This window comes from Oryctolagus cuniculus, chromosome 20 (genome assembly GCF_051225735.1).
Source record: "Oryctolagus cuniculus isolate XC-2025 breed Fujian yellow rabbit chromosome 20, ASM5122573v1, whole genome shotgun sequence".
Classification (NCBI taxonomy): domain Eukaryota; kingdom Metazoa; phylum Chordata; class Mammalia; order Lagomorpha; family Leporidae; genus Oryctolagus; species Oryctolagus cuniculus.
The window spans coordinates 44,722,177-44,863,196 of NC_142886.1; the positions used below are offsets into that span (position 1 = coordinate 44,722,177).

Sequence of the window (141,020 nt, forward strand, 5' to 3'; positions counted from 1 at the left end):
AAGCACTTGGGCCGTCGTCCACTGCTTTCCCAGGTGCATCGACAGGGAGTTGAGTTTAAAGCAGAGCACCCAGCCCTGGAAGCGGTGCCCACGCGGGATGCTGGCATTGCAGGCGGAGGCTTAACCTGCGATGATGCCACAATGCTGGACCCAAGATTGATGGATCAATCGATTGATTGATTCATTCATTTATTTTAAAGGCAGCATGACAGAGGAGGAACAGACAGAACGAGAGAGATTTTTCATCTGCTGGTTCACTTCGTAAATGGCTGCAAGTGCCTCGGGCCTCGGGACGCCAATGAGCGATGCTGGTGTTACAAGTTGCACCTTAAATCACTGTGTTTACAATGCCTGCCCCAACTGGCCATCTTAAGAGCAGACGGGGCGGGGTCTGGCATTGTGATGTAGCAGGTAAAGCTGCTGTGTGCAATGCCAGAATCCCATATGGGTGCTGGTTCAAGTCCCGGCTTCTCCACTTCCGATCCAGCGCCCTGCTAATGACCTGGGATAAACAGCGAAGGATGGCCCTAGTGCTTGGGCCCCTGCCACCCACGTGGGAGACTGAATCAAGCTCCTGGCTCCTAGCTTCAGCCTGGCTCCTCCCTGGTCACTGAGGCTGTCTGGGGCATGAACCAACAGATAGGAGAGCTCTCTCTTTCTCTTGCTGTGACCGCTGACTTTTAAATAAAATAAATATTAAAAAAAAAAAAAAAGGAGTGGGGCCAGTGCTGTGGCATAGCACATGTGTTAAGCCGCCGTCTGCAGTGCCGACATGCCTTATGGGTACTGGTTCGAGTCCCAGCTGTTCCACTTCCAATCCAGCTCCTGCTAATGCGCCTGGGAAAGCAGTGGAAGATGGCCCAAGTGCGTGGGCCCCTGCACTCATGTGGGAGACCCAGAAGAAGCTCCTAGCTCCTGGCTTCAGTCTGGCCCAGCCCTGGCCATGGTGGCCATTTGGGGAGTAAACCAGTGGATGGAAGATCTCTTCTCTCTCTCTCTCTGCCTTTCAAATAAATAAATAAATCTTAAATAAAGGAGCAGACTGGAAACAGCAGTTTTCAGGATCCACTGTCAGGATGCACTGGAAGGTGACTCCATGGAAAACATCCACTCTGATGCTCACAGAGGAGAAGGGAGAGCAGGAGGGTGGAGAACCCAGCTGCAGAGGACGGGCGGTGGGGCAGAGTCCTAAGGTCTAACAGCGTCGCGAGAGACGCCAGGCAGGAGGAGCGAGCCAGGAAACAGGAATAGCGGAAGACACAGGGTCTGAGCCTTTCCCCAGATAACTCCCAGGTTATGTGGATTTCTCTGGCTCTTTGTTATAGGGTCAATGCACAGAAACCAGCTGTATTTTTCCATACCCGCCATGAACAAATACAGGGATAATGCAGAACTTAAAATAGCATCAGTGGATACCTAGACGTAAAGCTAAAGGACTCATAAAGAAAAGTCAGAGCCAACCTGGAACACGGAGGAATACGCTAAACCGCGTTTTGGGATTGTAAGGGTCATCGTGGTGAAGACTGTCATTTCTCATAGGACCTACAGATGCAGCAAGGTCCCAATCAGAGTCTCCAGCAGGGATTAAGATGCAAAGGAGGGGCCGGTACTGTGGTGTATCAGGTAAAGCGCTGGCTGCAGTGCTGGCATTCCATATGCGTGCCGGTTCTAGTCCTGGCTGCTCCACTTCTGATCCAGCTCTCTGCTGTGGCCTGGGAAAGCAGTGGAAGATGGCCCAGGTGCTTGGACCCCTGCATCCATGTGGGAGACCCAGAAGAAGCTCCAGACTCCTGGTTTTGGATCAGTGCAGCTCCATCACTGCAACTGGGGAGTAACCAGCAGATGGAAGACCTCTCTCTCTCTCTCTCTCTCTGCAACTCTGACTTTCAAATAAATAAATAAATCTTAAAAAAAAAAAAAAGATGCAAAAGAAACACCACAGGTGATCCCACCGGCGTGATGCACTGTATCGGGCTGCAATGCCCCAGGCCTCCTCAGGCCACTGATTGCCACACCAGTTAGGGTTCCCTGAGAAAGCCCAGGGAACTCAGCAGGAACTGCGGCAGGCAGGAACAGGCTCCAGCCCGGCGGGAGCTGCCCTGGGTGGGCTTCAGAGGTGGACCAGGAACCTGTCCAGAGCGGCACTTTAGTCTCGGGGCAGAGCCGGCCACTCAGCACCGATTCCCAGCTGGACAGTCATTCCCTGGAAGGATCACACTCGCTGTGTGCCGGGGTGGGGGTGCCTCCGGCTCTCGGCTCCTGCTCCTCCACCTCCGGCACAGCGGAGCCAGGTGGGTGCTCTCGGACCCCGTGGCCCGGGCGAGGGCTGGCAAGGTGGCCCCACGCCCTCCCATGCCTGGCATCTGATCCGGACCCCACAGGTCCCCAGCAGAGGGAGCTTGGTTTGCTCCGGGTGTGCCTGACCCGACTCCTCTGCTGTCAGAGGGTGCTGACTCCGGCCACAGTGTGCAGGGCACCACGGCCCCCGGGGTAGGGATGCCGGGCGGGGCTGGGGTGTTGGGGAGATGGCCCTTCAGGGAAAACCAGGAGGGGCTCCCCAGAGACGGGACTGCGAAGGGGCAAGCGAAAGGCAGGCAACGTATTGGTGCTGGGGTCACCCTCGTCACAGGGAGCGCAAGTGCCTGGGGTGAAACCCGGACTGTTTTGTGGCCTCAGAACCGGTGGCGCCAGAAGAGTTGGCCCCAATCCTCAATACCTTCCAGCTCCCGGCGCTGACCCCGCCCCTCAGGCTCCGCCCACAGATCCTCCCCTCCTACTGACTCCACCCCCACCAACTCCACCCCTCCCTCTGGCCCCGCCCAACGCCTGCTCCACTTATCCTGGGAGGCCGCACTTGTGTGCGTCTGGTTCCCTCCAGGGCGGCCCTTGCCCCCCACTCTGAAACTTCGCCTCGGGGTACCTCGCGGCCTCCTGTGGGTCCGCAGGCCTGGCATCGACCAGGACGAGCTGGGGTGGACCTGAGTGGCCGAGGTTGTGCAGCGCAGTCCCTCCCAGCGGGCCCAGAGCAGCGACCCCCGCTCTGGGCAGCACGGTGAGTGCGGTGGGCCCAGGGCGGGCTGTGGGAGGGCTGCGGGAGGGCCGCGCCCTGCCCGCCACGCGGTGCGCCCGGCTGGAGGACGCGGGAGGGTGCGGCCTCACCGTGCTGGGAGGCTGCGGGGGCAGGTCCGGGAGCCCCGCCGTGTCCATGCCGGCCTTTGCCCGGGCAGCCTGGACTCCAGCTTCCCCACAGGGGAGGATGCGGTCCAGGTGGCGTGGCGGTGCCTGACATAGCCCAGGGCCTGGCTGCACCTGGGCACGTGCCGGGCCGCTCCAGAGAGAGGACAGCGGCTGGGCTTGTCCCGTGGGGCGAGGAGGGCGTCCTCCAGGTCCCAAAGCAAAAGTAGTGCCCTGGAGCGTGGGGAGAGTGGGCCAGAAACTGATGTGGGGCTCAGCTGCCCGGCTCGGAATGAGGTCCTGGAATCCCACCTCTGCAGGGTGGTTCGGGGCTCCGGTGCAGGCCCGGGCACTTCGCATTTCCGAAACCCGGCAGGTGACAGCAGTTATCGCCCAGGCTGGACAGCTGGGGGCCCTGGGTCGCAGCCAGGCTTGGCCGATAAAATCCATACTTTGTGTGGCATGGCTGGTGCTCGCCCACGTTTCAAAAATGGGAGTTTTTGTCTGATGATGGGCTTGGAGGGGCGGGCGTTGGGCCTGGGGGTTAAGATGCCACGTGGGATGCCCACACCCCGGACCAGAGTGCCTCCGTTTGAGTCCTGGCTGCACTCTCAGTTTCAGTTTCTTGCTGATGCTGATGCTGATGCAGACCTGGGGGGGTGGGGAACAGGTGATGGCTTAAGTGGTTGGGTCTCTGCCACACACAAGGGAGACCTGGGTAGAGCGCCCCGCTCCTGCCTTCCACCTGGCCCAGCCTTAGTGTTTGTGTTTTTGTGGGCATTTGGGGAGTGAACCAACAGATGGGCGATATTCTCCCTCTCTCTCTCTGCCTATAAAATAAATAATTTGTTAAAAGTTGGAGAAGATGAGAGCAGTTCTGGGGTTAGAGATGCGACAGCTACACAGATGGCTACACATGTGAATCCACTTAATATCGCTGAATCAGACTTAAAAAGGTGTAAAAAGTATTTAGTGGGAATAGAATTTAAAGAATGGATTCTTTAGATAACTTAGCCATGGGTGGCAGCTGGGGACCGAGATGGGGATTCCCCCACCACCCCGTTTAAAGCAGTTATTCCTTTAAAGTAGATCAGTATTTTCACACGCACTCTCAGCGTGGGAATGCAGCTCGCGAGCTTGATCAAGAGTGTGGTGGCTCCAGGTGCGAGCGGCCGGGGACAATGACGACTGCCAAGGCCTGCCCTCTTCTGCTCCATCCCATGCTCCTTCTTGTCCCACTCTTCCTCTTGGTCAAGTCCTCGTTCAAGGCTCTCCCTGGAGTCCACCTCCAGGGAAGGAGCACGCATGTGGGTGCCAGTGCCCGGGTGCACAGTGGAGGAGACACGGGTGGGTACTGGCGCCTGGGTGTCAGTGGAGGAGACGCGTGTGGGTGCCGGCGCCCAGGTGCATGGTGGAGGAGACGCGTGTGGGTGCTGGTGCCTGGGTGTCAGTGGAGGAGACACGTGTGGGTGCTGGTGCCTGGGTGTCAGTGGAGGAGACGCGTGTGGGTGCCGGCACCCGGGTGCACAGTGGAGGAGACACATGTGGGTGCTGGTGCCTGGGTGTCAGTGGAGGAGACGCGTGTGGGTGCCGGCGCCCAGGTGCACAGTGGAGATGCGTGTGGGTGCCGGCGCCCAGGTGCACGGTGGAGGAGACGCGTGTGGGTGCTGGTGCACAGTGGAGGAGACGCGTGTGGGTGCTGTCGCCCGGGTACATGGGCAGGGTGGAGGCAGTGGACGGAGGGGCTGCCTCCACCCCCTCCCCAGGCCCAGCTTCCCACCTGCCTCAGCCCTGTCTGCTGCAGCAGCCTGAAGGGCAGTGGGGCAGCTGCTGGCCGTGTTTCCCGGGAGTTCTGATGGCTGCATCGTCCCTGCAGTGGACACCTTGGAGCAGCTGGTTCTGACGTGGTGGCCTGATGGCAGGGGGTGGCTGCTGAGCTGCTGTGACAGCAGGAGACCTCTGCTCTTCACCGGAAGGCAGTGCTTTCCCCTCGTGGCTGGTCCCTGAGTGTTTCCTGGGAAGCCCCCATCACCTTGCTCTCCACTCCGTGGGTGTGATTGTGTACATGGGACCCCACAGTAAGCGCGGCTTCTCACTGAGTAACTGTCATCATTTAAGCCTCACAAGAATGCTGTGGGGTTCATGTCTTAATGTCCCACTTTATAGATGCGGAAACTGAGGGTCCACAGATTAGAATGATTTCCCCAGGACTGTAGAACCTGGACGTAGCAACGGTCAAGCTCAAGCCCAGTGGTCGTCGATCCCCAGGCTGACCTGGAGTGCTGTGTGGTAGTGGCCTCTGAGGACCCACAAGGGGCTCCTCCAGACTGGAGCAGCGTGGGTCGCCAGGCAGGCCTGACCCATCGGAGGCACCGCCCGCGGCTAGGGCTTGCTGGGTGCTTGGCTTGGGCAGGAGCCAGGGTAGGAAAATCCCACCTATACACATGATATCCTCACAGCACTTTACGTTATGCGTTATCCATGAAATGCACAGTCTGATATAAAGGTTGAGCCCATGAGAAAGGCGTTTCAGAACCGCGCTCTCGAAGGCTGCTCCAGGCGAGGAATCCGCGCCTCAGTCATGTGCCCTGGGTGACAGATGGAAGTGGAGAAGCCGAGGCTGCACGGTCTCCTGACTGCCCCCCACCGCCCCGCTCTCCTCCCCTGCCCGGCCGGCGGAGTCAAGGACACCTCCTGGAGTCCTGGCCTGGCTGCTCGGGTTCTGAGCTGGCGACCTGCAAGGGGGCCCGGGATCTGGGGTAAAGAGTGAGGAGCTGGCTTGGAGGCTGAGTTTCAGATGTGGGATGTCCAGTGGAGACGCCCTGTGAGCAGGTGTCGCGTCTCTTGGGAGAGAGCTCTGAGCTGGATTCATCGACTGGGGAGTTTGGGAAGAGAACTCCGCGGGGCGGAGGGTGCAGCTGCGCCATGGAGAACCATGCCGCGGGCATTTTCGGCTCTACGAGCCAGATTGTGTCTGTAGCCACAATGCCACCCACCGTTGGAGCGCCAGTGCAGCCAAGGACAGCCTGCACGAATGGGCCTGGCTGTGTCCCAACAAAACTTTCTTCTAGCAGCTGACAGGCCAGATTTACCTCTCTGGGCATTTTTTACCAACCCCTGATCTAGAGAAAGGATGTAGAACAACAATAACAAAATGCCACAGTTTCAACATGCTAAAAAAAGAACCAGAGAGGGAAACTAAGAAGCCATCAGAAAGAGCCAAGACAGGGGCAGGTGTGTAGTCTAGAAGTTCAAGTTCAGAAACCTGTGTCCCACGTTGGAGAACGAGACCCGGCTCCTGGAGTCAGTCGGATCCTTGAGCGGTGATGGCTCAAGGACCTGGGGCCCTGCTATCCAGGTGGAGGCCTGGCCTGGACTGAGTTCCCACTTCCTAGCTTTGGCCTGAGCCGGCTCTGGCCATTGTAGGCGATTGGGGAGTGAATCAGTGGAAAAGAGCTCTGTGTTTCTCAGTTTCTCTGTCTCTCAAATAAAAAAATGTAATAAACATAGCTAGATTTCCATTTAGAAAGTAGTATACCAATGTAAGCAAACTTAAGAATTCTACAGAAGGGTGGTAAGCAGGTCTTGAATGAAAGGAAAGACATCTTTTTTAAATTTTTTGATTTTTATTTTTTTTTTACAGATAAAGTTAGTGAAAGAGAGACAGAGAGAAAGGTCTTCCTTTCATTGGTTCACTCCCCAAATGGCCGCTAAGGCCTGCGCTGCACCGATCTGAAGCCAGGAACCAGGTGCCTCCTCCTGGTCTCCCATGCGGGTGCAGGGCCCAAGCACTTGGGCCATCCTCCAGTGCCCTCCCGGGCCACAGCAGAGAGCTGGACTGGAAGAGGAGCAGCCGGGACTAGAACCCAGCACCCATATGGGATGCTGGCCCTGCAGGCAGAGGATTAACCAAGTGAACCACGGCGCCAGCCCCAAGACATCTGTTTTTGAATGGTCATGTGAACTGAGCAGTTGGCCTCTGTGCCTCAGTTTTCCCATCTGTGAAATGGGATGATGATCTTAGGGCAATAACTGGGGTAAAATTAACATAACAGTCTAGTTAATGCAGTCGGCCCTTTATTTCTGAAGCCACCGTCAACCCACTAGGAATTTCAAATATTCAAAAAATGGTGTTATCTGTGCTGAACACATACATGCTTCTTTTTCTTGGCTTTGTTCCCTACGTCACCCAGTCTAACAGTATTGACACAGCGCCGGCATAGCAGTGGGATTACAAGTAGGCCAGAGTCAGAGAGCCCAGGACGAGGTGTGCAGTGTGCACAGACACGACAGCGCCTCCTGCAGGAGATGTGAGTGTGTGTGAACGTGTGTGTGCGGGCTGGCGCTGCTGGAGCCCGCCCCCACAGACAGCACAGGACGACGGGGGCGGGGGGGGGGGGTAAAGCAGGACTGTGGAACAGCGTCGGGTAGATCAACAGGAGGCCTTGCTGTGGTGGAGCCGTCTCTTCGGACTACTTTATAAATGGAAGCACGGTGAAAGTTGTTTTGTCCCTGGACAACATAGAAGGAAACCTGCGGGGGAAGCCGGGGCCATTCTGAAGCGTTAGCTGGGCAGCCGGGGAGCGGCCATCCTGGTACGGGGACCCGGGCCAGCTGGGCGCTCCTCTAGGGTTGGGGGACCGAGGCCGCGAGCCGGAAGTGCAGGTGGGCACTGGCTGTTGGGCGCAGCGTGGAAGACTGTGTCGTCCTAAGTTGTGGGCTCGTCCTGCGAGGCCTGCGCTGCCGGGATGGCGGGCGACGGCGGTGTTCCACAAGAAGCACCGGAGGCAAGTTTTGGTGAACATGTCTGTTTATGGACAATCTATCTCAAGCTTTTAAAGGGCAGGCGGAGGGGGCGTGGCTGATCCAGGCAACGCTAATTCTATAGGACAGAGCGGATATTGGGCCACTATGCTTCTCCAATCAGCTTGAAGGTCACGGAGCCCACATAGCCTCCCAGGTGGTCCTGATGGGCCTGGGCCACACCTGGGAGCTGTTTACCTGATTGACAATTACAAGGCCCGGCAGCTGGAAGCAGGGGTGGGGGTGGGGAGTGGGAAGTGGGGGGGGAGGAATGTGCCTGGGGCTCCTGCTGCCTGCCAGCGGTCAGGTCCTAGGGTCCTTCCCGGAGGTGTGGTGTGCCGGGCCCTCTTAACCTCTGGCATGGGCAGGGCGGGCAGTCTCCTGGCCAGGCACGGGATCACCCGCACTAAGTGAGGCCTTTTGGGCGGAGTCACTGACCACTGACAGGCGCAGGAAGGGTCCCTGGCTTCTCCCTTTCCTTCCTGAAAGCGGGAGGTAAATCTCACGTGGAAAACGCCCTCCTACGGGAGGAGGTGGGATACCCTGTGGCCACCAGGGCCCGCGCTGAGGCCCAGAGCCCTCTGCGCCCACAAACCTCAGCCTGCACTGACCTTGACCCTTCTGGTCATTTCTAAGTGCCGGCTCCCCAGCCCCAGCCCCAGCCCCAGTCCCTACCCCAGCCCCAGTCCCAGCCCCAGTCCCTGCCCCAGTCCCTGCCCCTGCCCCTGCCCCTGCCCCTGCCCCTCGCACTTCTCTCTTTGTCCTGCTGTGTCTGTTTCTTTGGGTTTCATTTCCTTATGCGGGCTCTTGTGCCCGTAGACCTTGTATTAAATACCCCTGTATGTGTGTCTCCCATGAATGGATGTTGTGCCAGTGTGACTGTCAGGCCAGCCGGAAACCCTGAGAGCGGAGGAGAAGGTTTCCCTCCCACCTCCTCCCACGGCATCATTTCAGAGCCCTGCCAGCAGGTGCTCCCGTGACAGTGGGTAGCTCTTCGGAATAGAACGGCGAGTGTTCAGCGTGACTTCATTTCTCCGTGGACATGCTTCTAGCGCAGTCAGTGCTTTAAACAAAGGAAATACAAACTGTCAGGAGAAAACAGGGAGAAAATTTATAATTTTTTTTATTTTTTATTTTTATTTATTTATTTATTTTTTGACAGGCAGAGTGGACAGTGAGAGAGAGAGAGACAGAGAGAAAGGTCTTCCTTTGCCGTTGGTTCACCCTCCAATGGCCGCCGCGGCCAGCGCGATGCGACCGGTGCACCGCGCTGATCCGATGGCAGGAGCCAGGAGCCAGGTGCTTCTCCTGGTCTCCCATGGGGTGCAGGGCCCAAGCACCTGGGCCATCCTCCACTGCACTCCCGGGCCACAGCAGAGGGCTGGCCTGGAAGAGGGGCAACCGGGACAGAATCCGGCGCCCCGACCGGGACTAGAACCCGGTGTGCCGGCGCCGCAAGGCGGAGGATTAGCCTAGTGAGCCGCGGCGCCGGCCGAAAATTTATAATTGTGGGTAGAGAAGCCTTTACTGAGAAAAACACCAAACCCAGAATACACACAGGGAAAAGTAATGAATGCAAGTACATTAAAGAATGAAGAAAAAAAAAAACCCCGCACAGCAGGAAAACAAACCCCAACAACACCAAACATTTAAGCTGACTACAAAATAACTGAACCACAGTGAAAGTCAAACAAGGATGTGGGGGGTCCGGCGAAAGCTCCTCCCCCAAGCTCCTCCCCCGAGCACTGGAGCACAAAGATGCATTTGCACTCCGCGGCCGCCCCTCACCAGCCTGGACGCCACGTTCCAGACTCTGCGGACACACGAGACTTCTCGCCCCCTCTCCTGTGTCATTTGCCTGCTAAAATAGCAGATTTGGTTCTACCCCTTTTGCCTTCTTGTCTCCTAAGCCTAACGGGAAGAGACTGCCAGGCAAGGCACTGATAAAGCAGGCGCGCGGTTTTCATTTGCGATCCCCGACTGCGGGTCTCCCGAGATCAGAGGTCGGTTTCCCGAGATCAGAGGTCGGCTCAGCGCGCCTATTACATTTGTTTCTCCTGGGTCCGAGGTGGGGTTTTCAGTCCATGTTTTCTCAAGCTTAACCACGTCCTTGTCTCAACTTTGCTGAAACACAGAGACTTCAGATGAGAAGTCTGCCTTCCCACTGAAGGGTTAAAAAGTTAAAAGCCGCTCCCCCACCCCCTCCCCTCCTCTGTGAACTCTCCCGACCTCACTAGACTTGCTCTGTATAGCCATACTCTTTAAAGTTAGTCAGTGAATTACCCCAATGTAGATGTAACCTTAGTTTCACCTAAGTAAGATAGAAAGAGTCACTGTTTGTCTCTTTGCTCCTGGAACTCTTGACCCCACCATATGGCCCTTATCGCCATTCGGCTGCATTCCTGGGTATCATCGATGCAGCTGTGTGGCCCTCCCTTTTGGCAATAGGAGGCTTTTTGATCCTCCCTGTATAGGCCATATGGTTCTCTGATGTCTAATCAAGCCCTTACTCGATATCCTGTACTCCCTGTATTCATAAATCACCTGATTGTAAAATCACTTAACTTGTATCAATTGTTTACTCTACCGACTGTTTATCTATGCAATGATTGATTTTCTTTGTTTAAGACCCTTGACTTCTCGCGGCCGCCGCCTGTACTGAGACGGGGCCCCCCCGGCATGCTGGAAAAATAAACCCTTTGCAGTTGCATGAGAGAAAGTCTCTTGGAGCATTCTTGGGGTGGCGAGCGCAATTCAGCTCTTACATTTGGAGGTCCTACCGAGATCGCTCCGCTGCCCGCAGACGTCTCCAACGGACATCTCTCGGGGTAAGTGAAGGCGCCTAAAGGATAGGGACTCTGTGCACGTGCGTTTCTGTTTCTGTATCTAGTTGATCTGGTTGGGTTCAGGCCTGAAGTGGTTTGGGTTTTGGGCTGGCACCGTAGACGTTGGGGCTGGCAGACGTGCCCGGAAGCCACACGCTACCGCCCTGAGGGACGCCTCGGGAGGACCCGGAGACTGAGGACGCTCAGCGAAACGAAACTCCCATCAGGAATCCCCCAGTCGGGAATTCGGTGCCAGCATCAGTGTTCCTCCTTCCTCTTTAGCATATTTTTGGTTTTTCTATTGAATAAACTGTTTCCAGACTCACGTTTTGTTTGTACTGCTGAGATTTTGGTATTCGATCAAGCTTGTTAGTCTTCTGCATTTGTTAAGGTACTTTGTTGGTTGTCTTGCTGTTTGTTGATTGTATTCTCTTGTCATTTAGCATTGGTATGGTATCGCCAGCATCCTCACAGGGCTCTGAGGCGGTTCCGGAGTCTGTATGTGTTGCCTGCATTGTAGCGACCGGTGGTTTCTGATTTTCTACACTGTTTGTCTGTTCGTGTACATTGTGTTGTCCGCTAACATGGGCCAGACTGTGTCTGCACCTTTGTCTCTAACTTTGAATCATTGGTCGGAGGTAAGCGGCCGGGCGCATGATCTCTGTCAGTCAAAAAGGCAAAGTGGCAGACCTTCTGTGCCTCTGAATGGCCAGCTCTCGGGGTGGACTGGCCCCCCGGCGGCTCTTTCCACCTACCGCTCATCTGGAGAGTAAGGGAGGCCGTGTTTCAGCCTGGTCACCAGGGACACCCGGATCAACAGCCGTACATCTTAGTCTGGCAAGATTTGTGTGAAAATCCGCCCGAATGGGTAAAGTCTTTTCAGCCACCGCCTGACTCTCAGGCTGTAACCTTGCCGATAAAAACGCTGAACCCCGCGGTAGCGCCGAAACCGCCGCCGGTGTTGCCCAAGTCTCAACAAGATCTTGTAACCCTTGACTCGTTAGCTCCTTACTCCCGAACACCCCTGCACCCCTCTCCCCCTTCTCCGCCTCCTACCTCTCCTGCGTCTCCCAGCCCCCCACCATCCAGCGGACCTGAGAGTCCTTTCAGTACCGCTTCGGCTCCCTCCGAGCCTCCTGCATCTCCCCCATCGCCGGGGGGGGGGGGGGCAGCACAGGGGACTCGGAGTAAGAAAGCGCAAAGTCCGCAGGACGCGGTGATACTCCCGCTATGACCGATTGGAACGATGGTGGAGGGTGGGAACGGAGAGGGTCTGCAGGTACTCCAGTATTGGCCATTTTCCTCCTCTGATCTTTATAACTGGAAAAATAACAACCCTCCTTTTTCAGAGACCCTACTCGCCTGACGAGGTTGGTCGAGTCACTAATGTTTTCCCATCAGCCCACCTGGGATGATTGCCAGCAGCTGTTAAAAACCCTCTTCACTTCAGAGGAGCGGGAGAGAATACTTCTGGAAGCTAGGAAAAACGTCCTTGGACCGGATGGGAGACCAACGCAGCTCCAGCACCTCATTGATGACTCTTTCCCCTTGCGCCGACCTGACTGGGACCCCAACACGCGAACAGGTAGGGAGCATCTGTCCACCTATCGCCAGTCTCTAATGACAGGACTCCAAGCTGTGGCCCGGAAGCCCACTAATTTGGCTAAGGTAAGGGAAGTGCTACAGGGACCAGAAGAGACGCCCTCCATGTTTCTGGAAAGATTAGTGGAAGCCTATCGTAGGTACACCCCATTTGACCCCCAGTCGGAGGGGCAAAGAGGTTCGGTGTCTATGGCTTTCATAGAACAGTCTGCCCCCGATATCCGCCATAAGCTACAGCGCTTGGAGGGGCTCCAAGACTTGACATTGCGGGACTTGGTAAAGGAAGCAGAAAAAGTGAACTATAAAAGGGAGACAAAAGAAGAAAAAGAGCAGCGAAGAGAAAGGGAACGAGAGGAGAAGGAGAAGCAGCGGGCAGCTGAGAGAGAGGAGCAGGAGAGAAAAAAGGAACTGGAAAGGGAGGAACGGGAGAGTGCCAGGGAAAAGAGAAGAAACCGAGACTTAGCAAGAATTTTGGCTGCTGTGGTAGATAACCGAGAAGGTAGAAGAGTCGGGCCAGGCTGGCGGTGCCGGCCTCCCTTAGACCCAGATCAATGTGCTCACTGCAGGGACAAGGGACACTGGGCGAGAGACTGCCCCAAGAAGAAAGCGATGCCGCCCAAATCTAGCACAGCCACTGCTTTGGCCATAAGAGAAGACTATGATTAGGGGCGTCGGGGCTCGGATCCCCTCCCCGAGCTCAGGGTAAATTTTAATGTGGAGGGGACCCCCATTAATTTCGAAGTAGACACGGGAGCAGTCTATTCAGTGCTGCGGGAGCCCTTGGGTCCCCTGTCCAGCAAAAGATCACTGGTGCAGGGGGCTAATGGCAGTCAATGTCGGCCATGGACTACGAAACGGACTATGGACTTGGGTAGGGGAAAAGTTCAGCACTGCTTCCTAGTCATCCCTAATTGTCCGGCTCCACTAATGGGGAGAGATTTGCTTACCAAATTAAGGGCTCGAATAACCTTTGAACCGGCTGGACCCCGAGTGGAGTTTCTAAATCCCGTAGTAGACACCCCAGTGGCTACTGTACTGTCCATGTCGGTGGAAGATGAGTACCGACTCCATGAAAAGCCAAAAGAAGCTAGAGTTAGAAATTCAAACCTGGCTTACTGCTTATCCTAACTCTTGGGCAGAAACGGCAGGATTGGGGCTGGCTGTATGTCAGCCCCCGGTGGTCGTCACTTTAAAAACCAGTGCAGTCCCGGTTCGGGTCCAACAATACCCTATGAGTAAAGAGGCCAGGGAAGGAATTTGGCCCCACATAAAAAGACTACTTGCCTTGGGAGTCCTAAAGACTTGTCACTCAGCCTGGAACACACCCCTGCTGCCGGTTAAAAAGCCCGGAATACAGGACTATCGCCCGGTGCAGGACCTAAGGGAGGTCAATAACTGTGTACAAGACATCCATCCTGCTGTGCCCAACCCCTACAGTCTGCTAAGCACTCTTAGCCCTGATCGCGTTTGGTATTCTGTACTGGATCTGAAAGATGCCTTCTTGTGCTTGCGATTATATGTTGACAGCCGGCTACTGTTTGCCTTTGAGTGGCAGGATCCTGAGGAGGGGATATCGGGACAGTTAACTTGGACTTGGTTACCACAAGGTTTCAAAAATTCGCCAACTATATTTGATGAGGCTCTTCACCAAGACCTGAGCCACTTCCGGAGGGACCACCCGGAGGTGACCTTATTGCAGTGTGTAGATGACCTGCTGCTGGCCGCTGTGACTCGGGAACACTGTGAGTATGGAACAAGATCGCTGCTGCAGGAGCTGGCTCGGCTAGGTTACAGGGCCTCGGCCAAAAAGGCACAGCTATGCAGGAGGGAGGTCACCTTCTTGGGATATACTCTTAAGAATGGAAAACGCTGGCTAACTGGAGCCCGTAAAAAGACTGTGACTCAAATTCCTGTCCCCACTACTCGAAAACAGCTTCGAGAGTTTTTGGGGACGGCAGGATTTTGTAGACTATGGATTCCAGGATTTGCGTCTCTAGCTTCTCCCCTCTATCCATTACTCAAGGGAGATAGAGAATTTGAGTGGGGGCCGGAACAGCAGCAAGCATTCGATGGCATTAAACAGGCGCTGTTAGCGGCGCCAGCCCTAGCCTTGCCAAACATCGAAAAGCCTTTCACCCTTTACATTGAGGAGTGAAAAGGGGTGGCCAGGGGAGTCCTGACCCAGACCCTAGGACCCTGGAAGAGACCGGTGGCCTATCTGTCCAAACGACTGGACTCCGTTGCGAGCGGGTGGCCCCGATGCTTGAAGGCTATTGCAGCCGCCGCCCTACTGACCAAAGACGCGGACAAATTAACTTTGGGACAGAAACTTACTATCACAGCTCCGCACTCCCTAGAGAGTGTCATATGTCAGCCACCCGACAGGTGGCTCTCGAATGCCCGCATCACCCATTACGAGAGCATTCTCCTGGACAAGGAACGAGTTACCTTTGGCCCACCGACTGTGCTGAACCCCGCCACCCTGCTATCGGATGAAACCGCTGACCCCGTCATCCGCACCTGCCAGGATATCTTGGCAGAAGAGGCCAGCGTCCGCCAAGACTTGACAGATCAGCCTCTGCCCAACCCGGAGGTAACATGGTTCACGGACGGGAGCAGCTTCATATTAAGCGGTAAGCGGCAGCCGGGGCGGCGGTAGTCAGCGCAACGGACATTATTTGGGTGGCCAGCCTGCGAGAAGGAACTTCGGCCCAGAAGGCTGAACTGATCACCTTAACTAAGGCATTGGAGCTGGCGGAGGGAAAAAGGGCAAATACATATACTGACAGTCGCTATGCTTTTGCCACAGCCCGTGTCCATGGGGCGATTTACCAACAGCGAGGACTACTAACTTCAGCCGGAAAAGAAAGAAAACACACGGCTGAAATCCTCCGTTTGCTGGCTGCTGCCTTACTACCCGCCAAGCTGGCAATAATCCACTGCCCTAGCCATCAGAAAGGGGCCGACCCGATGGTCATGGGGAACAGGAGGGCGGATGAAGAAGCCAAGGCAGTCGCCCTACGAGACCCTGAGATAAGCGTCCTTGTGGCAGAGAGGAAAAGTGAACTCCCATCGGAAGCGGGGAAGGACTCATTGGAGAAACAAGCCCTTTCTTACTTACAGCAGGTCCGTCCGTTCACTCACCTTGGGGCGCGAAAGCTATGAAGCTTGTTAAGAAATCAGCCCTTCTCTCTCTCTCCTTCTGACAATCGGCAACTGGCAGAGCGGGTTACCAAGAACTGTAAGGCCTGCCAAGCGGTAAACGCCTACCCAACTCAAACACCAAACGGGAAGAGACTAAGGGGGGATAGACCGGGACGATATTGGGAGGTAGATTTTACTGAAGTCAAACTGGCTAGATGTGGCTATCGGTACTTGTTAGTTTTCGTAGACACCTTCTCAGGGTGGGTGGAGGCCTACCCTACCCGCAAGGAAACAGCACTGGTTGTGGCCAAAAAGATTATTGAAGGAATTTTTCCCCGGTTTGGGCTTCCTAAGGTGATTGGGTCTGATAATGGGCCAGCGTTCATGGCACAGGTAAGTCAGGGATTGGCTAAAATACTGGGAATCGCTTGGAAGTTACATTGTGCTTACCGACCTCAAAGCTCAGGACAGGTAGAATGAATGGAACAATTAAGGAGACTTTGGCTAAATTGGCGATGGAGACTGGCTTAAAGGATTGGACTATGCTCCTACCTTATGCTTTATTCCGGGCTAGAAACACTCCTTCTCCTTCTATGTTTAACCTCACCCCTTTTGAAGTACTGTGTGGTTCCCCACCCCCGGTTGAAAGTTTTGCCACTGCTATAGATACCCAATCTTTGCCTTACACCCCCTTAATTGTTGGGTTAAAGGCCCTGGAGGACATCCAGAAATTTGTCTGGCGGCAGCTGTCCGCACGTTATCAGCCGGGGGAAGTGACTGCGCCACATCGCTTCCAAGTTGGAGACTCTGTCTACGTAAGAAGACACAACCAGAGCAACTTGGAACCACGCTGGACAGGACCCTGCGTGGTGCTCCTCACGACCCCGACGGCAGTGAAAGTAGATGGCATCGCCAGCTGGGTCCACGCATCGCACCTCCAACCAGCGCCTGCGGCAGGAACAGAATGGCAACTGGAAGAGACTGATAATCCGTTTAAACTTCAGGTTTGCCGTGTGGGTAATGGGAATGTGGATTCTTCCCCCAGCAGGCAGCAATCCCCATGAACCTCAGCTGCTCACCTGGGAGGTGATCTCCCCCATGGGTCAGGTCGTTTGGTCAGTCAGTGGCACCCATACACCAGGGACGTGGTGGCCCCCCCTCCATCTGGATGTGTGTCAGTTGGCTGTGGGGTTGGACACCTGGGATCTACCAGACCAGAGGGAACCGACCAATATCCCCCTGGACGGACAATCCGGAGGTTGGGGCTATGTCCCTCAATTGGGCGGTGGTAACGGGTGGGTTGGGTGCAGGTATCGAACCAAAAGGTGTCAACTACGCCAGTTAGAATTCTATGTATGCCCCAAGGACGGCAGGAACCAGCGACAAATTTTTCAATGTGGGGGGCCAGAATCCCTATACTGTGGGGCTTGGGGGTGTGAAACCACGGGGACCGCTAGCTGGAAGCCCTCTTCTAGTTGGGATTGGATTACAGTACAGCGCAACTTTACCCCTGAGGGAAAGGATAAATGCACATCCTTACGAGGGACCCCGTGTGAAAATACCCCCACATGTAACCCTCTAAATGTCATCTTCACCAGTAAAGGAAAGGAACTGTCGACCCTCACTAGCTGGATGAAAGGAAGGACTTGGGGGCTTAGGTATTATTTCTCAGGAACCGACTTTGGCCTATGGTTTACTATTAAGCTGACTAGAACTGCTGTCCCAATAGCTGTAGGTCCAAACCCGGCGGTGGGGCCAAACCCCGTAGTTAATTCCAGATCCGTTGCCACCCCGAGTCTTGTAAGCACCCCATTGCCTCCACAAGTTACCTCGCCCAACTCGAACGCCCGACTGAACGCTCCCCCTCTCTTTAACCTCATAAAGGGAGCCTATACAGCCCTCAATCATACTCAGGGAGGTGTCAGGCCCTGCTGGCTCTGCTTGTCAGCAGCGCCCCCCTATTATGAAGGAACAGCTCTTAATGGGCTGCCCAGGCCTGTGAATTCCACTTCCTGTGACTGGGCAGGAGGCCATAAGCTCACTCTCCCTGAAGTTACGGGGCACGGCTTATGTATCGGAAAGCCTCCCTCGACGGTTACAAAGGCCCTCTGCAATCAAACAGTAACCCTAAATACCTCTCTTTCAGAATACTGGGCTCCCCAAGACGGTGCCTGGTGGGCCTGTAACACGGGGATAACTCCCTGTGTCTCTACCTCCGTATTCAATCAAGCTAAGGATTACTGTATAATGGTCCAGCTACTGCCAAGAATACTCTACCATGACACGGGCTCCTTTGAGGATGCTATGAAGAACAAACATCTTAGGGTAAAAAGGGAACCAGTGTCTTTGACCCTAGCAGTTCTCCTAGGCGTTGGCACGGATGCAGGAGTAGGAACTGGGACTGAAGCTCTGGTAACGGGGAATCAGCACCTATCTCAACTAAAAGTGGCTATAGCCCAGGACATTAAAAATATAGAAAATTCAGTAACTGCCCTGGAACAATCCATAACTTCTCTTTCCGAGGTGGTCTTACAAAACAGGCGGGGAATAGACCTCATCTTTATGAAGGACGGGGGCCTATGCGCAGCCTTTAAGGAGGAATGCTGCTTCTATGTAGACAAGACAGGGGTAGCGAGGGATAACATGGCTCAACTACGTAAACACTTAGAGGAAAGACAGCGGGACAGGCTTCAGCAACAGGGATGGTTTGAGTCATGGTTCACTAAGTCTCCCTGGCTGACTGCGTTATTATCAGCACTGGCAGGTCCCCTAGTTGTGCTGCTCCTAATTATTACTATAGGACCCTGTATATTGAATAGGATTGTCACGTTTCTCCAAAAGCAGATCGAAAATGTTAAACTCATGGTTATTCGTCAACAATATGTGACGCCCGGGGAAGGGGAAGCGGATGATCTCTAAGATTAGAGATCCTCACAACAAGGAGTGGGGAATGAAGGGTTAAAAAGTTAAAAGCGGCTCTCCCACCCCCTCCCCTCCTCTGTGAACTCTCCCGACCTCACTAGACTTGCTCTGTATAGCCATTCTCTTTAAAGTTAGTTAGTCAGTGAATTACCCCAGTGTAGACGTAACCTTAGTTTCACCTAAGTAAGATAGAAAGAGTCACTGTTTGTCTCTTTGCTCCTGGAACTCTGACCCCACCATATGGCCCTTATCCCCCCCCCCCCCCCCCCCCCCCGCATGCTGGAAAAATCAACCCTTTGCAATTGCATGAGAGAAAGTCTCTCGGGCGTTCTTGGGGTGGCAAGCGCGATTCAACTCTTACACCACCACCCAAACCTTAGGCTCACCTCCATGTGGACTTGGAGCATCCTTACCCTACAAAGGGCACTGAAATTGACCAGCCTGGAAGAGATTACTTAGAGAAAGAAGGGTCTGTAGAACACCCCCAAAGCTGGTTGGAGGAATTGTTACTGGTGAATGGCAGGTTCTTGTCTTCACGCAAGAAAGAATTCAGGCGTGAGACAGAGTAGTGGAAAGTAAAAAGTAGCAAAGTTTATTAGGGTAGGGACATCTGTATGGACGGATGGGCACCTCTCCAGACAGGACCTGAGAGAGAGTGTGCAGTTGCTCAGACTGGGGGGGGGGGGGGGCGAGGTTACATGGTTGAGTGGAGAGATGACACCTGACACCTGGCCAGGCCAGGTGGGCGGCTCAACAGAGAGGCAGAGGGCTGAGCGCGCAGTCCAGTTGAGGCCGGGGTTTTTAAGGAGATGGGTCTTGCTTCCCCACCTCTGCTCCTCTTGGAACAAAGGGCTTTTTGGATGTAAATAGAAAAACTTCTGAGTTTTCTCCCTGAAGTTATCAGACAGGAGGAAGGCTAGCTGGCGCCATCCTGGGTTTAGAGGAAGGGTGGGCAGGACTCCCTGGAGGGGGGGATACGGAGCAGGGTGTTTGAAATGCAGATACTGGGCTGCAGCTGGGAGACTGTGGAAGATTTGTCAGGCAGAAGGGGCGGGGACCTCCACCTGGCAGGTTATGGGGTAGGAGGGGGCAGGGCAGGATGTGAATACCGGGCTGCCCCTGAAACGTTATCGGGATGACTTTGAGATGCAGATGCATATGCTGGACATAGATGTCTTCTCTTTAGGCCTGTCACACACACATAAGCTCATATCTGACTTCCTACCTGACAGAATTACTGGAGAACCCCTAAAACTGGGTCTACTGGCATGGCACATAGCAAGCCAATCACTGAAACGGGGGTGGGGGGACAGGGAAGAGAGCAAGACTTTATTGTGATGTGCAGAGCAAGGCAGCTGCCATTCAACTCCCAAGTCCCTGAGGGGTTAAAGGCAGGGAATCTGGTAGTTTACAGGGGTTAAGCAGTGCACTGGCTGCCGTGTAGGTGCAGCCTTCCTTTGATTGGCCAGTGAAATGGCCTGTGAAATGGTCTGTGGATCTAAGGGGAGACTGGGTTTTAGTCTGTCAGGGCCTGTGGGTTCCGCACAGCTCTCAGCATGGAGGATGGCAATGAGGCGTTAGCTACCGGGACAGTTTGAGGCTTGTGATTGGGGTCTCAGCTTTGGCCTCAGGGTCTCAGGGCTCTGCTCTGCTGTCACTGCCTTTCTAGGTTACTCTCTGCAGAGGAGCTGCCTGCTAAGGAAGAGATCCTGGGGCCTGATGAGGTCTCTGTAAAGACGGAGGTGGGGCTGGCACTGTGGAGTAGCGGGTTAACGCCCTGGCCTGAAGCGCCGGCATCCCATATGGGTGCTAGTTTGAGACCTGGCTGCTCCACTTCTGATCCAGCTCTCTGCTCTGGTCTGGGAAAGCAGTGGAAGATAACCAAAGTCCTTGGGCCCCTTCACCCACGTGAGAGAACTGGAAAAAGCTCCTGGCTCCTGGCTTCCGATCGGTGCAGCTCCAGCTGTTGCGGCCAATCGGGGAGTGAACCAGCGGATGGAAGACCTCTCTCTCTCTCTCTCTCTCTCTCTCTCTGCCTCTCCTCTGTGAAACTCTGACTTTCAAATAAATAAATAAATCTTTTTTTTAAAAAAGGCCTTAGGGGTAGGGCTTGGCTGCTGTCTCCCTGCTTTCCTGTAAGTTTCCAGTCTTGAGGTGATCGATGCTAGCCACTTCTGCTGCAACGGGGGTGGAGCAGGAATTTTTAGGATTGGAGGAGAGGGAGCTGGGGGTGTTTCTTCTTCAGGGAACTTTTCCCCGAGGGGACTGTCTGCATCACCTGCGTCGTGAAGGGGTTGCCCATGTCGTTTCTGCGTAAATCACCTTGCAGGTGCGCCAGCAGTTCACAGCCACAATAAGTCACTATTCCTGAGCCTAAAAACAAACCAGAGGGGCTAGCAGTTTTGTCACTGGGGACTTGGAGTGCCAGACGAGGAGCAGAGCCATTGATTACCGCCCGCATATGGCATTGATGTGGGTGTGCGTAGCCTGGAGAGCTAGGGAAATGTTCCCAGCGCTCTCTGGGACAAACAGCATCCTGAAGTGAAGTGAAGGCTCGGGTTCCCCCTTGGGCAGCCCTGAGGATGGCTAAGGCTTTTGATTCTGGAGGGCTGCTTTCCGTGGTAGAAAACGTCAATATATCACAAGAACGACCCCTTTTGCTTCTATCCAGCCCCGTAGGCACAAGACACAGAAAAGCATACTGAGAGCAGGGAGGATCTTCATGGTTTTTAAACTTCCCCTGCAGCATCAGGCACGGGAAGGCTGTGAGTCCAGGCCTCGGGGCTGAGGTACCCAGTAGCAATGCTGCTGCCTCCCAGGTTCCTAGGGAGAGGTGGGATCTCTAAGGAGACACTGCAGGCAGTCACGTACAGAGGGGCTATGGAAGCAAGGGAGGTACCTGGCTTGGAGGAACATTTAGATTATCAGATAACACGGCTTGGCATTTCCCCAAGTAGCCAGAGGGGAGCCCGTGAGCTTCCCTGTGTGCCAGACGCGGCAGCACACCATGAGGTGGGACGCCCAGTGAACCGCTTGGCCTCCTGCTGTCCGTCACAGCGGGCTGCCCTTGTGCTGAGTCCCTCAACCTTGGGTGACGAATCCGGATTCTTTGAAAAGTGTGCCAAGGGGCCGGCACCGTGGCTCACTAGGCTAATCCTCTGCCTGCGGCACCGGCACACCGGGTTCTAGTCCCGGTCGCGGCACCGGATTCTGTCCTGGTTGCCCCTCTTCCAGGCCAGCTCTCTGCTGTGGCCAGGGAGTGCAGTGGAGGATGGCCCAAGTCCTTGGGCCCTGCAGCCCATGGGAGACCAGGAGAAGCACCTGGATCCTGACTTCGGATCAGCGTGGTGCGCTGGCCGCAGCGGCCATTGGAGGGTGAACCAACGGCAAAGGAAGACCTTTCTCTCTGTCTCTTTCTCTCAGTGTCCACTCTGCCTGTCCAAAAAAAAAAAAAAAAAAAAAGTGTGCCAAGTGACATTTCACTGTGTCCCGATGTTGGAGCCAATAGTACTTCTCCTGGTCTCCCATGCGGGTGCAGGGCCCAAGCGCTTGGGCCATCCTCCACTGCACTCCCTGGCCACAGCAGAGAGCTGGCCTGGAAGAGGGGCAACCGGGACAGAATGCGGCGCCCCGACCGGGACTAGAACCCGGGGTGCCAGCGCTGCAGGCAGAGGATTAGCCTAGTGAGCCATGACACCAGCCGGAGCCAGTAGTCTTAATCCTAATCCTTCCCTCCTATGTATAGAGAGGCTGAAGCCTTCTCAGGCCTGACAATCCCAGCGTGAGTGTTGTCTAGGGATTGTAGCCTAAGGTGTGGGAAGACGGAGCTCCACCTCTAGTCAGCCGCTCTCCCTGGACTGCGGACTCTGTAGGGGCTGTGGCTCTGGCAGAGTGTCAGCGATGGTTATTTTCACATAGTCACGGAGTCAGATAAAGGACGGCTTCCTGATCCCCCAGCAGACGAGGAGCCGGACTACGGGCTTGAGCACTGCCATCCTCTTGACTGAGGGCGGACCAGGGTTTGTAAGGATTTCAGAAAGGCGGCTGTGCTTGGGAGGACCAGTGACACGTCAGGAATTAGGGGCAGGGGCTCAGGAGCCGATGGCCATGTGCTGAAACTGGCGTGGGTCTGATAGCAAGGGTCCCTAAATCCTGAACGCCAGTGCAGTTGTTCGAGAAACTTGCCAAAGGGGAACTTACGGCTTGATCTTAACGTGCGCGGGATGTAACAGGATGTCCTGCCTAAGTGAGTAGCTACAGAACTAACTGTATTTATCTGGGAAGGAGCAAGTACTGTGTTAAGAGATTCCAGTGTTTCATTAACCGTACTGAGGCCCACCTCCCCTAGGGCCTTTGATTAGTTAGATTCATTACATATATTCTATATATATATATATATTATAAACTCCATTATACCCATTCCAGAACCCTTTCTTCATAGCCTCTCAGCCTTATGTATTTTGTGTAGGGTTGACACCAGTGACTCCATTTAACTTTTATTCCCCCCCTTGTCATCTTTGAAAACGCTGCTGGTTGATCATCCTGCAGCAGGTTCTCTGTGTCCCTTATCGCCAGGTGGGTCTATCCTGTTTGCTGGTCTGATCTGGTCCCATGTTGGAGGGTTAGTGTCAGTGTCTGCAACATTTGCAGCCACATTTGAGTATCAAGTGGGTTTTAGAATGAGGGTTCATTGTTAAATTTAACTTTACCGTTTCTGAGAGTGAGAGCCAGCATCTCGTGTTGGGCCGCCGTCGTTTTGCTGACAGTCATACTTCTGTGGAATTCTGATAGGCAGTAGCCATAAAGATCAAAAAGGAAAACAAACAAAACCAAGAGCATAACTAATCAGGTCTAGTACTTAAACACAGTGGGAAGCAGGTGTATCGTAGTTGACTGCTTGCATAAGTAAAGCGAAGTTGATTTGCCAAATGGTAATCTCAAGTTTGGAAAACTCTCCAAGTTAGGAAGCTCGACCAAGGCAGACTTGTTTTTTAAACCCTAGCACCTAATCTTCTGGAAGTTTAAGATCCATGTAGAAGTGACACTTTTTATCACTCACTGCAAGGCTGGCAGCCCTTGAAGTCAGGCATTATGTGTATGCCTTTAGCTATGCCAATGTTTCAAATTGTTACATTATGAAGATGACACATTTTTAATGCCCTTATGAAAATAATCATATTGTCACTACTCATAGGTAGTTTTTGAATTTTGGAGGAATTTAGTAGGAAGAAAAGTTAAATCTTGGTATCTTTTTCTACAAGAACATAGTTTACCAAAATGTTACAGGCCCTAGAAGTCCCAAGGAAAGAATTTCTTTAGGCCTTGAAGGCAGATAATTGTGTATAGAGCCAATAATGCGTAAAGCAAAAGACAGAAACCCTCAAATTCATCAGTGTTTTGAGACTCACGTACTCACTTCTGGTCGTGTTTGATCTCCATTGGCAGTTTAATGAATCCATCAGTTTCTTTGTCAGAGGTATGGAAATTTTAGTTCCTCTTTTGATCTTTTATCAGAAACTGTATTTAAAAATATTTGGTAGAGTCTTTTGACTGGAAGTGTTTTCAGAGAAGAACCATGCCTGTGTATGATAAGAGACTTACTATCACCATGATTACACTTTGGATGACGGCTCAGCAATTGTCAAGGAGATTTAGTTATTTTCGTTGTATAAGAACTTTCGGAAGCACAGTGGGCTTCACACACTATTCCATCTTCTTAGCCCTCTGATCCTGTGATGGGAGGGGTAGTCTCAAGAGTTTGTAAAAGGTTTTTAGGTTCTCTTTTTCATTAATATAACAATGATGATTGATAAAGTACACCAGGAACAGCAGACATCCATAAATGTCAAGTATTCTCTAGAGTGTTTATGTCACATCAACAATAGATCTGTACAAACACAACTTAAAATTTAGCTTCATTTCACAACCTGACAGTGCCTTCCATACGGTCCACATCAGCCTCACTGGTGGAGATACAGCCTTTGAGGATCTCCAGAGGCCCAACTGGAAATCCAGAGGCCAAAAGAGTTAACGTAGAACTCTGAGTCTGAAGAAAACCTACCAAAGTCATCAGAGGTTTAAAATATTTGGCCCAGGCCGGCACCGCGGCTCACTAGGCTAATCCTCCGCCTTGTGGCGCCGGCACACCGGGTTCTAGTCCCAGTCGGGGCGCCGGATTCTGTCCCGGTTGCCCCTCTTCCAGGCCAGCTCTCTGCTGTAGCCAGGGAGTGCAGTGGAGGATGGCCCAAGTGCTTGGGCCCTGCACCCCATGGGAGACCAGGAGAAGCACCTGGCTCCTGCCATTGGATCAGCGTGGTGCGCCGGCCGTGGCGGCCATTGGAGGGTGAACTAATGGCAAAAGGAAGACCTTTCTCTCTCTGTCTCTCTCTCACGGTCCACTCTGCCTGTCAAAAAACAAAAACAAAACAAAACAAAACAAAAAATTTGGCCCAAATAGGATCCAGTATCATTGTGACATAATAGTCACCCAATGAGGGTGTTTGAATCAGAGCTATAGACCAGATTTAGTGAGAGTTGCAAAGTGATTACTCAAATATTTCAAATAGATCTGCAAATATAATCTAGCAGTTTTAAGACTCCGCTTTTCCCAAGCAATCGAAACCTAACGAAGACAGCAGAGACAGAGGAACATCTTCACAACACACAGAATCTTTCTTCCCTGATCAGTTACCAAAGGCAAAGACTTGTGAATGGAAGAATGCCTGACTTTAAAAGGACATAAGTCATCCGATTACAGGGAATCATTTAAATGTATTGATACGGGGGAACTGGGGTGGGAGGTAGGCAGGAATGAATAAAGCTGGAAGCTGTGTAGCCCTACAGTGTAACTCCACCCCCTTACCTGTCAATCCAGTCTGCCCACTTTCCCATGATGCACCTCTGTCTCATCAGGAACAGGAAGGGGGAGACACCATGAGGGCCTTGTGGAAGTTAAGCTCCGTGGAACTCTCAGAAAGCCTCATGCACACAAACTCCATCCTGTTTGTAGACAGTTAGGGTGCCACCTTCTATCTCACAGACTTAATGTGGGAGGGGCCCTTCTTTGGCCCTGGGTTTCTGGACATGCGTATCGGCCCTGCTCTGGCCTCCTCTCTCCTCGTAGGCAACTCTGTCCCATATGTGCTGGGAGTCTCTCCCTCTCTCTTTTGAATGAATCCGGCTCTCAGTTGTATATGGTATTTATGCCTCTGCTTTGAATTCTTATCTCCGTGGAGACGAGAACATGGGATAAATTAAGATACTCATGTCTAAAACAGTATCAAGAAAAAAGTTATCCTGTTACCTTAGGCTTTTAACATAAACATTTTCCATTTCGGGTCAGAAGGGGGTCCGAGCCAGGGAGGAGAGAACTTACAGGAGCTGACTAGAAAGTTGAGGAAAGAATCACCAGTTACCAGAAACTGCTAAGAGGAGAAACTGCTGTTGAGAAGATGGTCGACAAAATTTTTCAATGATTTCGAAGATTAAATGTCTTGCAATTTTTTTACCAATGCATCAATATTTTAAGAAAGTACAAAAACCGTTCAGATTAGCACAAGAGATCTGCCCTCACATCATCATGCCTGGATTGCTACTAAAGCCAAAGTTGTCTGCAAACTCCAAGCCAAACCCAACTCCAAAGCTCTTTTCTTCCGTCAGAAAAGCACCTCAAGTCAGCTCCGGTGATGCTGGCCAGGGGCTGGTGCCCCACAGGTGAGAGAGACACCCATCCAGGACGAGACTCCCTTCATGGTCTCCTTTGTTATAAAACATCCCCAAAACTGGCTGGAGTAACTGCTATAGAAGCCTCAAGTTGGGTCCGCTCACCCAACACACGCAAGCCACTTCCTGAGAGCAGGGTGGTCGACAGTGGGAGTTTATTTGCAGTGAACGGAACAGGGCAGCCCTCGCTCCACTCCTGACCTCGGCGAGGGATCAGAGGCAGTGGACGTCCCAGTTCCAAGCAGAGGTTGTGTGGTGCGTGGTCGGCTCCTGTCTGGGCCTCCGGTTGGCCCACGCCGCGCGGGACCTTTCTTTGGTTCGTCAGTGGTGGGGGCCAGTGTGCTTCCTGTAAAATGACAAGGCGGGGCTCTGGTCTGAGTCTCTGAGTTCCGTAGGGCTCTGAATAGAGCCTGGCATTGAGTTGGTAACCACAGGGGCAGCTTGAGTCTTTGTGATTCAGGGTCTCCCCTAATTAACAAACTGCTTTCACAGAGAAAGGGCAAGCTAAGGAGAGAGAACTGGGGCCTGATAAAGTCTACATTAGAGGCCTTAGGGGTAGGCGCTCAGCTTCAAGAGGTAGGGAGTCCTGGGCTGCTCCACGTTTGGAGATCAGACAACAAAGGCTGTTGAGAGGGAGTGGCCGGTCAGCTGAGACGGAAGCCAGGAGTGTGGGGCCACAAGTGTCTCTTGTCAAAGGACAGGAGGATGACCGGTCAGAAGCACTGAGACACTGAATGAGGAGTGGAAGGAGAATGAACACTGGCTGTGTCCACCTGGAGGCCATTGGTGACCTTGACAATGGGAGCTTCAGAGGGTGGTGGAGGTGGACGCTCTTAGGTGTGGTCTGGACAGGAAAGCAGGAGGAAGGACGTAGAGAACTGATCCAGGAGGCAGGCGGGAGAAACCAGGGGTGCTGGTGGTGAGAACAGGCGTAGGGCCCTGGAGCACTTGGGGCCTGGGAGCTCCTAAGCTTGTCTGTGTGTGGCTGGGGATGCCGAAGACATCGGGGCCTTAGAAGACGCAGAGCCCAGGAAGAGGCGAAGGAATGGTGTCCACGGGAGAAGAGTGCCTGTGGTCCCGTGCAGCAGGAGGGATAAAGGGGCTGCAGCCGTGGGCAAGGCTGGAGATGGGGTGGGGGGAGGTCAGCTCCTGGGAGCTGCTGGCTCCTCACTCACAGCTACCACGGAAGCGGAGGGGAGAGCGGTGACGTGGAGTGGGTGAGACAGGAAGTCTGACGGGGTCGTGCCCAACCCCATCCATGTGCTGAAGCCCTCATCCTCAACATGTGATGTGTGGGTTTGGAACCGTCTTTGAAGAAGTGTTTAGTTAGAATGAGCTCCCTGGGCTGGCCTTAGTCCAGCGTGCCTGGTGTTTGCTGGGATTTGTTAGGCCGCTGGGGTACAAGTAGTCACCCTGGATCTGATACTGTTGGGCACAGAGAACCCTAAAACCTGGTGAGACTTTTACTGCCCAGGGTTCCGCTGGCCCGCCACCAACTTTTACAAGTGCGGCTCCTGGGACACAGCAAACTGACAGCACCACACATGGAAATACACGGATCCAATGGACAGGGGCCAGAGGGCTGTCCGCAGGTTCAAGCCCACCTCACCGCAGTCGACGTGGGTCTCTGCACAAATATGAGACCTCCCCTCTCGACAAGCAGCCTGCAGGGCTGAGACTCCCTTCAGACCCCTTCCTGCCGTCCGGGTGGGCAGAAACAGCGCTTCCCGACCACACCGCCCTTCCCACAGGCAGGCTTTTCTGCCGGGAGTGGCTGCTTCTGCACCTTCTTCGACCCTCCTCCTAAACCTATCGTGGAGCGTTATACAGAAGATTCTATAAACTATTTGTGGTCTACATACGTGTAGTATATGCAGTCATGTACACAGAAGTAGCCCCACGGCCACGCGGACTCCTCCGGCGCCTCCCAGAGTTGCCTTTTCTGTTTTTGCAGGGAAGCACTTAGGATCTACCTCGCAGCAAATGTGACGCACACGAAGCGGCGTTAACCGTGGCCATGCAGCCCAGCAGCTCACCAGACCTGACATCTGGACCCTCGACCCTTGAACTTACCCCTTGACCGGTATCTCTCCATTTCCCCTCCCTCTAGCCCCTGACCACTATTTTGCTCTCTGTTTTAGGAGTCTGACGGTTTTATATTCCCACTTCTCAGTGAGATCTTGCACTATTCAGCTTTCTGTGCCTGGTTTATTTCACTCACTGTAATGTTCTCCAGGTTCATCCATGTTGTCACAAATGACAGGATTTTTCTTTTTGACGAGTATTTATTTGAAAGGCAGCGTGACAAATCTATTCACTGCAATGGCTGGGGGTGGGCCAGGCCAACGTGAGGAACCTGGAACTCCATCCTGGTCTCCCACATGGGTGGCAGGGGCCCAGGTACTTGGGCCATCTTCCACTGCTTTCCCAGGAGCATTAGCAGGGAGCTGGATCAGAAGCAGAGCAGCCAGGACTCCAGCCGGCACTCTGATATGGGACATGGGCATCGCAGGCAGTGGCTTAACCCACTGTACCACAACAGTGGTCCCAGGATTTCCTTTTTTTTTAAATTTTTTCATTCATTTATTTAGTTTGATTTATTTTATTTGAAAGAGTGACAGAGAGAGGGAGAGACATCTTCCACCCAGTGTTTCTTTCCCCAGATGTCTACCAAAAGGTGGGGCCAAGACAGGTCAAAGACAGGAGCCAGGAACTCCATCCGGGTATCCCAGGGACCCAAGCACCTGAGCTGTCATCTGCAGCCTTCCTGGGTGCAATAGCAGGAAGCCGGATCAGAAACAGAGCACCAGCCCTCTGATATGGGATGAGGACATGCTAAATGGTGGCTGCACCTGCTCTCCCATGGTGTCCACCCAGGATTTCTCTCTCTGTAAAGGTGGAATAATAGTCCAGTATATCATGTATATCACATTTTCTTTGTTCATTTATTAGATGTAACACATATCTAAGTTGTTTCTATATCTTGGCTATTATAAATAATGCTGTAAAGATCTTGAGAATGGAGCTCTCTTTTAGAGATATTGGCTACATTTACTTTGGATGTACATCTGAAAGTGGGATTGTTAGATCATAAAGTAGTTGTATTTTGAATTTTCAAAAGAACCTCCACGCTGTTTTTTTTTTAAATATTTATTTATTTAAAAGGCAGAGGCAGAGAGAGAGAGAGAGAAAAGTCTTCCATCCGCTGGTTCACTCCCCAGATGGCCGCAGCGTTAGGAGCTGTGCTGATCTGAAGCCAGGAGCTTCTTCCAGGTTTCCCAGGTGGGTGCAGGGGTCCAAAGACTCAGGCCATCTTCTCCTGCTTTCCCAGGCCATAGCAGAGAGCCACATTGGAAGAGGAGCAGTCAGGACTTGAACCAGCGCCTATATGGGATGCCGGCACTGTAGGAGGTGGCTTTATCTGCTACACCACAGGCCCCCAGATTGTTTTTTAATGGCTCTACCAGCTTACATTCCTGCCAACAGTGTACAAAGGATCCCTTTTCCTCACACCATTGTTCATTGTTAGTGCTTTTTTTTTTTTTTTTTTTTGACAGGCAGAGTGGATACTGAGAGAGAGAGAGAGAGAGAGACAGAGAGAAAGGTCTTCCTTTTGCCGTTGGTTCACCCTCCAATGGCCGCTGTGGCCGGCGCCACAGCAGAGAGCTGGCCTGGAAGAGGGGCAACCGGGACAGAATCCGGTGCCCCGACCGGGACTAGAACCCGGTGTGCCAGTGCTGCAAGGCAGAGGATTAGCCTACTGAGCCACGGCGCCGGCCTCTCCTGTCTTTTTGATAACAGCATTTTAACACGTGTGGGTGGGGTCTCGTTGTGGACTTGAATGCATTTTCTTGAGGATTAGTGACAGTGAGCACCGTTTCATTTCAGGGTCACCTTTGAGAAATGCCTGTTCAGATTCTTGGCCAATTTTTAGATCCGGTTTCTTGTCCTCACAATTGTGTTGTAGGAGTTCTTTCTATAGTTTAGAGATTAGCCCCTTAGAAGACACATGGTTTGCAAATAGTTGTACTCATTCCACTGGTTGCCTTTTCAGTCTATTGTTTGCTTCCTTTGCTGGTGCCAGCAAGTATGCCCACTCTTGCCATTTTTATTCAACATAGTATTCGAAGTTCTGGCCAATAAAAGGCTTTCAAGTCAAAAAGAAATGAAATTGTGGTTGCAAGTGACAAGGTTATATATGTAGGAAACCCCAAAGACTCAACCGACAAACTGTTAGAACTAATAAATGAATTTATTAGTTTCAGGGTACAAAATGAACATTTAAACATCTGTCTATACAATGAGCTAGTTAAAGACATTAAGAAAGCCACCCTATTCACAATGACAACACAAAGAACAAAATTCATACTTCAACCAGAGAGGTGAACTCAGTGCGTTCTTAATCTCCCCTAGGAGGAGGGAGGAGCGAGACCGCTTGCACTGCTCGGGAGGGACAGAGTACACATTGCCTCCCCCCGGGTATCGTGTTAGCTCTCCTCCTCTCCATGACCGTGAGATCTGCAGAGTGTGGATCCTTAGTGTTTCATGGGCATCGTGGTGGTTGACCACATGGAGGATTTCAAGCTACTGGAACCCGGTGAGCAGAAGTGTTAGGTACCCTAACTGTGTCACAGAATGGGAACTTAGCTGCTGCTGCCTCAGGGAAGTTTTTAGGGTTTCTGTGACTTGGGGCCTAAGACATCTCGTCTATACTAAAGGTTGCCGACCGTTTGGAGCAGGGGGAAGACTCTGCCATTGAAACCCAATGATCCAGCAAGTCTGAAGGCAGTGTTGCCAGTTACCTAGTGCACGGGTCGGGGCGGCATCTCAAATGCAGAGTATGCTGCCTTCAAAAGCCAAGGAAGCTGGGCCGGCGCCGTGGCTCACTAGGCTAATCCTCCGCCTTGCGGCGCCGGCACACCGGGTTCTAGTCCCGGTCGGGGTGCCGGATTCTGTCCCGGTTGCCCCTCTTCCAGGCCAGCTCTCTGCTGTGGCCAGGGAGTGCAGTGGAGGATGGCCCAAGTGCTTGGGCCCTGCACCCCATGGGAAACCAGGAGAAGTACCTGGCTCCTGCCATCGGATCAGCGTGGTGCGCCGGCCGCAGCGCGCCAGCCGCGGCGGCCACTGGAGAGTGAACCAACAGCACAGGAAGACCTTTCTCTCTGTCTCTCTCACTGTCCACTCTGCCTGTCAAAAAAAAAAAAAAAAAAAAAAAGCCAAGGAAGCTGACTAAGGGCCACGTGTCAGAGTCTCTGAGTAGTGGGAGATGAGAGGATACTGCTTCCTTAGCAGGAGACTCTGTGAGTGTGTGTGTGTGTGTGTGTGTGTGTATATATATATATATGATATGGGATGAGATGGCATATGATATATGATGTGTATATATGTACACACATATATAAATATACACATATAAATTCACACATATATACATATAATACACATACATATTCACACAAATATACTTTTTTTTTTTGACAGGCAGAGTGGATAGTGAGAGAGAGAGACAGAGAGAAAGGTCTTCCTTTTGCCATTGGTTCACCCTCCAATAGCCGCCACGGCTGGCGCGCTGCGGCCTGCGCACCGCACTGATCCGATGGCAAGAGCCAGGTACTTCTCCTGGTCTCCTATGGGGTGCAGGGCCCAAGCACTTGGGTCATCCTCCACTGCTTTCCCAGGTCACAGCAGAGAGCTGGCCTGGAAGAGGGGCAACCAGGACAGAATCCGGTGCCCCAACCGGGACTAGAACCCGGTGTGCCGGTGCCGCTAGGTGGAGGATTAGCCTAGTGAGCCGCGGTGCCGGCCACAAATATACTTTTAAAATGCATAAAATGGAAGCATAGTTGGCAGATGCAGAGAAAAGTGTCTGTAATGACACATCCCCAAATAACAGCTAATGCTTCTGGGCTGGACCATGGACTCCAGGCTTGAGTATGGTCAGAAGGGACTTTAGCTTTATTGGTAATGTTTTATTTTATTACAAGGAAAATGTACTCATGTCTTGCCTGTGTCATGAAAGCTGATATGAAAAGACTGAAAAATAAACACCCCTCACCCGCGCCCCAGTTGCAAAGGGGTCTCCATCCACGTATCCGATGTCTTCACTGCCAGTAGCATTGAACCTTGGTGTTTACCGCTTAGACCAGGCCCTGGCGAACTCTAGCCCATGGGCCAAAAATGGCCAACCACCTGCTTCTGTAAGGAAAGTTTTGCTGGAATACAGCCACACTCATCTCCTATGCGTTGTCTGTGTTTCTCTCTCTCAGTAATGGCAGGATGGAGAGGCTAAAACACACAGTTAGGACCCACAAAGCTGAAACACGTTTACTGTGTGGCCCTCTGACCTCTGACCCCTGACCTCCACTCCTTAACTGCTTTCTCCTGCTTCCATTCTTGGAATTCACTCCTCACACGGCAGCTCAAGGTCAGCTTGATGGCAGTACTTCTGGCTCCCAAGGCCGGTGGTGCAAAATCCCCCTCCTGGCCAACAAGGCCCAGCCTCTCACCCTGAGGTATAACCCAGGAAGTGGGCTCCTCTGTCTACCAGCATTCTCGCAGTTTCCGGACTGAGAGCTCGGTCCCTGTGCGCTCAGAATGGCTGGTGCCATCTCGCCTCTGTCTCAGGCTGACTCTCACGCCCTCAGTGAGGCCTTGCTTGACTGGCTCCCAGCACGTCAGCCCTGCCTGAGTGCCTGACCAGCTCACGGTGCGGGAAGGTGCCCCCTTGCGTGCCAGCATGTCCTCTGCACCTAACTCAGGGCCGAAGATTGAGTTGAACAAATGGCAAGAGGGCAGAGATAGGGCAGACGCTGCAGGCGGGTGTTCGGTGCAATGGTCCAGCCACGTCCCAAGTCCAAGTGCCGGGTTCAGGTCCCAGCTGCTGACCCAGCTTCCTGCTAGTGTGCCACAGATGGGACTCAGGTGCTTGGCTCCCTGCCACCCACGTGGAAGGTGGAGTTCCAGGGCCTTGTCTTTGGCCTGACCCAGCCCTGGCTGTTGCAGGTACTTGGGAAATGAACCAGCAAAATCAAACAAAAAGAAAACAGGATGGATTCTGCCAATATCTGGACCACAGCACTTCCTGACCTCGGGCCGGTAACTTCTCATCTCTGCCTGTTTCTTTATCAGGAAATTGGGGCCAACAAGAACACTTCTGTCAAAAAACAAAGGTGCAACAAAGTGAGCTCAAAGACATTAAGTGGCTTTTGTTTGTGATTCTAGAATCAGGCTCCATCTTTTTTTTTTTTTTTTAAATTTTTGACAGGCAGAGTGGACAGAGTGGACAGTGAGAGAGAGAGAGAGAGAGAGAGAGAGAGAGAGAGAAAGGTCTTCCTGTACCATTGGTTCACCTTTCAATGGCCACTGTGGCCGGTGCACCGCGCTGATCCGAAGCCAGGAGCCAGGTGCTTCTCCTGGTCTCCCATGGGGTGCAGGGCCCAAGCACTTGGGCCATCCTCCACTGCACTCCCTGGCCACAGCAGAGAGCTGGCCTGGAAGAGGGGCAACCGGGACAGAATCCGCAAGGCGGAGGATTAGCCTAGTGAGCCACGACACCGGCCTAGAATCAGGCTCCATCTTGTTTTATAAAACAGAGCGTGTGTCCAGTGAGCTGGGCAGGAGAGGTTGTTTTATAAACAGCAACAGACTGGGGAGAGCAGGACTAGCAAACGCAGACTGCTCTGTTCAGAGTGAGGTTCTGGTAAAGGTGAAGGCACAGGACCGTCTCATCCTGCCGGTAACACGGGCTCGTGGGGGCTTTGGCTGTACCTCTCCTTTTCTGTCCTGATTTCTTATTTATTTATTTATTTATTTGACAGGCAGAGTTAGAGAGAGAGACAGAGAGAAAGGTCTTCCTTTCCGTTGGTTCACCCCACCCAAATGGCCGCTACGGCCAGCGTGCTGCGCCGATGCGAAGCCAGGAGCCAGGTGCTTCTCCTGGTCTCCCATGGGGTGCAGGGCCCAAGCACTTGGGCCATCCTCCACTGTCCTCCCGGGCCACAGCAGAGAGCTGGACTGCAAGAGGAGCAACCGGGACAGAACCAGCGCCCCACTGGGACTAGAACCTGGGGTGCCAGTACCACAGGCAGAGGATTAGCCAAGTGAGCCGAGGTGCTGGCCTGATTTCTTCAAATAAACAACTGAGTTTTGTCTTGGTGATGTGGATGAAGGACTCCGCTCTGGGCTGGCCTGTTGGACATGGTACAGAAACTCAGTCCTCCCGCTGGTGTCCTACACATTCTATTTAACTCTGTGAACCTTACACCATAATCTCTCCTAGTCACCAACAGTACCCAGGACACTGCAATAGTCTCTTGACCGAGGACCCTGCGGAGATGCAGGGTGAGGCTGGCCTGACTCATTTCTGCTACACATCAGTAGGCGGTTGGGGCTGAGACCTGGCACCACCACACACCTTCGGCCTCCCATGGCCAACCAATGGGCTAATTACTTTGAAGCTGCTGGAATGCAAGTTGGTTGGTTTTTAAAATGCTAAGCACTAGGATTAATGAAATTCAGGGGATGGTATTTACAAATCTCTGTCTTCAGGGAGAGGGGTTATCTAGAAAGGTTAGAAGAAAAATGCTTAACACTAGGGGTCTTCAGAAGCTGATGTAAAAGGCGTATTATGCAAAAATATGCATGGGCTTTAAAATCTTTTGCACCAGAATAAACTTATCTTTTAGTTTTCTGTGAATGTTTGGGTGCTCCCTCTTGCAAGTTTTATTGTTTCCTCATATATTCGAAGGCCTTTGTGCTGAGCAGCCCCACGGAGAGCTGGGCCTTGGCTTCAGGCTTGCTCATGCTTCCAAGGTGGTAGCACCTGGACGAGTTCACCCCTCAGGCAACCTGAAGCAGCCTGAAGCAGCCGGCGGGAAGGGGCTTGTCACCCCGCTAAACCATCTCCAAGGAAAGCAGGATGTTGAAAAAAGGCACTTGTAACTTGGAGCAAAAGCTGACCTAATTTATGTGATCCTGTGTCAGGTTTCTCAAGGTGAACTGCCCAAATAAGCCAGCTGTTTGATTTTAAAAATCTGGCAGTTTGTATTGTTCTTGCAACATTCTTGATCCCTTTAGCGGAAGGCCAGTAGTCATTTTTGCCCCTTGCCTAAATTATATTATTAAAAATAAAACAGCAGGCACTGACTGTGGTTTGATATTCAGTGCATTTTCCCAATCCTTTTCTTACAAAGTAAAATGATCTTAGGAAAGTTTTACATTTTGCCCCTTATGATGCTGTTAATGATACTTTCCACTAAATGTAGACATCATAAAGGAAAATATCTGTTGACTACCATGCGCTTGGATGTTCCATCTCTTAGGTGACTTACTATTCAAAGCAGCATTTTGAGGCAGGTTTTAACGTACTGATTTTGTTATAGGCGAGGAGACCGAGGCTGTACCCATGGGTCCGCAGAAGCGGCTGAGCTGGATTCCATTGCAGCAGATGTGTCGCCCCAGTCTGTGCAGCACAGCAAGCGACTGAGAGCGCAGGCGCCGGAGTCCGGGTCTGCCCGCGCCGGAGCCCGGGTCTGCCCGCTCTGGAGTCCGGGTCTGCCCGCTCTGGAGTCCGGGTCTGCCTGCACCGGAGCCCGGGTCTGCCTGCTCTGGAGCCCGGGTCTGCCTGTGCCGGAGTCTGGGTCTGCCTGCTCTGGAGCCCGGGTCTGCCTGTGCCGGAGTCTGGGTCTGCCCGCTCTGGAGTCCGGGTCTGCCTGCGCGAGCCCAGGTCTGCCCGCTCTGGAGCCAGGCTGCCTGTGCTGGACCAGGTCTGCCATGTAGCAGCTCTGTAGGCTGCAGCACGTACATGGCACCGCGAGGACTCCTCTCCCTGGAAAGATGCATCCCTATAATCGCGCCTTCCTGAGGGTCAGGGTCTTAGGGTGTCCATTTCTTAGCCAAGCAGCACTGCTCTGAGTCTGCACCAGCTGAGTGTAGTCACCCTGGGAGTTATCAGAGGACTCCCCCGCAGACCGAATCCCAGCCCTTCCTGGAGTGTGTTCCTAGTAGGTCCTGTTCCTACAAACGCTTCCCGCTCTGTCTTTTTTCCTTCTCAGCTCCAGCACTCACTGAGCAGGTGTGCTAGGAAGAAAGGCAGAGAGAGAAGGAAAATTGAAATCCATATTGCTCATAGCGGCTCTGCCTCCTTAAGAGAGACAATTTATTTTTGGAATAGCCTTTTATTTATCAAGTCACACTGATGTGGTATTGACCAGCCTCAAGCCAGGGAAGCAGGACGGTCTGCCTAATGAAGAAGCTGGTGCGTCAGGCAGTGGCCATGTGTCTGTGGGGCGCGAGGAGCTCATAAAGATGCTGATGGGAGCCTTTATTGGGAGATGCTGCGACAGTGACTATGGGACTTTTTAAAAAAAGATTTATTTATTTTATTTGAAAGACAGAGTTAGGGAGAGAGAGAGGGAGAGGGAGATCTTCCACCCACTGGTTCACTTCCCAAATGGCTGCAACGGCCAGGGCTGGGCCACAGTGAAGCCAGGAGCCAGAAGCTTCATCTGGGTCTCCCATGTGGGTGCAGGCGCCTAAGCACTAGGGCCGTCCTCTGCTGCTCTCCCAGGTGCATTAGCAGGGAGCTGGATCAGAAGCGGAGCAGCCGGGATATGAGCCAGCGCCCATCTGGAATGCATGTGTCACGGGCTATATCATGATGCCGGCCCCAGGACTTTTCAAAGCAAGGGTGCCTTATAGCCCACTTTAAGCTACAGTCTGAGTGTGAGCCCAGGACCTCACGAAACCCTCAAACTCAACTCCCAGTGTTCCTAAGTCTGTCATCTGCAGTCCTGTGCTGAAGGAATCAGAGTGGCCCCAGTGGGGGTGTGATGATGTGTATGGAACAAGGAAAAGCTCTTCCATAAACCAGACTAAATTGGGAGATACCGGAGTTCAAAGCAGGGGGTGTCGGGGGGAAGCAGGACCCCCCCCCCGACCCGAAGTCCTTGGAGGAGTGTGGAGAGTGACGTGGGGGAGGAAGGGAGGAGAGCTGAGCCTACAGGCTGGAGTGGTGCAGCGGGCACAGGCGCAGTGGGTGCAGGGGACTCCATGAAGAACCAGTGGGATCCGCACATCAGGACCCCAGTCCATCGTCGTACGTAAGATATGAATATGTGCGTGTCCCTTCTCCAGTGACTTACTCCCTGTAGTCAGAGGATCAGGGGAAACCAAACACACAGATGCTTAACTCGCGACACTCCGGCCAGTGGGTGATCCAGGGAACAGGGCCTCTTGCTGTCCGTGGCCAGTAGGCTGCTGAGGCCCATGCTGCGGGGGAACAGTGTCAGACTGGACCAGCACCAGGCAAGTGCCCTGGAGCTCAGCCTTCTGGGGCCTGCAAGTCCTGAGGCCCAAGCGACTGGCATCTTAACCAATGAACCTGCTGGGTAACTCATGTGTCGTTGGCTCAGCTTCCAAATTTGAGTTTGCACTACGAAGTTCAAAGAACTCGCTCATATTATTAACACAGTTTGAAGGGCTGTTGGGATTTTCACTTAAACTATGAGTGGTCATTATAACAAAGTATCTGGGAGAGCAATTTCTTGGAAAATGTTTCACTTACATGTGTGAACTGTGTTTGGCATAGGAGGTTCTCGTGCTGGCAACAGCCCCTGTGGAGCGCTTCAAGTCGGCTTCCAGTCGTGTGGGGCAGAGACAGGTTAGGGTCTTTTAGAACCGGTGTAACTCTAAAGGCATTTCCTCACTGTGAACAAAGTTGTCTTATAGGCAGAATACAGTGACAATAGCAGAGTAACTTTAAAACACAGTGAGGGGGCCGGCACTGTGGCGAAGCAGGTAAAGCCACTGTCTGCCATGCCCGCATCCCATATGGGCACTGGTTGGAGTCCTGGCTGCTCCACTTCTGATCCAGCTCTCTGCTAAGGCCTGGGAAAGCAGTAGAAGATGGCCCAAGTCCTTGGGCCCCTGCATCTGTGTGGGAGACCCAGAAGAAGCTCCTGGCTCCTGGCTTCAGATTGGCACATCTCTGGCTGCTGTAGCCATCTGGGGAGTGAACCAGTGGATGGAAGACCTCTCTCTCTCTCTCTCTCTGCCTCTCTCTAAATCTGCCTTTCAAATAAATAAGTAAATAAATCTTACACACACACACACACACACACACACACACACTGAGATTCAGAGCAAGACGCAGTGGCATTGTTTTCCAACCTCGAGTCCCCTCACAGAACTCAGCAGACAACCAGGATAGCAAAAAACAGTGGAGTAGAGAGGGTAGAACAATAAAATAGTCAACAAACTGGGCATAGAGGGCACTTCCTCCCCCTCACAGTAGACATTTTATTAAGAAACCACAGCTAAAAATCATACTTAATACCGATAGACTGAAAGTTTTCCTTCTTTTTTAAAATTAATTTATTTTTATTTATTTGACAGAGTTATAGACAGTGAGAGAGAGACAGAGAGAAAGGTCCTCCCTCCGCTGGTTCACTCCCCAAATGGCCACTATGGCTGGCGCAGAGCGCCGATCCAAAGCCAGGAGCCAGGTGCCTCCTCCTGGTCTCCCATGCGGGTGCAGGGCCCAAGCACTTGGGCCATCCTCCACTGCACTCCCGGGCCACAGCAGAGAGCTGGACAGGAAGAGGGGCAACCGGGACAGAATCCGGCACCCATATGGGATGCTGGCGCCACAGGTGGAAGATTAACCAAGTGAGCCATGGCGCTGGCCCTGAAAGTTTTCCTTCTAAAACCAGGAACAAGACAAGGATGTCTGTTCTCACCAGTCTGTTAAGAAGTGTACTGGACGTTCTAGCTGGGGGCAATTAGGCAAGAGGGCAAAAGAAAACCACCCACATTGGAAAAGAAGTGTAATGAAAATGAAGTATTGCTTCAGACCCACCAGAATGGCCAAGATCAAACAAACAGAAAACAACAAATGCTGGTGAGGATGTGGGGAAACTGGAACCCCGTGCTCTTTTAGTAGGAATATAAGTGAGGCAACCATTATAGAAAGCAGCATGGAGTTTCCGTGGAGAATTCAAAGTAGAACTGCCACGTGAGAGGCCAGAGCCACGCCATGACAGGCTTCTCGCCAAAGAACTGGCTAGGCCCGGGACACTTCCGCTGCGCCGAAACCTGACACTGGGCAGTCCTTGGTCAGGCAGGGCCAAGAGGGGGCAACCAATAAGGTGGGCCGTCCTTGGTCCAGCAGGGCCAGGGAAAGGAGGGAATGCAGGTGTGATACTTGTTTGCCCGGGGACTGTAAAAGCCCTGGGAACCAGGAGAAGGGGGTCTTGTCTCCCAGCACTGCTGTACGGGAGGCCAGCCCCAGCGTGCTGGACCTGCAAATAAAGTCCCTTTGTTCTTCACATTTCGGTGAGTCTCGCTGGTTCTTTCTCTGGGCGATCCGGAACACAACCACCACAGGATCCAGCAGTCCCGTTTCTGGAATTTTACCCCGGAGAACGAAAACAGGCTCTCAGAGACCTCTGTGCCCCCGTGTTCATCGCAGCATCGCCCGTAACAGCCGAGAGGCAACGGAACCCTCTCTGTTCTGCCTGGGAAGTTCCTTCCGTTCTGCGGAGTCTTCGGGCAGCACGTGCAAAGCTCTGTCATCTCCTAACAAATACCCCGACTCCCACTTCACAAGAAAAGGGCCAGCCAAGACTGTCCCCTCCTGTCCCCTCCCGGCCCCTCCTGTCTCCTGGCCCCTCCCGTCCCCTCCCGGCCCCTCCTGGCCCCTCCTGTCTCCTCCTGTCTCCTGGCCCCTCCTGGCCCCTCCCGTCCCCTCCCGTCTCCTGGCCCCTCCCGTCCCCTCCCGTCCCCTCCTGTCCTGTGTTCTCTTCAAGAGAGCTCTGCCCCATCACAGCAGGGAGACTTCCCGACAAGGTTACCATGTAGCCGAATCTAAAGGCCACTTCCTTTCTTTTTTTCAAGATTTATTTGAAAGAGTTGGAAAGCGAGTGAGAGACATCTCCCATCTGCTGATTCACTTCCCAAATGCCAGCAATAGCCATGTCTGGACCAAGTCAGAACCAGGAGCCAGGGACTCCAGCCAGGTTTCCTACATGTGTGGCAGGGCCCAAGTGCTTGTGCTGTTTTCTCCTGCCTTCCCAGGAGCATTAATAGGATGGGAAGGGGAGCAGCTGGGACTGGAACAGGTGCCCCCACATGGCTGCTGGTGCCACAAATAGAGGCAAACTGCCCCCCCTTTTTACTGTAAAAAAGATGAATATATTTGAATGGCAGAATGACGGGGGCTGGGTGGGAAGGGAGAGGGAGAGAGAGAGGGAGAGAGAGAGAGAGAGAGAGGCCTGCAAAAGCTGGGGCTGGACCAGCCTGAAGCGGGGAACCCAGAATTCCATCTGGGTCTCCCAGGTGGGGGACAGGGACTCAAGTACTTGAGGCATCACTTGTTACTCCCCAGGTGCATTAGCAGGCAGCTGGATAGAAAGTGGAGCAGCCGGGACTCAATCCAGTGCTCCCATAAGGGATGCGGGGGTTGCAAGTGGCCGGTTCCTCTCCTCCCTTTGACTCAGTCTCGCAACGACGTGCCCCTCAGCTGACCATACTCCCCTTAAAATACTTCCTTCTCTAGGTTTCAACGATGCCACCATCTGTCCATGAGTGACCTCAAGCAGGTGGCTCGCTTTAATTATTTATATTTTAAAGGCTCCTAAGTGTATTTTTTGATCCTGGGTTCTATATCCACACTCGGCCTCCTGGAGGTGTCGAAGGTGGCTCGGACGGGACATGGTGAAACAGAACGCTCAGTTCCCACCTGCTCAGGCGTCGACCTCCCTCAGCCCGATGAACCGGGCCTCTGCCTGCCCAGCGTCCCTGCCCAACCCTGGTGTCATACTCTTGTGGAAAACAGACTGCGCACTGACTGCCCTCAGGAGTCGCTTACTCATATTGTAGTCACCTGTTCTTACAAAGCAGCGTTTCTTTAATGAGATGGAATTCTTCTATTGTGTTTTTAGTCCCCACATTAATCTGCAGGGCACTTGCCATTCCCTCTTCCTCAGACTCCAGCTCCCTCTCACGTCTGAGGTTCCGTCTGAAAAGCCACTCCACACAGAACTTGTTTGCGGTTGGCCTAGCTCTGCTGTCGCCCTGTTTTATTTCCTCCTGGGATTCCGCATGCCCTAAGCGTCTGGAGTATGGAAAGTTGCCTGCGAGCAAGGCACCTGCTGTGCTCACTGCTGCATCGGTAGCACCCGGCACGCTTCACGGCCACGGTCAAGGATGTGGCAAACGACAGAATCTCGCAGGACTTTCCTATTCTCAGGGCTCAGTGTCCTTATCCTCAAACGAGGCAGCTGGCTGGGGCTGATGTCCTGCTCCGACTCCGTTCTCATGCTCTGTGCCCACCGACGGGTCCGTGCAGTAACTGCTCCCGCAGCCCAGACTCTCGTTCTGCCAAGCACCGTGCAGGGGACAGGGTTAAAATGCCGAGCCTCAAACCGTGGCACATCTGAGACCCACGCTTCTTAGTGCTCCGGTGCCAGGTAAGCAGCCCGGGTCAGACACTGAAATGGGAGATGCATTTCTCACAAAGTTGTCTTGTGAGATACCTGGAGCGCTGCACTTCCACTACGCTCGATACAGCCTCAGAGCAGCCTGCCGTGTCATCACCTCCTCCCCTCTCTCACGAGGAAGCCGTGACCTAAAGTCACGCACCAGTGGGAAGACCAGGATTCTACTGAATGGACCCCTGCCCCAGGAGGGCATCCCCTGGCAATATCCTAGGTCCTGGGTAGAAGGACCGGGGGGCAGGGCCCAGGGCAGACCCAGGAGCTGGGGAAGGGAGTCTGTGTGGGGCCTGTGTGGTCACCTGGGATGTGAACAGAAGCAGCAACTGCCTAAGCATGGACAAAGCCAGTGGGTGCCAGGGCAAGGGGGAGCCACAGCAGGCTGCGGCAGAGGCTATGGGAGCCGGGGGGCCAGGAGGGCAGGCCTGCGTGGAGGGGTAGCTGGCGAAGGCTTTTGGAGGTCACTTACTACAATGGTTCCCAAGTGAGGCCTCAGAGAACACTGGGGTTTTGAGTGTTGGATTACATGGGAAAAAATATATTCTAGGTTTCTCTCCAAACAAACAAGGTGCATTAAATTCACAAGGATCTGTTCCCTGTGGAGTCTTATTTGGTCTGCGCCTGTTCTTACTGCTCTCCACTGGGATCTGGGTCAGGGACAGAAGCCGACTCGGCACAAGGTCAGATGAACAGCCTTACATTTAATCAATCAACATCACATCCAACTGCATAACCCTCAGGTGTGTGGACACCTGCCAGAGAGGAGAGCCCCGCCTCTGTCCCTCCTGTGGGTGGCAGCCCGAGGGCTTGTCCCCAGCGGTGCAGGCCACGTCGCCGTCCAGCAGGCTTTTGAGTCCTGGGCAGAGACACGGCCCCTTCAGGCCTTCCCTTGAAGGGCACCTGAGCCTGTGCAGGCAGGTAGAGTTTTTGCGGGCACAGCACCAAGTGAGACAGCCGGGCCAAGGTCTCGGAGGCATGGCCCATGCTCAGGCAAAGAGGCCCCGTTCCCAGAAGTGGCTGGAGCCAAGGGGACAGAACAGGAGCAGCCCCTGGGAATGCACCATGAGGGGCAGAGGGGGGAACGCTGACAGCCATCCACCAGCGGAGAACACCGGAGCACAGGCACACCAGCCCAGGGCCTCCCTGGTGTCATTCATTTGCTAGGCAGGTGGCAGTGCTGAGGAGCGAGGGGAGCTGAGTGGGCTGCAGGCAGGTCCAGCAGTCCTGGGGAGGGCTCATCCAGCAGTGTGGCGGAGGACACATGGGGTAGGAAACAAGGGTGAGTGCAAATACGAACGTCCCACTCAGGCCAGCAGGACTCGGGCCCAGGGGACGGAGAGAGACGGGAAGCGCGAGACCTGGGAGGGGACAAGAAAGAGGCAAAGGGTGAGGCCCCGGGTGAGTGGGAGCATGGGAGCAGGTCAGTGCTGGCCCCCAAGGCTGAGGCCTGGCATCTGAGCCTGGGCAGACCCGACAGGGCGAGGGGCCTGGCCCTAAAGCACCTGCTGTGTAACCTACGCCGACTCACAGCCCCGGCTCTGCTCGGTGACAGGCAGTGACTGCTGCAGTGACAGCTGACTCACTCGGGGCACAGGGAATTGCAGTGCCCGGATGTGCAAAGCGCTGACCAGGGAAAAAAAGAGACACGGGAAGCCGGGCCCCCGCCTGGAGACCCCGAGGCGGCGGTGGTCGGGGGAGGTCAGCAGTGCCCTCGTGGAGCAGGGTCCGTCCCCCTGGACACTCACCGGGTCACTGCCATTCCAGGAGTGGCAGCTGTTCCAGGAGCATGTCCTCCGTGCTGTTGAACTGAGGGAGAGAGGGAACAGCTGGAGACCAGGGCCTGGCAATTCTGCTTCCCTCACCCCAGCCCGGAGCAGCAGGTGCAGCCCAGTGAGGCTGCCCCTCGTCCCACCAGCCGTCAGCCCGTGATCGCCCGCCCCAGGGGGCTTCCCATGGCCAGGGGGCCTCGGTGAGAGACCTGTTCATCCAGGTCTAAGTTCCCTCTAAGCTGGCTTCTAAAACACCACAGGTGGAAATGCCCCCGCTCGGCTTTTGCAGCTGGGAGGGAGGAACAGCTGCAACAGGGGCCAGAGGTGGCGGGGCTGGGGGAGGAGCGCAGGGCCGCCCAGGTCTCCCAATTGGCCCCTGGGGAAAGCCACGCTTGCCTTGATGTGGTATACAACGTGCCAGAAACTGGAGTCGGAGCCGCGGTATCTCCTTTCGGGGTAGAGCTGCCACATGAAGGGCAGCACGTTAGGAGCCAGGTGGTTGGGGCTCACGGCTTCCCCCAGGGGGACGTCTTCCTGGCGCAGCAGCACCTGCAGGCTGCTCTCTCCCTGGAGAGAAAAGACCAGGGCGTGTCTGCCATTTCCACTTGCCGGGGCCCCTCCAGGCACAGATCACCGGATCCCTCCTGCCACCCACAGGCCCGGCCCTTCAGGCCTCCTATTTCTGTGCCTGCCACACTGCCGCCTGGTGTCCCCTCTGTCACACTGACACTGGTGTCCCCTCTCCTGCCACGCTGCTGCCTGGTGTCCCCTCTGTCTGCCACGCTGCCGCCTGGTGTCCCCTCTGTCACACTGATGCCTGGTGTTCCCTTTGCCTGCCGCGCTGCCGCCTGGTGTTCCCTGTCACACTGATACTGGTGTCCCCTCTCCTGCCACGCTGCCGCCTGGTGTCCCCTCTGTCTGCCACGCTGCCGCTGGTGGCCCCTCTGTCTGTCACACTGACACTGGTGTCCCCTCTCCTGCCACACTGACACCTGGTGTCCCCTCTGTCTGTCACACTGATGCCTGGTGTCCCCTTTGCCTGCCACGCTGACGCTGGTGTCCCCCTGTCACACTGACACTGGTGTCCCCTCTCCTGCCACGCTGACGCTGGTGTCCCCTCTGCCTGCCACGTCCTCCACAGATCTACAAAGGAGCGCATCCCTGGTGAGCCCAACCCTAGGTCTGCTAAGGACAAACAACATGTGGAACCACAGGACAGCGTGCAGGCCACAGCTACCAGCGACATCAAGAACTGAAAATCCCTTGCATTGATGCAAGGGCAAGAAGACTTCAGCAAAATCTAACGATGCGACACGTGCTGCGGGTTTGCCCTAAACAGAGACTCCACAGAGAACAACTGAAGGGAAGAGACACACACACGACGGGCGGACGGGCACGGGCAGACACAGACTGCCGGGGGTCCTGCCCGAACCCACTCATCTCCTAGTGGACTCGGTCGCCCGGGCGGTGAGGATGCTACCCCATTTGCCGCAAACACCCTCAGCCTAGAACCGAGTCGGCACTGGCGTTTGTCCAGTGGGTATTTTCCAAAAGTGGGAATGGCTTTTTAAAAGAATTCTATGAAATAAATAAAAACTCACCATTAAAAAAGGATTCTCTTCAAAGTGCAAAGTGTAAGCGTGGAAACCACCCCCTTTCGCCATCGGTGTGTGGTCTTCTGTGTCCTGGTGCCATCTTTGGTTTGTTCATCTTTTTCTCGCTGATTTAAGTAGTATTAAGAATACTACTCCTTCTGATTATGGGAGGGGCACTCACGTTCACTGCTGGGTTATTTTTTGAGCAGCATTTTTCATGATTATGTAAAAATTCTGTCTAGTTTGTGGTTCAATGAGAAGGTAGATATTCCACAACCAGAGATGAAGAAGAAACAATCACCGGATTTTCTCCAGGTAATTGACCGGGGTTCATATTCGCTTTTGAAAGGGGGGGGGGAAGGGGGCGCCGTGGCTCACTTGGTTAATCCTCCACCTGCAGCGCCAGCATCCCATATGGGCGCCAGGTTCTAGTCCCGGTTGCTCCTCTTCCAGTCCAGCTCTGGGAGGGCAGTGGAGGATGACCCAAGTCCTTGGGCCCCTGCACGCACGTGGGAGACCAGGAAGAAGCTCCTGGCTCCTGGCTTCAGATCGGCATAGTTCTGGCCATTGCAGCCATTTAGGGGGTGAACCAACGGAAGGAAGACCTTTCTCTCTGTCTCTCTCACTGTCTATAACTCTCACCTGTCAAATAAAAAAAATTAAAAAAAAAAGAAAGTGCACGTACGTATTTAAAAAACCAAGTGTCAGAAAATGCCAGCTGAGGTAGCTGAGAGCGGGGGCCGGGCCGCAGGGGCTGGGGGCCGGTACCGGGGGGCTCACACTCTCGCCCCCCCGGCCTGCTGGCTCTGACGGTCTGCAGTCGTCCTAGCGTTACTTTTTAGTTCTGCTTTTATACTTTGTTCAGTTTATCGGTGGAGAGGTTGTTCTTTTTTTTGCCTTGGATTTTCTGCGTGATTAGCAAGTCCGGATGACAGCAGGTTCCGACCTCCGGGGGCGTCGGGCCGCCGAGGCCCGCCCTGGTCTTCCTCGGGGGGCTCCTGACCCAGGTAGCGCCCCCTTTACCGCGCTGGCCCCGAGGACAGCGAGACCCCGGCTGTGCACCAGCGCCGCTCTCTCCCTCTGGAGATGCTCGGAGCCCAGGCAGCTGCACCCGGGCGAGTCCCGCACCTGCCGGGCGGCTTCCCGCCTCTCCCCGGCCCCAGAACCCCCGTGCGCCCCGACAGCCCGCTGCGAGCGCTCCCCCCTGGCTGCCCTCGGGCCGCCCGGCCTGCCCCGGGGCCGGCTGTACCTTGATGATGATGGGCAACCAGGTGCGCCGCTTCTCATCCATGTACACTGCCTTGTCCCAGATCCACAGGCGGCTGGGGTGCACCCCCAGGTGCGCCCCTAAGAGGAGGTTCTCGGCCATGGCACCCAGGGCGGTCTGAGAAGCCGGACTCCGAGCCTCCCGAGGCCACTCGCCGACCCTCGGTGCGCAGAGCCCCCGCGCTTTAAAGCGTGATCGCAGGTGCTGCCCCCTAGCGGTGGGGCAGGAGGGGCGGGGCGCCGGGCCGGATGGGGCGGGGCGCCAGGCCGGATGGGGCGGGGCGAGCTGCAGGATCTCGTGGCCGCCGTGCGCCAGGGCTTCTGGAAGCGTCTGGGGCTCCGGTGCGGCCCCGCAGGCGCTGCTGCCCGGAGCGGGAGCGGTGTGGTGGCCCTGCGGTGGGGCGGCTCGGGCTCGCCCCGCCGCCGCGGGCGTGCAGGTCGGCCGCTGTGTGCGGCTGCCGGCCCCGGGCTCTGGCCCCGCGTGGAGCGCCGTCGACGCCGGGCCGCCCGGAGCCCGGAGCCCGGCCTGCGAGGCCGGAGCAGCCCCGCGCCCCTGGGCCTGGCGTCCCGGGTGCGCGGAGCGTCCGCAGCCCGCGCCTGTGGGTGCCGGGGTGCGCTCTCTCGGCGGAGCGCCCCGCGCGCCAGGCTGCTTTTCCGCGGCTTTGATGGTGCTGTGGGCCTCTAATAGCCGTTGCGAAACGCGGTGAGGAAACAGGGATTTTTCCCCCCTTTATGCCTCGACTTCGTTAATGATCGCGTAATTTACAGTGAATACTTGAAAGGAAGCGCCTCCCTCCACCCGCCCCGAGAGCAGTGCATTGGAAAAGCCCTCGGATGATGATGCCGAAACCGTCTCTCTCCAAATTACAGCCGCCGAGGAGAACAGTTTGACTTCATTTGCTACTAACGAGTGCCCATTAAGGCAATTAAAGCGAGGCCCGAGGAAAACACGCAGACCCAGCTCCGGGCTTGCGGCCCCGACACCCCGCTGGTGTCCGGTGCCCCTGGCCCTCAAGCACGAAGGCAACGTTCGGCCTTGCAGTGTCGCGGCAGTGCAGAGGAGGGGCCGCGTGGGGAGCCCTGACCGCTGGGCCTGCGGGGTCCGTCTCTGCTCTCCGGACGGTGGAGGGAGAGGCACGGCCCAGCAGCGCAGACCTGATGGTGCTGGTGTCAACGTTGGAGCTGCCGCTTCTCGGGCTGCGTGCCCTGCGGACGGCTCTAGACTCCAGACCCGGATAGCCCCTGGCAAGATGAAAACCTCGGTAATAAGCTCTGTTGGGAAAGTCTCAGGCTTGCCCAGAGCTCTGAGGTCGAAGTGATGAACAAGTCCAGTTTTAAGCAGTGCTGCTGGCACGGCCTTTCGTGGCCAGGAACGGGGGCCCCCAGGAGCCAGCGTGGCCGCTGACCCGGCCACAAGGACGCCTCCAGGACCCGGGATGCCCCTGGAATTGCCAGTTTCTTTTGCACTCCCTCTGCTTCTGTCAGCAGGGGGAAGGAACCCTGCAGGAAGAGCCGGATCCCCTTGGCTGGGTGAATTTGTAAGTGTTTGGGGAATATGGCTCCTTTCTGCTTAATTTCCTCACTTTTGCATGAGGGCGTCTTAATATTGAGCAAGAGTATACATCACTCTTTTGTGGCATTCAGAAAGTCATTTGGGAAGGGGTTCCAAAAAATGGAAATGTAATAAGGATGCCCCGCGGTTTCTCGGGCAGCTTCGGAGGAGGTCTTGCACTTTCTTCATTGACATTCCAGGGAGAGGGGGGCCAGCAGCTATTGTGTGCCTCCGACACAGGCCAGCCTCCCCAGCCTGTCGTCTGCCCAGCAGGGCTCTGACGCCAGTCAGCCTGACCGTGGGCTTTCCCTTCCTTCCTGAGTCTTTGTGAATCCCGGGTGGGTGAGCAAGGGCCTGTTGGTGAGGGGAGTGGCAGGCAGCCGTCTGTAACTGATGCTCTCGTGTCTTAACGGGATCTCGTCACACGTGGCAAATCCTTGGTGCTGTACTTTGGTAATGCGCGGGCCAGGCCAGCCGCATCCTGAGCCCATGTCTCCACGGGCAGCCCCTGCTGCTCCAGCCCTATCGTCCTGGGAGACGGGAAGCGCCCTGTTGCCAGGGGCCCCTGTGGCGCTCACTCTTCAGGAGCGGGGAGGCCATCTTTCTGGTCTGGTTCCCAAGAGTGAGTGCTGGCTGGCAGGATGCTCCAGCCTTGGTGCGCCGAGCCTGGTGCCTGGAGCGCGCAGGGGCTGCAGAATCTTGAGCCCTTCCCAAACCCCTTTGAGTCAGAGGCCGCATTATAATAGGGCCCCCAGGTGGGGCGGGGGAACCCGGTGTCCTCGGGTCTCCCTGAGTAGACTCGGGGCGTCGCAGTGTGTCCCGTGTCCTTTAGTCCTAGGCTGTCTTGCTGTCACCCTCGCTGCAAAGGTACAAAGTGTTTTCACTTTGGAAGAGAACCCTGGTGACCAGAGTCATCCCAGCAAACCCTTGGCTCTGGTGCGGTGATTGCTTTAGGCTGTAACGCGCCTCTTCCGAGGTTCTCCAGGTGCCCCGGCTTCTGGGCGCTCCGCTGACTGGCCCTGAACCACCGAGCATCACCTGGGAAGCTCTAATCCACTTCCTGTGCCTGGATCCCACCCCAAAACAATTAGATCGAGGCTTGGGAGGTACTTTATTTTTTTTTTTTTTTCCCTTTTCCCCTTGCAAAACGGACTCCTCAGTGATTCTGACAGACTGGGTTGACTGTCACTTCTCTGAGATTGGAGTCACTGGTTCTGAGGTGTGAATAGATGTGCAAAACTAAATAACCATGAAAATGTCAAAGCTATTCTTTCTCCCATCAATCCTCATTGTAAACTTCACCCCAATCCCATATTTTATTTCTTTCCCTTTGCCCTTCTTTAAATTTGCTGATTCCAATCTTCAGTGGGCAGGGAACCATAACGCCAAGTTTATTAGACTTGCGAGTGTTTGATCTTGCCAGAATGCGAGGTACAGAGGTCCTCATCAGTAAATACTGAGGCATCTGTGCTGGTGCCTGGAGGGGTTCGTTTTGTTTGATTCGTTTTTTGTTATTCCTGGGTCTGGGCCATTTTCTAGATAATTAAGACTTCTGATCAAGTGAGCTCAAGCTAAAAAAGATGTTGTAGTCTTTACTCGTAGGGATGAAGTGGTATCCCTATATTAGTAGAGAATCTGGGACAAGGATATTCCAAGTAGAGTTCGGGATCCTAGCTTTGCCCACCGCATAGCTACCATCCAGCTCTGTAAACTTAACTGTTTTCTGTAAGTTGAACCGGTTCTCCAACTTTAAGGCATATATAGCGATCTTGTTAAAATGTGAACTGTAATTTTTAGAGTTGGCCCAGGCCTCGAGATTCTGCATTATTAGCATGCTCCAAAGTAAGGCTGGTGGTAAGGGTCTGTGACCTGGTTCTGAGTGGCAAGACCCTGTACTAACCCCTGCCCCAAGTCCATACTCACAGCACAAATGAGAACACAAATCACAACCCAAAGGTATTCAGACTGTCCCAAGTAGTCGAGAAGCTGGCGAGTGAGCAGCATGTGGTAGAACTGCAGTGGGCTCCTTGAACCAGACGGTGGCTTCCCCTTGGCCAGAGGCGAGTTAGCCTTGACCTGAATCCATATCAGAAGCGCAGCTCAGCCCTGGGATGACTGCGACCCCGGGCCCTCTGTGATTGAGGGTGGCTCTGCTTGTTCCACCCTCAGATCTTCAGATTTCTTGTTGGTAGATGTTTTGTTCTTCCTAGAAAATTGTCTCATCATCTGCACACTTTTAGCATAAACTGAGGTAAATATTTAGACTGTGCACTACTTTTGGCTTTCATAGTCATTTAACTTTCATTTAAAAATATCTCTTGACCTATCTTTTCATTTTTAAGGATTTTTCAATATTGAATTCCAGCTAATTAACTTGTTGTGGGGCTCATGTTAATATGCAAGGTCCATACATAGACTTCATGTATACCAGGTAGCAGTCTGGCTGCCTCTTAATTTTTCTAAATATTTACCAATCTCTTACTGTGGAATAATCTACCTTTCCACACCAGACTTCTCACGCCATTACTGTTCACACCAGATGTTTACGTAGTAACAGGTCTGGGCTCTATTCCATCTCATTTGTTTGTTCCTTTGGTAAAACTACACCTTAAGAAAACTACAAATTTGATTTGAAGTGGGTAGGCCTTCCTTTTTTGTTCTTTTTCAGAATTGTTTTAGCTGTTCATGAACTTTTGCATCCCTGAAATTCTTCCTGATACTTTTGGGATTTTTATCCATTTTCATTGAATTTATGCACTTGAAGGAAATCTGATTTTTTGATATCATTTTATAATATCTTCATGAAAGCATTACACATTTTATTTAGTGTATTTCTAGATATGTTATAGTTTTGTTGATTTTCTGAATGGCATTTTTAAAAATTATTGTACTTATTTGAAAGGCAGAGAGTCAGAGAGGGGTTTTTCATCCTCTCCAGTGCTTGCAACAGCTGGGACTGGATCAGGCCAGTGTGAGGGGCCAGGAGCTGAGTCAGGGTCTCCCAAGTGGGCGGTGCTACTTGCTGACTCCCGAGGCGCCCATCGTCAGGCAGCGGAGCTGGGACCTGAACCTAGGCATTCTGGTGTGGGATGTGGGCGTCCCGAGTGACGTCTTTAATTGCCATGCCACTCATCGCTGTTGTGTTAATACTGGTTTTTTTGATGGTACTTCCTGGCGTGAAGGAACGCTGATGGATTTCGTTGTTGATCTCCTGCATCCTTGCTGAACTCTACTCAGTGTTAGTGATTAGTTTATCTGAATGACAAGATTTTTTTCATTCTTTTCACCCCTTATATTTTCCTGTGTCTCTCTCCGTCTCCGTCTCCAGCTCTTCCTGTTTCATTGCCCTCGAGTGTTTGTGTGAATAGTTTAATCCTAGGTGCCAGTAGCAGCAGTGTCTGTAGTACGTTTGGCGGTGACCGTGATGTGCCTGTAGGTTTTGGCGGATGTGTTTCATCCGGCCCGGGCTGGGCTGCCTTTCCCGGGCTGCTGCGTTCCTCAGGGCCTGTTGAATTTTCCTGGTGCCTCTTCCGTGTCTGTTGAAGTTACGTTTGCTGAGAAGCAGGTGCCGCAGGCTGCCCACCCGGCACTCACTCCCCTCCTGGCTGCTGAGCCCTCCTGGGGTGGGGCGGGGACTTTATCTCCAGCCTCTTGAAATAAATGACTGTGCGGGTGGCCTTACCCTGAATGCGGGTAAATCCTGATTTCTCTGAGGCAGGTCTTGTTGTTGTCACATGCCTCTGCCCTGGTTGATGGGACCCAGCAGTTTTTCTGTAGATCTAGAAAGTGCTCAGCGACTGTTTCTTCAAGTGCTGTCTTTTTTTCATTCTGTTTATTTTCGTCTTTTGAAATTCTGATTAAATAGGTGTTTGAATTTCTGCAGTAGTCCCCTGTGTCTAAGCTTATCTTTATTTTTCCCCTTCTCTGTCTTTCAGCTGCTACTTCCTGAGCCATGTCCTTAGGCTGATGTTCCTGTTAGTGTGGTGAGTTCCTCTTTACCAGTATCCGTGTGACTTATCAATTGAGGCTTTCTTTTCAGGAATTATATTTTTTATTTCCACAAATTTTTAGGAGTAGACAGATGAAGAATACAGTTTTAAAGCTATTAGGAAGAAAGCATAGTTTTTCCATGACCTTGGTGAAGGAATGTATTTTTTAGAAACTAAGATATAAGACCCACAAGCAAAGTAAATATCAGTAGAAAAAATGGGCAAAGGATATGAACAAGAAATTCACAAAATAGGAAATACAAATGGCCATTAATTTTATGAGACAGTGTTCAATTTTGTTAGATGAAGACATACAGATACAACTATATGACATTAACTTTTTCTTATCAGGTTGAGGAAGAATAAAATGATGATGTCACATGTTAGTGAGAACTTGGGGAAAATTACTTCTGTAGTGACTGGTGCACTGAAATTAGTGTTTCTACTTGAGAGAGCATTTTAAGAATATCTACTGCAGCTGGCGCTGTGGTGTAGCAGAGCCGCTGCCTGCAGTGCCGGCATCCAATACCGGCACCAGTTCAAGTCCTGGCTGCTCCACTCTGATTCAGTTCTCTGCTCTGTTTTACCAAAACGAGCCAGGGAGCATTTATCGAGTGCCTGCTGTATGCAAAGCATGCACGATCAAAGAGACAGTGCAGTTCCTCCTGAGTCACGCGGGGGTGGTGTCAGCACACAAAAATATGACCTTTACCCCCTGCCAGGAAAGAGCTGCTCACCGATGCTTGCAGAAGGTCCAGGAGGTGGTGAGGCAGGGCCATCAGCCACGTGGGATTCAGAGTTGCCGCTGGGGCCGCTGCTGTGGTGTAGTGGGTAAAGCTGCTGCCTGCAGTGCCGGCATGCCATATGAGTGCTGGTTTGAGCCCTGGCTGCTCCACTTTCAATCCAGCTCTCTGCTGTGGCTGGGCCCCTGTACCCGCGTGGGAGACCAGGAAGAAGCTCCTGGCTCCTGGTTTTGGATCAGCCCAGCTCCACCTGTTGTGGCCATCTGGGGAGTGAACCAGTGGATGGAAGACCTCTCTCTCTCTCTGCGCCGCTGCCACTGCCTCTCTGTAACCCTGCTTTTCAAATAAATAAATCTTTTTTTTAAAATATCTACTAAAAAGTGAAAATCATCCACACTTATCTCTTATGACCCAGGGGAAGATTACACTTCTATGGAAGGAGAATCAGCTGTGTTTTCTCACGAGACAATGAGTAAACAGCCTGTGCTGCACTCACCGAATGCAGTGCTACCCAGCAGTTAACAAATCTGACTGAGTTAGCATGGAGAGCTCAGGAAGACATTGAGTAGGAGAAAGCAAGAAGTGGAACAAAACGGGCAGTGTGATGACACGCATGAGCATTCACAGTTGGGCTCACGTGTGAACTTGAGAAGCAGGAACCGTCCAAGAGAATTCCCCCGGAGCGCAGGCGTGCGTTTGAGAGGAAAGTGAATGTGAGTGCATGTGTGGATACGGATGCGTGGGGAGGGGGGGTACTGTGAGATGACTTAAAGCTGGCGTGTGTGTGTGTGTGTGTGTGTGTGTGTGTGTTACAGCAATAATAAAACGTGAACCTGTATGAATCAGTTTGGGGATGTTGTGCGAATGTGGATGTTTGTTTTGCTCCACGTGCTTTTCTGCACTGTTTGCTTTTCTCTGGCCAAAAGGTGGCTGGTCAGAGTGATGAATGGTCATCTTGAAGCATTAAATCTCACATTCTCCCGAAGTCCCTTGGGGAGAGGTCGAGGGCATCTCCTTCCCTCAGGACGTTCAGCATCAGTATCACGCAGGATTGGCTGAATCTGGAAGTGGGCGGATTGCCCCTGTGCCCACCAGAGCGGCACTAACAAGATTCACATTTGTTTGCTTGTGGCATCAAAGTTTGGAAGCAGGTGATCCAGAGCTGATCTGTGCCACCCAGTGTCGGATTCCAGATCCTCCTGTCTTGTGGCTCTGCCATGGGGGCTTTGATTCTTCACCCCCGGCCAAGAGGGCTGCCCCAGCCGTCGGCGTCTACACCCGCATACCCTGGCAGGAATAGAAAAGGGAGGCATTTCCTAGATGCCAGAGAAAGTTCTTCCTACGTCCACGAAATTGGCCAGGATGTCTCACCTGCTTACCCTTAGCTGCAAGGGAGGCTAGAAAGCTTATTTTCACGCAGATGTTGATTACGATGAACTCCTTAGAACTGCCTGTGCTGTATTCCTTAAGTTTTGGTGTGTTCTGTTTCCATTTTTGTTTGAAGATATTTTAAATTTCTTTTTCGACTCGTTGTCTAGAAGCATGTTGCTTAATTTCCACATACTTAGTAAATTTCCAGAATTCTCATTTTATACTTATGTGGTTGGAAAATACACTTGATAAGATTTCTGTATTCTTAAGTTTGCTATGGCTTGTTTCGTAGCCTATCATAGTTTATTTTGAAGAATGTATGCCTTGCAGCTTTTTTGATGGTTTGTGTATGTCTGTTATTTTGTCTAAAGTATTCAAATTCAGTGTTTCCTTACTGATTTTTCTGTCTGGAAATCTGTCCATTGTTCAAAGTGTGGTATAAAATGCCCTATTATTGTTCATAATGTATCTCTTCAAGTCTATTAATATTTGCTTTCTTAGGCACTCTCATGTTGAGTGCATATGAATTTATAATTATTTTGTTGATGAATTGACCCATTAATCATTATGTAATGTGGTCTTCTTAGTCTCTTATACAGTTTTCATTTAAAGTCCATGCTATCTGATGTCAGTGTGGTGACCTTGTGTCTTTTGGTTTCTGTGTTTTATAGATTATCTTTTTCCACCCCCTCACTTTGAATCCACATGTGTCCTTAGAGGTGAAGTATATCTCTTGTAGACAACATATAATTGAGTCTTAACTTTTTATTTTATTTTTGCCTATTCAGTCACTTAATGTTCTGTTTTTATTTTTTAAAGATTTATTTATTTATTTGAAAGAGTTACAGAGAAAGATGGAGAGACAGAGAGGTAGATTTCCAGCCCCTGGTTCATTCCCCAAGTGGCTGCAACAGCCGGGCTGGGCCAGGCCGAAGCCAGGAGTTCATCTAGGTCTCCCGTTGGGGTAGCAGGGGCCCAAGCACTTGGACCATCCTCTGCTGCTTTCCCCGGGCCATTAGCAGGGAGTTGGATGGGAAATGGAGCAGCCAGGATGTGGAAGTGGTACCCATAAGGGGGTACTGGCATCACAGGCGGCAGCTTTACCCACTGTGCTCGCAATGCTGGCTCCTGCCCAGTGTTTTTGATTGGAGAATTTAATACATTTTTGTTCAAGGTAATTATTGAAAGGTAAAGAGCTACTGTTACTTTGTTAAGTGTTTTCTGGTTGCTTTGTAGCTTCTTCGTTCCTTTCTGGTTCTCTTGTGATCAGATAATTTTCTTTAGCAGTTTGCTTTGGGTTCTTTTTGTCTCTGCCTGTTTCCTCTAGGTGTCTGCTCTGTGGTTACCATGAGGCTTGTGCGAAGAAAACTTGTAATGGGCTGTTGCAAGCTGTCCACAGCTTAACTCTGATTACATTGAAAGTACATTTTGCTCCTTTTATGTTTTTGATGTCATAATTTATCTTATGTATTCCTTAACAATGATTGTAGTTATAATTTTAATAGTTTTATCTTTTAGCATCCATAAAGATATACATGATTTATATACCACTATTACTATATTAGAGTTTTTCAGAAATTGTATATTTTACCCACAAGTTTTACACTTTCTTGTTAGTAATCAAAATTCTTTAAAAAATATTTTTTTGACAGGCAGAGTGGACAGTGAGAGCGAGAGACAGAGAGAAAGGTCTTCCTTTGCCGTTGCTTCACCCCCCAGTGGCCGCTGCGGCTGGCATGCTGCGGCCAGTGCACCGTGCCGATCCGAAGGCAGGAGCCAGGTGCTTCTCTTGGTCTCCTAAGCGGGTGCAGGGCCCAAGCACTTGGGCCATCCTCCACTGCCTTCCCGGGCCATAGCAGAGAGCTGGACAGGAAGAGGAGCCCTGACTGGAACTAGAACCCGGTGTGCTGGCGCCACAGGCGGAGGATTAGCCTAGTGAGCTGCAGCCTAAAATTTTTTAAAAAATTTATTTACTTGAGGTAGAGTTACAGACAGTGGGAGAGAGAGAAAGGTCTTCCTCCACTGGCTTACTCTCCAAGTGGCCAGAATGGCTGGAGCTGGACTGATCCTAAGCCAGGTGCCTGGATCTTCTTCCAGGTTTTCCATGCGAATGCAGGGGCCCAAGCACTTGGGCCATCTTCTGCTTTCCCAGACCATACCAGAGAGCTGGATCAGAAGTGGAGTAGCTGGGACTAGAGGACTAGATCAGGTGCCCATATGGGATGCCAGTGCAGCAGGTGCAGGCTTAGCCCACTATGCCACAGAGCCAGCCCCTAATTAACATTCTTTTATCTCAGATTGAAGAATGGACTGTCACATTTCTTGTAAGGCAAGCCTAGTGGGACAAATCTCTCATGTTTTCTTTGGGAAAGTCTTTATTCTTCGAGAAGGACAGCTTTGTCCGGTAGAAATGCTGTGTGGCTGGTGGCTTCCTTCCCTTCGGTACTCTGAATGTATCAGCCAGTTCTCTCTGGCCTGTCAGCTTTCTGCAGAGAACTCTGCTGCTGGCCCTGTTAAGAATCCCTTATGTGAAATGCTTTTGTTTATTCTTGCTGCTGTAAAGATCCTCTTTTCATTGTTCTTGTCCTTTGTTTATTGAAAATATTATGGCATACCAGAAAGACTCAACTTCATGTGGTTTGAAATTCATACCAGCTGTAGCTGAGTGACCTGAGTGTCGGACAGACTCCAGATTCCAGAGACGTTAGCCTTCCCTGGGATCAGGATGCCTGGACTTCCGTGATCTCCTGATCTAGGGCTGAGGCCCGGGGAACATGATTCTCTCTCCTTTCTCTGACCTCTTCCTGCAGCTTGATGGAGACCTCTCGCAGGGTCCCTATGTCTGCGTCCTCAGATGTGACCGCCCGCTGTCGTCCTGCAGAGCTGCTCGCTGGGATGGTGGCCATCTCCCACGTGCAGTTCTCAGTGTGGCAGTTGTTGCTCAGGCGGGTGTAGTGCTCCCCAGTGATGACACAGGCCACTTTCTTCCTGGTTTTGGTGTGAACGTGACCTGTGTTGGTGAGTCCTGAGAGGGGAGAGAGGAGAGGTTAGGAGAGCAGAGTCCTCTTTTTTGTCTTTGATTTGTCTTGGTGTAGGCTGGTTTGGATTGTTTGTGGTTGGAGGCTATGTTAGTCTACCTTTATGGAATAAAGTACCTGAGGGAGTTTTTGGGAAAGCAAAGGTTTATTTCTGCTACAGTCTGGATTCCAAGGTCAGGAGGCCCTGTAGTCAGCATCTGGAGAAGGCTGGTTATGGTGGGTGTGGTGGCAGTTACCGAGTCTTGAACCAGGAAGCAGATAGCCTAGGCCGGGCTCGAACAGAAACACTCAAAGATCTCATGGGAACCAAGTTACTGGGCCTATCCCCAGTAACCCAAATACCTCCCACTGGCCCAGCCCCTCAGTCTCCATTATTAGATCAGGTCTCCGCCCTTAATCAATCATCTGTGAACAGTAAGACCTTTAAATTTAAGCAGTTTGGAGAGACAAATCCTCCTCAGCCTATAACAGAGACCTTTGACCTTCCCATACCTTTCCTATACCTGGAAACTTACCCTTCTCCAGGTTTGGGAAGTTTTCAGTTATTATTTCCTTATATAAACCTTCTGTCCTTTTGTTGTCTCTCTTCTTGAATTCTCGTAATTCAAATATTTCTTCTAATAACTGTGCCATTGTCCTGTAAGTGTTCATTTTTTTAATATTTATGTATTTATTTGAGGGTAGACTTACAGAGAGAGGGACAGACACAGAGAAAGGTCTTCCGTTTGCTGGTTCACTCCCCAAATGGCTACAACAGCTGGAGCTGAGCTGATCTGAAGCCAGGAGCCAGGAGCTTCTGGGTCTCCCATGTAGGTGCAGAGGCCCAAGGACTTGGGCCACCTCCTGCTGCCTTCCCAGGCTATATCAGAGAGCTGGATTGGAAGAAGAGCAGCTGGGACATGAGCCAGTGCCTATGTGGGAGCAGGTGCTGCAGGTGGAGGTTTAGCTACTATGCCATGGTGCTGACTCCTCTTCATTTCTTTTTTAAAAAAGATTTATTGGTTTAGTTGAAAGAGTGACAGAGGGGGAAAGACAGATCTCCTTCTGCTCGTTCACGTCTCAAGTGGCTGCAACAGCCAAGTCTGCTCCAAGCCAAAGCCAGCAGCCAAGAGCTCCACCATGTTTCCCATATAAATGCCAGGAGCCCAAGTTCTTAGGTCTTTTTCTACTGCCATTCAGGATGTATTAGCAGGAAGCTGGCGACTGAGGCTTGAACCAGTGTTCCAGTATGGGATCCTGGTATCGCAGACAACAGTAGCTTCACCTGCTGTGCCACAGTGCTGGTTCCTTTTCATTTCTTTCTATTCCATTTTCTTTTTTCTCTTCTAACTGTATGTTTTCAAATACACAGTTCATGGATTTTTTTTGTTTGATGCATTCTATTTAAACTCACTGTTGCATTTTTCATTTCATTCATTATATTTTCAGCTTCAGATTTCCACCTTTTTGTTTATGACTTGAATCTCTTGTTGAAATTCTCATTTTGCTCATTTATTGCTCTCCTGATTTCACTGATTTTTTTCCTCTGTATTTTTTGAAGTTCACAAAGAATTATTTGGAATCATTATTGGAAAGTTTGTATATCTATAACTTGGGGGTTCTACTAGGAGGTTATTAGTTCCTTTGGTGGTGATATTTTTCCGGATTTCTTGTTGTTACTCTGATGCACACTGATGGAGCAGTGAGCTTTTCCAGATGTCGTGGGATGGTTTCGCTGTGGGATGAACTTCCCCTGTGTGGGAGGGAGATGAAGGGTGACCGCTGCCTGGCTGTAACGGTCTGGCAGCAGTGAGGGGAAACCGTGCAGCGTCTCTGCCGCTGTCAGCTGCGGTCACTGCTGCCCAGTGTAGGAACGTTTGCACTTGTGGGGAGAGCTGCTGGGCTTCATCGGTGATGGCTGCTTGTCTCTTGAACTTCATTGGTGGTGGTTACTAATCTTCCAGTCTCTTTCCCTCACCAAGGGAGCTGTGGCTAACGAGAGCTCCTTGGTATTGGGTCCAGCTCGTGGGCCCACTCATATTGGCTGTTGCACTAGTATCAGATGACACTTGTCGTCATGCTGAACCCTGAAGCATAGCTCTGAAGTTCTTGGCTCTGGGATCACAATGGCCCTGGTGCTCAGGGTGCAGACACCCCTGCCTCTGTGTTGGTTACGGTATGTGAGGCACAGAACAAGGACACTCCCGTTTGTCGTTGAGGGGTAGGAGTGAGAGAGAGAGACAGAGAGACAGACACAGATAGACAGACAGTGAGTACAATCCTGTTTATGTCTTCATTCCTCAGATGTCTGCAGTGGCTGGGACTGTGCTAGGGCTGAATCCAGGAGCCAGAGCCTTCATCCAGGTCTGCTGTGCAGGTGGCAAGAGCGTGCTACTTGAACCGTCACTGCTGCTTCCCCAGGATCTGTGGGTGTGAGCTGGAGTCAGGAGCTTGAGGCAGGAGTGAACCCAGGCTCTCTGATGTGGGACGTAGGCACCGTAACCACGAGGCTCAATACCACTCCCTGAGCGAGTGCTTTGGAAGCAGCCGGAAACCATCGATGGGAGCACAGGTGTGGTCATAGCTAGAGTGGCTCGAGGGCCAGGGTGGGACATGGTTCTCTGCGGTGGCTGAGCTGGTACCCAGAGCGTAGGCATGTGCAGGAGACCTGGGCTCTGGGACCTGAGGTATAAGATAACTTACCGTGGTGGTGGGTGGAGTGTCTGAGCCGTGGGCACGTGCGGCGGAGCCACAGAGCTGGGGTCTGGAGTCTGGAGTCATCGGCTGTGGGTTGGATTTCAGGGGCTCATCTGAGAGGAGAGGTGGTGGCTCTGATGCTGGAGTGGCACAAAGACAGCTGCTGCCGGGACGGGAGTTCCCCAGCCAAGGGCTCACCCTGACTAGGGCTCCCTAACAGTGGCAGCTGCTGGTTACCTCACTGCAGAAGACACCCGTGTCCTCTGTGGAGCCACTGGGGACCGGCACGGTTCCTGCCGCAGAGCCGATGCCGGCAGCCTCTGCCTCTCTTCTTTGTCCCTGGCTGTCTCAGCAGTGGGTCTCACCCACACTCATTTTCGTCTGGGTACCCCTCCCCTCCCCTCCCATCCTCTCCCCTCCCCTCCCCTCCTCTCCTCTTTGGGTCTGTTTTGCATGTGGTCTTTTTGTTTTGTTTTTGGTTTTTGACAGGCAGATTTAGACAGTGACAGAGAAAGAGACACAGAGAAAGGTCTTCCTTTGCCGTTGGTTCACCCCACAATGGCCACTGCGGCCAGCGTGCTGCGACTGGCACACCGCGCTGATCCGAAGCCAGGAGCCAGGTGCTTCTCCTGGTCTCCCATGCGGGTGCAGGGCCCAAGGACCTGCGCCATCCTCCACTGCCTTCCCGGGCCACAGCAGAGAGCTGGCCTGGAAGAGGAGCAACCGGGACAGAATCCGGCGCCCCAGCCAGGTCTAGAACCCGGTGTGCCGGTGCCGCAGGTGGAGGATTTGCCAAGTGAGCGGCGGCGCTGGCCTTGTATTATGTGGTCTTACTGAAGATTCTTTAATGAGCCTTTGGGCCTTCCCAGGGCTATTTTAGTTTGTGGATAGCTGTTCATATTTGTCTTCCTTTGGAATCATGAAAGCTGGTCTCTTGGTCACCCCCATCCTGATGCCACTCTACCCTTACTTTTTTATTTTTATTTTTGACAGGCAGAGTGGACAGTGAGAGAGACAGGGAGAAAGGTCTTCCTTTACTGTTGGTTCACCCTCCAATAGCCACTATGGCTGGAGCACTGCAGCTCACGCACCGTGCTGATCTGAAGCCAGGAGCCAGGTGCTTCTCCTGGTCTCCCATACGGGTGCAGGGCCCAAGCATTGGGCCATCTTCCACTGCACTCCTGGGCCACAGCAGAGAGCTGGCCTGGAAGAGAGGCAACCGGGACAGAATCCGGCGCCCTGACTGGGGCTTGAACCCAGTGTGCCGGCGCCGCAGGCGGAGGTTTAGCCTAGTGAGCTGTGGCACCGCCCTACCCTTACTTCTGATGTTGATTTCTCCTTCCTAACTTTTCTTGTGGAGGGAGAGATTCCTTTATGATCACTTTGAAAGAAGGTCCTTGTAAACTTTCTGGAGAATTGCTGTCTAGTATGTAGCCACCGTCCACAAACGGCTACTAGGCACTTAAAGTATATTTAGTCTACATGTGATGTAGGTATCAATGCGCTCCAGATTTGTAAGACCTAACACAACCTCCCCACCCAGGATGTAGTGTTAGCTTAACCCCAAATTTGTCAGCTCTCTTTATGCTGCTTCTAGGTTTCTACTTTTACAGTTTGTCAACAAAAAAGTCATGAATTGCTCAGGTCTGCGTGGTGTGCATGAAGGGCTCTGAGCAGTGCCGGGAGGTTCCACTAAGAACAGAGACGTGAGCTGTAGTATGCAGACATTGAATTATCTAGAAGCTGCACAGAGAGTTTGGGTCTGTTGGGTTCTGGGGATACTCCTGGACAGTTGAGGCTTCTGTGTAAGGGCACCCTGGGCAAGGATGATGCCACAGCCTTTCTCCATGAAGGAGGATGGTGTTTTTACACGTAATAAACTTGAGTCAAAATAATTGTGGGAGAACTTGGGTTGGGATCCAACACTCAGGTGGAGAAGGCATGCTGGAACCTGGGCACTAGTTTGAGACCACAGAAGGAATCAGGTCAGGGCATGACCAGGTGGGTGGAGCCACTGGGAGGGTGCTGTGTGGATGAATACATACTAGCCCCATGCAGCTTGCTCAGTAATGAAGTAGACCCGGGGGACATTAACCAAGACTTCAAGCACTTATAAATGTGGGTGTTAAGTACATTATTATTAAGGAGTCTAACCACAGGGAGGCATCATGGGAGACTCACACACTTGGGAAAGTGGAATAAAAATGGCAACACTATTTGTTTCCGTGGGAAATGAGGGTATTACATACAAGTCAAAGATTGCAATCTCAAGTTCAAAGCCAGGCTTCAGGGTCCTGGTATTGTATTACTCAATCTGAAGACAGAGAAGAGATTACTAGACACGTGAGTGGGTAGGGGAGGATAGAGGAAGTTTGGATAACGGGTACCAATTCAGGGTTAGACCAGCAGAATGAGTTCCTGGTGTTATTTGGCATAGTGGGGAGACTGTGGTTCGTGTGGGCAAGTGGAGGAGGGATGCTTCAGGGCTCCGGTGATAATGTCTAGGAAGAGGAAGTGTTGGTGACCCTGATTTGATCAGGACACTGCACACATGTATTGAAATGTTACACTGTGGCCCAAAAGTGTGTACAAGTATTATAAAGAATGAAAAAACTCAAAAACCAAGTTTGGCTTATATGTAAATATGACTTTTTTTTCCCTAGGGAGAGGACCCAAGACTCAGAGTCGTGATCTGCTGATCATGGTTTATTCACCCAATCACTAAGATTTCCCTCTCCAGCAACTTAGAAGTGTTTCTGGGGGGCAAGGATACCCCTCCAGAGGACGGCACCTGTCCTTCAGCTTTTTTATTTGAATGGCGGAAGTGGGCGAAGGGCTCTTCCATCTGCTGGTTCACTCCCCCGTGGGCCAGGCCAAAACCAGAAGCCCAGAACTCCGTCTGGGTCTCTCACATGTCTGGCAGAGGCTCAAGTACTTGGACCATCATCTGCTGCTTTCCCAGGTGCATCAGCAGGGAACTGGATGGGAAGCCGAGCAGCCGAGACTCAAACTGGTACTCGGATATGGTATGCCAGTGTTCCAAACAGAGGCCTAACCTGTGCCACAACACCAGTCCCCGTTCTTGAGTTTATAAAGAGAGTAGACTGCATCTAAATCAGCTGTTGTCAACTGTGTCAGTTAAAGTGATTTGGAGGTATTTATGCAGAGCCTGCATACAATGCCTGATGCGAGTGATCACCCGTACCGGTTAGAGACTGCTCTCCCCTGCTTCCCAAGACCGTGACTGGATGCACTCCTCTTCTGTCAGCCACCACTTTCCAGTCACCTCTGGGTATCTCGACTCCCCTAATCTGTTGTGTACTTTTATGAGATGCTGTCTGGGTGAGGGGCTAAGGGTGCATAGCAGCCATTTTGCTTAAAGCCTGTGGCTTCACTGAGATCTCTCTCCTTTCCTGGTTGTGTTTCTGCCCAACAGCTGAGCCTGGCTTAGTCTGGGCGTTGCTCTGCTGTGTTAGAACCGGGCAGCTCAGGTGCAGCAGTAACCTTTGGAGACTGGAATATGTTTCTGCAAAATGGAGTCAAAGGTTTGCTGTTCTTTCCTCATCCCACTCACAGCCCTCCACTGCTGCCCTTCATCGTCCGCGGTCTCTGAGGGTTGCCTGAGGAGGTCGCGATGTCTTTCTGGTCGTATGCATTCAGCGGGGTTAGTCCCAGCTCAGCCCACTCAGAAGTCCCACCGGTTTCTGTGATTGCATTGAAGAGTTCCCTTGGAGGCTTCGGCTGACTTTGCTGGAGTGGAAGCTCCCCCAGGGCCCATCTTCGTCTTGTCCACTCTTGTCCTGAGTGGGGAAGAGACAGCCTGGCACACACAAGGCACTCAAGCAGTGGTTGAATGAGTGAACTACATGTGGGAAAGCCTTCGGTTGGCAGAGGTGGAGGCTCACCGGGCCTCCTGGGTAGCGAGTGGAAGCACAGAAGTCGCCAGACTGAACCCTGAGTTCCCCTTGGATGACCTGGCTAAATCGGATTTTCTGAAAGTAAGAGCTTCTCTTCGGCAAACAGAGTAAAGTGGGGAGGAGCTGCTCGCATCCTGCGTAGCTGGCAGAGTGCTCGGATCTAGACTACCTGAAGAATCTCATAGAAGAAAGAGCAGAGGACTTCGACACTGATGAGAGTATGTCCAAACGGCCAAGCACATGGACAGGCTGCTGATGTCACTGCCCACCAGGGATCCATAAATCAAACCGTCGTAAACCCCGCTCACAAGAATGGGGAAAACCACAGCACCCCACACCCCAGTTCCTTGGTTAAGAATTTCTTTCCTAACTATCATAAACATAGTTTGTTATTTTTGAATCAGAAATATTGAAGACCTTATAAAGTTTTGTTATTTATTTAACGACAAAGTGACAGAGCATGAGAGGAACAGACAGGGAGAAAGCCGCCTTCCATCTGTTGGTTCACTCCCCAAATGGCCCCGATGACCAGGGCTGGGCCAGGCTGAAGCCAGGAACAAGGAACTCCATCTGGGTCTCTCGTGGGTGGCAGGGGCCCAAGCACTTGGATCATGTTCCACTGCTTTCCCAGGTGCATTAGCAGGGAGCTGGATTAGAAGCAGAGCAGCTGGGACTCGAACCAGTGCTCCAGTGTGAGATGCCTGTGTTGTAGGCAGTGGCTTCACCCACTGAGCCACAACGCCAGCCCCAAAGATGTGTGTGTGTGTGTGTGTGTGTGTGGATTTTCAGTATGTCTGCAGCCTATTTTTGTGGGTTATATAAAGTAAAAATCTCACGTTCGTCACACAGATTTCCCTACTTCTGTTATTAAATAGCATGTTCCTTACCAGCTGCCCTTTAATACCACTGCTGCTACGTGCCAAGTTGTTGTATGTGTGGACGCATTTCTGGGCTGGCCTTATTCTGTTTTTCTGTTCCTGCACCAATACCACAATGTTTTATTTATCACAGTTTATTATTTTTGATATAAAAATGCCTTCCCAGGGTGGATATTTGACTTCTCAGTGAGGCCATGGTTTGGGATGCTTGTACCCCATATCCCAGTGCCTACATTTGGGTCTCAGCTCTGCTCCTGATTCCAGCTCCTTGCTGGTGACCATCCTGGGGGGCCGTGGGTGACAGCTCAAACAGTTGGGTCCTTGCCACTCACATGGGAGACCTGGGTCCAATTCCTGTCTTTGGCTCAGCCTGGCGAAGCCATCTGGGCATTTGGGAAGTGAAACAGCAAATGGGAAATCAGTCTGTCCGATGAATAAAATAAATTTTAAGCAATGAAGGACCTTTGCCTTTAATCTTATTTATGCCTCCCTGTTGCCTTCTGTAGAAAACAAAAGTCTAAACTGTTTAATTGAACAGTCAAGGCCTGTTGTGGTCTGACCTTCACCCACTCTGTTCTCCAGCCGTTGTGTTGTCTGCTTAAAGTGGTCCAAGTGCATCTGCGTGTGCTCTGTCTTCTAACTACGTTACCTGTCTCCCACGGCTCCTCTGTGCGTCCTTTAAAACTCACTCAGATTTATTTCCTGCAGGAAGCCTTTACCCAGGCAGCCATGGGTGTCCCCCCCGAGCTCCCGTGACGCCTGTACTCGCCCTCATCGTCGTGTAATCCCACCGTGCTGTGACTGTTGATTTACTGCTGTTTCCCCCACAGCACTGTGTTCCTTGAAGCCAGGACTGTGACTCACGTAACCTTGTATTCCTGGAATATCATCAAAATCAGAGTTCTCACTTCAAAGGGAGATTAAAAGGTCAGCCACAGGCTGGGAGAAAGTATGCATCTAACAAAGGGTGTGTGTCCAAAGTACAAAAAGAACGCTAAAATGCAGCAATTAGCATAGAAGCATTAAAGTGTTTAAAAATGATCAAAAGATCTTCACAGGTATTGCACAAAGTAAAATGCACATGGCCAATATTTAGCTGAAGAGGCACTGGACTTTGGTAATAATCGGGAAATGCACATGGCAAGATGACACTCCCAAATGCCGCTCGTAGGCATTTACCCAAGGGAAAGGAAATAGATGCTCACACGGAGATCTGGAGGCAAGTGTTCGTGGCAGCTTTGTTCATAATGGCTGGCATTATTCAGCTTGTATACTCACAATACTTTGCATATTTCTCTTAAACTTCAGTTAGAAGGTTTTTAATTGTTGAATGACCATCACTGAACAAGAGAAGTTAATGGAATGCTGAGAATTAAGAACCCAGGGATCTGCACAGCCTTGGCCGCTAAGGAAGTATGTAGGTTGGAGTGGTCAGTGTGGCCTGGAGTGGGCCCAGAGAGCTTCCTGGATGGGGCAGAGTGTTAGAGCAGCCTCAGAAGGCAGCTGGGCTTCGGGTGAAAGGGGAGAGAGCTCTTCACACCAGATAAAAAAAATCCCCCTTGAGAAGTGGATGGGTGATCATAGCTGGTGCTTTCCCAGGGACGTCTTCCTGGCCAGCACGGTGTAGCTCTTGAAAGAAACCATTAAAATAAGTTTCTGCAAGGTGTAGTGGGTGTAAAGAGAAGCAGACCTTCCTGTCTGATTCCAGTGAAAACGCTTGCTTCTCTGAGCCTCGGTTTCTCCATCCGTAAGCTGAAGACAAATAATGCCACTTCAGGGGGAGTTAAGTGTGACAACTGGAATCAAAATGTTGGCTTAAAAAAAAAACCCTCCGGGGGACAGCTCTGCGGATAAAGCCGTAGCCTGCAGTGCCGGCATCCCATATGGCTCTGGTTCGAGTCCCGGCTGCTCCTCTTCCCATCCAGCTCTCTGTTATGGCCTGGGAAAGCAGTAGAAGATGGCCCAAATCCTTGGACCTCTGCACTGGCATGGGAGACCCGGAGGAAACTCCTGACTCCTGGCTTCAGATGTGGCCAATTGGAGAGTGAACCATCGGATGGAAGACCTCTGTCTGTCTCTGCCTTTCCTCTCTCTATGTAACTCTGACTTTCAAATAAATAAATGAATCTTAGAAAGAGCCCCAGGGCCTTCAGTAGACCCTGCACAAACAGTGCATTGTAACTCGGGTTTAAGACAGGCAAGCCTTTGCTGGACCTCCTCCCCTCGAGGGCCTGCGGGGACGGTGGTAGGTACATGAAGAGTGGACTTCAGGCTGCCTGTCCCAGGTTGGAGCCGCTGTTGGTGAGCACAGAGGTGGAGGCATCCGTGCTGGTGCTTCACAGGGAGGAGTGGAGTGGGCCCGTGCTCCTCCTGCAGCTTATTAATTTAATTCCCTCTGGCTGCTGCATGCTTTGCCTAGAGATGAGGCAGCGCTTTTATCTGAGGACGAGAAGCCAGCTCACAGTGGGCTCGTGGGTCCCCTGATGCCAAAAGTGCTGGTTTGTTAGACTCTGCTAGGCTGCTTCCTCCTGGGAAGGCCTGGAGCTGCAATGTCCTGAGTTGCAAGAATCCCAGGGAACCAGAGATGGGGGCAAACTCGAAACTTCAATTGCCAAATGCACTGCTTCTTGGAATCTTACAGCCTCTTGCTTGGTCTTGGAGCAGCTGAAAATGAGGCTAAGTTGTTTAGGTTGCATTGTCTCCCTGCCTCCAGACTCTTGCCTGTCGCCCTAATACCACAGCGGGACCTTCTAAACTGGGAATATGAGCTCCAGTGCAGGCCACACGGTTTTCCCAGAAGTCCGGTCTTGGAGAGTGCGGGAAGCAGAGACCATTGAGAGGTTGCTGAGAGCGGGGTGATGGCAGCCCATGCAAAGGCAGAGGCTGCTGACAGTGAGGAGTGAGCCAAACCCACAGGAAGTAAAGAGGAATAAGTAGGAGTGAAGTCAAATTAGCAGGAAATAAAGTAGAATCAGTAGGAAGCAAGGTTGAATCAGTGGGAACGAAGTCAACAGGAAGAAAGTCGTCTGGCTGGGTCGATGAGGGAGGAGTAAGGCAAAGGAGGACCAGAGCATCTCTTCTCGGGTTCTTTCCTGGGAACCTGGTGGATGGATTGCCGCTTACTGTGAGGTGGGAGGAGGCGGCGGAGGTTTCCGTTATCTGCTCCCCTCCCCAGCCCCGGGAACCTTGGGGAGAGTCTGATGCAGTTTATCTGACAATACAATGCCAGAAGCCAGAGCCGGGGCCTGGGGAAGTCATGGGAAGGGAAGAATGCCATGGAGGAGGCCGCCGCCCCTAGTGCCTGCTGCTGCTCCCCAGGAACCTCCTGGGTCACTGTAAGGCCCAGCACCGTCCTCTTGGTGAAGAAAGTGGGGGCGTCGCCTTGTGTCCTTGATGAAGAGCTGTCCACGCGGTGTTAACCTCCCACACTTCGGATTGTGCAGGTCTGCCCAGGACGGTGATATCCACGAAAGAAGCCCTGGGATAGGGCCAGGAGACGAGAGACCAGACGTGGGACAGGGTGCTGCCAGATGACGCCTGCGCTCGGCCCGACGGAACTGGCCATCCCATCGCAGCAGTGCCAGACGAGGTAAGCTGAGGCCGAGGGCATGGCCAAGGCCAAGGGCGTGGCACTCCACCTTGGCGAGGTGTGCAAGAGGAGTCCAGCACACCGCTCAAGGTTGATTCTGTTACGATAGAAGACACATTATTCCTGCCCTCAAGGGGCCCGCACTCTCACAGGGAGGACAGGTGCACGTGCTGCCTGCGTCCCAAGGTGCTGAGTACGCCGTTGGTGATGAACGCACCATTAGCGCCAGTCGCTGTACCTGCTGATGTGGGGCCGCAGCCTGTTTCAGGCGTGTGCCTTGCTGTGTTTGTGACTGCTAGCAGTCTTGTGGGGGATGCTGTTCCCCTCTTACCACAGGTGACAGGCTGTGCAGCTGTATGTTGGTAAGCAGTGGAGCCAAGTGCAAACGTTTTGAACCCTTTGGGGTTGTTGAAGGAAGCGGGTGCTGGGTCTGATGGTGGAGGGGGCAGATCAGCCGTGAGCTGTCTTCAGTGATGCCCTTGGTACACAGTGCATTTACTCCACGGTTGAAAATCAGTCCTGATAGCAAGGCAGGAGTGACCGATGTCACGTTGGTTGTACTGAAGAGGAAGCACTCGCAGACGGGTTAAGTGTTTCCCAGGTCAGCGGGCCTGCTGCAGGCCTCACACGTCACTGCCTCTGCTCTGTGGGTGGGTGGCCTGCTTCGGAGGGGTGGGGGATGACCAGCAGGGCCTGGGGTCATTGCCGTTCCCACGTGTCTCACGCAAGCCGGGCGCCAGCAAGAGGCTTAGGTTTCCCTCAGTGATTTCCTCCCTCTCCAGGGGTTTACTTCAGGCTTCAGGGAAAATGGATTCCTCAGAGCTGAAAGCAAGTGCTGCTCACATTATATAATTATTATAGTATTATTATAATGCCCTGTATCTCCGTCCTGGTGTGGGGTGGAGAGGGAGTTGTTCTCCAGGCTATGTCCCTTGGGCCTTTCTCCCAGCAAGGCAGCCACGCGCCCTGGGGTGGGCACCGAGCCTGTGACAGCAGCCACCTCAGAAAGCAGGCACTTGAAACCACCTGTGTCGCAAGTGGGAGCTTCCTGGGGAGCGGAGTCTGGATTCTCACTGTCCAGGGTGGGTGGGCCTGGCTGGGCCGAGACCATGAACTAGGTAAGCCCATGGGATCACTAGAGTGCTGGGTGGACAGGCTGGGGTGGGGGTGTCCTGGCCAGGCCTCTGAGGGCCTAGGTTTGAATTCCGTTCTCCGTGTACTCACTGGAGCCCCGGAGGACTCCGTTCCTGTCTCTGAGTCCCAGTTCTCTCCGCAGCTTAACAGTTAAGGGTGTGGACCGTGGAGCTGGGTGTGTGTGGGTTTGAATCCTGAACCAGCTGAGTGAGCTTGGACAACCCACCTGACCTCTCATCGCTCAGCCTCCTCGTCTGTGGCTAGGAGACCAGAAGAAGGGCAGTCGGGAGGTGAGATGAGGTGCCATTGGTCAGGTGCCGAGGAGCGGGCCTGGCACACAGCAGTGCACTGAGTGTGATGGGAATAGGCGATCACTCAGCCTTTCCCTGAGGTTGCTGTGGGATCACCTGGAGTCTCTGTAGATCCAGGTGTCCCACGTGGGTGGCAGGAACCCAAGTGCTTGAACCATCACCACCACCTCCCAGGGTGCACATTAGCTGGAAGCTGTAATTAGACGTGGAGCCAGGATTTGAATCAGGTGGTCTGATATGGATGCAGACATCCAAGCAGCACCTTAACTGCTGTGCCAAGTGCACCCCAGCCCCCGCCATTCACTTTGTGTTCTCCAAAGTGCAGAGGTCAGTGCCAGACCTGGTATGGGGGCCAAGAATACTAATCATGGTAGCTAATGTTGCTGTCATCTGAGGGGTCTTCTAAGAATTCATGGAAAATGTGCATTGTGAAAAAACCGCATGGATTTCATTTTTTCCACCAAAATAAACATCTTTCAGTTCCATTTTTCTGTGACTGTTTTGGGGTCCCCTCTGTGCTTGCAAGGTACCAGGCTCCATGTGCTCCTCTCTGCAGCTCTGTGATTGACATCCCCGTTTGGTAGAGGAGAAGACCAAGTCCTGCAGAGGTTAAGCGACTTACTCGGAGTCTCGCACGTAAACGAGGTCGGGGATTCGAGCCCAGCAAGTCTGGCTCCAGGGCTGTGCTTTGTAACCGCTGGCGGGGTGGCCCTCTGGGGGAGTGCATGGAGCTTGGGGTTGCGTTGGAGCTGGACTGAACGGGGCTTTTGTTATGTTCTCCCCGCCATCCACCCCCACCCCCGAGTTGTTCTGCAGGCAACAGGAACCCAAAGGGTGTTGCGACCACAGCTTGACCCTGAGTCCATTCTTTTGTTGTTGTTGTTGTTTTTAAAGATTTATTTATTTGAAAGGCAGAGTAACAGAGAGGCAGAGGTAGAGAAAGAGAGAGGTCTTCCATCTGCTGGTTCACTCCCCGAAATGGCCACAACAGCTAGAGCTGCACTGATCGAAAGCCAGGAGCCAGGAGCTTCTTCGGGGTCTCCCTCACGAGTGCAGGGGCCCAAGGACTTGGGCCATCTTCTAAGAGCTGCATGGGAAGTGGAGCAACCGGGTCTTGAACCGGTGCCCATAGGGGATTCTGGCACTACAGGTGGCAGCTTTACCCACTATGCAACAGCGCCAGCCCCAGCATTTTAGTTTTTATCTCTCAAAATTTTTGGCAGCCATGTAAAAACTGAGCCTAATTCTGGATAACTATGTGATGTTTCATTACTTGTATCCACTGCGTAATTTCTAGTCAGGATAAATACAGCTATTGTTTCAAGCATTTAACATTTCTTTATAGTGAAAGCCCAATTCCTGTCTTGTAGGTTTTCAAAATCGAGAAATACACAGTACATTAGCACTATCTGTAGTCACCCCCGGAACCACGGGACTACTTCTATCTAGCTATCACCCAGTACTCATCAACCTTTCCCCAACCCACCCCCTTGTTTCCTGCCCCACCTCCAACCTCTGGTAGCACAGCCGTGTGGTCGGAGGGTGGAGGAGACCTTGGATTCCCAGGTGCTGTCACCTGCCTTTCCGAGCAGTGTGCAAGCTTGAAGCCTTTGGAGTGCCACCTGTTTCCTCGTCGGTGACCTTGGGCAGTGTGACCCCTTCTAGGGCCTCAGCATCTCCGTCTCTAACTTGAGGTGATTCCTGGGGTCCTTCTTGTGTGGATAGCCTCTGAGCCCTACTGTTGTCTTCTACAAAGACCTACCGTTGACTTCTCTGTGTCCAAGGCTGTCCCCTGGTCTCTCTTCAAGAGCAGGTAGCATAGCTGGCTGATTCTTCAGTGCAGTGTGCGTCGCCACAGTGAGAACCCAGGATAATACTTTTTGCTGTGCTAAACACAGCTCTTTTTTTTTTTTTTTTAAAAAGTGTAAAAAGTAAGTGCCTGCTAGAATGTTGATTTGGGGGCTGGCACTGTGGCATAGTGGGTTAAAGCCCTGGTCTGCAGTACTGGCATCCCATATGGGCGCTGGTTGGAGTCCCAGCTGCTCCACTTCTGATCTAAAGCTCTCCGCTTTGGGCTGGGAAAGCAGTGGAAGATGGTTCAAGTCTTTGGGTCCCTGTACCCACATGGGAGACCCAGAAGAAGCTCCTGGCTTCGGATCGACGTAGCTCCGGCCATTGCGGCCATCTGGGGAGTGAACCAGTGGATGGAAGACCTCTCTCTTGCTCTCTGCCTCTGCCTCTCTGTAACTCTGCCTTTCAAATAAATAAATAAATAAATCTTTTTAAAAAAACAATGTTGATTTTTCCATCCTAATTAAATCTAGGGGAGAATCCTTGCTGAAAAGATGCCAACAAAATGTGTCTCTGAAATTAACTATGATGGCTGAGTCAGCATTGGAAGAGCAATATCTTTTTGACTTGAATAACTTCTGAAGTTCAATTATTCATTCTCTCAACACTCACTCACTATGCTTTTGGACGGTGTGCTAAATGCTGGGGATTTAGAGATGATGATAGTAATGAAAATGGCTCGTGGTAGGTGCCAGGCCCTGAAATAAGTGTTCTTCATCCATCGTCTTAGTCCTAACTCTGTGAGGTGGCTGCTCTTACTCTCCCCATTTCATAGGTGAACCAGCAGGCTGAGCAGGTCGAAGTGACTTAGCCCAGGTAGTAAAAGGCGGGGCCTAGATTCAAGTCCAGTTACTACTCAGTAGTCCAGCAGGGAGACTCCCACTGTGTCTGACATAGAATTAGTGTCGTCTCATGCGAAACTCTTGTGTCTTTATCTTGGGGGTGCAGGGTTACTTTGTCTGGGCAGTGACAGCGTCAGCACAAGTCTCAGACCCCCTGCCGGTCAAGTTGCTCTCCCTGTGAGGTCGTCTGTGGTGACCGTTGTAGAGATACAGGGGGAAATTCACCAGAGCAGCAAAGCTTTCCATGGGGGCGCCAAGGAGAATCCGCTTCACTTGGGGTGGTGGCTTGTAGTAGTTCGCACAGGTAACACTGGCTGCCAAAGCAGACAAGGCCCCCGATTTCAGTAGCTTAGTGCCGTACAAACGGATGTCTCCCTCCAGTGTGGGCACACCGTTAATTGGGGCATCAGCTTGACTGGGCCCCGGGGTGCTCAGATAGCTGTAAACCTTCCTGGGGGTCTGTGGGGGTCTCTGGAGAGATTATATGTGAGTCAGACGGAGCAAAGGAGATGTCCTCCCGAGTGGGTGGACATCATCCAAGCTGTTCAGGGCCCAGACAACAGAAAGATGGAAGAAAGGGGCGTTGCTCCTCTGTTGAGCTGAGCCCTCCATTGTCCTCTGTCCTTGGACGTCAGCACTTCTGGTTCATAGGCCTTCAGCCTCCCAGTTCTGGGCCTTTGATTGCAGCTTACACTACTGGTGCCCTGGTTTTCAGGCCTTCTGACTGGGACGGAATTACGCCATTGGCTTTCCTTGTTCTCAGCCTTGTTGGCTGGAGACTGTGGGACTTCTCAGCCTCCACAATCCACCCCACCGCCCCTCCATCCTACTGTTCTCTGGACACTCCTAACAGAGTAGGTGTTATTGCTAGGACGTGGTCTCTCCCAAGGCGTCTCTTCCACACTGTGGCTGTGCAGTCCCTGAGGACCTGAGTGCTGTGCCCAGAGTCTTCTCTGTCTGGATAGGAGGTGGGGAAAGGCTAGGGTCCAGGGAGGCTGTCATGGGCTAGGCCTGAGCACTTCTCCTGGCTTCTGAGTCATAGTCCACTGTCCGAACGCAGAGACCCAGGCTGCAGAGGAGGCCGGAAGTGCAGTCTTGCCGAGTGACTGAGAGGGAAGGCAGGCCTGGAGGATGCTGGTCAGTCTGTGTCCGCAGCCCCGCGGGCCTGGAGGACGCTCGTCAGTCGTGTCCGCAGCCCCGCAGGCCTGGAGGACGCTCGTCAGTCGTGTCCGCAGCCCCGCAGGCCTGGAGGATGCTGGTCAGTCCGTGTCCGCAGCCCCGCAGGCCTGGAGGACGCTGGTCAGTCCGTGTCTGCAGCCCCGCAGGCCTGGAGGACACCGGTCAGTCTGTGTCCGCAGCCCCGCAGGCCTGGAGGACACCGGTCAGTCGTGTCCGCAGCCCCGCAGGCCTGGAGGACGCTGGTCAGTCCGTGTCCGCAGCCCCGCAGGCCTGGAGGACGCCGGTCAGTCATGTCCGCAGCCCCGCGGGCCTGGAGGACGCTGGTCGGTCGTGTCCGCAGCCTCCACGCCAGATCCACCGTGTTCCCCGGCAGTTGCCTCTGTGCAGGCAGCTGCTCCTTCCGAGTGTGCGCTCCTGGAGGTGTTCACAGCCCTGATTCGCAGTTCTGTGCTGAGCACATGGTCTTGGGCGTCGAAGGTGCGCGACGTGTTTCGCCGGCGTGTTGACAGGTGCGTAAATGAGGGCTTGAGTCGGATCTTGCTCAAATTTAATGTAAGTCTGAACTTAGTATTATGATTTGCAATTGCAATGCTTAGTTGTATACGTGAAGTCTCCTAATTTGAAAAAGAAAAACAAAAACCCTTTGGAATGAAGGACCTTCATCCCGTGGAAACGTGCCCGTCCTGACAGCTGAAGTGTCTCGTTGCTGTCGTCGTGGGGCGGCAGAGGCCTAGATTGAACTAGACTGTTTGTTATTTTAACACAAGTCTCATACACCTGATCCAAGGGGCGGACACGGCCCTTCTGTTCGTGGTTTGTCTGGCAGTGAGTGTCGTTGCTGGATTCATAGTGGTAATCGTGGTTGAGTCCCCTCTGCCCCTCTTCCTTGAGCCGTCTGTCATTATGGAAACACAAAAGACTAGTGAGGTGCCAGCAGCCGCCAGATGTTTAAGCAAGCCCTGGAATGGGATCCGGGACGGTTCTCAGTCAGCGCTGCTGACGCTCGGGGCTGCGTCTTTGTTGGTTGTAGAGGGCTGTCCTTTGTGCCCTGGGATGTTTGGCTGCATCACTGACTTCCACCCCTAGGTGCCAGTAGCACACTTACACCCCAGTTGTGACAATCTCAACTCTCTCCAGACATGGCCAGATGTCCTCCAAGGAGCAAAGTCCCTGATGAAGGGGATGGAAGTGAGGGCCACATTTCCTAGTTCTCCCTCACACCCCCTGTAAGGCACAGCATGGATCTGTGTGCACCTAAGTGATGTCTAAGGAAAACATGGCCGTGAACTCTACCTGATCTGTCACCATCCCTCCACCCAACCCTTGGACAAAGGTCATACTGGAGGGAGGGGGTGAAGAGTTCAGGCTGCCTTAAAGGGGCCTGTTCCAGCGAGACTGTGTGATGTGACACGTCACACGACAGGATCCGTCCCACTGGCATCTCAGAAGATGGGTGTCTGCTAGTGGGCCTTGGTCAGGAGAGAGAACTGTCGTAGAACTCATCAGCACCATGAGATAGAAAGTCAGTGTTCCTCCCTGGTCGTCATAGCTGCTGGAGGGTGGTCCCCTGGCTTCCATGCACACAGCGCTCTAGCTCAGAGACAGCAGGACCCAGTAACTCTCTTACTTCAAAGAAGAAGTCTTGGGGCCAGCATTGTGGCACTGTGGGTTAAGCCACCTCTTACAACACCAGCATCCCATAGAGTCTCCAGTTTGTCTTGGCTGTTCCCCTTACGATCCAGCGCCCTGCTAATACACCAGGGAATCTAGCAGATGGTGACCCAAGTGCCTGGGCCCTTGCCTCCCACATGGGAGATCCAGGTGGGAGTTCCATTGGAACTCCCCAGCTGTTGAGGCCATTTGGGCAGTGAATCAATGAATGGAAGATTTCTCTGTCTCTCCCTCTCTGTGTCACTCTGCCTTTCAAATGAATGAAATTTTTGTTTTTTTTAAAGGTAGATCTTATCCAGGGCTTGCTTCATGGAGATTCTTTCTGTTCAGTGTCTGTCTCCAGTTTCAATTCAATAACAGTTGCTATGGTTTTGGGTAGTTTATCCTTGAAAAGTTCATGCACTGAAAGCCTGGTGCCCTGGTGCTGGTTTTGAGGTCGTAGAACCTAGGAGGTGAGGCCTAGTGCAAGGTCGTTAGGCCATGGGGCATTGTCCTTGGGAGGGATTAATATCCGTGTCACTGGCTGTGCTAGTTCTTGAGAGAGTGAGTTGGGAAAAGAGCAAGCTTGCTGAATTTCTCTGGCCCCTTCTTGCTGTGGGCTGTCTTCTGCATGTGTCTTCTTATTTTTTTTTTTTAAATATTTTATTTATTTGAAAGAGTTACATAGAGAGGTAGAGACAGAAAGAGAAGTCTTCCACCCGCTGGTTTACTCTCCAGATGGCAGCAACTGCCGGAGCTGTGCTGATCTGAAGCCAGGAGCCAGGAGCTTCTTCCAGGTCTCCCACGTGGGGGCAGGGGCCCAAGGACTTGAGCCATCTTCTACTGCTTTCCTAGGCCACAGCAGAGAGCTGGATCGGAAGTGGAGCAACCGGGTCTTGAACTGGTGCCCATATGGGATGCCAGCGCTGCAGGCCAGGGTGTTAACCTGCATGAGTCTTCTGCCAGGAGACCCTTATCAGAGGCTCGCCCGATAAGGCCTGTAACCTTAGACGTTCAGTCTCTAAGACTGGGCTGTAGTATAAAGTAGCCAGCCTCAGGCATTTGATTCTAGCAACAGAAGACAGACTGATACAACCTTGGAGGCTGATAGGGTGGAAGGCATTAATCCCATTTTACTGTTGTGGAAACTGAGACTGAAATTGAGAAGGACTCAAATCTCCAACCACTCGTATCGCGGACCCACTGCGTGAGACAGTATGTGTTGCTCCCACTCTTACACACTGCTGTTTGAAATGCAGAGCTGGGTGGGAATTTGGGGCTGCCGGGCCCCAGCTGTCACTTGGTGTGGAGAGCTCTGGGGGATACTTGATTTCGGGGAACTTGTCTATCTCGCCTCCTGCCTCTGGCAGGATCCCCCAGAGGGTAAGAACCCAGGTACCTTTGTTTTCCCTGCAGTGAGGTTGACAGGTGGCCGTCAGCGTGGTGTCCAGCGACAGTTCGTGCCCAGTACACGTGAGCTGTGGTTATCCCTGCCTGTTTTGTTTTCCTGCCATTCAACCCAGCTGGTTCTGTTCTCCATAAAGTGGGGATGAAGCCCTCGCAGGGGAGTAAGTCTGGCTTTTGTTTGTGAGAAGTGTAATTAGAATCTGGAAAGGGTTCACTAGTTCCGGAGAGAAGACAAGCCCCGGCCGCGCGGCTTATCCCCGGGTCTGTCCCCGTGTCTGTTACTCGGGTGCTCTGAGACTGCTGCTCCTTAAAGAGTGTCTTTTTTCTTTCAGAGTAATTAGTATTTATTAGTTTAGCAATTTTTAATGAGACAAGCAATTAGAACTCAGTAACCTGGCAACAAAACAAAGGGAAAAGGGCATGGAGGGTGGGGGTCCAGCTGAGAGGGAGGCCGCGGGGCCCCTCACCTCCTCGATGGCCGCAGGCGCAGGCAGCAGGACAGTGGAACGTGCGGGTGGGCAGGAGAGGGGGGATGCAGGGGAACTCTGTCAGCCTGGAGTTGACGTGGGCATCGCATGGTTTCCATGTTTAACCCCCTACCCCCCGCTGATGAGGAGCCACCCCTGGGAGGCCTGAGAACCCCACGCTTCTCCTTGGAACCAACAAGCATGCTTACCGGCCTCTGGGTGTGTGAGGGCCTCTCACGTGCACATCATAAATCTTGGGCCTTGCGTGTTATCGAACCCATTCGACAGGGCACTCGAGGCCCAGATGAGTTAAGGGTTGTAAACTTACAAGCGGACGTTAAGAGGCAGTCATGAGGAAACCCAGTCTCGCCCTTCGATGGCACCGTGCTGCCTCCACCTCAGTCGTGATGGTAATGAGTGGGACAGCCGGCACCTGGGGCCAGGAGACAAGGCGCCGGCCCAGCCCAGGCTGAAGCAGCTTCGTGGCATTTTGAATTGAGTTGTGGATGGTCCAGGGCTAGGGAGACAGGCGCTAGTTAGCGAGATGGGAAACCAAGGGAGTGAGCGGGGCAAGGTGGGGAAGGAGGCTGACAGGCAGAGGGGACGCGGTCCTCAGGGCTGGATGACCAGGGCCGCGGTGCGCGTCCAGCGTGTGCTTGAGGAGGAGGAATGGGAGCACCGCTGTCAGCGTGGCCGCAGAGGACACGAGGAGTGCGAGTGCCAGTCACTCCCGTCACCCCATGGTGCTGAGGCTCATCGAGGTGGACTTTGGAAATCCAGCCTGCTGGACACGCAGACCGCGGGCCAGGCTGGGTCTCTGCTCTGTCTCTAGGTTCTTCTGTGTCTTCTCAGAGCCACAGGAGAATTTCAGAGGCAGCGACCGCAGTAATTGCGTCGGTAGGGCCACAGCTCTCATTTAACCCATTGGTGAACTGAAACACCTTGTCTCTGGTACAGTTAAGCCCTGGCAGTGTTTCTTGCGAAGGGAAGCCATTTTCTCCCTAAATCACAGGCTGTATCTTGGCCTATAAAATAGGAACTTTTGTCCTTTTGGAAACATTGCAAAGGAGCTTTATCCAAGGATATTTAGCCAACTCCTGTCAGACCACTTCTTCTGGAAGTAGGAAGAGGGGCTCCATGGGGCTGGAGAAACAGGCAAAAGGACACACATGGGTGCCTCGGGCCCTTCAGTTCTCCTCCAGGGGGACAGCAAACTTCGGTGGCACCCAGAGCGGGCTTGATGGCTCTCTGGACTGTTGGCTCACCTGCCCCCTCTGGGAATGGCTCTCTGGACTGGGGGCTCACCCGCCCCTCTGTGACTGGGGAGGAGCCAGTCCCAGTTCTCCTTTGGCGGCTTCAGGATCTGTTCGGCAGACCTGAGCCGCTGTTGTGTAAGCTCCGTGATTTCTGGGCTTCCTGGAGGAGGCAACAACTATGCTGAGGTGTAAAGGATGATGCGGATTAGTCTAGAAAAGACTGGAACAGGGCGGGGGGGGGGAGAGACAGGATGATGAGGGTCAGAGTGTGTGTGTACATGCGTGTGCGTGCATGTGCACGTGTGTGTGTGCATGTATGTGTGTGCACACATGTGTGTGCTATCTCCACAGTGTCGGGGGTGGGACAGAGTGGTGGTGTCACACTGATGAACCTTAGTTGTTGGGCTCTGCGTCTCTGACTGTGTCATGTCCCAGCGTGGGCGTGGCCGCGGGAAGGTTTCACCCGACTGTGTGATGCCAGGAGTCATTGGTCTGGCCTTGCCAAGGCAGCTGCTAGCAGGACTTGAAGTCCAGTAAATCCACAGTAAGCTGACTTTTAAATTGATAACTTTGTATGGCTCATGAATGATGTTACAAATATCCAAATGGCCCTTGGCAGAAAAAAGGTCTCCATCCCTGCTAGATGAATGAGTTCTAAAACACATTTCTTAGAAAACTAGTCCTGTGAAATGTTCCTCAGGGAAGAGGCCTGAGGCCAAGTGAGTCTGGGCAAGTCTTAAAGATTCCCAGTCAACAGGAGCCCACTGGGGACTGGGCAGCCCTGCCGCTGCCGTGAAGAGAGCCGGTCAGTGTATTGACTCGGTAACCATTTTCAGTGGTTAAAAATCAGAATAGCAATAGCAAATCTCCTTGGTAAAGCACTCAGGGTCTCTGGGAGGTTTCAAGGTGGGAGTGATTCTGTAGGGTTTACTTTAATAGTGTGGCAGGTGGATTAGAAAGGAACAGGCCTATACACAGGAGACCAGTGAGGAGGGGGTTACAGGGATCCAGGGGAGAGATGTAGGATGTAGAAAATGCTGGGAGGGGGCCGGTGCCATGGTGCACTAGGTTGATCTTGCACTTGCAATGCTGGCATCCCATATGGGTGCTGGGTCTAGTCCCACTTGTTCCTCTTCCAGTCCAGCTCTCTGCTGTGACCTGGGAAAGCAGTGGAGGATGGCCCAAGTGCTTGGGCCCCTGCACCCTCCTGGCTTCGGATCTGTGCAGCTCCAGCCGTTGCGGCCATTTGGAGAGTGAACCAACGAAAGGAAGACCTTTTTCTGTTTCCCTCTCACTGTCTGTAACTCTACCTGTCAAAGAAAGAAAAAGAAAATGCTGGGAGAGTGGTGTAGTGGGTAAAGCTACTGCCTACTATGCCGGCATCCCATATGGGTGCAGGTTCAAGGCCCAGTTGTTCCTCTTCTGATCCAGCTCTCTGCTGTGGCCTGGGAAAGCAGAGGAGGATGGCCAAAGTCCTTGGGCCCCTGCACCCACGTGGGAGACCCAGAGGAGGCTCCTGGCTCCTGGCTGCGGATCAGCCCAGCTCCACCTGTTGTGGCCATTTGGGGAGTGAACCACAGGATAGAAGACTGACCTACCTTTCTCTCTCTCTCTGTAACTCTGCCTTTCAAATAAATAATAAATCTTTAAAAACAAAAAAGAGAATGCTGAGAGATTCTGAGGGAGGGGCTGGCTTCAAAGATAAATAGGTGACAAAACAGTCAGAACTTGGGGATCTGCTGCATGATGGGTAAAGGCAGGGAAAGTCAAGGAGGACTTCAAGGTTTAGTAAGGCAGGTGGCCATGCCAGCCAACTAAGAGAGCACTTGCCGTGTTGAGTTTGAGGAGCCAGTGGAGTGCCCAGCACAAGGCTCAGGTCGCAGATGAGTCAGAGTCTGAGTCAGGGGCTGGTGTCGCAGTCTTCAGACTTGTCAGCACTGCACTGGCAATTTGAGCAGCAGCACCAACCGAGAGCCCCTGGGCAAACGCGTGGATAAAGTTAGAAGAGCTGTGGTCTGAAAATAGAACATTAAGGATAATGCTTACGGGAGGGGAAGAGGAGGAAGAGCCCATGAACAGTCTTGGGAAAAGGGATAGGAAAGTCAAGAACACCCCCCCACCCACCCACCCTATCAAGAGAGAGACAGGTACAGTGAGAGGAGGCATGGAGAAGCAATAGGGTCACCACTGGTTCTTGCAAGCTCCCTGGTGACCTTCCTGAGAAGAATGCCAGAAGGGCAGTGGGGGTCAAATCCAGTTTGAGAAGTTAACGCAAGTCGGTAGACAGCCTTAAAGAATTCCTTTGACAGGTTGGGAAGAGAAGACCAGGTGAGAGACTGGATGACAGCTGCAGTGAGAGAGATCTGAGCATGGAGCCAGCTGGGAAGAGCTGCAGGAGACAGAGGGGACAATTTAGGGAGCAAGGAGCGTGCAGAATTAGAGAACTGAAAAAGAACAGGTAAGAGCTTTTGATGCTGGTTGGGAGGAGGTGGGCAGGTGGGGAAAGACCATGAACTTTCCTAGAGTTGGCCGAAGGCAGGTGCATGCTTTTCCTTCTCCGTCATCTTGCACAGGCGCAGGGAATCAGGTAGGGTCTTGTGGTGATGGAGTGGTGGTCTGGCACACACACTCTAGGTGGTCAGTCCATGCCTGCTTGTCCTTCAAGCATAGTCTGAGAGCATGTGAGGGGAAATGGACAGGACTAGTCAGAAGTTACCTGTGCTGGCGCCGCAGCTCACTAGGCTAATCGTCCGCCTTGCGGCGCCGGCACACCGGGTTCTAGTCCCGGTTGGGGCACCAGATTCTGTCCCGGTTGTCCCTCTTCCAGGCCAGCTCTCTGCTGTGGCCAGGGAGTGCAGTGGAGGATGGCCCAAGTGCTTGGGTCCTGCACCCCATGGGAGACCAGGAGAAGCACCTGGCTCCTGCCATTGGATCAGCGCGGTGCGCCGGCCGCGGTGGCCATTGGAGGGTGAAGCAACGGCAAAGGAAGACCTTTCTCTCTGTCTCTCTCTCTCACTGTCCACTCTGCCTGTCAAAAAAAAATTTTTAAAAATTTTAAAAAAAGAAGTTACCTGTGTCTCTAATTCTCAGAGAACCTGTTTACCTGTTTGCTGGGCAAGGGAAAAAAGCAAAGGGGATTTTTCTTCTCTTTCTGCTGTTTTAAGATATTCTTTTTTAAATTTATTTATTTGAAAGGCAGAGTTACATAGAAAGAAGGACAGACATGGATCTTCCATCTACTGGTTCACTCCCCAAATGACTGAAATAGCTGGAGCAGTCCCATGTGGGATGCCGGTGCTGTAGGCTGTGGCATAACCCACTATGCCGCGGTGCTGACCCCAACTTTCAAGATATTGTTTAGTGAGCATCTTGTATTTTTTCAGTTGGAAAGTATTTTTGTAAGAGAGAGCAAGAGCAAATGGCAGCGAGCACTTAGATTCCTACTGAGTAAAGCTGTTTCTCACTGACCATCAGAGGAGTTGAGATCAGCCGTGAGAGTCTCCATCCCAAGATGCTGGCTAGGCCTGCTGTCAGAAGATCCTCTCTCAGCAGTCCTGCAGTTACCCAGGTCTCCCCTGGACCCCCCCCCCCCCATTTCCACATCCAGTTTCTGTTCATTTGTCTCCAGGGCAGTCCTGCAATGAGAAGTTGTAATTGCTGCCCTCCCCCAGGGTTTGGAGGGGCATGCTGAGTGGTGAGTCGTTTCTGTTGGAGTGGGCGATGGGAAGATGCATTAAAGTAGCATTGTCTCCCTGGGCCCCATTGTCCTCGAGGTGGGGAGAGCCATCATGCTGGGCCACCCCCAAACTCTAGAGGGTAAGAGCTCCTGGGTGTGACCCTCAGGTGGATGTGGTAGCCAAAGCACTGGATTTGGAGCCAGCCCCACTGGCTCTTTGGTCCCAGTTCTGCCGTGTCCTCGCTATATGACGTTGGGCAAATGCCTTGTTTGTCTCCCTGGCCTTCAGCTTGGTCCTTGTGAACATGAGGTTACCAGTACCTAATGTCTAGGGCTTGGGAGGGCTGAGCTGAGATCATTAAAGACCCCAGCCGTGGTCTGTGCATGAAGCAAAGGTTCAGTGGATGAAAATCACCTTCGCACCTGTGATTCCTCGTCTGCCTGAAGAATTTGCCCTCTGAGGATGCCGACGTCATGTGACATCCAGTGTCTGGCAAGCACCAGGTGCGTGTGTTCAGATAACGGGGAAGTTTGGCTCCTGCCCTCAGGAGATGACAGAGGAGTGTAGCTCGGGAAAGGCCAGGGGGATGTTTAGTCCTCACATGAAGGGTTGGTTGGGAACAAGGGTTCCCACAGAAGAATCACTAAGAATGCTGTGTATGCTGTCAGTGCTGGGTTGTTGCAGAGAACAAGTTGGTCTTGCCTCATTTAAAGCCACACATTCCCAGTGCAGCATCGTGGCCTTTAAGAACACAGCAGAAATGGAGTAGTCATTCTCACTGTCCCCATGGCCGGTCCTCCTCACTCTTCCCCCTGGGACAGGGCGTAAGACCTTTATCTGAGAGGCGCTGCCCTTCCCTCTGAAGACAGACACAGGGGCACAGAGAAGAATCCGAGTGGGACTTGCTAAGTTCCCGCAGTTTACTGTCATCTGCTCACACCTGCTCTGTCCCACGTATTTCTCCACCATCTCTACTCTTTAAATTATACAAGCTTACCTGATTCCTTGAGTCTTGTCCTTTTAGGAACAATGGTATAATGACTTTTCCCACACGAGTTGGCTAAGTACATGCAAGTCATATGTTACAGGGCACTTCTAAATAAATTGATGGAAAAGCAGAGTCAGAGATGAAACAACACACACACACACACACACACACAGGCTGCCTGGGGTTTTACTGGGCAGCTCTGGGAGGAGGTGTGTCCTGCAGCCTCACGGGGGCCTCTGAGTGAGCATCCATTGTTTTCCAAGCAGTGCAATGCATCTCTAAGATGTTCTGCACAGGTGGGGTCACCGAACACAAACACAGGAATGAAACAGTAGGATCAGTCCAGGAAGTCAGCCATGCCGGCGTTGCCACTGCACTGCCTTTCCGGCGATCGGAATACCTGTCACCGAGCCACGCACATCACACACCTGATGGATCTGCATGCTCCTCTCTTGCTGGTCGATGGGTTGTTACTGGGGCTTCAGTCAGGAAACGAGTGATAGGTGAGAGGAAGATATTTTTCCCTCTCTACAGTTCCTATGAATACATTAGGTTAAACTTAACTGATAAATAATTATTTGGAAAAAATATTGAAGCATTCCTCAGTGTTTATGCCTTTTTGAAAAAATCAACTTAATTGAGTATAAGCTACAAACAAGTGTATAATTTCTGAATTTTGACAAATGCATGCAATCATGTAATAGCAATAATGACTGCTTAGACAGCTATGGAATCCTTCATTTAACTGTGCCTCTTATAAAGCCTTGAGGTGTCGTTTTGTGTTCTCCAGGACTTACTGCGTTTCACTGATCTCAGAGAGTTGCACGTTTGATTAAGGAAGGAGTGACGGGCAGTCAGGCTGCACTTTTAAACTGAAGCCGTGTAGTGGGCAGCACAGCCGGCTGCCGAGGGAGACTCCTCAAAGGAGGAGAAAATCCGCTTGATAGCAAAAAGTAGAAACCTCAATTCGAGAAGTAGCCGGAAGTCCTGGAGCTGAGATGGCCGCACTGGAGCTGGGGGTGCTGCTCCCCACGCTTCGGGGGCTTCCTCTCCGGCTGGCGCACAGGCCTGGCACAGCCCACATTTGCGTAACGCTCTACAGTCAGAAAGTGCTTTCGCAACCATCTCACAGTTTAGAAAGTGCTACCGCATCCGTTAACTCATTTAATCTCTCCCTGCTTGCCCTGAAGCTAAACAGGCTCTCAAATGAATTTACCCAGAGTCGGGTCATAAAAACACTCCTCTCTGTGAGCCTGCACCTTCCTCGCCAAGCACGGGCTTTCTCTCACGGTAAGGCAGACGGCTCTGCTGCCGTGGGCTGGAAACTGACCTGGGACTATCCATCACTCTGCGGGTGCTGCCCCCACTAGACACTGGGAGCCAGGGACGGGTAAACTGGGGAGTCTGAGCCAGGTGATTGGAACGCTAGGTTCCTCAGCCAGCCCTGCTGTTCTGGGTGAGATATGGGACTTGGGCAGTCTGAAGAAGTGATGTGTGAGAGTGAGGGAGAGTCCCCTGGAGACGAATCCCCTCCCTGCCTGCAGGCGTAGGACATAGGCAGCAATGTGATATGGGATGAAATTCACACACCCCCGTGGCGACTCCCACGTGAACCAGGTTCGGTCAAGGTCATTGTGTGATTTGGGAATCAGTGAAGCTGGGGTAGGCAGGTTTCGAGGAGGAGCTGAGGACCACACCCCCTTCTGTGATCCAGTGTGGCTGGAGGCTTAGCACACCCGCTTCCCATCATGCACCAGAGGCCATGACACTCCCAGAGTTCATCACAAGTTATGCAGCCCTGCCCCAAACTCCGCCTCCTTTTCATATTCAATTAGACTCTGCCCTGGGCACCACCTCCTCCAAAGGCTGAATCTTGTAATTTGGAATCCTCATTTTCTCTGAGGTTGCCCACAGTGCCTTCTGGGTGTCTACATTCCATTTGTCTTTAGATCTCATTTTCCTGCTCCCCCTGTCTACATCTCCTCGAATTCTTTCAGACACAGAGGTGAGAGCCGAGGAGCAAGCATGGGGAGAGCCCCCACCCAACAGTGCCGGCACCAGCTGCCGTTTGCCCCTGAGCCAGCCTCGTGCGCTCTCCGGCCTTCCTTTGTTTCATTTAGTAAAGAACGTTGATGAGTGTGTTCCAGAATGAAATTCCAGCGCTCCCAGGGCGGGAGCTGAGAGGAGGAGATCTTTAAAAGCAGCCGCAGGTAGCTTGAGTGGTGAGCTGGAGAGGGAGCCAGTGTGTGGGCCTGGCAGTCCCAGGGCTCTTGGCAAAGCGGAAACCCAGCTCCCTCTCAGACCCTAGTTCCCCTCTGTCTCTGTCTCTGTCTCTTTTGGAACCGTTTGGATCCTTCAGATTTCCAACCCGGAGGGGTCACTCAGTTTGCAGTGTGCCGTGTCTGTACATGCAGCAAAGGCTTGGGAACGGCAGCTGGGATTCAGACACTGGCTGCAGCCCTCACTGGCGGGCAGAGCGCTCTCCTGTCCCTTCCAGGCCTGCAGGGCGGGATAAGGCCACTGACTGCACAGAGGTCTTGGGAAGGTGAAGTGAGGTGACAGGTGTCTCACCTGACACGCAGAAGCCCTGCTGTTACTAACAAGGTTTAAGTCAGAGAATCGGACGTTCTTCCCCATTCTGTTCCGCAGAAGCCGGCACGGGGCAGCTCCGGAGACAGAGCCTGACTGTGGGTCCCGGCAGCCCTTCCTCCCCGTCTCCCTGCCAAGAGAACAGACTGGGAGCAGGAAGCCCTGGAGCCAACCCCAGCCCACCCTGACAGCCGAGGGACTCCCGGCCCCAGCCAGCGTTTCCTGTGCTTGGGCGTTCACTTGTTCCCTGGGGATACTCTGTAACTCCCAGTGTTACAGACAGGGGGCACTGACCCCAAGTTTCCCGGCCGGGGGTTGGCAGGAAGCTCTGGTTATGCCCCATGACGTCTAGGTGGCACTTGGTGGGATTTAAGGGGAGCTTTTGAGCACTGGTATTTCCCCTGTCCATTAGTTCTTCCCAGCAGGGCGTGTGAATGGCAGGCGAGGCAGGCGAGGCAGGGCCATGGTGGAGGAGCTCGTTAAGGGTTCCTGGTCTCGTGCACCAGCAGGACTGGAGGCTGGGAGGGCCTGTAGCTGGTCCGAGTCAACTGGAAGGGTAGAATTAGGTCCCGATCCTGCTCAGCCCTGCATCCCTAGAACCCAGCCTCGTGCAGGCTGGGCGCGGCAGCTGCCTCAGCCGTGGGGTAGAGTGTGATCAGAGGAGCGTGGCAGCAACATTCCAGGTGTGGGAGGACGTGAGCTCTGTGCACCCGGATGTGCAGAAGTCCTGAGGGGCTCTGGCCGCTTCAGAGGCAGAAGCTTCTGTCTCCCAGCTGCTCAGGGGCCGTGAGGTGCCCTTTCACCCAAGTGCCCGCCGCTCGGCAGTGTGATCAGAGGGGCTGTGGAAGTGGTTGCCTTGTGTGCTTCTCGTCCACGGTTCAGACTGACGTCACACTGTGGAGTCTCAGTAAGAACCTCCCTCTCGAGTGCAGCCATGAATAAAATAGTAACAGATTCCACTACAGTCCATATCTCAGCTTCAGGTAGAGTCCAAGTATCTCACGTGCAGCATTGTGTTATGCCCACTTTACAGATGAGGAAACTGTGGCCCAGAGAGATCAAGCAAGTTTCCCCAACTCACAGTGCTGACAAGCACCAGGTGCCCTGGCTCCAGAGGCCACCATTATTTATTTATTTGAAAGTGTTGGAAGCAGGGGGTGAGGTGGGGAAAGAGAGATATCCTATATCTGCTGGTTCACTCACCAAGTGGCTGCAACAGCTGGAACTGGGCCTATCTGAAGCCAGGAGCCAGGAGCCTCTTCTGGGTCTCTCATGTGGGTGCAGGAGCCCAAGCACTTGGGCCATCTTCCACTGCCATCCCAGGCATGCTAGCAGGGAGCTGGATTGGAAGCGGAGCAGCTGGGACTCGAACCGGCACCCATATGGATTGCCAGTATCACAGGTGGCAGCTTTGTCCACTATGCCACAATGCCCACCCCCAGAGGCCACCATTTTAATTCCTGTATTACCCTGGACAATGTAGGCATGGCTCCATTTGAATGTAAAGACTAGGGGTAAAGTAGGAGGAAGAATCTACCAGTAAGTTCGTTGTGGAGACAGGAAGTAATGAGACTCCCTTTGGACAGGGGTCAGAGAGGAACCCGGTGAGAAGGGACTCCTCGAGTGAGGCTTGAGGGAGGAGGAGGAGCCTCAGAGGGTTGACCGGGCTTGAGGACGGGCTTGGTGTGTGAGAGCAGCAGCCAGACGCCCCTGGAGCGTGGCATGAGAAGGATGGAGGTGGGCCCCTGGGGAGCGCTGAGGCGGCACCGCCTGTCTGGGCCGGCAGCAGGTGAGGAGCATTGACCAAGCAGAGAGGAGGCACTGAGGGCCCGCAGCAGGTAGGGAGGACGCGGGCTGACGCCGGGGGCAGCGGAGGGGCACGGCAGCGGTCAGCCCCCTCCGAGCAGGCGCGCACGCTGAGGCTGGGGAAGGAGTGTGCCAGCCGAGTCGGGAGCAACTTGCGGTGTCCACAGAAACCCAGGAGCCGGCTGAAGCGCTCCCAGTGGCCGAGGCTGGAAGAAGCTGAGCGGTGTGATGCGTAAGTCGCATCGACTTTCACCCAAATGATGAAATCAACGATCCAGGAGTCATACTGATGAAACACATGATTAATAAATGCGTGGGATGGAGTTGACAGAGCTCACATCTGAGAATTCCCTGCTGAAGTGCGGGAGGCCCACAGTGCCTGCCTTCCAGAGTCCGCGTGCGAAGGGCCAGGGGCCAGGGACAGCTGTGCGGTGGAGAAAGCGAGCCATCACTCCCTGTGCCGGGCAGTCCAGGGCGGCGGCAGCAGTGGGGCCTCCCTTGGTGTGGTGGGATGAACTCGGGCCTTTCTCCCCCAAGCCCATAATGCTAGTCCCATCCTGAGAAAAGAACCAGACGCACACTGAGGACGTTCTCAGAAAATGCCGGAGGCTGGGACCGGCGCGGTTGAGCAGAGGGGTTAAAGCCCCGTCCTGCAGCACCAGCATCCTGTATGGGCACCGGCCAAGTTCCAGCTGTTCCACTTCCAGTCCAGCTCCATACTAATGTGCCTGCGAGAACAGCGGAAGATGGACCGAGTCCTTGGGCCCCTTCACCCACATGGGAGACTTGGAAGAAGCTCCTGGCTTGGGATCGGCTCAGCTCTGGCCATTGTGGTCATTTGGGGGAGTGAACCAGCAGATGGAAGACCTCTCTCTTTGTCTTTCTACCTCTCTCTATAGCTCTTTCAAATAAATGACATAAATTAAAAAAAAAATGCCTGAGGATTCATGCTCCCATCAGGGTCATAAAAACAAGAAAAGGCTGGAGATACAACAACTCAGAGGAACGTGGAGTCCTGGATGGGAGCTGGGGTGGGCAGGACATCAGGATACAACTGAGGGGATGGGAAGAAGGCGTGGGCTTTAGTGCACAGTGGTGGTTGCTAGTCATTCCGTGGCTGTGACAGTAATCACTGGAGGCCTGTACTGATGCCCGGCACTAAAATTAGGGGAGATTGGGAATGGCTACGTATACGTATCCACCACACCCCAGTACGGGACTCCCTGTCCATCTTCACCTTTCCCCATGTAAAACTAAATCACAGGTGGATTTTCAGGTTCCAGCTGACGGGGTTCATTCAGTGGAGAAGCTAACAGCCCTGTGCACTTTCCTAGAACGCGAGTCGGCTCGTGTTCTAAAGTCATAAATACGCATCATGATGTTCACACTTCTGAAAAGGTGTCGTTGTTGTTTTACCCGCTGTGCCACAGCGCCAGCCCCAAGCATTCTACCCCAAGCAGTTGGCAATAGCATTGAAAGCCCGGGCATGGCTACCAGACAGACCCGAGTTTAGATGTTCTCTACTACGTGTGTGGCTTTGGACAGTTCCCTTCGCAGGGCCTTGATTTCTCAATCAGAAACATGGGACTAAATGCCTGCTGTATTCAACGAAGCAGAGTGCAGAAACCGCAGAGCTCCTGGCGCCCGGGGGGTCGGGGGCTTCACAGACGTTAACTCCTAAGCAAGTTGCACTGAAGTCCTGACCACCAGCACGTTAGGGCGTGATTGGAGTTAGCCGGCCCACTGTACTGGTGGTGATGATGCAGGCTGACTGCAGACTGCGGGTGTGTAGACGCCACCCCCCGTGTAAGTTCCCCGGGGTTGGGGAAGCTGCTGGCCCAGCTCCGCGCGATGAGTAATGAGGACCTCGGCTGCTGGGCGAGTGACTTTCATCGCTGAGGCTGACTGTCCTGTCGGTAGCACAGAACAACGAAGAATGAAAAGCAGAAGCAAGAACAGTTTTCAAGAGCAATGGAAGGCCGGCGCCGTGGCTCACTAGGCTAATCCTCTGCCTGCGGCGCTGGCACACCAGGTTCTAGTCCCGGTCGGGGCGCCGGAATCTGTCCCGGTTGCCCCTCTTCCAGGCCAGCTCTCTGCTGTGGCCTGGGAGTGCAGTGGAGGATGGCCCAAGTCCTTGGGCCCTGCACCTGCATGGGAGACCAGGAAAAGCACCTGGCTTCTGGCTTCGGATCAGCGTGGTGCACCGGCCACGGCGGCCATTGGAGGGTGAACCAACAGCAAAAGGAAGACCTTTCTCTCTGTCTCTCTCTCTCTCACTGTCCACTCTGCCTGTCAAAAAAAAAAAAAAAAAAAAAAAAAAATCAATGGATTGGCTTCTCAACCTGGCAAAACTGGTCCGACCCAGAGCTGTGTGGTGGTGGCAGCTGTAGGCCCTGCTTCCACCGTCGGACTCTCAGGAGGTGACCTTTCCCACCTCCCTGCTGCTCAGGGCTCCTAAGGATCATAGCATGGGCCTCTGAAAGGCTCCAGGGGAAACAGAAAGCAAAACCCCTGAAACAGACCGATTTTACAAATAAAACTAAATGGAACAAATTGCATTGTTTCCATCTGAATTCCTTTCCTCGTGGCTCATTTTGACATGCAGGACATAAATTACCATCGTCCCCCCCTATCCCAAACCAGCTGCCTCCAGTCAGAGTGAATGGATCATGATTTAATGAAGACGGCCATCTGTTACAGGGTAAAAATCCTAATTAAGCAATATATGAATCAGAACAAAATTAGCCGTCAGGTCGTTAAGAGTTCTGTAACTGCTCCAAGGAACGTGGAATCACTGCCACGGGTGACAGTCCTCCCGCCCGGTCCTCACCTGGAATCTGCCGCCCAGGCAAGAGGGGCCGGGCCCTGGAGTGGTGATTGAAACAAACAGCCCGCTCCGGGGAGCCCTGGCATCCTGGATAATGATGCTCCGCTTACCTGCCTGACACTTTGTGGCTCACACCCAGGAGTGCCCTGAATCCTTGGCGCTGGCTCTGTGGGTGGGTAGACCTGAGGGTCAGAGCCACAGGTTCAGGGATTTTCTCAAGAGGCCACAGCCAGGACGAGCGGAGTCAAGGCCAGAATCCAGGGCATTGACCTTCAGATCCTGCACACAGTGGCTGCTTCCTCAGGTGTTCCCCAAGGAGTCTGTGTTGAATTTTTTTTAAAAGATTTATTTTATTTATTTGAAAGAGTTACAGAGAGAGGTAGAGACAGAGAGAGAGGTCTTCCCTCTGCTGGTTCACTCCCCAGAAGCCACAACAGCCGGAGCTGTGCTGATCTGAAGCCAGGAGCCTCGTCCAGGTCTCCCATGTGGATGCAGGGGCCCAAGGACTTGGGCCATCTTCTGCTTTCCAGGCCATAGCAGAGAGCTGGATCGGAAGTGGAGCTGCCGGGACTTGAACCAGCATCCCATATGCTTCAGGCCAGGGCTTTAATCCGCTGTGCCACAGTGCCGGCCCAGATTCTGATGACCAGAGACTCGGGGCTCCACCCTGTCAGAGGGAAGATGCTGATACTCCAGAGCCGGCTCGGTGTCCTTGGGGTGACCTTCCAGCTGCCAGTTCTCCGTACAGCGTTCCAGCTGGACGGGGCTGGGAGGCCATGTCTGTGCGTTTCTGCATATAAGCAGTGTCTTGCAGCTGTGTCTTGCACATAGTAGGCACTCAGTAAATGTTGAGAGGGGAAGGAATACATGAGCGACTGGATGAGCCCCCGCACCGCTCTTAGTGCACCCTTAGCACTCGAGGTGAATATTTAGCTGCTCCCTCTCACCCGTCATGTAAAACCCAGGGAACATTACATGCTTATCAAAAAGCCTTTGTAGGAATCTGGTGCCCTCCCACAGCGTACCAGCCCAGGAGCACAGAGCTCGCTCCACCCCGTGCCAGCTGGGAGTGCCAGGTGTGACAGCTTTGCTGGGTGTAAGTGGTGGGAGCGCCTCTGCATTCCAGCAAAGTCCTTGTCACTGCCGGGGAGGGGAAGTGCATTCCCTCCAGCCTCCCCACTGATTGTGCCCTTTATCTGCTGGAAGTTGTGTGTTTTACTCGTTTACCTACAGGAAGACTGATGCTTTTCTTATTAATGTCCGTGAACTCCTCACAGAAGAGATGACCTGCTTGTGCAGATGTTTCCTACCTGTCTCCCTCCTCCCCACTCCTCCACATGGAGGAATTTCACACTCCCTGGCATCCTTTCTGTCCATTCTTTCCCGTGGGGTGTTTCCTGTTACTGCTATACTTAGCAGGTCTTTTCTCCTGCAGATAGTCGATAAATACTCATTTCTAGTTCTTCTAGGGCTCCATTGATTTTCTTGGTTTGTGTTGCTTCTGTCATCCATCCGGAAAGTGTTTTGGCGTGGAAGGAGCAGCCTTCTTCCTGGCTCCTGCGCTCTCTGTGGATGCTGAGACCCACACAGGTCGGCCTGCGAGCATGAGGGTTCCCGGGGCTTTTTCAGGGTGTTGGGTGTCTTAACACTGGGCTGCTCTGGAAAGGGAGACAGTGACCTCAGCGCAGGTGGAGGAAGAGCCGAGACCGAGTTAAGTGCGTTGCCTTTAGGTCCTGGAGTTCTGCTCGTGGGGACTCAGAGCCGGGCCATTTCTCCGGGAGATCTTTCCTGTTACGTAGGCCCAGCCTGGGTCTGTGGTCTGGGCCTCACGGCCCGTCGTTAGCCGCGTGGGGTGGCTGTTGAAGGTTGATGTGGCTGATTCTGCCTCGTCTCTCTCGGCAGAAGGAACTTTGTTATTTGCTGCTGTCTTTGCAGCCTGTAACACAGCCGCTGTTCATCGACGTCTGCAGCAATGCATGCTGGATGCGTCTACAAACAGTGACTGTGTGCGCTGAGCACCCTCTGTCAGGACCACTCGCAGCCCCGAGGGCAGGGAGGGCCACTGCCGCGCTTACCCCCCAGGAAACCAAGGCCCAGAGATGGGAGGGGCCTGACTACAGTGACCTGGGCTTCAGTTTGCCCTGGTTCTGGATGCCTTTGCCTCGTTTAGGGGAGGACACTGGAGCGAGGGGCTCCAGGTCACAGTGTCAGCATGCTTTGAGGCAGACATAGGCTGTACCTGGAGCTGGGGTCCCAAAACTTTTGTGTCTCCAGCTGGGCCTCTCCTGTGCCAGGCCCAGGGTCTGTGTATGATTGGTTCTCTGAGAATAATTTAGGTTGGTCTGAGCGCATCTGGACCATGGTATTGCCACCAGCCAATAGAACACTTGGACTTCGTTATCCGGGCTTCCATGCGTCCCGTCGTCCCTGGACAGACGAAGTCCAAGGTTGTCAACAAATATTCTGCCTGGTTGTTTAAATCACTTCAGTTCTCGTCTGTGTGTACAGAGGGAGAGGAAGTCACCGACCTTGGGCATTCTCTGTCCTCTGTTGTTAATTTTGGTGTCACCTTGATTGGGCCACAGTATGCCCAGACATGTGGTCAGACATTTCCCTGGGTGCATCTGCGGGAGGGTTTCTGGATGAGATGGACATTTGAGTGGGGGGATGGAGCCAAGCAGCCTGCCTTTCCTGAGGCGGGTGGCCCTCAGCCGGTCAGTTAGAACTGAACAGCACACAGATGGGTAGAGGGGGCTCCTGCTGCCCGACACTGAGCAGAGACGGTGGGTCTTTGCTGGACGTCGGACTTGGGCTGAAACAGCAGCTCTTCTTGGGTCTGTCTTGCCACTTGCAGATCTGGGGGCTTCTCGGTAATCGTGTAAGCCAAATCCTTATTATCTATCCATCTATCTACTAACTATCACCGCCTCTTATAGTAGTCCTGTTTCTCAGGAGAACCATGACTAAATGCATCTATAAAGGATGATATTTTCCAGCATCTATTAGGGGAAGCCTCTGCTCAGTACTTGTGCTACAAAGTGCGTCCATGAATACCCGCTTTGACTCCCCCAGAAACGCTGGAGGGGAGGAGTTGGTGCTTTCCCATTTATAGGTGGGGAAGTTGAGGCCCAGAAGATGAAGTTATTTGCTCCCAGCTGCACAAGCTTCCTAACTCCTTGGCTAATGTTCCCTCCTGTGCTGTGAGCCGCACTGGTTTGTCTCACCCAGCTGTGGTGGCAACTCTAGTGAACTGAGCCAAATCAAGACCCCTGGTGAGAAAGCTGTGCCAAGACCGGGGACTTTGAAGTGTGGTTTTGTGCTTTATGTAAGGGACCCAGTTCAGCAGGACAGGAAGCTAGAAGGCTATGACAGTGGGGTGTGGACTGGCTTCAGGGACTCAAGGTTCTGGTTGGCAGCATGGTCCAGGAAGTGGCTGGACCAGGCTGCTGAGCTGGAGAAGCCAGAAGATGCTTCACTCTGGTAGAAGTGCTGTCGGTTGCAGCAGGAAGGGAGCAAGAGCCTGGGAAACATGGATCTTACCGAGTGGAAGTTCGTACCTGCTGACGCAAGGATGCTCAGCGTCTGTTACGGACTGTGTGGGTTGTCCACCCAAAATTCATAGGTTGAAACCTTGGCCCACAGTACGTCTGTATTTGGAAATAGTGCCTCTACGGATGTAACTGAGGCTACATGAGACCACAGGGGCAGGGCCCTGACTGAGTGGGATTATCTTATGGTATTAGCCAGCTTTTCATCACTACGACTAAATACCTAAACTAAGTTACTTAAGACAAAGAGGGCTTATTCTAGTTTGTGGATTTGGAGGTTCACAGTCCTGGATCAGGTGGTCCCATTGGTCTTGCATCTGATGAGAGCAGCGAATGGTGGAGGACATGCAGAGCAGGGATTACATGTGAGCCAGGAAGTAGAGTTGGACTATGTCAGCTGTTAGAACAAACCCTCTGAGAGAGCCGCCTTCTGAGGGCACCCCCACCCCTGCCCAGTGACTTGAGGATCCTAAGGATCCTCTACTAGCTACCTCCCAGACACCATACTTGGGTCAAGTCCCCACCCTTAGTCGAGCTGCCATTAATATTAATCTATTGACCATTATGAAAGACTTGGGGGACCAAGCCTTTAACACAGAGGTCTCTGGGAGACAGCCAAATTAATATGTAAACAAATTAATATGTAATATGCAAACACATGTATTGGAAGACACAAGAGCTTGTGCTCTCCCTCTCCCTCTGTCTCCCATCCCTTGCTTGCACTTGGAGAAAAGACTGTGTGAGGACATAGCTAGACAGTGTTTGTCTGCAAGCCAGGAAGAGCCCTCACCGGAAACCAGCCGTGTTGGCACCCTGGTCTCAGACTTCCAGCCTCCAGAACTCTGAGGAAATCATTTCTGGTTTTAAGCCAGCATATCTAGGATGCTGTAGTAGCCCAAGCTGTTAAATACACTGTAGCTAACAGACACGTGCCTGCCAGCCAGTTGAGCTGTAGTAGACTAATTCATAGTGTGAGTTGCAAAGCCAGAGTTCTCTGTCCAGGGAGACAGCAGCAGGAAGGAGTGGCAACGGGACCCCTGGCCTGAGGCTGAGGTTAAGGCAAGGGGTTTACATGTAGACTTTGAGACGTGATGGCCAAGGAGGGACATTGGGGACTGGGTAGAATTTGCAGCTTGTCTCTGATCCTGACATGAGAAGGAGTAGCTTTCCTGGGAAAGGGGGCAAACCCAGTGCTAGGGAGCAAAGTGGGCAGAGAAGTTTGGGTCAGGGAGTGACGTGAGGAGGTGGAAAAACTGGGACACCATAGAGGTTTGGTTACTATGGGGACGGTGGCCAAAAAGAGCCATCAGAGGATTCCCGAACCCATGCACGCATCAGGAAGGAGCAGCTTCTCTCCCAGCCCTTGCCCTTCCTGAGAGAGGCTGCTGTCAGAGACTGCACTGGGATGGTAGGAGGTGGCAGAGTGACTGAACCCTATGCCAGCACAGGCAACAGACTCCATTTCTGGAGCACTGATGGGACTCAGGCCCCCCATGGTGACAGGTGAGGGCATGTGGAGAAGGTGGCTCAATTCTAAAATGCCCCTGGTCTGGTTGATTGGAGCTGGGACCAGGTGGACTGAGGACTAAGGCCCTGTTGAACCACAGCCTGAACGATGAACTCCAGACGAGAACTCTGGTTTCATGATACGGACAGTGATCTCAGTCTATCTGTTTTAACACTGAGTTATGAAATCCTCCCAACACATATAAAGAAGAAAAAGCAGTTTAGTAGCGTTTTATTTGCTTTGAAGGAAAATATTGTGAATCCTTCACCTTTCTACCTTTCTCCAGAAGCAACCTCGATACTGAAGATGGTGCAAAGTCGTCTTGTTGACGTGTCTGAACTTTCATGGTTTAGGATAAATAGCTAAACGGGGTATAGTGCCATATTCTGTTTTACATAGTGCCATCTCGTGTATACACTTTTCCAGGTTTTAAAAATCAACACACGCACACACACACACACACACACAGAGGTAGCCGCTGCCTGACCTAGGTGGTTTGCAGGTGAAGGTTTCCAATGTTGCAAAGACCAGGGAGTTCCTCATTGCTACCAGTCCTGCCAACCTCATCCGTACGCCAGGACCTGCTCTAGAGGACAGCGTTCTATTCCAGACTCCTTCGGCATTGGCGGGGTCTCCAGCCCCTGAAGAGCAGCACTCAGACTGTTCCATGTGACTGCATGCGGTTACCAGAACTCCTGGCTCGGGGTCGTTACCTATGCGGTTCCTCTCCCAGGAACACCCTTCTGCCATTCTTGGATGTTAAGGACCATGTCCCTTTCTTTTTTCTTTATTTTATTTGTTTTGAAAGAGTGACAAAGAGGGAGAGACAGATAGAGGGACACACACACACACACACAGAGTGAGAGATTTGCCATCATTGGGCACAGTGGGTGGGGCAGGGCCAGGCCAAAGGTAGAGACTGGAACTCCATCCGAGTTTCCCATGTCGGTGGCAGGGACCCAAGCCCTTGGTCCATCTTCGGCTGCTTTCTCAGGTGCGTTAGCATGAGCTGTTCTGGAAGTGGAGTAGCTGGGACTCGAACCTGCACTCATATGGGCTGCCTGTGTTGCAGGTGGCAGCTTACCCTGCTGGGCCACTCCCCCCTCCCCATGTCCCCTTCTTATACGTCTCCCTGTCACTTCTGCGTTGGCTTCATGGGCAGAGCCGATCTGTCCTGGGTGTTTGGAGAGCCTGGGTGAGGAATAGAGAGCATTTCTTTCGCAGTCTTTTCCTTGCTGTTACGGTGGGGACGGCAGATCCCCAAACCGCCATATCAGACCAGCGTGCGTCTCTTGGAATCCCGGGGATGGCTCCAGGGCCCTCCGTAGGTGCTTGAGTCCCTTACGTAACACAGTGCAGTATTTGTAACCTACGCACTCCCTCCCCTAAACTGGAAGTCACCTCTGGCTGACTTGTAAGATCTCATATGATCTAAATGCTCTGTGAATACTTGTTACGTGGTATCATTTAGGGAGTGGTGACAAGAAAAACAACTTGCACACGTTCAGTACAGACAGTTTTTGATGCACAGTTGGCGAATCCACAGAAGGCCGCGGCTCCTATTCTGTGTAGGTAGCCAGAGCCGCTGCCTCCCAGTGAAGTGAGGGTGACCAGAGTGTCTGAGTGGGAGTTCTCCTGCCTCGGGACCCTTGTGGGAGCAGGTGCGCCTCCGCAGGCTGCCCGCCCGCCGAGCAGGGGGAGTAGCGCTTCCCTTCCCGATGCCCTCGCGCTGGGGCTGCCGGCAGGGACAGACGTCACAGTCACGCAGGCCCTGCTGCAGCACGGTATTTTTAGACCCCCGCTGGCCCGGAGCCTTTTCCCCTGAGGTGGCATGTTTCTCGTGACCCACGCTCACCCTGAAGGACAGAAGTCGACGTCTGTCCACAGAGGAGCAGGACTTTGAGTCCAGAGGGAGCTCAGCGGCCGTCTTCCCCACCCTCAGACGTTTCAGGTGAGCCAACCGAAGCTTTTTAAGAGGCCTCCCAGTGTCAGCCTGGCCCCACCCTGACTGTCTGCATGGTTGCAGGGTCACCCTTCAAAATACAAATCTGGGCTGGTGCCATGGCTCACTAGGCTAATCCTCCGCCTGCGGCGCCAGCACACCAGGTTCTAGTCCCGGTTGGGGCACCGGATTCTGTCCCGGTTGCCCCTCTTCCAGGCCAGCTCTCTGCTGTGGCCCGGGAGTGCAGTGGAGGATGGCCCAAGTGCTTGGGCCCTGCACCCACATGGGAGACCAGGAGAAGCACCTGGCTTCTGGCTTCGGATCAGCACGGTGCGCCAGCCGCAGCGACTATTGGAAGGTGAACCAACGGCAAAGGAAGACCTTTCTCTCTGTCTCTCTCTCTCACTCTCACTCTCCACTCTGCCTGTCAAAAAAAAAAAAAAAAAAAAAAAAAAAAACAAAAACAAGTCTGGCCGTGTCACACCCCTGCTTCAAATCCATCGCAGGTCCTCTTTGCCGCTGGGTCTCGGGGGACCACCTCTCTCGGTACACGAAGCCAAGCTGTTCGCTGTGCGTACGCTGGGTCAAGCAGGAAGGAAACCCCGAGGTCGGTTTGCTCCGACCTGTACTCCTGCTAGAGGCTCCATCCCCATGCCTGTCCATCATTTGCCTTCCAGATGAAGCCCGGAGGCCCCTTCTTCCTGAAGGTTTCCTGACCCAGCCTCTGGAATGGGTCAGGTGCTCCCGTGTTGCCCCACACAGCCTGTTCCATGTCTGCCTTCCCCTCTGAGCTCTCAGATCCCGAAGGGGGAGGACTTGGTATTTCAGCTCTAATGTTCCTTGTGCTTTGGGCCTAGCTGATACTCGGAAGAATGGAGTGAATGAGAGAATGAACGAACAAAGCCTCCGTCCAAGGTTTTTCCAAGTGAGAACAGAGCCAGGATCTCCAGGCTAATACGAGTGCCGTAACCGTCAGTGCCTGGTCTTCATTCTGCTTGGAGTGCCGTACTGCGGTGGGACCCACTTCTTCAAAGTGCAGATGTGGCTTTTGACTATAGACAGGGCTGTCTTAATGCCCCGGACATGCAGGCAGCTCAGCTGTGTGTATGTGTGTGGGGTGGGGTGGCAGCGCTGGATAGGACAGCGAATAGGGCCTTACCTAGAGCCACGCAACTGACAGAATAAACTGCTCAGTGCGGTTAAAGCTTTGCGAAACCCATCTTTGAAGATCTTTCTGAACCCAGAGCAGAGCACCCTCTGTTGGTTAAGCCTGGAATTGCACAGGGCCGGGGTTTGATGTGCTTCTGGGTCTGGGGCAGAGCAGGCCTGTTCAGGTCAATCACCCACTCTCTCCTTTTCCGTGTTACAGACCTCCGTGAGTGAGTTCCATACCCTTAGCACTCTACCAAGAGAGGCGTAATTGATGGGTAAGAACACTCTCTGCTAACGGTGTTGACAATCCAGCAGGAAAGCACACAGCTCAACCATCTAGTATGAGAGTGGCAGGTGCCCTTCTAAGTGGAAATTCAGGGAACTAAGGACGAAGATGCCCTGGGACCTCACTTGGGCTGTATCGGCAGGTGGGGCTGGGCAGAAGGAGATGACCTCTCTCTGCTTCTCTGACTATTCCTTGAGTGGCTGTTGTCGACAGAAACTGCGATAGTTTTAGGGAGACAAAAACAGAAGCGGTGGAAAGTCAAGTGGGGAAAGGGGAAGGAGAGCCCAAAGCAGTGATGGCGGCAGCAGCGAGACGGCGGCTGTCAGGCGTTTGGCAGCGCTGTTCGCAGGGCTGTGGAATTCATGGGCAGGGAAGCTCTCTGTCTGCCCAGGGCCGTCCAGATGTGGCCATACAACACGGTCAGCTGTAAGTTAGCCTGCTGAGGTCCCTGGGTTCTGAGCCCTGCCTGCGCTTGCTCTGGCAGGACCAGGCCCCCTGATTTCATGGGTCTTGTGTGGCCCATGGGCCGGACGTTCCGCAGCCCTGCCGTGGGTGGAGATCCGCGTCATGTGGGTGTTAGCGCAGTCAGCCCTCCGTGTCCACGGACTGAAGCCACAAGTTCAAATGACCATAGCGCAGAATGTTTGGAGAATGCTGCGCTTGTCCTGAATGTGTGCAGATTTCTTTGTCACTATTCTCTAATAATACACAAATTTCATAGACTACGTACATTGACTTGCTATTCTGAGGAATCTAGAAATGGAGTACGTGGGAGCGTGTGCGTAGATTGTACTGAACCCACTACAGCATTTTGTGGAAGGGACTTACGCATCCATGAGTCTTGGTATCTGGGGGTCCATGGAACCAGACCCCTGGATGCCAAGGGGGACTGTACTGCTCAGTGGGAGGAGTTTGAACTTCCCGGTTAATTCCTGAAGCCGCGTTCCTTCCACTACGCATCCGGTCTGTCTAACCTGATTAAGCACAGAATGGAGGCACTTTCTGTTGCACGGTGTTCACCAAAGCCCCGAGCTCGGGGGTTACTGCTGGCCCTGTGTTCAGATGAGAAGCTGCCTGCGTCGCATCCAGCAGCAGCCAGGAGGCAGCTTGTGGAGAGTGAGCGGTCAGATGAGCGACCTTTGCTGTCGGACTGCTTGGCTCTCGCCAGGCGTGCGACCTTCTCTGCGCTCACTGTCCCTGGCACCTGCCTCCCAATGCATCCGGACGAGCCAGAGTGGCCTCTGTGCCATAGCTCAGCGCATGCCCTGTAATGGTTGTGATTCCGGCTTCTGGCCCGTGGAGGGGAGCACTTTGCCCCCACTCCTGGAGGGACTCACGCTCCGCCCACCACACATCCCTTCCCCTGACTCCTGCCTCCCCAAGGAAGGGAGCCACATTTACCTCCAGGTAAGCCTGGGAAAAGGAACTGGGCGTGCTCAGCTCCTCCTGGGCTTCCACAGGACAGTTTACTAGATGGGCACGAGTGTCTGCTTCAGAAGGTAGGATTTTAAGGAACTGCGTGCAGCTAAACCACTGCCCCACCTCACTTTTCTCCGCTGACATCCGGGTCTCCCCATGGCGATGCCCACGTCTTTTCCCTGCAGTTTGCTCTAAGCCTGGGTGGGGAACGCAGACCCCAGCATTTGCTAAAATGGAGTCCAGTCCTTGCTCTGCAGTTTCTTACTCTGCATTTTGCTGCCTCCAAAGGTTTCTTGTTGCCTGAGCAGCACAGAATTCTGGACTTGCGCTCAGGTGGAATTTAGGAGCCTGTGGTAACAACCCAAGGCCATCGTTCCTCAGAGGCTGCAGGCCCTGACGGCGGCTGGGTCCAGCTCTGAGGTCCTGCCCACCAGGTGAGGCCGCCTGGGTGAGCTGCAGGCTTCCCTAGGGTTCAGAGGCTGGCTGGCTTGGGTGTTGGGCGTCCAGACAGGAGAATGTGGTCACTAGTGGTGAGGGGGTGCTGGCTGTGAGGACGAGTAGGGTGGGAGGTAGGTGCCGGGGTCGCCAGGGGACCAGGTCAGGCTGGCTGCTGTGTGCTGGAGGCGAGGTCTGCATTGCTATTCCAGTCTCGTTCCCTCAGCCCTTCACAGTGCAATCCCTTTATAGAAAATGAAATGGATCTCGGGCTAATCTGAAGCTCCCCGCCTGGGCTTGCCTTGTACCTGACAGCAGTTCCAGGGAGTGTGAGGGGGGCACAGCTGTTCTGACAGTAGAGCCCCCTGAGGCCACCCTCCGCCTACCCTTCCAGTGCAGGCCTGGGCCAGGCTCCTGCCCACTGCACAGCGGTGTGCACCTGAAGGGCCCTAAGTCTTTGTCTGGGTTGTTCTCTCTGACTACTGTAGTTTCTCCCTCCTTGGTCTGGAGAACCTACATTTAACCATCAAGGCTCTTCAATGCCCACGTCTGCTTTTCTAAGAGAGCATTTCCGACGGAGACAGGTAGTCAGGAGCTGAGCTGCAGCCCCACGCACCGTGCACGCACTGCCCAAATCCCGCCCCTTTCTGTGCAGTTTCCACTTTAGAGCCAGCACCAACCAACAGTCGCCAGCGTGGCTGCAGGCTTGGCACACCCACTGTCATCATGCATCTGAGCCTCTCTCCCCACCATGTACCGGATGCCGTGACACTGCCTACAGCTGACAGGTGTGCTGCAGCCCTGTGTGGACCAGGCGCTATGACACTTCTGAGATTTCTAGAAAAAGGGAAGGAAATGGGCGGTCCTCCAGCCCTGCCCCCAAACTCTGCCCTGCCCGAATATTCAGGACACAACCTCCTGTCCTATGAAAGGATGACCCCAAGTCTTGAAAGCAGCTGCTCCTGTCCTCAGCGTGCCTGTACTCTTGTCTGAGTGTGTCCTTCCCTTTGCCTGTAAATAAATCTGACTTTCTGGCTCACCTCTGCTACGTCTCCTCCTTGAGTTGTTTCACGCATCGAGACGAGAACCTGGAGCAAGTGTAGCCGGGGTCTCCCCGGCAACGTTTCCAGCCTCTAGTCCGGCAGGTTCCATTCTATGGAAACTAAATCTCTTGCCTGTATCTGGCTGCACTATGTTTTGTGTGGCCATCACAGTGGTTTTGGAAAACCTGAACTGGAATGTCTTTTGATAGGGCTTGTTATGCTCTGGCTTGCCACAGGCCCTCCTACTGCTGTGTGTGCCACATTCTGCCTCACCATGCATTTTGGTTTTGTGCCTTGACCCTGAAGACCTTGGAGTTTGCTGCTCCTGTTGGAGGGTCTGGCTCTGCTAGACTGTTTTGAAGCAGGATGTTCAAAGATGTCTCCGTGGGTATTAGGAGTCTGCAGAGAAACGGAACCAAGGACATAGGAGGGCCTTCCAAATGTGTGTGGAAAACGGGAATTAAGAGATAAGTGTAGGGGGAAGGCGTTTGGTGCCTTGGGAAGCCCACATCCGCTGTCAGAGCACCTGGATCGAGTCAATCAGCTCCCTGCTAATGTGCGCCCTGGGAGCAGCAGGGCGTGGCTCCAGAACCTGGGCGCCTGCCCCTCACGTGGGAGACTTGGATCCTGGCTTCCGCCGTGGCTGTTGCAGGCATTTGGAGAGTGGGCCGGTGGGTGGAAGGTCTCTGTCATCTCTGTCATTCAAATAAATATAAATTATTTTTAAAAGATTATTTTGGTACAAAAAGTTAGATCTTAAATCTTGGATAATATACATTTCTGTGAACTTTATGAAACACTTCATATATGTTATATGTGTATATATACACGCACACGTGCGCACACACAATGCACATATGGATCGTATGATAAGTGGATCGTATGATAAGACTGTTAAGGACTGACGAGTCCCAGGACCTGCAGCTGGCAAACTGGAGACCCAGGGGATGGACCTTGTGTCCAGCCTGAGTCCAAAGGCCTGCAGAGCACGTGAGTCAGAGGCCAGTGGGATGGAGACTGGGGGGCCGTGGTCAGAGCAGGGAAGAACGCTGTCCCGTGGAAGGCAGTGAGGGGAGGAATGGCCTCTCGCTGGCAGCAACGTCAGTCTTGTCTGTTCTGTTCAGGCCTCCCACCGGTCATGTGAGCCCCACTCGCATCTGGAGGGCCATCTGCCGTACTCGGCCCACTGACTGGAATGTGGCTTTCACCCCGGGACCCCTTCAGGATGATGTTTGACCAAATACCCTGCACCCTGTGGTGCAGTCAGCTTGATGCATAAAATTAACCATCACACCCCCTAAGATTCCCGGCTCCTGGCTACTTCTACAGATGTCTTCAGATTGGGGTTAGGCATTTTTAGACAGGGAGATTATCCTGGATTTTCTTTGTGTGCGCCTAATCACGTGAGCCTTTGAAAGCAGAGAATTTTCTCCAGCTCTGACCAGAAGGAAAAGTCAGAGAAAGTTCACGTGTGCGAAGGCTTTGGCACGACGTGGCCGGGGCTGAGACTCAGAGGCCTCTAGGAGCCAAGGGAGGCCCCACTGAGGGTCAGCGGGGAAGCAGTGACCCTGTCCAGCCACTGCAGAGGACCTGGATTTGGCACATGCCGCAGTGGGCTCTTCCCAGAGCCTCCGGAAGCACTGAGGGCACTTGACTTGCCGCCCGTAGAAACTGGGGAGTGAAACATCCGCCTTTCTTCCAGACGCTGCATCTACGGTCATCTGTCCTGACAGTAACGGACACGGAGCGCAGGGGGCCGCCTTCCTCATGCGGATGCTCCCGCCCCTCCACACTGCCTGACGCCCCCCAGCAGGTTCTCGCGGCACCTTTCTTACCGGTTGAGCTAAAAGGCCAAGGCTGAGTGATGAGGCCCGGCCCTGCCTCCCCTCTGACAGAGGCGTTTGCTTCTATTTGTGACTCTGTATGTGGGGCTAAGAATAGAAGAAGCCGATTGACATTCAGCCGACAGACAGCCCGATTTAAATCCCCCGTCAGGCAGGCTTGGCTGGGGCACTGTGTTCTGCAGCGTGCGTGCTCCGTCCTGCAGGCTGCGGCCGGGGTAGAGTCCCTCTCCGCGGAGAAGCGGCCGCGGTTGTCTTCAGGACACCCGCGTTCTCTGACCCTGCTGACTGATGGCTGGCAGCACCGAGCACAGGGCGCGGCGTGCTGTGGCGGGAGTCCTGACAGCGCAAGGCAGAGGTGTCGCAGCGTGGAGGACAGAGGGGCGAGGAGCGTGGGAGACAAGAGGACCCGGCGCCCACTCTCTCCCTGGCTGCTGGGTCTCCGAGCCTCAGTCTCCTTTTGAGTGAATCCCGTTTAATTTCTTTCGGCCCTGCAAACTGACCTCTACCAAAGAATTTTCTTTTTTGAGATTTCTTTTGAGAGGCAAATTGACAGAGTGGGAGGGAACTAGAGATGGAGAGATCTTTCATCCACTGGCTCACGCCCCGATGGCTGCAGCAGCTGGGGCTGGGCCAGGCTGAAGCCAGGAGCCTGGAACTCCATCCTGGTCTCCCAGCTGGGTGGCAGGGCCCAAGCGCTCGGGCCATTGTGTGCTGGTTTCCACACGGGCTTAGCCGCTGGGCCTCGAATCAGTGCTCTGATCCAACGTGGGATGCTGGCGTTACAGCACTGTGCCACACCACCAGTCCCTCTACCAGTCTGATTATGGCACTTATTTGGCTCTAGAAGGTTCGGTCTGACAAGATGGTGCCAATTCATACATTAATTTAGGTAGCAAATATTTATTTGTACATAATTTTTCAAAATTTTCACAAAATGCTTTATAAATTAAACATTTTAAGGACTCTCTCTCTCTCTCTCAAATAGTAGGTGTTTTTTTTATCACTCTCAGAACCTTTTTAACTGGAAGACACCCTTGAAATGAAACGACCCGATGGTTTTCTAACAGACATGCTTAATACGGAGAAACTTCCCATCAAGTTGTCACCCAGCAGCATTCCCACTGGCTCAGGGTGAGGGAATGCTGTGACACATGTTTGTGTTCAAAGCCCCCTCGGAACATAAAGAAGCCGAGGCTCATGGAGGTCCCGAGTGGGTGATTTAGGGCTTGGACCCCCTGCCCCGAAGGCCAGTGCCCAGTCCGTCACACTGCTTCCTGTCGTTGGATACAGCAAGGGTGACAGGCGATGATGGCTCGGGAAGCAGCGTTCACTTTCCTACCAGGTGACAGATGAACACGTGGACTAGGCGCATTATCCCTCAGCACATGTTGGTGTTAACAAGTGTGTGCTGTAGATTCATGAATCCGTTAGGAACCAAAAACGAGTATTCCAGATGCCGAATGTGGTATCCTAGACGCTCTGAGAGCCAAGTGCCCCCAGAGAGAGTGTGCTTGAATCTTTCGAGTGGTCCTTACGGGGCCTCTGGGTGTGAGAGGGAGCATAGTCTGCACAGTCTGTTACAACTTTTTGACAAGATTTCTTTTTTTTTTTTTTTTTTTTTTTTTTTTGACAGGCAGAGTGGACAGTGAGAGAGAGAGAGAGAGAGACAGAAAGGTCTTCCTTTGCCGATGGTTCACCCTCCAATGGTCACTGCGGCCGGTGCACCATGCTGATCTGAAGGCAGGAGCCAGGTGCTTCTCCTGGTCTCCCATGGGGTGCAGGGCCCAAGCACTTGGGCCATCCTCCACTGCACTCCCTGGCCACAGCAGAGAGCTGGCCTGGAAGAGGAGCAGCCGGGACAGAATCTGGTGCCCCGACCGGGACTAGAACCCAGTGTGTCGGCGCTGCAAGGCGGAGGATTAGCCTATTGAGCTGCGGCATCGGCCCTTCCAAGATTTCTTAAACAGGCCTCATTAAGGGACCGGCGCCGTGGCGTGGTGGGCTGAAAGTCTCCACCTGCAGTGCCGGCATCCCATATGGGCACCGGGTCATGTCACAGCTGCTGCTTTTCCAATCCAGTTCTCTTATAGCCTGGGAAAGCAGTGGAAGATAGTCCAAGTGCTTGGGCCCCTGTGCCCAGGAAGAACCTCCTGGCTCCTGGCTTTGGATTGGCCCAGCTCCGGGCATTGTGGCCATCTGGGCAGTGAACCAGCGGATGGAAGACCTCTCTGTCTCTTCCTTTGTCTGTAACTCTACCTCTCAAATAAGTAAAATAAAACTTAACAAAAGGCATCATTAAAAATTGTTCAAATAACACAACAGAAGCTGCTTCTTGTATTATATGACAATGTTTTGAAATATACCTTTAAATGCTTACCATTTTAAAAAGAAAAAAAGCCAGAGGAATTGTTGACAAAATTAGAGGTGATCTGATTATAATATATTTTAGCCATATGATTTAAGTGATCTATGATGTTTTTATTTAAATCTGATATCCTGTTATAATTGTGTTGTCTTAGATATTACCTATTTTTTTTTTTGACAGGCAGAGTTAGAGAGAGAGACAGAGAGAAAGGTCTTCCTTCCATTGGTTCACCCCCCAAATGGCCGCCACAGCTGGCATGCTGCGCCGATCTAAAACCAAGAGCCAGGTGCTTCCTCCTGGTCTCCCATGCGGGTACAGGGCTCAAGCACTTGGGCCATCCTCCACTGCCTTCCCGGGCCACAGCAGAGAGCTGGATTGGAAGAACAACAACCAGGACAGAACCGGTGCCCCAACTGGAACTAGAACCTGGAGTACTGGCGTCGCAGGCAGAGGATTAGCCTAGCGAGCTGCGGTGCTGGCTAGATATTACCTATTTTATACCTGTTTTCAAAAGAGAAAGCTGGGACCCTGAATAGGCAAGTGGGTTTTCCACGATTATACTGCAAGTTTTGGGCCTCACTGACAGAACAGTCCAGCTCTTGTGGTAGGAGGTGGATGTGCCATTCAGAAAACACTGTTTCAGAACTGAGCCCAAGCAACTCTGAGTTGACAGTAGTAAAATCCCAGTCTAGTAAACGGTGACCAGCGACAGGGAAGTCTGTCTTTGTAGACCTGTAGGGGAGTGGTGTTGTGCCTTGTCTCTGGAATGACACCCGATATTAAATGGTGACCAGAGACAGGAAAGTCTGTCTTTGTAGACCTGTAGGGGAGTGGTGGTGTGCCTCGTCTCTGCAAGGACGCCCTATGATAGTCTTGGGCACGTTACTTCTCTAGGGCTGCCCTTTTCCTTTTAGAGTGGAGATAGTAAATTTCCCAACATGGTAGGTCTAGAAGAAGGATTAAGCGGTACAAGGAACTAAAGTATAGAATTCTTAGAATGGTAAATGCTATTTACTGTTATTAATACTGTATTTGTTCTACAGATATGTTGTATTTTTCTACATGAATGTTCCAGCTCATGGTAAATTTCTTAGCCTGACAAATGCTGGATTTTGTGACATCTAAGAAAAGCGTGTATTCCCTTATCACTCAAGGTCAACAGCCTCTCTGTTAATTTCTGTGTTTGAGATTGAAAACCGAAAGCTAAAGTAGGAGAGTTGGCCAACTCACCACCACAAATACTGAGCACCTTATCTGTTTCCTTAGGCTGTTTGAAATTCATTAACAGACGTGGTTGCTGCCTCCCAGGGGCCCGCAAACGTTGGTGGAGACACACGTCCCTGAGTGTCTCTAATATTGTCATTAAGATAAGCGTTCTTCTAGAAGGACGTAAGTGTGGGAGGAGGATGGTGTGGAGTGATAATTATTCTCACTGGGAGGTTTGGAAAGATCTTTGAGAAGTAGGGTTTGATTCATTTTAAAAAAAGGATTTATTTATTTTTATTTGAAAGGCAGAGTTACAGAGAACAGAAGCAGAGAGAGAGAGAGGGATCTTCCATCCACTGGCTCTCTCCCCAGATGGCCACAATGGCTGGAGCTGAGCAGACCCAAAGTCAGGAGCCAGGAGCTTCTTCTGGGTCTCCCATGTGGGTGCAGGGGCCCGAGAACTTGGGCCATTTTCCACTGCATTCCCAGGCCATAGCAGAGAGTTACATTGGAAGTGGAGCAGTTGTGACTCAAACTGGTGCCCATATGGGATGCTGGCACTGCAGGTGGTGGCCTTACTTGCTATGCCACAGTGCCGGCCCCTGATTCAGTATTTAATGCATGATCTACAACTTTGGTTTTCTCGGCCTTGTGTGCTCCCTTCCTCTTAAGTAACATTTCTTTTTTTTTTTTTTTAATTTTTTTAAAAAATTTATTTGAGAGCTAGAGTTACAGACGGAGAGAGAGATGGAGAGAAAGGTCTTGCATCTTCTGATTCACTCCCCAAATGGTCACACGGCCAGATCTGGGCCGATTTAAAGCCAGGAGCCAGGAGCTTCTTCCAGGTCTCCCATGTGGGTATAGGAGCCCAAGCACTTAGGCCATCTTCCCTTTTTTTTTTTTTTTTTTTTTTTTGACAGGCAGAGTGGACAGTGAGAGAGACAGAGAGAAAGGTCTTCCTTTGCCGTTGGTTCACCCTCCAATGGTCGCCGTGGCCGGCGCACTCCGCTGATCCGAAGGCAAGAGCCAGGTGCTTATCCTGGTCTCCCATGGGGTGCAGGGCCCAAGCACTTGGGCCATCCTCCACTGCACTCCCTGGCCACAGCAGAGAGCTGGCCTGGAAGAGGGGCAACTGGGACAGAATCTGGCGCCCCGACCGGGACTAGAACCCGGTGTGCCGGCGCCACAAGGCAGAGGATTAGCCTAGTGAGCCGCGGTGCCCTAGGCCATCTTCTGCTGCTTTCCCAGACCATAAGCAGGGAGGTGGATTGGAAGAGGAGCAGCTGGGACACAAACAGGTGCCCATATGGGCTGCCAGCGCCGCAGGTGGAGGCTTAGCCTACTACACCACAGTGCCGGTCCCTGAGTAACTTATTTCTAATAAATACAGCGTGTTAACGTTGAGGAATGTCACTCCCACGCTCGAACTACAAGAGTCTGACTCCCGTCTTGTGGGAAGACTCCCTTCATTTGTGATTTTGATGAACATCTCGCACACGTGGCAGGGAACTGATGAGGCGATTTGCAGATCCTGAGCATCAGACTCGTGCAATAGCAGCTGGACTCCTGTGGTTGGACCAGATGTTTATGGAGAGAAGCAGCCAGATAGAAACAGAACGGCAGGCGATGGTGGCATCGTGAGGAGCCCCCGCTCCCCAGCCGAGGACCGTGAACGATATTGGGAGGCAGGGGGAGCCACTGAGGGCCTTGAAGCAGGGGGTAGCTTAGAGAGTTGCCCTTCTGAAACTCGACCTGAGGCTGTGTGCAGGACATCCTGGAGCGAGATCAGAGACAGCGACAAATCCACAGGGGCCAGGGGAGGGCCTGAACGCCGTCCGAAGAAGCAACGTCAGGCCCCAGAACATACGGCAATGAAGTCTCACCTGTGCGGAAAGTTCTCGGAGCGCCCCCAGTCCGTGAGGCAGAAACTCTGTCGGGTGTTAATTTGACATCTACCCCATTTCCAGGCCCACACAGTGACAAGACCTGGGAAGAACCACAGCTTGGCTTTGTGGAAGTGAAAGGAAAGGTAGTGGAGATGGGGAAGGAGGCGAGCGGGCTGAGTGTTTTCTCAGCTTCCCGGGGAAGACCGATCCGTGAACCTTCGCAAAGGTGCCAGAGTTGCCGCGCCACACCTTCCAACTCCCGTTCCCCAGCCGGCGGACTCTGGACCCTCCAGGGTCCCTGGAGGAGGATGAAGGGCGTTGAAAGCCATTCCAGTATTTCAGAAAAACAGACGTCGCGCAGTGACTCACAACAGAACATCACAGCTGACTAACAAGGGTGTCAAGAGTCAGAGAGAAGTGGTTCTTCCAAGTCACGCAGCGGTGGGTGCCCAAGGCGGGGTTAGGACCCAGGAGTCCTCTCCAGGATTACACTGCCAGCTACCACCAGATCACAGAAATGATGCCTCCGTTCAATTTTTAATAGTATTTTAAATTTTCATTTCAAAGGCGTGTGTGTGCGCACACACTGACACGGAGGAAAGAGAGAGAACTCCCATCCATGGGCTTAATTGCCAGATTCCCAGTGTGCTTGCAACGACTGGTCCAGGGGCAGGAGCTTGGAATCAGCCCAGGTCTCCCCCGTGAGTGGCAGGCGCCCACTTGCTTGAGCCGTCACTCCTGCCTTCCAGCTGCACTGGTGGGAAGCTGGAGACAGGAGTCCGGGCTGGGGCTCAAACCCCGACACTGCCGTGTGGAACACAGCAGCCCTCACTGCTGGACTGAGTGCCTGCTCTCGTGTGCTGACTGTTTAAATGGAACTTTATGACTCCTTACGTTTATAACATTATTGCACTCATCGTAGCCCGTGACAGAACTCCTGGATAGCGATGCGTCTTTCAGCTGACAAGGAGTCAGTTTGGCTTGCTATTGAGATATTGCAATTTACAATTAGAAATCTGTATTTTAGGCCGGCGCTGCGGCTCAGTAGGCTAATCCTCCACCTTGCGGCACCGGCACACCGGGTTCTAGTCCCAGTCGTGGCGCCGGATTCTGTCCCGGTTGCCCCTCTTCCAGGCCAGCTCTCTGCTGTGGCCAGGGAGTGCAGTGGAGGATGGCCCAAGTGCTTGGGCCCTGCACCCCATGGGAGACCAGGATAAGTACCTGGCTCCTGCCATTGGATCAGCGCGGTGCGCCGGCTGCAGCGCACCAGCCGCGGCGGCCATTGGAGGGTGAACCAACGGCAAAGGAAGACCTTTCTCTCTGTCTCTCTCTTTCACTGTCCACTCTGCCTGTGGGGGAAAAAAAAAAATCTGTATTTTAGTCTTCATCCCTGGTTCCTGGCACAGGGCTCCTAAAACCTTTGTAGTTTCCCGAGCAGTGGGGCACTCAAGGAGTCTTTTCTTCTAAAATTTGACTCTGGTTCCTGATGAGGAGCTCCTTGGAACTTCTTGGGTGCTAAAGCAATCTTTGCTCTAGAGGCAATGCTTGGTGACCTTCTGGACAGAGCCGGTCACCAGGGAGACCACACCATGATTAGAAGCTTAGGCCTGCCCCTGGAATCAGTCATGCCTGCACGATGAAGCCTGGATAAGTACCTGGCTCCAGCCATCAGATCAGCGCGGTGCGCAGGCTGCGGCGGCCATTGGAGGGTGAACCAACGGCAAAGGAAGACCTTTCTCTCTGTCTCTCTCTCTCACTGTCCACTCTGCCTGTCAAAAAAAAAAATCTCTGAGGTCTGGGGTTTGCTGAGCGTCTTGGCTGCTGAATACGTGGAAGGTGGTGTACCCCAAGAGGGCATGGAAACCCCGCACCCCTCCCCCAGTGCCCGGCCCCTTGCATCTTGTCCATCTGCCATTCCTGAGTCAAAAGATTTTTTCTTTTAAAGATTTGTTTATTTGAAAGGCAGAGTTAGAAAGAGGGTGGGGGGAATCTCTTCTATTTACTGGTTCACTCCCCAAATGTCTGCAACAGCTGGGGCTGGGCCAGGCCAAAGCCAGGAGCCAGGAGCTTCATCTGGGTTTCCTACATGGATGCAGGGGTCCAAGGACTTGGGCCATCTTCCACTGTTTTCCTAGGCACATTATCAGGGAGCTGAATTGGAAGAGGAACAGCCAGGAATTTAACTGGTGCCCATATGGATGCCAGTGTCACAGGTGGCTTAACCCATTATGCCACCATGCTGGCCCACATTCAGCTTTTATAATAAATGGGTAAGTATAGGTGAAGTGTTTCTCTGGTACCTGTAAGAAATCCAAACCAAGGATGGAATCATGGGAACCTGGTTGGTCAGAAGTACTGGGGACCTGGACCCAAGATTGACATCGCAACTGGGGACAGTCATGTGGCGTTCAGCCCCTAACCTGTGGGATTTGACTGTAACCCCAAGTCATGTCAGAATTGAACTGAATTGTAAGATAAACAGCTGGTGTCCGAGGACTGGCCAGTGGGAAACAACGTATGGTTTGGTGATGAGAAGTGTTTTGTGTTGAGTGTGTGCCTGTTGACTGCATTGCCTGTGAAGGAGCGCGGGGAATGAACGGGGCTCCATCATGGTGACTTAGCTGGACACCCGCAGCCCCTGGGGAATCACGACAAAGGTCACACCACACAAAACAGCAACCCAGGAAAATCCGTGCAGGCTTGGGAGAGAGCCCAGGACTGCAGTCAGAGATGGGTGTGTGACCAGGGGCCAGCCCTTCACTCCCCAAAGCCTGTTTCCAAATGTGAAAACTCATAATAATAATAAAAAAAATCCCTTTTAGGGCCAGCACTGTGGTGCAGTGGGTTAACGCCCTGGCCTGAAGCATCAGCAACCCATATGGCCGCTGGTTCGAGACCTGGCTGCTCCACTTCCCATCCAGCTCTCTGCTATGGCCTGGGAAAGCAGTAGAAGATGGCCCAAGTCCCTGGGCCACTGCACCCATGTGGGAGACCTGGAAGCTCCTGGTTCCTGGATTTGGTTTGGCCCAGTTCCGGCCATTGCAGCCAACTGGAGAGTGAAATGAAAGAAAATGGAGAGTGGATGAAAGACCGATCTCTCTCTCTCTCTCTCTCTCTCTCTCTCTCTCTGCCTCTCCTCTCTCTGTGTAACTCTGACTTTCAAATAATAAATAAATCTTGAAAAAATGTTATAAAAAATCTCTTTTGTAACCATACCAGAGAGAGAGGACGTTTATGTAGATGATACTTACTGAGTAATGGGTAAAAGCTGTGGCATAATTATCTGTGTAAGGGCGGATCCAAAAATGGATGAATTAAAGGGCGTAACTCATGAGCCCTTCCCCGCCCCTGCAGGCAGACTGTGTCTCTGGGGAGGATCCGAGCTGTGCTTGTTCTCAGCTCCTGTGTCAGCCTCCACACACGCCCCACCGTTCTGCCATCTCAAGTCCTTGCCTGTCTGTGTCCCCTGTCCCGAAGCCCCCGTGTCCTGCTTGGGAGGGGTCGTCATCGTCTCCTGCCTCGACACCGGCTGTGCAAGGCTTCTCACGCAGGCCTGCCACGCCTTCACGCGTGCTCGCATCACCTGCGGTCTCGTCGGAATGCAGGTGCTCTGATGGTGTAGCTCAGGGCGACCCGAGACTGCCTGGAAACCACGGAGAGCCCCCGCTGCTGTCCACGGCCGCGCCTTCAGTAGAGAGGTCCAGTCAGCGTCTTCACATGGCCCAGAGTGATCTTCAAGGCATGACTATGTCACACCCACACCCACGCACACACACATGTACACACATACACACACGCACCCCCCATGCACACACACACCCACACACACAACCGACATGCACACACACATGCACACCAACCCACAAACCCCCCCACACCCCCATGGACACACATGCACACACATGCATACCCACCCACACACATCCACCCACACGCCCACACACATACCCACCCCCCACATGCATACGCACAACCCCCCCACATGCACACACACTTGCACACACACACACCTATACCCACACCCCCACGCACACACACACCCCACACACCCATGCACACACTCACACACACACACTTGCTTAAACGTGAACTGTAGGCAGTTGGTGCAGAGGTAGGTCGCCACTTGGGATCCCTGTCTCCTACGCTGGGGTGCTTGTATGAGTGCCAGCCGTTCTGCCTCTCATCTGGCTTCTCGCCCACACACATCCAGCGAAGTGGCAGAAGATGGCTCCAATAACTGGGTTCCTGCCACCCAGGCGGGAGAGCCAGACTGAGTTCTGTGCTCCTGGATGTGCCTGGCCCAGACCTGGCTCATGAAGGCACTTGGGGAGTGAAGCAGTGGATGGAACACCTGTCTCTCTCTGTTGCTCTGACTTCTAAATAAAAACAAAATTTCAAAAATAAAAAACCCTTAAAGGCGTAGGCAGATTCACTGTTGGAGCCCCCCGTGCTGGGCACAGATTTGATCGCCTGGTGCTGCGGTGTAGATGTGGTTTGTTCCTGAGAGGCTCAGAGGCCGAAAGCTTGGTCCCTGGTGTGACTGTTGAGGTGGGAGGACCTTTAAGAAGTGGGGTTATGGGCGGGCACTGGCCTAGCAGTTAAGATGTCTGCATCCCACATAGAATAGCGTTGACTCCGCCCAGTTCCAGCTGCCTGCAGATGTGCCCCAGGGAGGGAGCAGATAGCTCACATTGCATCGTGGGGTCCCTGCCACCCACGTTGGAGACCTGGATGGAATTTTTGGCCTCTGGCTTTGGCCTGGCCCAGCCCCAGTCATTGTGGGTATTTGGGGAGTGAACCAGCAGATGAAAGCTGTCTGCCTGCCTGTCTCCATCTCTGCCCCTCAAATGTGTGGTTTTAAGAAGGAGAAGTGGGGCTCAGTGCAGGTTGGTCACTGTGGGGCGTGGTCCTCTGAAGGGGTCGCTGCGGGGCCTGCAGAGTGAGTGGTTCTGCTGGAGTGAGCTGTGTCAAAGGGGAAGCCTGAGCCCGAGCCCTTTCTGACGTCTCCAGGACCCAGATCCATGCGGCCACCCACCTTGGACGTTGACGCTCCAGAACTGGGAGCCCAGTAGACCCCTTCGCTCTGTGCATTGCCCAGCAGCAGCTATTTTGTTGTAGCCGCAGAGCGCAGGCTGAACCTGGACAGCTTGAAAACAAGCAATGCCCAGGCCCCAGCCCAGGCCAATTACATAAGACGATGCAGAGGTAAGACTTAGACAAAGGTCGATTTTAACCCCTCCAGGCGGGGCTAAGGTACAGCAGGAGTTAAGAACCCCTGACTGCAGGGACTCTCCCTATACTAAAACTCTCCCCATAATCGGATACTCATAGTTAATGTAGACGTCTTGACTGGCAGGCCAAATGCCCGCCCATATGCAGATGGACTTTCTTATTCCCAGGTGAGGAAATCGTGGCCCCAGTGAGTCACTGCAGTGCCTCACCTAAGGCTTTCCAGTCTGTACGGGGTCTTCACCTGGGGCCTGGGACCCAGGACCCTCCCCCTGGAGGGAAGGAGAGAGCGTGGTGAACAGGCGTCCTTGTCTGTCATTTCGGGGGCGTATTTGCAGGTGTTTTCAGCTTCTGTTTATTCCTCAGACCCCCACGGCCTTGGATGGATTCTGGAGGAGGAGATCATTTGGCATTTTCAACCAAGTGCTCTGAGACTTGAGCGTGGTGGCGGACGGGGAGTGACAGTGCCTTATCAGTCATCACATCCAGGCTGCTGTCACGGCTCATGCCTCCCTGCCAGCAGTGTGGGCCGGGTGCCGGGTTGCTCGGCTCTCGGAGCGGAGAGCAGCGCTTCCACAGGAGATGCGAAGTCTCCGGATGTCAGATGCACCAGTTGCTGCTGTCAGCGTTCATGGCCCGTGATATTTATCAGACGGAAACAATTAAGTCCCCCAGAACCTGGGATCTCCCTCAGAGCTCAGGGAGAAAATGGGCTGTGAGCACGGTGTCTGGACGTGCACCCTGGGCTGAGACCCCAGGCTGGGACCCTGGGCTGGGACCCCGGGCTGGGACTCTGGGCTGGGACTCTGGCCTGGGACCCAGGCTGGGACCCTGGGCTGAGACCCTGGGCTGAGACCCCGGGCTGGGATCCTGGGCTGGGACTCTGGGCTGGGATCCTGGGCTGGGACCCGGGCTGGGACCTCCTTCTGTGGAATGAACTGGGCAGGTCCACACCAAAGGCAGTGCTGGAGTCTTCTCTTTCCACGTGATGATGCCAACATTTAGAAAGATGACATGCCTTGCCCGAGGCCACAGAGAGAGGGAAGACAGGGCCAGAATCAGTCTGCACTTGGTGCCAAGCCTGTGGCCTCTCTCAAGTTAGGCAGCGTTTAACACCCAGCGGGGAGCCTGGTGCAGAGGTCTGCAGTAGACACTTGAATGAATGAATGTGAGTGAGTGAGTGACTGACTCACGCCAGGCTGCCTTGAAAAGTGGGCTCCGGCCGGCGCCGCGGCTCACTAGGCTAATCCTCCGCCTTGCGGCGCCGGCACACCGGGTTCTAGTCCCGGTCGGGGCGCCGGATTCTGTCCCGGTTGCCCCTCTTCCAGGCCAGCCCTCTGCTGTGGCCAGGGAGTGCAGTGGAGGATGGCCCAGGTGCTTGGGCCCTGCACCCCATGGGAGACCAGGAAAAGCACCTGGCTCCTGGCTCCTGCCATCGGATCAGCGCGGTGCGCCGGCCGCAGCGCGCCGGCCGCGGCGGCCATTGGAGGGTGAACCAACGGCAAAGGAAGACCTTTCTCTCTGTCTCTCTCTCTCACTGTCCACTCTGCCTGTCAAAAAAAAAAAAAAAAAGAAAAGTGGGCTCCTCAGCCGTTAGCAGCTTGGTTAGCGACGTCCTTCCCCGCGCCTCCCTCTGTTTTTCAAGGGTGAAATGCCAGTTCTTTATCATTGGCATTGGAATGGCTTCGGATTTATTTCCCATTTTTTTTCTTTTGACCTCTGATGGTTTGACTTGCCGCTGATGAGCTCAAGTTGAAGGTAAAGAGGCCCCAGGGAAAAGGGTCTAAGAACGTTTGGGTTCTGGCCTACTCCTCCCCTCCGCTGGGCCTCTGGGTTCCTCATCTGTGGAATGGGAGAGTCTGATTAGGTGGGCACAGACGTCTGGTCGAGGTGCAGCAGTGCAGGCTTCGGGATTTCCTCCCGTGACCCTGGTCCACCCTCCCCAGAGTGCCTTTGTGTGGCCTGGGCCTGGTTGCTGTGGAGGAGGCAGGGCTGGTATCCGGCTCCCCCTGGCCTGCTGGGCATCGTCCGCCTCCTGCCCTGAGCACGGTTTTCCCTCCACCATGGCAGAGTCCTCCTTGGTCCATCTCGCGGCCTGGCATTCAAGGCCCATGGGCCTGGACCATCTCCCTCCACCATGGCAGAGTCCTCCTTGGTCCATCTCGCGGCCTGGACCATCTTCCTTCCCCTTCCTGCCCCGCTGGCCCAGCCAGACTGAGCTGCCTGATTCCCACAGCCCTGTATACCCTTGCTTCTTGGCCTCTGTGGAGGCTGCGCCCTCGGTGTGGAGCGACCTTCCCAGCTCCACCTAGTGAAGCCCCTTAGTCCAGTGCCGCCCTCCCTGAGCTCCCCATGTGCTCCTCTTCCCGGAGCACTTTGCACCGTGCATGCACCCCACTCACTCCTCTGTCTGTCTGTCTGTCCCATCTCTCCACAGTCCTGTGAGCACTTGTCATGTGCCAGGCACTGTGCTGTCCACTTGGTCTGTCATCTCCTTCAGTCCTTTCAACAAGCGTGAGAGAAGGAGGTATTACCTGGAGTTCACAGGCGAAGACACTGAGACACAGAGACCCAAGTCACCAGCTGGTGCGTGGCAGATTGTGTTTGAAACGTGCGAAGGGACACCAGCCAGCCTCCCTGTCTGTGTCTCTTCTGCCAGGTCCCGGGCACAGAGGCCATCATATTTTCCATCCAACAAGCCTCCATGGAGCCCAGGGAAGCCACAACCCTGCTGGTGCAGTGTGGCTTCCCATACTGCTGGAGTGCCCGGCTCAGAGCGTGGCACACTAGGTGCAGGGCAGGGTTCAAGGCCAGGGTCTGAGGACAGACTGCGCTGGAAACGGGGAGCTGATGGTGGCAGGCGGGTGCTCAGAGATGGGAGAGAGGAAGGCGCTGCCGGCATGCGTGCGGGGAAAGCCAAGCTGAGAATGAAGGAAGACAGGCTTCGCTGCCCCAGAATGGCCCAGGGCTGCCCCCTTGCCTGGATTCAGACAGCAAATTCCGCCTGCCACAGAAATAGGGCTGAGCCTGTGTACATGGGTGGCCCGAGCCAGCCACCTGTCACCTTCAGTTAGGGGCTGGCCTCCTTCACAGAGCAAAGCCCTTGAAGGCAGACAGTTTGGAGAGGTGGACACAGTGCCAGGCTCCGTCCTCCAGGCTTGCTTTTGTGTGTGCACCAGGGAGAGGGGTTAGTGCCTGGCTGTTGCGGCTTGCAGGTTGGTTTCTTCCTGAAGCTTCATGTGCAGGCTCCAAACATTTCCACTCCCCTGCCCCAGGGGAAGCAGGAGCCCGGTAGTCTGGTTCGATGTGCTCTTCCTACTATGTGCTGGCTGTGGGTCTAGGCACCAGGAGGGGCAGAGCCCTAGAGAGGGAGAGAGATCTGTGCACGGCCTGCTGTCTCCCGGGCAGGCCCGGCCCTGGCCGTCACTGATGAACAAGCAGGGAAGTGCGGTGACCCTGAACAAAGAATGATGGGCCCCGCTGCACTTAAGAAAGGCTGAGCAGAGGAGGTGAGATGGGAGCTGGGCTGGGGGAGAGGGGTTTTACCAGGCCGAGAAGGGAGAGGTAAGGCCATGTCGAATAGCAGTGAAATGGATTGGATCAGACGCACACTGGTGTGATGAAGGGGCCTTGTGAAGCAAGCGAAACCCAGCCCTCTTGCTGCCCCGAATCTTCCCCTTCCTGGGTTTCCCGCTCCAGGCACTCATCCCACCCGCCTTTACCTCTGTGTTTAACAGATCTTTGATGCCTGCCCTGTCTGACTTTTTAACAGTTCTCACAGGTTGTGCTTCTGTCTGGCACAGAGCCAGCAGCAGCTCAGGCCAGACCACAACATCCTCTCCATCCCAGGTAGAGTGTATTCTGCTTCCCTCTGGGTCCCCACCACACTTTGAACTTATTTATTTTATTGTGCTGCATTTAGTAGTGTCGTGTGCCTGAGTGCTCCTTATCCCTTTATCTCAAGTGCAGCGTCAGACACATAACAGATGCTCTGTAACTGTTGAGCGATTGGGTTGTCCCTGGCGTCACTTATCTATACCACTGGGTATTGAATTTTAAGGCTGGGCCGATGGTGACTCAGCTAAAAGTTAGGGCTTGGTAACCAGAGCATTGTCCAATCCATCTGACTTCTGAAAGTCAATCCTGCCAGCCTCCCTTGGCCGTGGAAGTGGGCATGTCCAGCGGCTGCAGAAGCCTGACAGCCATGTTACCAAGGGGAGGGTGGCTGGCGGAATCATTGTGGGTCCCAGTTGTAGGTGACTTAGTCCATCTTGTGCTGCTGCAGCAAAACACCTGAGGCTGGGCAGTTTACAAAGGACAGGCGCATATCTGGCTTGCGGCTCTGGAGGCTGGGAATTCCAAAAGCATGGTGCTGGCATCTAAGGAGGGTCTTTGTGCTGTGCCATCTTCTGCCTTCCAAAAGCAGAAGGGAGAGAGTGAGCACGAGGGGCCAAACTTGCCTGTGTAACAGCCCGTGCTTGTGATAACTGACCCAATCCCGTGACCACAGCGTCACTCCACTGTGACCTAATCACCTCTTATTGGGCTCCACCTCGCAGCACGTTTGCACTGGGGATTCAGCTTCCAGAGACGTTGGGGAGCACGTTAAAATCACAGCAGCAAATAAGAGGGAGGCTGTGAGGGGATGGTGGTTGGGGCATGGCAGGTGTAGTGCCAGCCATGAGACGGGGATGCATGATCTGTACTCATGAGGATTCCACGTTGCTTCATGGAGACACTGCTGCATCGCAAAACTACAGGCCAGCCAGCCGGGCTTGGTGAGTTAGCCAGCCACCGAGATCTTTGGAAGGGCAGACAGGTTGGAACTCTGGAAAGACTATTTAATTGGGAATTAAGAGACCCAAGGGGGGATTCATTCCTGCTCTGCTGTGACCTGGCTGTGTGTGGTCACAGTTGCAATCTCTATATGGCAAGGCACCTGCTGTAGCCCGGCCCACCTTCCTGTGCTCACGAGAGAATCGCCAAATAAGTAGATCAGACTCGTTGGTGAGAACTGGTTTGCTGAGGTTTCCTGCCTGCTGGCTGCAGCTGATAAGGCAGAAGTGGTGTGAGGCCGGCCTGGGGTTGGCGTTAGGGAGTGAGGAGCAGTGACACAGGCTGCCATTCCTGCCTAAGCATCCAATCTCCATTCTGGCACTCACCTGCTCCCCAGCTTGCCTGTACCCTGTACCAGGCACAAAGCTGCCATCAGTCCCCCCTCTCCCCCAGCTCAGCTCCTCTGCCGTGGTTTCCAAGGGCCCCTACTACCCCCCTTATCTCTTTTCGGAGAGTCCACTGGTATTTTTGGCCCAGTGACCTTACACTCTTGATGGGGTCCAATGGTACATAACACAAGCAGGAGAAATTTTCACGCACATGAGTGTGGCCCCTGGCGCTTGCTCTCTCCTCAGGTGCTGTGCGGCTCTGCCTGTCCCCACTCATAACTGCACCAGCCCTCATGGGTGTAGCAGTGCCTGCTGAGCTGTTAAGCTCTCTGGAAGAGAAGCACTTTCTGAATGTTTTGTGGCACTCAGCACCAACTAAGTTCTCTTGGCAGGAGTCTCTTGGTGGACACTTGCTGGGGGAGCCAGGCAGTCTGGAAGCAACGCTAAGAGACGCTTGCAGGACTGGGACTTCTCACATTGCTGTGGCTCCTGTGAGCTTGTCAGGGGAGGCACAGGGGAAATGGAGGGAGGGGAGGGTGACAGGAAAGTAGGCTGACTTAATTGTGCCTTGGAATTGTGGTAAAAGAGCCTAGTCCATTATTCGTTGGCACTGTGACCTCGAGGGAAGTTGCTGCCTCCTCTGCCCATCTGATTTCTACAGTAAGAACAGGAATACCTGTGTCAGGTGTTGCTGGCAGGGTTAGCTAAGGGAAGGTAAGTGCAGGTGCGTGGCAGACCAGAAAGTCCTGAGCACTGAGAAACTAGTCTGGGAGCAGCTGGACGGCAGCATGGCCATGGGGACTTAGAACATCAGGCTTGCCCTTGAGCCTGGTAGAATGCCTTGGTCAGCTCTGCAGATGGACAGAGGGGCTGGGAGAGAGGAAGAGAGGAGAGACCAGAGGCCAAGGGCACAGGACGAGGAGCCCCGGGATGCTAGTGTCAGGGCAGAGCCAGGGTCCAGGGGTCCCGGCTCACATCAGCCCTGCAGAGCCAGGGTCCAGGGGTCCCGGCTCACATCAGCCCTGCAGAGCACGACCCTCACGGCAGGCTTGGTGCTGTTCCTGCTGCTGAGCCGAAGGGCACTCAGCACAGACACCCGGTGAGCCCTGAGGACCCCTTGGGCAGCACGCCTCCACGCACATGGTTTCTCGATCTCCTCATGCTGCCCCTACAGCATCTCACGTGTCTGCCTCCTCTTCCCGACTCCCTTGGCCAGCTTGCCTCGCTCAGCCCCACCGTCTGTCACAGCGCCCATCACAGCACGTCCGTCCCTGGTCGCCCAGCCTGCAGCCCGTGCTCCCCAGTTCGTCTGCAATAGCTTTCAACTGGATCTTTCCAGACATTTCCAGTCTCAGGATGTCTCTAGCTGACTTGAATGCCACCAGATGTGTCTCTTCACTGCCCAGGGTGGTTTCCCAGATGGAGTTCCAAGGCACACTGGTTTGTGCTGGGTATTAATGGTGTTTCTTGGAAGAAGGAGGTTCTGAGCCAGATTGTATTGGGAATGCTGGGAAAGCAGCGCCAGGCGCGCTTCCTGCAGTGGGCTCTTGGCGCCCTCAGGTGTGCTGCGGGAAACTCCCAGGGAGGGAGAGGGCGGGCTGCCCTGCCCACACTGACCTGGGGACGCTTCTTGCCCCCCCCTTTCATGGAGGTGAGAGTACCTGGGGGAGGTGGCCTCAAAATTGAAGGGCAAATTTCTTACTTTTTCTTTCTTTTTTTTTTTAAAGAGTTATTTATTTATTTGAAAGTCAGAGTTACACAGAGAGAAGGAGAGGCAGAGTGAGAGCGAGAGTGAGAGAGAGGGAAGGAGGGAGGGAGGGAGAGGTCTTCTATCTGCTGGTTCACTCCTCAAATGACTGCAATGGCTGGAGCTGAGTCAATCTGAAGCCAGGAGCCAGGAGCTTCTTCCAGGTCTCCCACATGGGTGCAGGTGCCCAAGGACTTGGGCCATCCTCCACTGCTTTCCCAGGCCATAGCAGAGAGCTGGATGGGAAGTGGAGCAGCTGGGATTCGAACCGGCACCAGTATGGGATGCTGGCACTGCAGGCGGTGGACTTACCCGCTATGCCACAGCACCAGGCTTAGACTTTTTCATATCCTGTGATTGGATCCTAGGATCATGGAGAATGGAGTTAATTGTATTTTTTTTTTTTTTTTTTTTTTTGCAACACAGGGCTTATAGTGAGGATAAAGGCACTTAAATTACAGCTGGGGTGCTGTGTACTACAGGCACGGTGCTGTAGATGGGCCCATGTGTGAGACGGGAGGAGGTGCATGTGGGAGTCAGGTGGATTAGACTCTGACCTTCAGAGGGGCCCCCTCTGAGGAGGGCTCTGGCTGATGTCGAGGAGGCAGCGCTGGGTCTGCCCCACCCCTCTGAGAAACGACCATCTAAGGCTGGGGTGAGCCCGGAAACTCCTGTAGTTCAGTGGTCTCAGATGTCCGTGTTTGTGACAGTCACCTGCAGGGACTTCTTAGGCAGCCCCCCCTCCCCCCCCATATATCTGGAAAATCTGACACTGGATCAATGAATGCAGTCCTTGTATCTCATAGATACTGATCCAGGAGCTGTTGGACAGTAGATCCTGCCCCGTCCTTCATTTTACAAGGGTGAGGGCGCCGAGGCCTGCTCGTCCACAGGGCAGGGCCCTGGGGTAAGATGCCTTCTCTTTCCCCAAGCACAGCCCCCTCCACATCACCAGGGACCGGTGAACCAAAGGTCACACCTGGGAGAAACAGGTTCAAGAGAGACAGGAAGTGAGTTGTACTCTCTGGAGGCTGGCCTGGAAGTTTAATGAGATAAACCCAGGAGACAAATACAGGGAGTATTTGAGTATAAGGAGGTGGCAGCCATCGTGACTTTAATTGGCTGATTCGAGTGAAATGAAGAATTCAGAGTGAGAGAACTATGCTAGGCCCTCAGAGGAGTAGCTCTGTGGAGAAAGGATGGTACAACCAGCTTCTGGAAGGCCCAGAAGCTTCCTCAGCCACACGGCACAAGTACTTCTGTAGCATTAGTGTCTAAGCACTAACGTCAGGAGCAGAGCCCGAGGCAAGGCCTTTGGAACACGTGGGAAGGCGTGTGGGCAGCAGCTGGGGCCACTCAGCAAGTGTGCACTACGTCTCCCTTCTGCCTGATCCTGCCGGGAGCCCAGAGTGTGAACCCCAGAGCTGCTCCCACTTGAGGCAGGGGCTGGGCTGGTGCCCTCCTGTCTCCCTCTGTCGCTGGTGGCCAGCCACCCCTCCTGAGACACCTTTCAGATGAGGTGGCTCCCTTCAGCCGAGAGCAGCTCTCCAGGGAGGGGCTGCACGCGCTGGAGCAGTAGAGGGGATGTGGGGCACACACAGCGTCCCACACAACCCTGCTGCCTCACACAGTACTTGGGGAAACTGAGGTTCTGAGAAATTGAGTTGCCGACAGTCACAACACGGAGCCCTGCTGCCCACAGGTCCCCTTTGTTCACTGCAGGTCTCAAAGCCAGAAGGCGTCCACAGTAGGAAGTGTTTTTGTCATTGTTCAGCAGAATCTTAACCCCTGGACCTCAGGGTGCGATGCAAGGGTCCTTTAAAACTGGGGGAGTCCTGTCCCTGCTGCCTCCCCCAGTGTCTGGAGTGAGCTGATGAGCTGTTGTGCTTGTGTCCTGGGCTGATCTTACCGCGAGAAGCAAACAGACAGTGATGTTCTCTCCCGTGCATTTCCCTCGTGGGCAGATGAGTATTCTGGGAGATGACTGTTGAAGCCGCAGGATTCAGAGCTGGAAGGGGAATTTCGGGGACCACAGAGGCCCGGGGGTGGGGGTGGGATGGGGGGACAGTAATCGGCATCAAGGATGAGGCACCGTGTCGTGTGCCCCCCCCGCCCCGAGCTTGGCAGGTGTTGACAACCAGCCTGCTGGTGTGAAGTGGTTACCCCACCACTTACTGTATGAACCAGACACAGAGCAGAGCAGGGAACGGAATCACGTCCCAGGCCTCCCTGCCATATCACTTAGGGCCTGTCAGGGCTTCTAATCAGTGTGAGACAATCTGAGCGCCCACCTAAACTGATAGCATTTCGTTCCAAAGCAAAGAACCTTGACATTTTCATTAACTTGTGTGGCCTGGTCGTGGACAAATGTAGAATTCCCAGGAGGCGTTTTAAAATGTGGAAGCAGCTCCGGGATCTGTTTCAGCCTTTAAATACCCGCTGGGGTTGCCCAGCTGGGGCTTCATGAATATTTTCAGACTGAGGCCCAGGGTGGGAGATTGATTTTTCCCAAAGTCCTGCAAGAAGACACAAAACTGAAACTCAAGGTCAGACATGTCCTTGGAATTCAGTCTACTCCACACTGAAAGACAGAGCCGGGGATGATGCGTGGACAGTGAGGGCGTCTGGGATAGCCCTTGTCGGGGCTCGCTTTTCCAGGGTTTCCCTGACAGGCCGGCAGCAGGACTGGGAAATGCGCAGGCCCCACGGTTGTTGATGAGAAGAACCGTGGCTTCCCTTGAAGGCGATTCCTCCCCCCTTTAACGGCGTCTGCTGGTGATGTCATAGCAAGTGGATTTAATGACGTGGAGGGCGCCGTGGCGGGCCCTAAGCTCTGACTCGGCACTGGGTCTTTTTTCTGCCGATGTAGCACTCAGCTGGTGACTTGAGTCACAGGGCAAACGCTTTCTTGACAGCACCCTGCATCGGTCCATGTCTGCATCCTCCAGTCTCAGGATAGACCAGGAGAAAGGCCAGACGCGTATGGCTCTCGCCGTCGCACAGGGCTGGAGCTGGTGTTCTCCCACAGTTCTACTGAGTTACTGCCACGCTGGCTCGGGCTGCCCCCCGAGGCATTGTTCTCGCTCAGGAGAGTTGCCCGGCAGGAGCCGACACTGCCAGCGGCAGGCCGGGGCGTGTGAGGGGTGTTGCCCCGTGGTTTCCTTGGGCCTCTCCTGCTGATCCTGGAGTCCCAGCAGAGTGGCTCGGTTCCGTCTCAGTCACCGATGTGCAAGCTGGAGGAGACCGAGAGGATGCTGAAGTTGAGAAAACAGGCTCACACCAGGATGGGTCTTGCCTGTGGTCACGCAGTTCGTGATGGAGCCAGCACCAAGACCTAGAACCCTTGGCTCTTCCTGGAGGCCTGATCGCATCGTATCCTGTAGCCTTCCCGACAGCAGAACTGGAGTGGGTACCAGGCTGGCTGTGGACAGCTCAGCCACACATTCATTCTTTCAACACACACTCTATCGATTACCTGTTACTCTTCGGAGCACTGGGAACATGGCGATGCACGAGATAAGAGGTTTGCTTTCACAGGCTTCTGTCCCAGGGAGGAAAAGGAGCTGATGAGCCATAGCAAGGAAACAGATAACAGAGAAGCACTACAAGCAAAGAATGAAGTCACACAAGGACTTCTGGTCTTAAAGGGAGAGAGAGTGAAGGTTCTTGGGAGATATTTTTGGAGAGATTGATCGGGAAGGACAACTCGGTGGAGTGACTTTTGGACAGACACAGAGTAACAGAGCAAGTCAGGTAAAGAGTACTCCAGGCACAGTGAAGGGCAGGTGCGAAGGTCCTGGGCAAGAGCTGCCCTCCTATTCCCCGGGGACAGAAGGAAGGTCAGTGTGGTCAGAGCAGAGGGAGAGGATGAGGCCGTGAGGCTGCGGAGTTGGGCATGGGCTCAGTCTTCTGATACAGGGTCTCCTGGGGTTTTGGATTTCACTCGGGCGGGTTGAGATGATCTGGTGAGTGTTGCCCAGAGCTCAGTCTGCTTGTTGCGTGGGGGTTTCACTGAGGGGTGCAGCGCGGTGGATTTCGCAGGATCCCGGTGCCAGCGAGGACGGTGTGTGCTCAGAGTGGATGTGCGCTCTTCGAGGAACTTGTAGTCTCGCTCAATCGTGGATGGGAAAGAAGGGAGGTGAGGGTGCCCCCTGCAACTGAGTTAATGGCGGTGCCACTCACTGAGAGGAAGGAGGGGGAGGTTTGTTTTTCAGTAGGAGGAGGCTGATACACCAGGAGTTCTGTTTTCCATGTGCGAGTTTTGAGATACCTGTGAACAGTCAAGTAGAGACAAAAAGTAGGCAACTGATTCATGGATTCAGAGTTCAGAAGATAGATTAAGCTAAAGAGCATAAAAGCTTTTTGTAGGATTCCATAGCCTTGGAAACTCATGACTGGAGCATAGGGAGATTACTGATGCCATAAACAGGAGTGTCAATTTGTAAAGTCAACAACAGGAGTCACTGTGCACTTACTCCTCATGTAGGATCTCTGTCCCTAATGTGCTGTACATTGAGATTTAATGCTATAACGAGTACTCAAACAGTATTTTTCACTTTGTGTTTCTATGTGGGTGCAAACTGTTGAAATCTTTACTTAATGTATACTAAATTGATCTTCTGTATATATAGAAAATTGAAAATGAATCTTGATATGAATGGAAGGGGAGAGAGAGTGGGAAAGGGGAGGGTTGCAGGTGGGAGGGAAGTCATGGGGGGGGGGGAGCCAATGTAGTCCATAAGCTGTACTTTGGAAATCTATATTCATTAAATAAAAGTTTAAAAAAAAAAGCTTTTTGTGTTCATGGTTAAAGGACTAGCAGACTGCAGCCCACAGGCAACTGCTGCTTGTTTTTCATAAATAAAGTTTTATTGGATCACAGCCATGCTCGTCCATTTGTAATTGTCTGCATCTACTTTTGCATTACAACAGCAGGAGTTGTTTGGCCTCCAAACCGTAAAACCTGTACTATCTGGCCCTTTCCGGAAAGTTGGCTGACTCCTGGCAGAGTTAAGATTTAAAGCTGTGGGAATGCTAACAGTGCTGGAGGAGTAAGGGTATGGAGAAGAACAAAGGACAAGGGACTGAGTGCAGAGGCAACGCAGCATCCGTAGGGCTGGGGGAACAGGAGGCCAGCAAAGGAGACCAGGAGGAGTGGTCGCAGGATGGGGCAGCAAGGGCGGTTTCTGAAGGGACTGGGTGCAGAGGCTGCTGATGGGCAGAGGGAGATGACCTCTGAGGTTCAGCCGCTGGACTTGGTGCGCTGGCGGCCATCAGTGACCCTGACGCCATACTGCATTGGGGTGGTGGGGATAAAATGGATCAGGTGGCAAGAGCAATTAAACAAAGGAAACAGCCAACTCTTTGGTAATTTTGCTACTAATGGGAGCAGAGACAATGGGAGTGTTGCTGGCAGTGGATGTGGGGTCTGGAGAATCGTTCTTAGTTTGAGAGAGATGCCAGCATGGTTAGGAACTGGTCAAGGAAGAGGTGGTGACCTGGGAGACACAATGCTCATTGGTAAAAACAAAGTCTATGAGGAGGGCGAGGTGTTCAGAGCCCAGGCTGGAGCTGCACAGGGCTGGGCTACATGCAGCCAATACTATGGTGAGAACGTTTCTGTCCCCTCCAGAATTCATGCTGAGGACCCCTGATATGGCAGTTTTAAGAAGTGGGACTGTTTAGGTGATTGGGCCAGGAGGGCTGATGGGTGGAATCAGAGCCTTGGCAAAGAGCTCGAGGGCTGAGTTTACTGCCCCCCCCCTCCCCCATGGACACAGGGTGCCTTCCCTCCGGAGGAAGTGTTGTCCAAGGTACCACCTTGGGAGCAGCGAAGGAGCTCTCCGCAGACACTGAACCCCCTGGCGTGCTGGTCTTACCCTTCCCAGCTCCAGACTCTAAATAAACTCCTCTTCCTTAGAATACCTGGTCTCGGGTTTCCATTACAGCAGCAGAGACGCCTGAAACACCCAGCAGTACTTTGTACTGGAGGGAACACACCAGTCTGGTGGTTGACATTGAGGTAGAAAGGCTCAGTAGTTTTTTTTTTTTTTAATTTTCTTATTGCTTCTGTGTGATTTTCTCCGAGGAAACAGAGGTGAAGCCCACTTCTTTGTTTATACCTAAGAGAAATGAAAACATGACCACTCAATAACCTGTACACAAATGTGCCTAGCAGAAGCATTCATAAGAACCATGAGTGGATGCAATGCAAATGTGCATCAACTGTGAGTGATCAGTAACATGCTGTGGATGAGTGACACACGGTGAATCAGTGACACACGGTGGATCAGGGTCACAGGGTGGATCAGGGACACGCGGTGGATCAGGGTCACGCGGTGGATCAGGGACACGTGGTGGATCAGGGTCACGTGGTGGATCAGGGTCATGTGGTGGATCAGGGTCACGCGGTGGATCAGGGACACGTGGTGGATCAGGGTCACGTGGTGGATCAGGGTCACGTGGTGGATCAGGGTCATGTGGTGGATCAGGGACACGCGGTGGATCAGGGACACGTGGTGGATCAGGGTCACGTGGTGGATCAGGGTCATGTGGTGGATCAGGGACACGTGGTGGATCAGGGTCACGTGGTGGATCAGGGACACGCGGTGGATCAGGGACACGCGGTGGATCAGGGACACGCGGTGGATCAGTGACACGCTGTGGATCAGGGACAAACAGTGGATCAGTGACACATGGTGGATCAGTGACACATGGTGGATCAGTGACACGCTGTGGATCAGTAACACGCGGTGGATCAGTGACACGCGGTGGATCAGTGACACGCTGTGGATCAGGGACAAACAGTGGATCAGTGACACATGGTGGATCAGTGACACGCGGTGGGTCAGTGACACACGGTGGGTCAGGGACACGCAGTGGATCAGTAACACGCGGTGGATCAGTGACACGTGGTGGATTAGTGACAAGCGGTGGATCAGTGACATGCTGTGGATCCATCCACGGGGGCCAAAGAAGGAGTGAAGGACTGACTGGAAGGCTTTTTGCTCAGTGGGGAAAGCCAGCCGCTGCCAAAGAGCACGTGTTGTCAGAGCCCCTTACACTTCTGATCTGTAGAAACAGGTTAGTGGTTGCCCACGGCTGAAACGGGAGGTGGGGAAAAATGGAAAGTGACTGCTAATGGGCATGAGGCTTGTTTTTGGGTGATGAAAAGGTCTGAAAATCGATGGTGGTAGTGGTAGAACAACTCTGTCACTCTGCTAGAAACAGCTGCACTTTGTTTCACACGGGCAGAATATAAGGTGTGTGAGTTATGTCCCAATTAATGCTGTTAGAGGAGAAAGCACCGGTCATTGTCTTAGCTCGTGCTGCCTCGGCGGTACAAGGGATCTTCAGAACACCCATGGGAAGCAGGCAGTGTCTTCTCATTCTGTTCTCCCATGATGCTTTGGAGTACCCTCATAAAGCACAGGCTGCATGGCGTCAGCGGCAGACGCCACTGCACACAGGGCTAGAGGCTAGAGTCCAAGGCCAAGGCGGCAGCTGGGCGGCTCCTGGTAAAGCTGTCGTCTGATCTGCGTCCTCACGTGTCTTTCCTCCATGCCCCTGTGGAGAAGAGAGAGCAAGCTCTCTAGCCTTCTTCTTAGAGGGCACTCATCCCGTAGGACCAGGGCCCGCCCTGGGACCCTCGTTCCCACCTGGAGCTGCCATCTCCGGATGCCATTGCACTGGGGATGTGCACACCCAGAAGTGAAGCGTTCACTGATCTTCACAAAAAGACACGTGAGATCCGGGGTGGGTTTTGTTTCTGCCCTCGGGGTAGCCGCAGTCCCGTACAGGAAGCTGAACGCACGTGGGTGGTGCTAACTTGAGACCGAAGACCCAAAGGATGGAGCTGGTGCTGTGGCGTAGCAGGCTGAGCCCCCGCCTGTGCCGCTGGCATCCGCGATGGACGCCGGTTCATGTCCCGGCTGCTCCTCTTCCAGTCCAGCACTTCTGCTATGGCCTGGGAAAGTGATGGAAGATGACCCATGTGCTTGGGCCCTGCAGTCACATGGGAGACCTGGAGGAAGCTCCTGGCTTTGGATAGGTCCGTTTCGGGCTATTGCGGCTATTTAAGGGGTGAACCAGTGTATGGAAGACCTCTATCTCTCCCTCTCTCTCCATCCCTCCCTCTCTCTCCCCTCCTCTCTCCTTCTCCCCCCCACCTCTCTCTTTCTCTTTCTTTGTAATTCTACCTCTCAAAATCTAAAAAAAAAAAAAAAAAAAAAAAAGGAAACAGATATAATTTAAAAAGAAAGAAAACTCATAAGGGGTAAATTCTGCCCCTATTCATGTGTAATGTTGAAGTCCAAATCCTACAGTTTGACTGTAGTTTGAAATAGGGCCTTCAAAGAATTAAGTTAAAATGTGGCCATTAGGGTGGACCCTACCTAGTAGGGTCCAGGTCCTTGTATCTATGGGAGCCACTGCTTTCCCTGATGGATGGGTTCATCGGTGGTCATCTTGGAAGTCCCAGTGAGCCCAGAGACCATGTGTGAGAAGCAGACAAGGAAAAGTTACTGGGGGCGGTAGGGGATATGGACTCAGAAGGGGCCTTTGACCCCCAAAAGGTGTGGGAAACTTAGGGGCAGGTGGGTGCATGTAAATAAGGTTCAGTTTGGGGGTGGGTCCATTAGGGGGGAGCTGAGCGGGGAAGATAGACACCAGCAGGCCCCTGTGCCTTGTCTTGGCTCCTTCTTACAACAACCCAGGGAAGACTGTGCCATTACCCCACCCTACAGATACGCACACAGACTCGGGCAGCCATAGTCACGTGCCCAAAGGCAGCCAGCAGTTGGCCAGGCTGGGCTGTGACTCCCACCCTTCCTGCCTCATCTCCACCCCACCCACCCTCCGAAGCAAGTTCCGAAAGGACAGCTTGCCCGACCAGATGGGCCGTCTGCCCAGTCCTGGTTGACAGGCTCCCATCCACCCTGCCGGCATCAACATGCAGTGTTCACCCATCTGGAGGAGCCTGTGCAGCATCTCTCTTCTTAAAGGCCAGAAGTCTGGCCACGAGAGATGGCACCGAGGCGCGTTAGTCCAGGCAGGGCCCCAGTGGACTCGGAGACCAGAAGCAAAGGTGCGTGCGACAAGCGTGCTTGTTCTTTGAATTCTAGCAGAGTTGGGGGGCTGCTTTCTGAGCACGGTTACCGAGTTGGGGGACAGCTCCTCCAGCAGGGACAGTCGGGGAATCTCACGTGCCCTGCAGCCTGGCGCCGTTCACTCTGGCGCGCTGCCGCAGGACACACGGGGAGTATGACGGCGGGCATTCATTAAATAGCTTCCGTGCGCCCTGTGCGCTGCATACATGGATCTGACTTGACGGATGCACAGGGATGACTCGTTGCCGCCTCTGAAGTCCCCTTTGTCAGAGTGACCACCAGAGCAGTCACCCCCAAGACCCGCTGGGGGGACAGACTGGGTGCTTGTTCACCCGGTGTGCTCCTGTGACCATGTGCAGGGCATCAGTGGGCAGGCACTCTTTGTGATCTGACGCCTGGCGAGGCTGACCTCTGAATGTCATCACAGCCACTGCCCAGCCTCTCCAGTAGCTCTGCTTGTCTGGCAATTTCAAGCCATCTCCCCACAGGTTCAGTGGCTGCCTTGCTCTGTTGTGAGAGGTTTTGACTGAATTCACAAAATGAAGGCATCGTCTGTTTCATTAGAGCAGTCTTGAGCAGTGTATACTCCTGCTGGGCCACTCCCTAGATCACCTTGCTATTCTGAGCTAGTAACTCATTAGGGGTGGATTCAAGGATGCTGACAAGCACGTCACCACATGTCCTGGGGTCCCTGTCTCACGTTAGCTCGTCTCACACTAGTCTGAATCACAGCCCTATTAACTCTTCCCTGGACACAGCCTCTGATGGCCTCTGCCTTCCACTCACCTGCCACTCCGTGGGAGAGGCTCCGTGAGAGTCAACGTGAGAGGGATCCAGGTGCCAGAAAGGGTGCACAGGTAAGTCCAGGACCAAGGAGGCCATGGGAGGGCCTGGAAGGAGGCAGATGAGCTGCATACAGGCACTGCCCTGAGCCATTTCAGCTCCCTCCACAGGCAGCCTGATCCCCTCAGAGCACAATCCTGACGGCACCACTTCTGTGCTTGTAACCCCCTGAGGGCCTTTGGAAACCACAGATCCAAACTGCTGGGCACTGGAGACTCCCTGGCTCCAGTCCCTGCCTGGCCTGGCGCGTCCTCCTCCCTCACACCCTGCGGTCCCGCCCTGCTTGCAGCTCCCTGGAGGCATCCTCTCGCACCTCTGAGCCTCCGCATGTGCCAGCCCCTTTGGCCATTACACGCCTCCATGTCTTCATCTGTCTGCTGCCGTATGCTTGTTCTTTAATGTATCTGACACACATTTCCTCTGGACGCCTCCTCTTGTCTCCAGGCTCACATATGTCCTATTGCAAGCCCCACCCAGACACATCCCACTGCGCGGTCATCAGTCTCCTCCACAGGACAGCTCCTTGAGGGCTGGGCCTGGACGCCTGCATGGTGCTCAGCATGTGGCCGGCCCTCTGGAAACACCTGTCATGCAAATGCCTGGGCAGAGCCATTTGGCAGGGTTCCAAGTGCCTTTCACAAGCTGCTCCGAAAGCTCCTGGTAGCCAATTACCTGGTACCCAGCAAGGAAGTGGGGGCACTTTGGGTCATTTGAAGACAGCAAGAGTCATCAGAGGGCTTTACAAGGATGCAAATGCGGGAGAGGAAGCCAAGAAAATCACCCGCAGTTCCGACTTGAGCTGTCTGTGCCTGCGCAGTTCAGAAGGCAGCAGAATGCTCTGGGCTAAGCCAGAAGTTGATTGATTCTGCCGATTCCAAACCAGCATTAATAATGCAGTGACTGGAGCGCCTGGATCCGCCGTCCTCATCTGTGCAAATCCAGGATGCCCCCTCCCTCCAGCATAGATATTCCTTCCCCCCATTCGTTTGTCCACTGCTTTAATATATTATCCGTTCACTGCTGGCTCTGCCTGTCTCTCTGCTAGGACCTGCCAAATCAGAGAGGGCCAGAGACAAAGGACTCGCTAAGGATGGGGGCACTAAGTGACCCATCTGCCGTGATGGTGGTATGGTGGAATTAGCACAGGGGGCTCCTTACCCAGTCAGGGATCCGAGGAAGGATCAGCCTGGAAGGCTGGGGAGAGGAGAGGAACAGCAGGGCCAAGTCCTGGACTGTGCGAAACATCGCACATTGATGGGACTCCAGGCTGATGGACAGTGATGCCGGATAGGGGGCAGGGGCTGGACCAAGACCGCTTTGAATGACAGGTCAGTGGCTGTTGTGTTGTCTTCACCTTTGGGTGATGTGAGGCTTGAGGGCTCTAGGCAGGGAGGGGTGGGATCTGATTTGCAGAGGCTGCCACATCACAGTTGGAGATGGGAATGAAGCTGGAGGTACAAGGTGAGGGGGAAGTGATGGATTGTGGTCCGGGAAGGAGGTCACTGCAGTTCTGGTGCTGACCCCTAGGGGGACTCACTCCCTTTGTTGCCTGACTCCTTGTAACCTCTGGTCTTCCCTCCCCTCTGGAGGGTTTGCAGGATCAGATGAACTTTGTCCTTTAGTTATGCCCTTTATCAGGTCCTAGGGAACATGATGAACCTGTGCTTGCGTGCTCACCTGTGTGCCAACCCTGTGCCTCAAGGTTCAGTGGGCTTCACAAAAGCACAAAATGTCATCATCAAGAGGCCTTGGAGGGGCCGGCACTGTGACATAGTGGGTGAAGCCACTGCCTGCAGCGCCAGCATCCCATATGGGCGCTGGTTCAAGTCCGGCTGCTCTACTTCTGATCCAGCTCTCTGCTATGGCCTGGGAAAGCAGTAGAAGATGGCCCAAGTCCTTGGGCCCCTGCACCTGTGTGGGAGACCTGGAGGAAGCTTCTGGCTCCTGGCTTCGGAGAGTCCCAGCTCCAGCTGTTGCAGCCATCTGGGGAGCGAACCAGTGGATGGAGGACCTCTCTCTCTCTCTGCCTCTGCCTTTCTGTAACTCTGCCTTTCAAATTAATACAGTTTTTTTAAAGAAGAGGCCTCAGAGAGACCATTTGTCTGAAGTCCGGTGCTGAACCACTACCCTTTCACTCCAGTCTGTTTAAGAGGTTACCTGAAAAGCATCAGGAACACAGACCTTCCAGCATGCAAGAGCACCAGACCTCCCTCTGCTGCTCCCTCTCTTTCAGTTTTTTTTTTTATCTGAAAATGTCTTGATTTCTCCTTCATTCTTTTTTTTTAAAAGATTTATTTATTTACTTGAAAGAGTTACACACGGAAGGAGAGGCGGGGGGGGGGGTCCTCCATCCACTGGTTTACTCCCCAGATGGCTGTAACAGCTGGAGCTGTGCCAATCCAAAGCCAGGAGCCAGGAGCCAGGAACTTCCTCCAGGTCTTCCACATGGGTGCAGGGGCTCAAGGACTTGGACCATCTTCCACTGCTTTCCCAGGCCACAGCAGAGAGCTGGATCAGAAGTGGAGCATCCAGACTCGAACCAGCGCCCATATGGGATGCCAGCACTGCAGGCGGTGGCTTTCCCTGCTATGCACGGTGCCAGCCCCTCTCCTTCATTCTTAAAGGAATGCTTTTTCAGATACAGAATTCTTGGTTAGCTTTTTTTTTCTTTCAGAACTTGAACTATGTCATCCTACTGCCTTCTGGCCTCCTTGGTTTCTAGTGAGAAATCATCCCTTAATCTTAAGAATGCACGGTGCGCCGGCCACAGCACGCCGGCCGCGGTGGACATTGGAGGGTGAACCAACAGCAAAAGGAAGACCTTTTTCTCTGTCTCTCTCTCTCACTGTCCACTCTGCCTGTCAAAAAAAAAAAAAAAAAAAAAAGAATCCTTTGTACGTGATGAGTTGATTCGCTCTCGCTGCTCTCAGAGTTCCCTCTTTGTCTCTGGGCTTTGGTAATTTGCCTGTGTGTCCTGGTGTGCATCTCTTTGGGCTTATCCTGCTTGAAGTTCATTGAGCCTCATGGTTATGTGGATTCATGTCTTTCATCAGGTTCACGAAGCTCTTAGCCACTATTTCTTCAACTATTTTTCTTATTTCCCTCTCTCCTTTCTGGAATTCCTGTGATGCATGCATTGATAAAACTGATGGTGTCCAACGGGCTTCTCGAGTTTGGATCATTTGTGTTTATTTTCTTTCTGTTCCTCAGACTGGATCATTGCAGTTGTCTTATAAGTCTTCTGATCCTTTGTTCTGCCTGCTCGAATCTGCTGTCGAAGTCCTCCACTGAATTTTTCATTTCAACCATCGCACTTTTTAGATCAAGAATTTCTGTGTACTTCTTTCTAATAATTGCTATTTTTATTGATATTCTCATTTTGTTCATCGGTCATTTCCCCAGTTTCCTGTAGGTCTTTGTTCATGGCTTCCTATAGCTAGTTAAATATATTTAATGCAGTTGACTTAATGTCTTTAACAGCTATCCCGATGTCTGCTCTTCCTCAGAGATGGTTTCTGTCAGGTTTTTTTTTTTTTTTTTTTTTTGTCTTTGAGCCATGTATCCTTGTTTGTTTCTGTGTTCTGTAATTTCTGGTTGACATTCTGAGTATTGGAATAACCAAAGCACTCAGAGCCTCCTTCTCCTCAGGAACTGCTGTTTTGTTTTTTCTTTCGTGTTGAAGATGAAGTCATCTGTCTGGCTTTTCCAAATTACTTTAGTAAGTGGTGTGTCCCTTGTTTTGTGTAGCCACTGCTGTTCCTATACTATTGTCTTTGCAGTTGGCTGGTGACCTGACAAAGACTTTCTTAAATATCTGGCTCCAAATGAAACAGCTTTAAATCTTCCAATAGGTGCTACCAGGGGAAGTCATTGCTGACAAGAGGGTCGGAATGGGCAAGCATTCATCCCAGTCCCCCAGGGCACCGCCAGACCAATCAAAATGAGCAGCTTTCAGTTTTCAGAGGCCAGGCACTACTCCCCTCCCTCCCCACCCAGCCGTGCTAAGAACCCGAGAGGCTGTCCCCCAGGGGTGAGGCAGTTGAGGAATTGTGGACAGGCGTCAGTTTGCTCACACCACTCATAGACCGGAGCACTCCCCTGGGTGCCGCAAATGTCCCAAGTTCCAGAGTTCCAGAACAGTCGACTGCAGGTGGCGTCTCCACCTTAACACTCGCTTGGGTAGAGAGGCCCCTCCCACTGCTGAGATACATTCTAGCACTTGGAATAGCTTTCCTGTGAGCCTGCCTGGGAAGTATTTAGGGCTTGGTAGAGCGGCAGCAACCATTCAGGGCTCACAGAAGGGAGGCAGGGACCTGGTGGCTTAGGACTGGCACCAGGATTGGATTCGGAGTGAGAAGGGCAAAGGGGATGTTGGGGTCCTCTTTAATGCTCCTTTGGCTGGATGCGTTAGCAGCTGATATTGATTGAGTGCCTGACCTTGTGTCCCTTTTGTGAATGAGGACACAGAGGTTCAGTGAGAAGTGCTAACTTCCAACATCATACAGCTGGTAATGGTGGAGCTGACATTTAAAATTTTTGTTTTTATGAGAGAGCGAGAGAGAGAGAGTGAGAGTGCAACACTCCTGTCTGCTGGTTCATTCCCTGGATGCCTGCAACAGACAGGGCTGGGCTGAAGCCAAGAGCAAGGAACTCAATCCAGCTCTCCCGCATGGGTCACAGGAACCCAACAGCATTGGCAGGAGACTGGAGTCAGGAGCTGGACTGGGAATCAAACCAGGCACCCTGACGTGGAACGTGGGCATCTTGAGTGCTAGGGCGAAATACTGACCCCTGGAGCCAGCATTCAGACCTAGGTGTGTGTGAGTTCACATCTTGTCCTCTCTCAGCCTGTTGGGCACTCCATGCAGAGGTCTGACTTGGAATAAAAATGTGATAGTTGATGATACTTTCTCTTGGATCATAGCTCTTAGAAGCTAAGTCATTTCTACTGTCTGGGCCTCAGTTTGTCTGTCTATATAGTGGGAGCTTAAGGTGGTTCATCTCTGAGCTTCCTGGAATTCAAAGGAAACAGAGGCTTGCAGCAGACCTGAACAGCCCGAGTTAAGGCCTCCCAGGACTCAGTGGAGGGAAGGCTGAGCAGGCTGTGTTTCTGGGACAGAGCACCAGACCACAGCAGCGCCAACCTGACCCTCCTGCTGAGGCTGCCGCGGACCTCTGGCCAGCATCCTGGCAGAAGGGAGGATGCGGAAGGGGAGGGTGGTGAGGAGCTGAGTCCCCTGAAGGAGGCGTCCCTTGCACCTACAGTTTGGGCACTGCAGGTGGCGCTGTGCACTGGCCTTGGCTCATCATGGCTGACCTTGGGAGAGCACTCGATGTCCAGCGCGTGGAAAGCCATTTTCCACCTCTACACTGTCCACTGCCTGACCCTCTGCTGCCTACACCAATGTCATCTGTGAGCCCAGGCTTGCTGTTGTTACAGACCAGGAGCCACCTTTTTTTTTTTTTTTTTTTTTGACAGGCAAAGTTAGACAGTGAGAGAGAGAGACAGGGAGAAAGGTCTTCCTTCCGTGGTTTCACCCACCAAATGGCCACCACGGCCAGCGCGCTGTGCCGATCCGAAGCCAGGAGTCAGGTGCTTCCTCCTGCTCTCCCATGCGAGTGCAGGGCCCAAGCACTTGGGCCATCCTCCACTGCCCTCCCGGGCCACAGCAGAGAGCTGGACTGGAAGAGGGGCAACCGGGACAGAATCCGGCGCCCCAACCGGGACTAGAACCTGGAATGCCAGCGCCGCAGGCGGAGGATTAGCCTAGTGAGCTGCGGCGCCGGCCAAGGAGCCACCCTTGACGATGGAGAGCCAGGAGTTCCCAGGCCCGCAGCTCCCATCTCTGACCTAGGTCAGACTCCTCCCATTAACCATGCCGCATGAGAAGAATAACAAGAGTGGTGCTCCCTCATCATAGCTGGTACCAGGCACCAGCAGCCCAGCCCCGGCCAGGTCCACACTCAACACTCCCGTGCCTTCCTTTGGGTTTTTCTGCCTTCTCAGTGGTCTCATTCAATCCTCAACAGCAGGAAGCTGCGTTTTCTCCTCTCTTGCCTTCCTTCCACGTGGAGTTCATTCCTGCAAAAGCATCCAGAGGGTACTGCGCACCAAAGCACCAAGACACAGGTTGCTCCCTGGCATTGGGAGCTCATGGGTCTCGCAATAAATGTCACCTGATTGGCTGACCCGGAAGAGCTGGGTGACCCCAACCAGAGTGGTCACGGGAAAGTTCTCAAATTCCCCAGCCAGTGAAGGCTAGAGCTGCTGGTACTGAGAATCGGTCACGGATGAGCCAGGGCTGGCTTTGTAGCCTGAAAGCTGCTGGCCACGCGAGGGAGTATATTAGTAGTCAGGATTCCTCAAGCGGAACAGAACAGATGGGGGTGCGTCTGTATCTTTGTCCGTCCATCCATCCATCCATCCCTCTGTGTATCTATATCTGTGTCCACGCATCCATATGTCCGTATCTTTAGATATCTGTCCATCTATCCATAGCTCTACATAGCCCTGCCTATATATCTGTCTAGCAGTCATTTCTCTCTCTCCATCTGCCTTATCAAGGTAGATGATAAGAAACTGGCTACATGATTAGAGAGGGTGACAGGTCCCAAGGTCTGTGGTCAGTAAGCTGAAGATGTGCAGTGCCCGTGTGTGGCTCCAGTCATAAGGCTGGCAGACTTGAGACCCAGGAAGGGCTGACATTTCAATCCAAGTCTGAAAGCAGGAAAAAACCCCCCACACTGTCCCAGCTTGAAGGCAGGCAGGCCCGTGGAATTTCCCTTTGTTCAGCCCTTTGTTCACTCAGGCCGTCAGCTGATTGGTTGAGGCCCGCCCACATTGGGAACGGACTCTCCTTTACCCAGTCAGCCTATTCAAACGGGAATCTCATCCAAAACACCCTCCCAGGCACACCCAAAGTGATGTCTCCACAGACCAGCCTGCTGACAAATAAAATGGCCGTTCCTGGCAGAGTCCTTCACTGGATGTCTGTGTGTGGGTCTTGCCCTCTTGCAAAGTGGTTATCACTGGAGGAGGGTGCAGCCGAGAGGATGACCGTGCGAGCCCTGGAGCTGGGCTCTCAGCCTCTGTGCCCTGGGTTTGTCGCTGTGTCTGTGTGTGAGCTTGAACACTTTGTCGAACTTCTGTGTCTGAGCAGACTCACCGGGACACTGGGGTTGCCAACAGCTGCCACGTGGTAGTATTATGAGAACTGGTATTGGAGAAGAATAACCAATAAAACACTTGGCATGGTATCTGGTGCATGGTATATGCTCAAAATTGGTAATTCCTTATTGCTGATATTATTACAAATCTCTTGCCTCCCATCCATACCGTGTGCTAATTCAGCACAGAGAAGAGTGTGAGGACTTGGGTCCAGAGAGACCCAGGCTGACTCCGTCTCTTATCAGCTGCACATCTAGAGTAACCTGGCAGCTTTCGCCATGCCTTGTGCTCCCGCTGTGTGGATGGGGCTGAGGGGACCTCACTAGATTGCAGCGAGGACTAAAGCAGACATCTGCACGGTGTCTAACCCCTATCTAACTGTGTCTAACCACTGTGTCTAACGCTGAACCACGGCTGGCCCTGTCTCCACCCCTGGATGGCAGAGGCCACGTCTGTGCTCCTTCAGCACGCAGGGAGCTCTCCCAGGACGCTCTGCCGGATGAGAAAGCGCCCAGACCTATCCACAGAAATCCTCTCTGGAGATCAGGCCCATCAGGCCCTTGGTACCACATCATTTCCACACAGCCTTTGCTGTGTCTGCTGGGACCACGTCTCAGCTGGTGGAAGACAAGATGGATGGTTGGAGGAAGCAAAGCCAGGTCGTCTCTCAACCCCAGGGCAGTTGCAAGTGGACAGAAGAATCACCTGTACTTGTGGGTGATTCTGAATAGGGTAGACTGCAGCGTATTCCAGGCCCTGTGCCTGAGTGCTTCCCACCCTGGAGGAGGATGGAACGTGCATCTGCACTGGGTGCACTGTGCTCTACGCCCCAGGGGCCATCAGCCCACCGACCCATGGCCTTCCTTGTGCCTGTAAGTTTCCTGGGCTTTGCCATAACTCAGATGGGCAGGCCAGGGGGACTGCACTCACGTCTCAGAAGAGGAAACAGTCTCAGAGAGGCACGGGGATCTTTCCAAGGTCACACTGAGTACCCAGCAGGTCATCCAAGGTCACACTGTGAGGACCCAGCAGCTCTCATTCTGTAGCTGGTGTGTTTCTCCTTTTGAAACGTCCCTAGTGGCCGGTCAGGCAGCGGGGACAGCTGCCCAGCAGGGTTCAGGCTGCCAGGCATCTGCAGGTGCCCAGAGAGGGAGGCCCTCCGGGGAAGCAGGCTGAGTCTAAATCACTGTGACTGCCAGGCAGCCCAGTGTCAGGACACACGCCTGCTCCGCAGCCCAGGTCAGTGGGCACCGAAGTCTCTCTCCTCTCCTCTCCTGTGTCCTCCTTCATTACCTGCCACTTCTCTTCCCTCTTTTTCTGTAGCGTCTTTCCCAGACCAGATTGGAACATGGAGATCTTGGGATGAAGTCACCAGTAGCCTTAGAAACCATTCAAGGGATGGCTTTTGTTTCTTTGCCCCTCCTAAGTTAAGAGTTCTTAACCTGGTGCCACAGGCAGTGATGGTCTCCGAAAGAGAGAGCATTTGAGATTGCATGGATTTTTTATGCGCATTTTTATATCAACTAAAGGTGGAGGGCATAACATTCATCAAATTCTCACAATGTTCTCAACCCAGAAGGGGTCTTTGTGAAAGCCTTAGCAACTCTTCTGTACCACAGAACGATGACAGGATAGCAGGACGTGGGCTTTCCGCTCCACAGCAAAGAGGCGGTGACAAAACAAGGAGGCAGCACCACAGGCAGGTGCAGAGCCAAGCAGGGAGGTCTGTGAGACGTGGCAGGTGAAGAGAGCTCTAGCTGTTGTCTTCATTCATTGGCTCAAGATGAGAATGACTCGTTCCCCTTATGGAGAAGTGGCATTGTGCAGCATTCGGTCGATTTGCAAGGAGGTGGCTAGTTTCAGTCCTGCATAAATAGCACCTGTCTGGAGGGGAAACATGGGAAAGACTTGCTTTCCCTTGCTGGACAGCACCTTGTCCAAAGGAGCAGGATGAAGTGAAGCTGGTAAGACTTTAGTTGGACCATAGGCAGAGCTTCTTGGGCACCACTAGCCTGGGAGTGGCATCCGGGAATCTGTCTTCAGATGCCCAGAGTGTGGTGGGAATGAGAAGGCCATGTCAAGATGGCCGCTGGCAACAGAAACTGCCTGGCAACAGGCTGTGATTGGATGGTTTCAGAAACCACATGACAACAGAGCCTGACTGACAACAGGCTGTGATTGGATGGTTTCGGAAACTGCCTGGCAACAGAGCCTGACTGGCAACAGACTGTGATTGGATGGCTTCGGAAACTGCCTGGTAACAGGGTGTGATTGGTTAGGGCATAGACTGCCCCTTGACCGGATTGGCTGCCTTGGCTATATAAGCTGCTGTACCAACCAAAATAAATGAGTCTGCGGGCTGCTCGCCTCTGGCCCGGTTTCACCCGACTTCCAGGGTCTGTGTGGTGACTCCGCGCCTCTTGCCCCCACCATGCTCCTCTTCTCAGAATGAATCCACCTCAACACCAGAGAACTTAAGAGTCATGGGTCAGCTTGGCGTCCAGAGCTGCTGGACTCCTTTCACTGTCATCTCTCCCCAGTTCTGTCCACACCAGGATTCTTGTAGGCACAATCGGAAGGTGACGTCAGCAGGTGGGACTGGTGGGTTTAATTACTAGAAGTCAGTGGGAAGAAATCAGGCTTTGAAGTCATATGGATTTGGGTTCAAATCTTGGTGGCACCACTAGCAGCAGAATTAGGGGCCAGCTTCTTCACTCTGAGACATTCTCTTTGAGCACAACATGGGGCTGAAGACACTTCCTGTAGCGTTTGGTGGTGGTGATTCGGTGTTTGGAAAAGTGCTCACAGTCCTTCCTGTGCTGTGTCTGTCTTCGAATTCCCCCCTTTCATAAGGACACAGTGATTTTGGAGACTCCCTGGTCTACTCTGACTTCATCTGAACGAATTACCTCTGCCACAGCTTCTTCCACAGGTCCCATCCCGAGGTACCTGGGGTAGGACATCAGCATACGCGCTGGGGCGGACACAACTCCACGCACGACAGGCAGAAACCTGAGGATTCTGGGCCAGGGGAAAGTGCTCAGCCAGCCTTACCTGCAGGTTGCCTGTCCCCCTGAT

The 141,020-nt window shown here is 53.2% G+C and overlaps 3 long non-coding RNA genes across 17 annotated transcripts; 2 read left to right on the plus strand and 1 right to left on the minus strand.

Moving 5' to 3' along the window:
• Positions 1–2,809: 2,809 nt before the first annotated feature.
• Positions 2,810–20,553, plus strand: LOC149120163 (uncharacterized). 13 transcript variants are annotated; one of them, XR_016226749.1, is made up of 7 exons: positions 2,810–3,052; positions 10,606–10,805; positions 12,152–12,387; positions 16,259–16,552; positions 17,695–17,873; positions 20,140–20,212; positions 20,316–20,553. It is a non-coding gene; the product is annotated as an uncharacterized LOC149120163 (long non-coding RNA). The 13 variants fall into 13 exon arrangements; XR_016226743.1 differs by having other exon boundaries at positions 16,259–16,561; positions 20,140–20,550; XR_016226741.1 differs by having other exon boundaries at positions 12,152–12,470; positions 20,140–20,549.
• Positions 20,554–42,364: 21,811 nt separating this feature from the next.
• LOC103345384 (TCL1 family AKT coactivator A) lies at positions 42,365–46,533 on the minus strand. 2 transcript variants are annotated; one of them, XR_016226402.1, is made up of 4 exons: positions 46,297–46,533; positions 43,843–44,019; positions 43,429–43,489; positions 42,365–43,041 (listed from the first exon to the last, which is right to left on the minus strand). It is a non-coding gene; the product is annotated as a TCL1 family AKT coactivator A (long non-coding RNA). The 2 variants fall into 2 exon arrangements; XR_016226403.1 differs by having other exon boundaries at positions 43,849–44,019; positions 46,297–46,532.
• An 88-nt stretch (positions 46,534–46,621) lies between these two features.
• LOC127488136 (uncharacterized) lies at positions 46,622–62,900 on the plus strand. Of its 2 annotated transcripts, none has more exons than XR_011385043.2 (3): positions 46,622–47,851; positions 51,801–51,848; positions 62,346–62,900. It is a non-coding gene; the product is annotated as an uncharacterized LOC127488136 (long non-coding RNA). The 2 variants fall into 2 exon arrangements; XR_016226915.1 differs by lacking the exon at positions 62,346–62,900 and adding an exon at positions 59,290–59,549.
• The last annotated feature ends 78,120 nt before the right edge of the window (positions 62,901–141,020 follow it).